Below are 144179 nucleotides of genomic sequence, written 5' to 3'. Positions count from 1 at the left end.
CTGAGACTGAGAGAATATGACCTGCCCAAGGTCACTCAATGGTTTTCCATGGCTGAGCAGGGATTTGAATCCTGGTCTCTATAATCATAGTCCAACACTCAAACCATTAAACCATGCTGGTTCTAAAGAATGTGTACTAGGAATAAATTGGAGGTGAAGGGAGAAAATGAGCACAAGGGGATGGAATGAGGGGAAATAATAAATGAAAAATAGAAGAAGAAGCCAATGGCAAACCCCTCTGAACAAATCTTTCCAAGAAAATCATAGAATAGTTTTATCTTAGGATCTCCATAAGTCAGAAATTATTTGAAAACACACACAACAACAACAACAACAACAAATACTGACACTAGAGTAAATGATATACAGATTAGAACACAAATAAGTTTTCATTGTAAGTGAAGGGAAAAGGTGGGTTGCAGGTCTGGTTTGGAAGCCCACAATACTAGAAAGGGAGGAGGAGGAGGAGGAGGGTGATACTCAAAATAACAGAAGGATAGGACACAGTTATCAGGTAGCTGAACTGGCCAGATGCAGATATATCAAGTATTTTCTTTCCTAATAGGCCTCTGAATTTATTGCCTTCTTAGATGATTTTGTGAAAATATAAAGCTAGCTACTATTTTGCCAATAATCCAACAAGTACAGGTAACAAGAAAAACAACAACAAATAGTAGTTAGGATTTAGGGTGTAGGCAGGCACATCTGGCTGCAAGATGCTCTGAGTAGTTTTTTGGACAAAAGCGCTTGGTCCAAAGAGGTCATAGCAGGTTCATTTGCACTGCCAAGAGTGAAAAACAGAGTGAATGTCAATAAAATTATCCTGAGGTCTCCAGATTACCCAAGGAAGGCGAAAATGGAATCAGTTCTTGTTTGGAACATTTGGTCTCCTACCTCCACTTAGTTATAGGAAAATTAGCTTTGTGCTGATTAAAATCCAAGGATTTGATAAACAGAATTGAAAGAAAGTTTAAACAATAGCATTCAATTTAGGGGGGAAACTCCCTCAGAAGCTGTGTAAATTGGTTATGTGACAAAAATTCTTAGATTTCACTAGAAAAATGCAACAGTAGACCAGGGCTAGCCCACAAAGTTTTGCTGCCTAAGCCAGAATAGCAAATAACGCTTCCCACACAAATCAAGATTATTTTTCTCAAGTTATTTTTCCCATCACAGGAAGAACCTCTCTCAGGTGCCTCTCTCAGCTCGAAGTAAAAAATTCAACATGGAAAAATTTAGTCACTAACAATGTGCCACCCATTTTCAACACTCAGAATTTGCTGCCTGAGTTGGCCACTTAATTTTTTGTAGTGGTGGAGCTGGACTTTCAGTAGGTGCTTCTACTGTATGTTGCTGAAGTTCCAGTGGCAAAATGCTCTTAATTTTCTGCAAGGTAGACAGAATCTGGGACAGATCCTTTTTTATCCTTAGGATAAGGATTCTTTTATCAGATGAGAGGCAACTGTGGCCTTTGAGAAGGATTTAGCATACAATCCCATATCAGCACAGTCAATGATGATTGGAGCTACAGTCCAAAAATATCTGGAGATCACCACTTCCTACCCTTGATCTAGATAAATGTTTTACTTCTGTTGTTATTGCTGTTCAAGAGAAATTGGTGTGGATATTTACTGCAATATAACTATAGGCATATTTTTAGGGCTGACTCAAAAGGAATACATTGTAATGGATTAATAAATTGTGTTTTAGTTTATTATTCTATCTAAGTTGGCATATGATAAAATCCATAGAATGGAAGTGAAACAGGTTTTCTTTCTTCTTTAGATGAAGCTTGGCTCTGCTATCCAACAAAAAAATCTTCTTATATGAGAAACAGCCTTCTTTTGTGAGAACTAGAGGTCTAGCAAAAGCTTCCATTCACATTCCATTCAAACTGCCCTCCAGCACTCTGCACTAAGCAAAGAGAGAAGTCTCTGTGCCAAAAGAGAAATGGACATAAAGCAGACATTAGGAATGGGAATACACAAAACCTGGTTGCAGAACACATCAATCTTCCCAGACATTCCATCTTGGAACCCAGAACAGCAGTCCTTGAACAACAACAAAAATACAAGGGAAGATTTGGAAAGAGAAACAGCAGAATTGGAATATATCCACAAACTCCAGTCCATTAATAATGGGTTGAACAAGTAGTTTCCTGGCACATATAACACTAGCAAACTCCTCAGCCTCATGAGGGCTCTCTTGGCCAGTTCAGCACATCTTCTTTCTCATTCCCACATTATATTGCAATACTCCCACCACCATTCATATGGTTATCCTCTCACCTTGGCTTTAGGCAACATCCTTCTTCTTGCTCTGTCTCCCAATGACCATAGTTAAAACTGAACTTGACATCTAATCACCATACCCACACGTTTGCATTTCTATTACTATTTAACACACAGCCTGATTATATAAATCTTTTCCTGGACCCTCTATTCCATGCATTTGAGGAAGTAGATGCGTGTCAATAATAATAATAATAATAATAATAATAATAATAACAACAACAACAACAATAATAAATTTTATTTTTATACCGCTTTTCCAAAAGATCAAAGCGGTGTACACAAAATTTAAAACCAATTACAAACACATCATAAAATAGATAAAACCAATAACACAATACAACAGGGGTCGGCAACCTAGGGGCCACGGGCCACATGCGGCCCACCGAGCCATTGGGACCAGCCCCAGCTCGGTCCTGCCACCGATTACCGCCCCCTTGCCCACCGCCAAAGCCCCCGCGGGGCCATTGGCCTCTCGCGCAGGCGTGCGGGGAGGAGGAGGAGGAGGAGGGAGGGAGGAAGGAAGGAGGAGGAGGAGGGAGGAAGGAAGGAGCAGGAGGAGGCAGAGCAGGACGAAGAAGAAGAAGAGGAGGAGGAGGAGGAGGATTTCTATTCCATTTTTACAGGTCTGCTTTGTTTTAACAATGATGATGATGGTGATGGTGATGGTGATTTTGATATGAGCCAGCTTCAGAGGCAAGGCCAATGTAAGTTGCTGTGATTTTTACAAACTCATGCGCAGTGAAGAAAAACCACAGTCCCATGACCAAGTACACAATTCTGAGAAGTATAGTTGAACCCGAGGGCAAATCACTTCTTATGAGACAACCTTGACATGTTAAATATGCATAGCCATGTGTACCCATTTTCATTGTGAAACCCAAAGAGTTTGGTTATGGGATAACCCTCTGAAATATGCAAGAGGCCATCTTAATTAAGTAAAGCCATGTTCAATGCCCAAATGTCCTGTTTGGAATGGGGGGAGGGGGGGTTGGCCAGAAAGGGAAGTACATTTCTGCCATCTGTCTAGGAATGTTCTAGACAGATGCCCAAATGTCCTCCATTTTGATCATGCCTAAGAAACATGCATTTATGTTAACATTTTTTAAAAATCATCAATTTTTTTCGTATGTCCTCCATTTTAAAACACATGTCCCACATTTGAAAATGTTGTCCTATATTATTTATTTATTTATTTATTTATTTATTTATTTATTGGCTTCACCTCCCCCCGCCCCCGGTTGTCTGGGGGACAGCAACCCGGCCTCCGGCTCAAAAAGGTTGCCTACTCCTGCAATACAATACAGTCAGCCCTCCTTATACGTGGATTAGCCATGTGCGGATTTGAGCATATGTGCATGGCAAATCCGGGGAAATTGTCATGAAAGATCATGCTCTCAGCTTCTTTCTTTCAGTTAGTCTCAAAGGTGCTACAAGAGCCATTTGCATAAAGAAACAAGGAGAGTAAGGACTGTTGATTCTCATTCCTTCTCTGTTGCAATCGATTCCCTACGCTTACCCTTGAATGTGAACGATTGTGTTTAAAATGTTTGTGATTGCACAGTTTTATTATGGGATTTTATTTATTTTATGCAATGTTTTTTATGGTTTTTTAATTGTTTGTACACCGCTTTGATCTGCGGAAAAGCGGTATATAAATAAAATTATTATTATTATTATTATTATTATTATTATTATTATTATTCTCACTGCCTCTTCTTCCATCTTCCATGCTGTTCTGGAGAGTCCTTCAACTTTAAGAAGCATTTTTAAAGGACATGCAGGGGACTGGAGGGAGAGGGGGGGACCCTGGGAAATCGCTTCTTCTGAGAGTAAGGGAAAAGAATAGGGATGGATGAGATGTGGTGGTATTGGGGAAATAAGAAAGAAATGGAAGGAAATCCACCCCCATACCCTCAGGTCCTCTGGGAAAATGGGAAGAATCTGTTTCGGCTGGTAAAAACCAGGTCAGCTGTGGCATTCCAGAGGACCTTTTCTGCAACCGTTCCCAGATTGTGGAATGGCCTTTCGGACAAGGTCCATCTTATTACCATCTTGGACAGCTTTAAAAGAGCTGTCAAGATGGATCTCTTCCGACAGGCCTTTCCAGACTAGCATATCAGCCACCCACTGAACTGAATCCATCATTGACCATTGTCCAGCCCATCTCACTGTCTGCACCCCATCCTCCGTTTTGTTGATTTTTATGTATACATGATTTGTTATTTTAGGGGGAAGAATTTGGGTTTATTGAGTACTGTTGTTTTATTATGTATCAGATTGTTTTTATTGTAAGCCTCCTCGATCCTATCGGAGTAGGCGGATATAAATAAAGTTATTCTTATTATATATTAAATATTAAATAACCCTTATTATATATATTTTAAAAAGGTTCCTTTCCTTTTTCTCTCAAATTTCCTCTGAAAGGGTGCATGGACACAACTTATTTCTCAGGATCACCGGCTTGATCATAGAATCATAGAATCATAGAATCATAGAGTTGGAAGAGACCACTAGGGCCATCCAGTCCAACCCCCTGCCATGCAGGAAATCCAAATCAAAGCATCCCTGACAGATGGCCATCCAGCCTCTGTTTAAAGACCTCCAAGGAAGGAGACTCTATCACCTTCCGAGGAAGTGCATTCCACTGCCGAACAGCCCTTACTGTCAGGAAGTTCCTCCTAATGTTCAGGTGGAATCTCTTTTCCTGTAGCTTGCATCCATTGTTCCGGGTCCTGTTCTCTGGAGCAGCAGAAAACAAGCTTGCTCCCTCTTCAATATGACATCCTTTCAAATATTTAAACAGGGCTATCATATCACCTCTTAACCTTCTTTTCTTCATTGATCAAAAGTACTTAAATCCAGAAAACCATGTCTTTTTTTTACCATATAAAAAAAAGCTTTTAAAATCAGCCAATCCAACTTATTAACTATGGTCCAAAACACACTGCAGAAATAAACCAGTTTGAGACTACTTTAACTGCCCTGGCTCAATGCTAGGGAATTCTGGGAAGTGAAGTTTTGCTAGACATTTAGCCTTCTCTGTCAGAGAGCTTTGGTGCCACAATAAACTACAGTTTTCAGGATTCCCTAGCACTGAGCCAGGACAGTTAAAGTGGTCTCAAACTGGATTATTTCTATAGTGCAGGGGTAGGCAACCTTTTTGAGCCGGGGGCCGGGTTGGTGTCCCTCAGGCGACTGGGGGGCCGAAGCCGGGGGTGGAGCTTCAACCCTCCGGAGCGGGGCCACATGCGGGGGGTGGAGCTTCCACCCTACGGGGCGGGGCCACGTGCCGGGGTCGAGCTTCCACCCTCGGGGGCGGGGCTGCATGCCGGGGGCGGAGCTTCCACCCTCCGGGGGCCAGGCCTCCCCATCTTTGCTGGCCCCTGACGGGGCCCCAGGCCCCGTCAGAGACCAGCAAAAAAGCTGGTGGGGGCCGCCAGTGCTGGAGGGCCCCCTGGAGTGCCCCAGCGACGGCACCGGGCCTCCCAGAGGCCCCCTGCCGCCGTCGGAGCCCTCCTGGAGGGCCCCAGGGATGGCAAAGGGCCCCCAGAGGCCCCCTGCCGTCCCTCGGAGCCCTCCTGGAGGGCCCCAGGGATGGCAAAGGGCCCCCCAGAGGCCCCCTGCCGCCCTCGGAGCCCTACTGGAGAGCCCCAGGGATGGCAGCAGGCCCCCCAGAGGCCCCCTGCCGCCCTCGGAGCCCTCCTGGAGGGCCCCAGGGACTGCAAAGGGTCCCCCAGAGGCCCTCTGCCGCCCTTGGAGCCCTCCTGAAGGGCCCCAGGGAGGGCAAAGGGCCCCCCAGAGGCCCCCTGCCGCCCTCAGAGCCCTCCTGGAGGGCCCCAGGGACGGCAAAGGGCCCCCCAGAGGCCTCCTGCCACCCTCGGAGCCCTCCTGGAGGGCCCCAGGGATGGCAAAGGGCCCCCCAGAGGCCCCAGCCGCCCTCGGAGCCCTCCTGGAGGGCCCCAAAGATGGCAGCAGGCCCCCCAGAGGCCCCCTGCCGCCCTCGGAGCCCTCCTGGAGGGCCCCAGGGATGGCAAAGGGCCCCCCAGAGGCCCCCTGCCACCCTCAGAGCCCTCCTGGAGGGCCCCAGGGACGGCAGCGGGCCCCCAGGAGGCCCCCTGCCACCCTCGGAGCGCTCCTGGAGGGCCCCAGGGATGGCAAAGGGCCCCCCAGAGGCCCCCTGCCGCCCTCGGAGTGCTCCTGGAGGGCCCCAGGGGCGGCAGCAGGGCCCCCAGAGGCCCCCTGCCACCCTCGGAGTCCTCCTGGAGGGCCCCAGGGACTGCAAAGGGTCCCCCAGAGGCCCCCTGCCGCCCTCGGAGCCCTGCTGGAGGGCCCCAGGGATGGCAGCGGGCCCCCAGGAGGCCCCCTGCCGCCCTCAGAGCCCTCCTGGAGGGCCCCAGGGACTGCAAAGGGTCCCCCAGAGGCCCTCTGCCGCCCTTGGAGCCCTCCTGAAGGGCCCCAGGGATGGCAAAGGGCCCCCCAGAGGCCCCAGCCGCCCTCGGAGCCCTCCTGGAGGGCCCCAGGGATGGCAAAGGGCCCCCCAGAGGCCCCCTGCCGCCCTCGGAGCCCTACTGGAGAGCCCCAGGGATGGCAAAGGGCCCCCCAGAGGCCCCCTGCCGCCCTCGGAGCCCTACTGGAGAGCCCCAGGGATGGCAGCAGGCCCCCCAGAGGCCCCCTGCCGCCCTCGGAGCCCTCCTGGAGGGCCCCAGGGACTGCAAAGGGTCCCCCAGAGGCCCTCTGCCGCCCTTGGAGCCCTCCTGAAGGGCCCCAGGGAGGGCAAAGGGCCCCCCAGAGGCCCCCTGCCGCCCTCAGAGCCCTCCTGGAGGGCCCCAGGGACGGCAAAGGGCCCCCCAGAGGCCTCCTGCCACCCTCGGAGCCCTCCTGGAGGGCCCCAGGGATGGCAAAGGGCCCCCCAGAGGCCCCAGCCGCCCTCGGAGCCCTCCTGGAGGGCCCCAAAGATGGCAGCAGGCCCCCCCAGAGGCCCCCTGCCGCCCTCGGAGCCCTCCTGGAGGGCCCCAGGGATGGCAAAGGGCCCCCCAGAGGCCCCCTGCCGCCCTCGGAGCCCTACTGGAGAGCCCCAGGGATGGCAGCAGGCCCCCCAGAGGCCCCCTGCCGCCCTCGGAGCCCTCCTGGAGGGCCCCAGGGACTGCAAAGGGTCCCCCAGAGGCCCCCTGCCGCCCTCTGAGCCCTCCTGGAGGGCCCCAGGGACAGCAGCGGGCCTCCTAAAGGCCTGCCGCCGCTGCCGCCGCGGCTGCCCATCGCGGCTTTTCGCCGCTCTGGGCACCGCCATTTTGGGCGGCAAAATGGCGGCGAAGTCTCACGCGACCTCCCCTGAAGTCTCGCGAGATTTCGCCTCCATTTTGGGTGAAAAAATGGCATTGCCCATAGCAGCCTCTGGGGCTATGGGCGCCGCCATTTTGCCACCCAAAATGGCGGCGCCCAGAGCGGCGAAAAGCCGTGACGGGCGGCGGTGGCAGCGGCGGCGGCAACAGCAGCCAGGGGCCAGGCGGCAGGCCTCCGCGGGCCGGTTGCCGACCCCTGCTATAGTATGTTTTAGACCAATGTGATTTTTCACAGTAAAAAATAAATTTTACAAATCAGTAATATATGTTCTTTTTGCGAAAGCTGCAATTTTTTAAAATCAATAACCTATAAAAGACAATCATGTCAGGCAAAAGGTGCATGTCTGCTTCCATAGCAAGCAATGAATGAATCTTACACTTTAGCCTTGCAAAACTCAACAGATTTTAAAGACCAAACTCATTCTGTCCCATTTCTGCATAAATTTAAGTTAAGCTAAAAAAAAAAAGAACCAAAAATGAATGTCAGGGTTGGGACCTTCTATCATATATAGATATAATGTAATACAGCTCAGAAATTTTGGACTCAGATTCATATGATTAGAGTTGCCATTTGTCCTGGAAAACTGGAAAATCCCAGATTGAAGAGATTAAAAATGTCCTGACTGGTTAGGCCACATAAATTCCACATTTCTCCTTCATCTTAGAGTAGGTCAAAATGTGGCAGTGACAATGAAGCCTGGAACTGGTGGGAGCCTTATTCCACCCTGCAGGCTCCGGTTGCTACTGTGCAGGTATAGCACTGTCATCTTATTCTTCCACTCCTTCCCCTAGGCCCAGAAGATGGGAAAGGAAAGGAAGCAAACAGAGATGGCTTTATGTTGTGTGCTGATTGTGTTAGTGACTTCAACCTCGGGACAGGCAACATGGTGGAACCTCACTTCCAAACAGCCTTGAGATAGCAAAAGGAATCCCTTTACTCTATGACTGCTTGGAAGCCTCCTTCTCTTCCCACCAGCTGGGGGAAAAAGAATTTTAAAAGAGCTGTTAGCTTGGTACTGGTACTGTAGTTGAAACATAATGATAGAAAAAGTGCAATGATTACTGTGTTGAATTGGCATGATCAGAATGCAAATTGATAATATGCATAATTATAATAATTTGCATAATGTGCAAATTAGATGCCCAGATATGAGGGACTGGAATATGGCAACCCTTCATATGATGTTAGAAGATATCTTAAAATTGAAGTTGACATGGAAATCCATACTTTTCAGTGGAGATTTTTCCAAAAATGTATGTATTTTTCCTAATGTTGCATTTTTTTTTATTTTTAATAAAATGCAGTTCTTTAATGTTGTTTTATGTATATAAAATTGTATCTTGAGTATATAGATGACATTCACATTGAACTCAATACTTTTGGTTGGGGGTTTCCCCCCCAAAAAACATATGTCTCTTAATTTTGCTTTTTCTCTGACCATTTTGCACTTTGATAATGCAGTTGTGGGCATACTTTCTTAACATGTACATGTAGTGTGTGTTCCTGTTCCCCCATTTTGTACTTATTTTCTCCAAGATGTCTTGACTGTCAAAATTCACCACAACATGAATTCCAGGATAGAGCTTGGCCTCAGTTGGGGTTACTCAAAGGCTTGGGGAGTGCAAAGTGGGTAAATCCATTGGAAAGACTCCATGGAACAAATGTATCATCTATCCCTAAGCAGAGCTGGGATCTAGCTTGCTGTCCTGCCAGCACTGAAAACCCCTAATCCTCTGATAAAGTCCTTAGACTATTAGAAAGGATTATATTTTCTTTAAAATTATATTATTTAAAACAATGGCATTATTTCATTTAGAATCAGCTGTATTTCTTTACATCATACATCTGTTTTATGAACATGAAGCAGAGCTAGTTTTCTTCCTTGAGGAAAATACTACTCTTTCAGATTATCTATTACACGTTCCTCTGCTTATTTTTAAAGCATGGGATAAATCTGCTGCAGCCTATATTTTCTGATAAATAAAACAAAAATTATCAAATGTTCCAAGCATTTCTTATATGATGAAATAATGATAAGAGAACTATCCAAACCTAGATAATTTCTCCCCATAGTTTGCTGTCTTCCAATAGTTCATTAAAACTACTCATTAAAAACCAGGGGTAATTGACAGGGTTGACAATGGCCAGGTAAACTGATAGGTAATCAAGAAACAGTTAAAACACTTAGAAGCCCACCAGATTACAATGGGATGACTATTCAACCTGGTGGGAGCCATTACAGAGAAGACCCTTCTGTATGTCAAAGGCCAAAATCCTCAACCCAAATGGACATCAATCAGACATTAGGAATGGGAACACAGGAACACATCAGTTTTCCTGGACATTTGATCTCGGACGACAGAATAACAGTCCTTGAACAACAACAATAACAACAAATCTACAAAGGAAGATTGCAAAGAGAAACAGCAGATTTTCTGTGGGTTTTTCAGGCTATGTGGCTGCGTTCTGGAAGAGTTTATTCCTGATGTTTGTCCTGCATCTGTTGCTGGCATCTTCAGAGGGTGGTCGGATGGACGTATGTGGGGTATATATACTCGTGTGACCCTTGGTTGGGAGGAAGAGATTTACTTGTTAATCTGTGTGTTGGTCTGTTGCTGAATGGCCAGGCCCCAGGGTGGAAGGATATGTGTGTCTATTTAATTAGCAATACATTGTAATTAAATAGACACACATATCTTCCCATCCTGAGGCCTTTCCATTCAACAACAGACCATAACAAGCATTAACATGTAAATCACTTCCTCCCAACCAAGGGTCAGACAAGTATATATACCCCACATAATTCCATACCACCATCCCCTGAAGATGTCTTCCACAGATGCAGGTGAAACATCAGGAATAAACTCTTCCAGAATGTGGCCACATTGCCCAGAAAACCCAAAGAAATCTATGGACGCTGGCCATGAAAGCCTTTGACTCCACACAGAAACAGCAGAATTAGAATATATCCACAAGCTCTAGTCCATCAACAGTGGGTTAAACAGAGATAATGGTTTTCTGGCACACTACACACTACACCCCAGCCTCATGAGGACTCTCTTGGCCATTTTATCACATCTCCTTTCTGATTCCCAGCCAGCAACTACATTCCAATAAATCCTACCACCATTCATATGGTTATCAACTAACCTTGGCTTTAGGCAAGAACTTTTCTCCTGTCTTTGTCCCCCATGGCCATCGTAAAAACTGAACTTTTCACTTCTCACCATACCTTCAAGTTCTGCATTTCTATTGATATTCATATATACAACTTGTTCATTCATAGCTACAAAGGCCTGTTCCTACTCAGTTTGCGCCATGCATCTAATGAAGTAGATTTAAATCTACAAAAGCTTATGCTACCAACTTCTTTCTCTCCATCTATAATAGCATTTTTGGCAATACCCATCTCATGACATCATCTCCCTCTGCTCACTGATTTGTATTCCAAATCTTAGCCCACACCTTGCCATTGATGGGGAAACCCATAAATAAGCTCCCAATCAGTTTAGTTCTCAGGTACAATAAATTATCCTGTTGCAGCTCTGGAGTGGCATAGTCATCTCCTCTCCCTGTCCCACCTTCCCTTCATTAATCCAGAACAGTGTGTGTGTGTGTGTGTGTGTGTGTGTGTGTGTGTGTGTGTATAAGGCATGCTGGTAGGGTATAGGATAGGAAGGTGGGGATAAGAACAAGGGCAGAAGTGAGGGTGCAGGACCAGCAACAACCTGATCACCTAATAAAGGGATGTACTTCCCTTCATTAACAGAATCGCAGTAGGAATAGGAGTGGTGTGTTAAAGTCCATAGCCAAAGTGCTAATGTACTTTAGCAGTATTATACTAGTTAAGCATTAGGATCATCTTGTTTTGGTGTCAACATTCTTCTTTCCCTTGCTTGATCTCTGTTAAATCCTAGAAACAATAGATGTGTTTACTTGGTGATGGCCATTTTTACTGGTACTGAGACAGTAGGAATGCACACACAGGCATACATACATTTAATTTTGGAAAGTACTGGGTGAATTTAAACTGACCTGGAGAGTGAGAATTTAAAGTCTTTGGTAATGCTAGGTTACCCTAGGAAATCCTTTGGGATGAAAAAAACATCATGTGGATCTCCAAAATAAAATCAATGTAAAGTGTGCCTTTTTTTTACACAGGGGATCCGTTCCAGACCCCCCACGTAAAAAAATGCGTAAGCTCGAGTCCCACTGAAAATAATGGGGCTCGTACATGGCACAGTGGCACGACAGCATGCTCCATTAGTCTTAATGGGACGTGCCGCCCCTTGCACCCACAGGCTCCCGCGGGCTCCCTCGTGGCTTTCAACGTATGCTGAAAGCCTCGTATGGTGCATCCGCATATGACGCGGGTGCATTGTATATAGAAACAAAAACCTGGGACTTCCAGGGACTCCCCCCCCCCCCAAATCTGGAGGTGCCCAAGAAGAATTGCTCTGTAAGAGCACTTTTATTTAAAGCCAGGTTCACTTTTGGGCTAAAGTGTTGTTCCTAATGTAGCACATTGGCCCCAAAACTTTTTTGGACTACCACCCCCTGTCCCTTTGGGTGACAACCCTAGTGCTCCCCCCTCCATATTTCTTGATATTAGACCTATTGTTCTACAGTACATTCAAAACAACCAATCTCAGTTGCTTCTCCCTTCGCCACCAGGTCACCCTGGAAGCAGCAACCAAATAGCTGGCTGAGAAGTGACTGAGAAGCCTCTCACTCATGCCAGCTTTGTGGCAGAAGTGTCACTAAGTGGTATGGGGATGCGGGCTTCATCAGGTGACACCATAAGTGAGATGGCACCACAGCCACCATCTTACTAATGATTCTGTATGGTCTGAAAGGGGAGCAGGTAAATGGGGAGTGGAATGACACTATAAATTATCACACCATGTGACACCAATCCTAGTGACACCACTGCCTTGCAGTAAAGGCCAGTGTGAGCAAGAGGCCTCTTGATCACTGCTCAACTAGCTGCTCAGTTGCTGCTCCCAGTGTGACCAGTTGCAAAGGAGAAGCTTCTCCCCGATGAGGAAGGATTCTCAATCCTCCTTTGCCAGACTGGACAGAAGAGCAGGTGATGTGTGAGTGTGTAGCCAATTTACAGGGGCCACATGCTCTGTCTGCAGAGGAGACTGGCAAGGATGGGGAAAGGGAAAGATTTTAACTACTTGAGGCTTTCCAAGGCAAAGCACTGTTTCTGAGAATTGACCCTAGATATTTCTTCCCTTCCTTCCCCAGAAACATGCCATCCCCACACAGCTTCAAGTATAGCCTCGCTCAAACACTGTTTCTTCTACTATCTCTTCTCTTGGTGTGTCCAACAAAAGAAAGCAGAAACTGCAGTTCAACTGCAGACTGCCAGCCAAGTCCTGGCAAACCTCACAAAGCTTAGCCAGGGTTCCAAATTTTGAAAGCTCCTTTTTGCTGCCACTTCTCCTCCACTGCCCCTACAACTGATTTCCCAACCACTACAATTATCAAAGGACATGGCTGAGGGAGTGAGCCCATGTGAGGAGGTGAAGGGTGGGAGACACCAGCACACAAAGCAATCAGGGAGGCTGTGTGGTGGTTTTGAGGAACCCTGAAAAGAAATTTCATGCAACCCTCATTCCTGCCAAGGCCCTAAAAGCTGCTGATTGCCCTTGTCTTTCTTGCACACCAATATATTGACTGAAAGGCCCCAGCTGCCCCCTTTTCCCTCCACTGCCTCCTGCCCTGGCACAGTGATTAAATGCCTGTACTGCAGCCACTCACTCAAAACCACAAGGTTGAGAGTTCAATACCAGCAAAATGGCTCAAGCTTGATTCAGGCTTGCATCCTTTCAAGGTCGCTAAAATGAGTACCAAGATTGTTGGGGGCAATTAGCTTACAGTTGTAAACTGCTTAGACGCTGTTAGTTCAGTATGAAGCGATATATAAATGAAACTGTTTTGTTTTGTTTTGCTGCCCCCTTTCCCCTCACTGCCCACCTGGATCTTTCCACCGCCCCCAGGGAATCACTTTAGGAATGACTGATTTAGCAGCATTAGCAATCATAGAAGATAAAGAGGTTATCATATTGGCTATGTTTGTGTCCCTAATATTTAAACATGAAGGACAGGACTTCAAATTGAAATAAATTAGATGTCAAGCACTGCAGAAAATACAAATACACAATAATAAAATAAGCAACTGTTACTATGGAAGCATGCAGGGAGAAGGGGCAAACAGGAAAAGACATTACTGTTGGACTATAATAATACAGCACTTCAGTGAACTTCTGTTTTCTCTCAGTAATGTCTTCAGGTGACACTTTATTTAATAACACAAAAGACTCAGATCTGCTACTTTTAAAATTTCCCTTAAAGTCCTGAGTGATGCATTTTCATCACTTGAATTTATGAGAATATCAGTCCAAATAATTTATGAGTTTTAATTTAAAGAGCCTGTTTCTAATAAAAATCATTAAATCTTTTCTTCAACTACCACACACATTTAAGCATTTGTTCTTGATAAATAGTATTTGATATTACAGTTGTTGACTTTTTAAAGTTGTAGTAGGCCAGCAAAGGCTGTCTTAGAATGGCAGAATGGAAAATGTTTCAAAACAACAACTATTCATGATTTCACCTTAGTTAAAATGGAGAGTTTTATCTCAGTCAAACTTTCCTACTCCTGCCTGTATCCTTACTATGCTACTCTACTTGCCAGCACTTTTCAAATATTCTTGAGAAGAAAGGTTTTTTTTTAAAGAATTGGAACCAGTGATTTATACTGTAAATACAATGGCTGTAATATATACCACTAACATTTTGCTGAGGCTAAAAATTGGAATCTTTAGGACTTATTTGTTAGTAAGATATGTGATGCCCTTTAGGATTACACACATACACACATTTCCTTGCTCTCTTGGAGTAATGTTATGACTTTCTCATCCAAAAAAACCAAAAAATAGTTAGAAATTATATTTTATAATCCAAAATATTTTGTAGTAAGGTGGTGTACAGACCGACCATTAAGACTGGCCTGGGGCCAGGGTGGGGCACCTGCACAACACACACCCGCCTCCGCCTCCAGGCCAGCGTGATGCCACGGACCACACCACATGGCACACAGCATCATGGAACTCCTCTGGCACTGTGTTTACATGACGCAGCATCAAAGGAGCTCCAAAAGCCATGGCATCTATGGTGCTGCTTTTTGCGGCTCCTTTTTGCTTCATGGAAAGGAAAGATCAGAGCCATGCTATGTAGTTGCAGCAGCCCCAATCTGCTGCTAAAAGGGGCAGCTGCTGGCTGCTCCTTAGGGGTGGTCTGTATAGCCCCTTAGTTTGTCTTGAATAGGCAGTTAAGATCAGTTAGAGCCTGTACAGACTGGTGTTATACGCTGGTGTCAGGGTACACACGCTGCCCCCCTATGCCGCCACCATGCCACATGTCTAATTGCATGGCAGGGGCATCATGCACTCCATTGGTGCAGTATTTAAACATGCTGCCCAAAAGGAGCACCAAAAAGCTGCCAGCATGGTGATTAGGGCGCCCATACCATGGTGTGAAAAGGAGCTGCTTTTTGGGGTTTCTTTTTATGCCACGGAAAGGCCAGATCAGAGCTGTGGTGTCTGGTTGCCATGCCCCCAATCTGGTAAGGAAAGGGGTGTCACAAAGCCACCCCTTGGGGTGGTCTGTTGAGCCCCTTAGTTTTGCAAAATACTCGATCTATTGAAAACAAAAACTTCTGGACCTGGCTTGCTGATATTGATCCATTCAGTGAGTCAAATGTCGATTGAACGGTGCCAGTGCATATACTAGTTAGCCCTGGAATCCTCCTGTGGACTTATGCTGCATAGATTCATGTTACACTGGCAGTTCCATTGTTTAGACATCTATGTAAGAAGGCATTCATTATTCAGTTATGAAAACCATTTCCCTCCTCATGTGCTGTTTGGACAGAGCACTTACCATCACCCATACAGGCATTGGAAGCAAGGGCTATGGGGGGGTTTGAGCAGGACAGTGACTTGCTATCACAAATCTCTACCATCATTGTGATGTTCATATGGTGGAGGTCTGTCTGCTATACCTCCAGCTCTACTTCCAATCCCAAATAACAGCGCAGAAGCAGCAGCACCTTGCAATTATCAGAGTGGTTCGGAACAAATGACTGAACCACTTTCCTCCCTCTCACTCTGGAGCAGGGCCTTTATGCATTTTCATCTTTTTTGAAAGAGGAAAGAGGGCATATCCTCCAACTGTCCTGATTTGTCAGAGACAGTCCCAATTAATCATCTGCCCTCCTACTTTATCTGCTACTTTTACAATGTCCCAGTTTCTCTCTCCTTCTCCCTGTTTCCCTCTTTGTCCTCAGCTTACTTCAGCTGTTGCAGACTAAGTTAAAAGTGCAAAAGTAGTTCACACTCAATTAACTCTACAGGGAGGAGAAGAGAGGAGAGGGGCAGAATTTTGCTCTACACAGTAATCTCAGGCAAAAGCAAACTGCTGCATCCTCTCGTTACTTGCATGTTCTTTGACACTAATAATTTTTGCCATCCTGACTACACTTTGATATTGCTTGGCCACCTGTGTCCCAGTTTTCATCTGTAAATTTTTGGGGGGTAGGGGAGGGAAAAGGGAGGGGAGAGGACTAGTCCCCCTGCTGCCATGTCACTTGAAGCAAGAGCAGATTCTATCCACCTACATTTACCTGTGGTGCTTTATGCTTCACCAGTGTCAATGTCTCTTCCTAAAATATTAATTAAAGTTTATATTTATTTGGAATTTATCCTAAGAACTGAAACAGACAGGCCTGAAGGGATGGCTTGACGACAGTCCTTTGAAAGCTGGGTTGGGGCTTCAGCAGCTGCATGCTATGCCCCCAACCTGACTTTTTGCTGGCACAAAAAGAAGCAGCAAAATGGAAAATGTAAGGAAGAGTTAGTAGGCCCATTAAAAAAGGTCTTTAATGAAATTCATAGAAGTGGTATTCCAGAAACATGGAAAGAAACAAATATAGTGTTAATCCCTAAAGGCAAAGACGTGACACAAATCCAAAATTATAGACCTATATCTCTTTTAAATTCAGATTATAAAATATTTACATCCATAATAGCTGAAAGGTTCAAAATGGTATTGAGTAAATGGATAAATAAAGATCAATGTGGTTTCTTGCCTCAAAGGTACATTAGTCACAATCTGAAAGTAGTAATAAACTTAATTGAATATTATGATAAAAATCCGGGGAAGGAGGCAGCACTGCTGTTTTTGGACGCCGAGAAGGCATTTGATAATGTTAAATGGCAATTCATAATTAGATTATTGGAAAAATTAGATTTGGGAGAAAATATAATCAATTGGATAAGTAAAATATATGACACACAAAAAGCTAAAATAATTGTAAATGGCAGTCAATTGGAAACTCTAGAAATCACAAAGGGAACTAGACAGGGCTGGCCCTTCTCCCCATTGTTATTTATGTGTTTGGAGATATTGTGTGATCAAATAAGGGAAAACAATCTAATTAAAGGAACTAGAATCAAGGGAAAAGAAATAAAAGTCCGAGCCTACGCTGATGATATGGTATTGGTTATAGAAGAACCAATGACAACAATACCCATAGCATTGGAAACAATTAATGAGTATGGAAGACACGCTGGGCTTAAAATAAACAAAGATAAATCAATAATCCTAACATCTAACATGACTAAGGCAAAGCAAGATTAATTACAGAGAGCGGTGGGAATACAGTCGAGAAAAGAGGTCAAATACTTAGGAATAAAATTAACAAAAAACAAACAAACAGCAAACCTTTTAAAAAAAACTACAAACCTTTGTGGCAAGGAAGTAAAAGCAAACTGACAAAATGGTCTAGATTAAAAATATCCTTCATGGGGAGGATAGCACTGATAAAAATGAGTATCTTACCCAAGATATTATTTGTATTTCAAAATCTCTCAATTATACTAAACAATTCAGTCTGTATGTCATGGAGACAGGACTTAGCCAAATTCATATGGGCAGCAAGAAGGGCAAGGATAAAATGGAGCTCGTTGATTGATTGTAATGAAAGAGGAGGTTTAGCTGTCCCAGATCTAAAAACATATTATTATGCCTGCGCTATGAATTGGATAAAGGAATGGGTAAAATTAGAAAACGAAGACCTTTTAAATTTAGAAGGATTTAATAACATTTATGGGTGGCATGCCTACCTTTGGTATAATAAATCAGACCAAAACAAAGGTTTTAAAGACCATATAATTAGACATTCACTTTGGAAAATATGGAAAACGTATAAGAACAAAATTTACAATCACATGCCGGACTGGGTTTCCCCTCAGGAGGCTTTCCTGATATGGAAGGAAACCTTAAATAATAAATTGTTGACTTACAGGGATATTTTGCATAAAAGAGGAGGAGGATTGATCATGAAAAGCCAAGAAGACCTCAAAAAAGAAGGAGTAAATGTAAGCTGGTTCCCACATTATCAACTCAAGGAAAGGTTTAATAAGGATATGAGACAAGAAGGAATAACATCTAATAAAACAGAACTAGACGTACTTTGGGAAAAGAATGAAAAAGGTCTAATTTCAAAATTCTATAAGGTATGCCTAAACCTACAAATAGAAAGAACGGAAACAATTAAATCTAACATGATTTCATGGGCAAGGAATATAGCACATAACATTCCATTAAAAAATTGGGAGAGAGCTTGGGGGACAGATTTAAATTTTACCTCATGCAAAGACATCAAAGAAAAATCCATAAAAATGTTTTATAGATGGCACTTACCTCCGGCAAGATTAGCTAAAATGTATAAAGATGCAAAGAACATGTGTTGGAGGTGTAAAGAGAGTCCAGGAACTTTTTACCATATGTGGTGAACATGTCCGCAAATTAAGAAATGTTGGATTGAGGTCCATAAGATTTTACAGGAAATTTTGCAGATTAAGTTTGAATTAAAACCTGAAATATGTTTATTGAATATAGTTGAAGATGTAAAGGTTAGGGGAAAATTGACACAAATACTGTATTTACTTTCTACAGCAAGAACAACAATAGCAAGGAGATGGAAGGATAGTGAAACCCCATCCATCAATGATTGGTTGATAAAATCTGCCGAAGTTATTGATATGGACAATCTGACCAAAATGTTGAGAGATGAGATATATAAAGAAGAGGATCATGTAAATTGGAAATCTTATATAAAATATTGTGAAAATAGATGGAAAGATGAAATATAAGTTATATAATGAAATGTATATGTAAGGGTAAGTGGCATGGAGATAGCGTAATCATGTCTGTAATATATTTGGAGCCATACACAGAGTGTATCAGATGTAAGGTTAGAGATGATATAGAAATAGACTTAGACATATTTGTTATATAAGATTAAGACAAATATAAACTTAGAAAGTAGAATAAGAATACTAAGAAGATTAGGTAGTAAATGTAGACACTCTCTTTAATTTAATCGGGAAGATGTTACAGAAAACCTGATAAAGATGAAATATAATGTAGAAAGGAGGAATAATAAGGAACTGCTGTAAAAGCTCGCCTTGCATGTAGGCAGATGTAAGTTGTAATAATTTAGAATACGAGGTATAGTGGGGGGAGGGATCGTTGCAAAATAAGATTACTTTAATTTGCTTGTAGTTAATATGTAATATTGAAGTGATAATGTATGTATATAAAGATTGTAATATGATTTTTTAAAATATTTCATTACATTTATTTTTTAAAAAATGCCACTCCTTTTTGAGCCAGCAAAAAGCCAGCTTTTCCACAGCCACAGGTGTGCAGCAGTCCTGTGACATGTGGCATATAAATGCCTTTCTGCCAGAGTGCCGCAAAGCTGCCAACCATGTGGTCTGGCAGGTGGTGTAACACCAGTTTGGGGGCAGCATCAGAGTATGCAACATCTAAACGCCATGCTCTGATGTCACCCCCAAGCTGGCACAAAGGGGCCATCTGTTTTGCCCCACATGTTGTCTGGCTGTGTTTGTTGGTCTGGGAACTGTAATCAAAACAAGAGCTAAAAAAGAGAGGTTTTACACACTCTTCTCCCAAACTTCAAAACCAGCAGTTTAGGGGAAAAGGATATGAGGCTAAAAAGTACCTGTTTATTTCCAATCCTGTTTCATTCTTGCAGACTGGGGAAAGAGCTTGGAAAACTAATGATGAAGGTGCTTTGCTCTGCATAAAAGGAAATGTACCAATAGATTTAACCTTGTGATTTTTAAAGATCTGTTCTGAACAAGGAGTGGACAACCACAACAAGCATTCTTCAACAGCTCAAGTCAAACGATCATGACAGCACTCCTTCTTTTCAAATTACATTAATCTTTTCTTTAAAAAAATATTATTGAGCACAGATCATAATTAAATGCTATATGTAGAAATATATGAATTGTACTGTTTAAAGAACATTTAATCATTGTATTTTCTTGTTTGGGATTAGCAGTTAAAAGACAAGAGACACTGGTTCCAATTCCAATTAACTGCTGCCAAAAATTAATTTAAGTCGCCTAATTGACAAGTTGCTTTAAGCTACATACAATCTTGGCACAAAAACATTGTCAAGGGGGAAATATTTCGACTGCATTACTTCGGAACAAGTGAAAATATTGACCAAAGTGTAATAACTAGATGCCGTATGTTACATAAAAATGACAAAAGATTATAAAGTCCTCTTATGGATAAATCTAGACTTTACTTCTGAAATTATACTTTTTTCCCAGTGGAATATGCTTCTAGGCTTGAAAATTTTATTGTAAATTCAGGAGAGAAAAAATGTTGGCTTGATACATGCAAAATTTAGGGAAGCAGGGACAGTTGTCCTCCAGATACTGTTGCAGTACAGTTCCCAAGAGGCCACCACAGTCCTGTTAATCTATTTATTTATTTTTATTCCTTTCAATGATTTATAATATGAAGTAAGAGTGTATTTAAAAGACTGGACAAGGTATTGCTTGGAGCTGAGCATTGAAAAGAAGAAGCAGAAAATCTTGCACTACCTTTAGACAGAGTGAGGTCTTCAAACTGCCTTTGAGTGTTATTCAGAGGTAGCTGTGTTGGCTAGTCAGCAAATACACCAGAATCCAAAATCCATGAAAGAGTGATAGCTTTATTGGCCAACCAAAATGCACAAATTCATCATGCAAGATTTCAAGCCTCCACTGTTTTTTTTAAAATTAGATTTTGAAATCATAAAACAGATAACAGGTGATGATGATCGACTCATAGGCCTACATTTTGTATCACATATTGTTCTGTTGTAGTTCACTTGTTCTGGAGAGGACACAATGCAGGCAAGGGCCCTTCCCTTCTTGGTCATTTGAGCCCCAGCTTGCCTTTGTTTCTCAAGAATTTCTCAAGAAGTATCTGTATGGTTACATCTGGAACCTGTAGGGTGATTTACTTTATCATTATACAGTTGGCCCTCTGTTTGCATGGGGGATCTGTTCCGGACCAACCACCCCCCCTATGAAAACGGAGGTCCGTGTGTATTCAAGCCTCATAGGCTTAAATAGGGTGCGCACCATTAGAAGCAACAGAGGTCTCCCACCCATGTATAACTGAGGTCATGGATCTCAGATCTGCGAGTTAGGAGGGGCAACTGTAGTAGCTGTAGTACCCACTCAGGAAAATCACAGTTCAGTCTCAAGTGTACCAGAAGATGAGTGCCTGCCTGTCTCTTTGGGGCATTCAAAGGCTCCTCATACTGATCATCAGTTGCCCTTGAGAAAGCTTGCCTCTCTCAACTGACCACCAAACAAACTATAGCAAGCCCTTGGTATCCACTAGACTAGAGTATGGTTCCAGGAACACACACGTGGATACCAAAATCAGTGAATGCTCAAATTCCTTTAAATGCATTGCTGAAGTGAAATTGTGTCGCTTATATAAAATGGCAAAATCAAGGTTTGCTTTTTGGAATTTATGTGTATTTTAAAATAATTTCAAGCTGTGGACAGTTGAATCCATGGATAAGGAATCCATTGATACAGAGGGCTAGCTGTACGAATGAAAAAACAATAAGCTCCAAGTGAATGTTCTGTTGACCACAGCCTATATGCTACGTCAGACCATCCCAAACATATATTCCAAATTTGATGAAAATCCATCCAGATGTTTTTGCAAGATGTGGTAACAAACAGATGAAAACTTAATTATAATTACATTTCATTATATTATATTATATTATATTATATTATATTATATTTTTGTAATGTTTTTGTACTAATCTTGCTCATAATATAATGGCAAGAATGATGACATAAACAATGAGAAAAATTAAAATTATATCTTTAAATTACAATATCCTATGCACAGCCTAAATGAATTTACATGTACGTAGTTTCATGTGGTTAAAGTGAAAATGTGTTACGATGTGATGTTTTTAAAGAAAAATTCAAAAGAATAGTTTGCTTAAAAATTAAATTTTACATTTTAAAAATTTATACTTATTTTTCCCCCAAAAATTAAAACCTGGGGCCTCTCCTTTTTTGTCCCATTGAGCCTCACACCTCTCACACCATGGACCTTACCGCACAGGCTCCAGGCACGGAATGAGAACAGTCCAAAAGGGGCCAGGAAGGGAATGGAATGAGTGGAGGATGCATTTTACTGCACAGAGGAAGTCCCTCACTCATTCCGTTCCCTTCCTTTCCATCCCCAATCTGTCCCAGGGGAGGCGATTTTTGAGAACTGTTCTGAACAGTTCTCAAAAATCACATCCTCTGGGACAGATTGGGAATGGAAGGGAACAGAACAGGGACTTCTGTGTGCAGTAAAATGTGTCCCCTATTCATTCCCCACTCATTCCCAGCCACTTTCGTTCCATTCTCGTCCTGTGCCTGGAGCTCCTGTGCGGTAAGGTCCATCTCTTCTACCGAGCCCCAGCATTTTAAAGGGATGCAGGCGTTTTTGCCAAAAGGTAGATGTTTAGGGTGTAGTCCATATCTCCCCCCTGCAGTGATACCTCTGGTGGTTTATTTCACTCAAGGTTGTTTAGAACAGCTAAAAAAAAAAATCCTCAAATACAAAAGTTAAAAATACCATAACCCATAAAATTAATATCACTTTTAAAAAAGACTATTACAAACAACAAATAAATAAACAAAACACAGACAGCACAGCTCTGTTCTACTAGTCCCAGTCCCCTGGATCAGTCAGTCTTCAAATAATTGCCAAAATAAGAAATAAAAATAAATGTCTTAACCTGCTTAGCAAGGATGTTGCCAGTCGAACCTCTTATGGAAGGGAGCTCCAGAATATGGAAGCAGCTACCAAGAAGTCCATCTCCCTTGTTCCCACAAGTGTAACTGTGAAGGTGATAGGACAGAAAAAAGGCTTTCCACAGAGGATTACAGAGAATGAGAAAGCTCAAAAGAAACAAGATTTTGACAGTTAAAACTAGACATTTTTGCAAGGCTTGTTCACACTATTGAAATTTCACCTTACAGCCTATCTTTGAGTCATTTAACGAACATCCCAAAGGGAGGTGGACAGCCATGAATTTGCCTTAAGACCTATGAACATGTCAGTGCATCACACAGCTTGCCGCTGAAGAAGCTAATATAATCTAAGCCTGTTCAGTCACACACTGGTTCAGCTATGTTATATCTTTTAAAATTACTGTAGCAGCAAGGTATTTGCTTGGTATAGCTCTTTGTTGACTCAAAAGGGTGTTCGCAAAATGTAAGCACCCAAGCTCAACCTATATTGTCTAGGTAACATTTCATTTCAGTAGATCACAAGCTGCCAACACAACCATATCATTGCAATTTTTCAAGCACTTGCTGTGTGTGTGTGTGTTTTATATACTGGGCAAGTCCCATCTCCCCTAGGCTATTGGAACAAAGCTCAGCTAAGTCTCAAACATACCGATGTGGTGGTGGCGGAGGGAGGGAGGTGGAATTGCTTAAAAATGTTAATGGATGCAGATGGGCATTACTTTTGCAGATGCTGCAAGGCTTCTACTAACCACCTGTGCTGACAGAGAAGGGTTTATCTGGATATATTTGATTTATTATTATTTATTAAATGCATTTATCAACAGCTTTTCTGCCCACCAGGGCTCCCAGAGCAATACACAATAAAAAAGATAAAGATATTATTCAAAGTAGGATATATATATTAGCAAGCCATTTTCAAAAATCAGTTTTAAGACCTGAAGGCCATAGGGAATTATACATTTTGCCTACCTGTTTTGATGCATCAAGAATAATTGCAGCCTGGGTTCCTTGGGGAGGGACATCCACAACTGAGGAGCTGCTACAGAGAAAGTCATGTCTTATGTACTCAATAAAATAACCTTTTGGGGTGATGGGCTATAAACCAGGGCCTCCACTGACTAGCTTGAATTTTAGGCAGGCTTGTATGAGAAGATGGTCTTTCAAATATCCAGGTCTTGTTTTGTTTTTGTTTTTTTAATTCAAAACCATTACTTTGTACAGGTATACTTCAGTAAACAACGTAAAAATGTTCCTAGGCAGCACATCTTTTACAAAATATTTGGTACCAGAGGCCGAAAGAAAAATGCAAAGACTGCACATGCACTGCAGAAATCAGACACTTTGACACTGCTTTAACTGCCATGGCTCAGTGCTATGGAATCCTGGAATTTGTACTTTGTCGTGGCATCAGAGTTCTCTGACAGAAAAAAAACTAAATAGCTCACAAAACTACAAATCCCAAGGTTCAACATGTTTAAGTAAACTTTTTGTTCAAAACTAATAATATGTATATTTGAAATGAAACAACCCATTCAGGCAAGACTCCATAAGTAAAGAAAAACATTTCATACCTTCTAGAGACCACTTGAAGGATTTTTCCAAAATGCACCTAGGAATGAATTTTTCTTTCACCAGCCTCCACTTTTCATAAAATTTCCATTTTGGTGACCAAACTATAGCTCTGTGTTTGTTTGTTTGTTTTTAACATGGGACTAGGGAGAGAGCTGGGGAGGCAAGCTTATTTGCTCTTCTCCTTTTTTTTCTCTATTTTGCTATTCACATGTTAAGAAATTCCAAAATCCACAAAACAGTCCTACCTTTATTGGGTGATAACTGTGGATTTTGGATGCTACTGTACTTTGATATATGGTTGACATGGCTACTCCTGGATAAGTTAAGTATGGGATTCTGGAGGCATCTGCAGTTTACCTTGCCTGTTGCTGGCAGGCACACATGATTACCGTAGGATCAGCTATATTAGGAATAAAAATCCATCAGTGATACCTTTATTGGCCAATTGAAATGCACAATACAGTGCACCACAGCACCATACGTGGGCGCACTATATGCGGCTTCAAGCATATGCTGAAGCTGCGCAACAATGAAAGAAATGGCGCATATACCCCATTGTTTGCAATGTGGCACGAACATACGCAGAATTCCCCTTCATGAGGGGATCCAGAACGGATCCCCTGCATAAGGGAAGGTCCCACTGTATACTTGTTGCAAGCTTTCAAAACTCCATGGGCTTCTTCATCAGCTAAGATGTTACAAACCAAACTGGATTAAAAAACAATTGGAGATGTTAGATGCCTGCATGTTGTTTCAGTCCTTAATAAAGATGGTATGCTGGGGAAGATTTCTTTTGCAGGCAGGCTCCTTCTTCTTTTGGCTATGTGGCATTAGGGAGATTTTCAAAGTCCAGGAAATTTAAAATCCATTCGCATCTCAACAAGGACCCCTCTTTTGCAATCCAATATGTTTCCATTCCAGTGAGGTCACAGGCCTTTTTGTAGGCAGAGAACAATGGAGTCCTGAAGAAGTCTTCATGTTTTTTGCATCAGGAACATTTCGATGGTATAGAGATTTAAAAATTATTTTACCTTGGTTGGAGGTCCCAGTCCAGAGCCCACTCTACATGGTCCCCCTGTTGCAGCTACAATGTGGTATCTCGCAGTACAGAAAAATGCAGTGGTAGATGTGTTGGCCATTTAACAAATCCAAACAAAAATCCATCAGTGATACCTTTATTGGCCAACTGAAATGCACAATATACTTTCGAAGCTCCATGGGCTTCTTCATCAGGCAAGATGTATTAGGAGTAGTTAGAATAAATTCATTGTTTGTTTTTGAATTAACCATAGCTTCTAGATGAGGAGTGTGCAAAAGCGTAAGCAGTTGGGGGCAGATTTCACCTCCTCAAACTGCACATGCATCCAGTTATACCAGTTGCTATCATTTCCAGTTGCTATTTCTGCTGTCATGTGTGTGTGTGTGTGTATTATAGTTAGGGGTCAGTTTGGATGTTCAGGGGTGTTGGAGTGAACTGACACATTCAGTCAACTTGGTAGTATTGGGAGTTATCTTCATGCCAAAAACTTCCTGAATATCAGCTTGAAAAAATAAAAAAAATTAAAAATTAAAAATTGGGAGGGATTCAGGGTTTTAGGGGGGCTCAGGAGGTACTTTTCAGGGCACATATGTGAGTTGTCAGGCCATATGCAGCCTGGGAGACAGACTTTCCTTATCCCTGTTTAGCATGTAGAATTATCAGGGAGGGTGTGATATCAGGGTGGTATTGGGAGGCTAGGGCTTACATTTTGTTTCTGTTATACTAAAATCAGCAAAACATAAATAAATAAATAAATAAATAAATAAATAAATAAATAAATATTTTAAATATAATTTGGCTTATAAACCGAAAAGGCCCACTCTAAAAAAAGTCTCAGTCTTGATCCTGGTTTAGGGCAATCAATATCTGAGCATGAAAGACATTCATGTTCAGAAAGACATTCATACAGAATCCACACAACCATTTGTTTCGGTTTGAATAATTATAAAATTGGTAAAAAAAAAATAGCAATCAAAGCTTGTTATGCCTTCAAGATATACAAAACTGTTTCATTCGATTTATAAGTCAACTAATTTCAAATTTCAGGAGCATCACTAGTTATTTTTGTTATCCTTCAAGCATAGGTACATGGAAATAATTTCTGCTGAAAATGTCGAGACTTTAATTTGAAGAAGCACATTGATGGAACACAGCAACAGAATATATTGTCCCTTTATTTACAACAGTATGCAAACCTTTCTTAACTCTATATACATCTATGGACATGCCTTAAAGTTGCATGGGGTTGTCCGAACAGAGAAAGCTGTTGACTCCTGTATGAATTGTGGGTCACCTAATTTAATGCCAGCATTTATGCTGGAACCAAAATCATTTTATGGAACCAAAATCTTTACAGCAGACTGGGCTGTTATTGTGTGAGGATTACAATCCTGATTTTGACAAGAAAGGCCATCATGTTTTGTATTTGTCAGAGATGGGCTTGACATGGAGAGGGCACAGTGCCCGTTATGTTTGAAATGTGATTTTTCCAGATCTGTATTGTTCAATACTTTTGATCAACAAAAGAAGTCTGCTCTGTATGTCAAACTGAGTTGTTGTTTGCAGTTTCTCAGTGGTGAAAGCATCTGCCCAATGCATCATTTGGGCTTTGGAAGGAGGGAGGAGGAACCAAACCAAAACCACAACTTTTCATAGAAAGTCACTGAAAAAGTCACCAAGTGTGAATCATCACATCTGCATCAAGTTATGAAAAAAGTGGGTCTTGTTAACCTGCTGCTTGAAAACCAGAACACTTTTATCAGTTCATATAATTGCTAACCCCTTATTCACTGTTCCACACTGAAGGGTTCTTTGCCTCCTAAGATCCCACTAATTGCTGACAGATTTGATTTCTCTGTGACAGCAGGAGTTCTGTTGCTGGCCTTTACATCAAGTAATTGCTTTATTTTTCTCCCTCTGCTCTCAAAAACGGAATTCCCTTCTCCCCCTGCTTGAACCTGCGTAATGACTTCTTTCTATGTTATTAAATCCTTGCCATTTAAATCACATTTAGAGATGTTTTGAATAACTGATTCCAATTACTAAGGCTCTTACTAAGAAGCAGCTGAAAACGCAAGTCATTACTTGCCCGTAGCCAAGCAGCTCCACCTTGCAGGGAAATCTCTGGTGGATCATATTGTATTTCTGCCCTGTAAGATGCAATTTATACTCACAGGGGGCTGGTATTCAACAAATATACAGCTGCTAGAGTTCTCTTAACCTGTCATTTGTGCAAGAGAGAGAGACATTAGATGGTATATTTATTTTATAAATAGCACTATTCCTTAAAGAAATCATCTCGTTCTTCCCATGGTGTCTCTTTAAAGGTGCACAGAACAACAGCAGAGATGACCGCTGAGTGACCCAAGTAAGCCATTTATTTGAATAACCATGTGAATGAATTTTGCTTAAGCCTTAAAATGGACAATCCCTACTCTACTCACAGACTTACAGGTGCAAGAAAAGGCCATGGAAAATAAAAGGTCTGGAGAAAGACAATCCTCTAGAAAGCCAGTGAATCTAGAAGGTTCTTGAGCTTGATGATGTTCAAATCAGCTGTCCAAGGCAGGGGTCTTATAGAAAGGGATAGAGAGCAACTAATTCTAGATAGTTCTTCCCACCTACAGAAGGAGCGCTGAAGTACTGCAGAGAGAGACAGAAAGCAATGATGTGTGCAGGATTCTCCTGGTAGTGATATACAATGAAAAAAGCTGACGTGACAAGACTCCACAGAGGTCTGTGCCACTGCTTGCCACGCTGTGCCTCAATGGCAGGCGGAGGGTTGTATGTGTCATTGTTTACTGCACTGCTCCCCCCAGTGTTTCAGAAATCCTTCTGATTTACTTATTTATATAATTTTTATTATAGCATAGTCATTTATGCACATAGATTTTTACATTTGAAATCCTCTGTTGGGAGTGGGAGTGACTGAGCTTCAGAAGACTGTGGTTTTATTTGGGAGGGCACTTTTGGCCATTACAATGATGCAGCTACCATAAATGTGACTTCCAATAATTACAATGGTCTAATCTACACTGCAGAAATAATGCAGTTTGGCACCACTTTAACTGTCATGGCTCAATGTTATGTAATCCTGGGATTTGTTGTGGCACCAGGGCTCTCTAAACAGAAAAGGTTAAATATCTCACAAAACTATAATCCAGCATGGCCAGGGATTCTGTTAGCTTCAGGATTGTGGGAGTTGTAGTACAGAAAACTAAGTCTAGGCTTTGATTCTGAGAAACAGTGAAATGTGTCTATGAGTGCAGAATATCTTAGACCTGAATCCTAGTAATAGTCCCATGACACCAGACTCATTGAATCGATGGGATTTAGAAGATTTTCACACCTGCGCATAACTGTGGGTTAAGCACCGGTAAAGCACCGGTAAAATGCCCCTTAAGCATGAGAGTGTGAAAGCCGGTTGTGCTTCTGATACGTCAGTGAAGTGTCCCCTTGCCTCTACCGTCCTTGAACTTTGCATTAATAGGAAATGGTTGATCTGCAAACAATTCAAGGACGGTAGAGGCGAGGGTGGCATATCACTGAAGTTTCAGAAGCATGAGTGGCTTTTATTCCCTCATGCTTCAGGGATGTTTTACCGGCGCTTTACTGGTGTTTAACCCACCCTAAGTGCCGGTGTGAAAATCTTCTTACATGCGTGTTGAATAACCATCCATACAGTTGAGCTACTGTAGTTTGGTCTGCCATAGGATCCAGCCTTAATGTTCAATAAGATCAAAATGGATAAAAAAGGCCAAGCAGTCCAAGACACAAAAGCAGACTCTATATTCTTCTCACAAAAGTTAATCAATATTGGCACTTTATTTACAAACACTGCATTTTCTTGTATTCTAATAAAGGTGCCAGCAATAGCCTTTTCATTCTAGTTTTGTCATTATATATAAAACAAGCGTCCCCCCCCCTCTCATTTTCAAAAGAGTATGGCAGCCCCATATTTTTTATCTTGGGAAAGACCAAAAACAATCTGAGATTTGACCGGTGACCTACATGGAGGTGGGGGAGTCTTTCATGACACTCTGCAAAGTGCCTGTGAAAGCCCACTGTTAGGCCTTACAAGCCATCAGTGCGTGGGGATCACCATCATCCCATGTGGCTGACAAGTGTCAGGTGTGCTTCAGTAAACCTGTCATTTCCAAAAGCCTTGAAGAGGAAGGATCTTAATCACTTCTTCACTTAACTTCTCTTGTTTTCCTGCCACTACAAGACACACTTAGCTCCTTTTATCTATTGCCTGCCTCTAATTGCCTTTTCTCTTTCAGAACCTCAGCACTGCCATTTATCAACTGCAGCTTATCCACTGGATGTCTCCTGTATTTTGTCTCTCTGAAGTACATCAGCCTTTAGAGCAGAATGCACCCACAACAACTGAACACATTGTTGATCACAGGAGTATCATGCATTTTCTTTCAGGGTGCTGGAAGGCACCCTGGATTGGGGCCATTTTGTCTCTGTCAGATTGGAAACGTAGAGAAAAGGTGACTGCCAAAAGGGACATATTGAACTTCAAGACTGAAGGGGGATTTGCTCTGTCATCTCCCCAGATCAAATTCAGCTTTGTCCATTGATTCAGTCCATAGCTAAAGCATCACATACTCTGTGACAAGAGTCACAACACTGAAGAGCTATGTGGAATCAGACTCAAAGCCTATCTGGCTATACGAAGTCTGCTCAGATAGTGGCCAACAAGAAGATGCAGAGATAGGCTGGTCCTGGGAGGGTGAAATTTCTCATCTACTAGTCAGTCAGGACTGCCAGAAGTTGCCTGTCCCACCATCCCAGTCTCTGCTGTGGAAGAAGGAAGAGAGGAGAACAAGGAACAGGGTATAAATCCCAGTGCAATACCAAGAGAGAGGTACTTTGCTGCTGTTGTCTTCCCCTCTTGCTCCTTCCATGGCAGGAAGGTTACAGAGATAGAGGGTATTTGTGACAGAACTGAAGATCAGAAATGGCAGGTTTTCTTATTGTTCATTTTTATCCAAGTTGGTTCAGTTCCTCCTTCTCCCCCCTTTTTGTGTGACTATACAAAGAAAGCTGCATTAAGGCTCGTAACAAAACAGTGACTGTCACAGATCAGCTTTGGAGAGTTTTACGAATCAGCTATTTCTGTTGAAATGTGTTACTATTTGTTTGATGGACAATTTCATGAAATTCCAGATGCTTTAAAAAAGAAGAAAGAAGATGCCTGAGCCTCATTTGGGTTTGAAATAATTCATCTTATTTTATTTAAAGGAACTATTATCCATTATTACTGTCATGTCATTTTTTTTTTAACTGAAGAAAGGGGAGAATATGCAAGTCTTAGGTGGGCTATGTTGTCTGGCAACGTGATGTATTATTGTGCTGCTTCATGGCTGTTGATGTGTTGTACATTGGCATGCCAAACCTGGCAATGACTGGGAGAAACTGTGATGCAAAAGTCTTAATCTTCAAGAGACGGATTATGCTACTCAGCGCTGAATCATCTCCTGCTGTTATTACTCAGGTCAGGCGTCAGGTGGAACTGTAAATTGTATAATGATGTTTGATGGAAGGAGAAAAACAGACATCCCCTCCCCACTTTTGCTCTTAACATTGAAACATGTGTTTTGTTCTCTGCTTGAGTTATCAAGTGATCCCACCTACCCACTGCTTCTACTTTTGAATGGACCAGATAGGAGGACAGCCTGTTCTCTAACTCAGCACAGGATTTTAATAAGCATTTATAATGACAGGGCCAGCCCTATCACCAGGAAAAGTGAAGTGGCCCACACCAGGCAACAAGCTTTCTGGTACTGTTAAATAAATGCTGCTAGGTTTTCAATTACTGGATTTAATGTGTTTGTTATGCTGTATTTTAATCACTGTTGTAGGAGAGATATTATTTGGTTTTTCTTCTTCAAGCATCAAAATATCTTGGGGCATGTCATAATTCTAAATCATCAGCAATCCAGGAATCTCTTCCTGTTTCTTGGACCACCAGTTAAAAAATCCTCTAGTAAGTCCTTTAAACATCTTGAGGCCCAGGTATTTTACCCAGCCTATTCCAGTCTTCTCCTGCCTTGCCTTATGGCTTCCATTACAAGTCCCATTATCCTCAGCCAACATAGATCCCAGGATCCCTAAGTTTTTCTAAAGCAGTCAGGGCACAGTGTGAACTTGAGGGTCATTTTTGGGGGGGACCTGCAGGGAGTTAAAGAAAAAAATATTTTTTTAAAAAAATGTATCAAAATGCTTCCAAATGCCCTTTAAATATTGTAGACATTTAAAAATCTCCAACTCCCCATCCCTGGTCAAACAATTTTGCAAAGATTTTTCCAAATAGGATTTGGGGCCCTAAATGCCCTCTAAGGTTGAGGGGGCATTTCCATCACATTTTGACCCATGAACTAATTTAGGCCAAGAAGATACTCTTTTTGAAACAGTAACTTCCTGCTCACTTCCTATTGTTAAAAAAAGTCCTCTCCTGCCCCCAGGAGACCACACACACATGTTGAAAATGTCCCCATGTCCCCCGGAGGGTGCTTAAGGGCTTAAAACTGTCTTTTTTTTTCTAGTAAGAGTTAGTGTGGTGGTGGACGGATAGCTCTCCAAGGTCTCCTGAGGGGCTAATGCACTTTCCTACCTTTCCACAGTTGCCCATGCCAGTTCTAAAACCTTACATGGAGATGTCAGCTAGGTCCTCAAGCTGGGATCTTGCAGATGGCATGCATGTGTTTTACAGATGTGCTGTGAAGTATGTCCAATCCAGCTTCCTGCACAGAGGAAGTAGAATCTTCCAAAATCCTCCAAAATTATCTTTCTGTCTGTCTGTTTTTGTCTTTTTCTTTTTCTCCCTTTATCTGTCTATCTAGCTATCTAGCAACGGAACTGGAAAGGGCAACCAATTTTGCTGGACAGTGTAAGAATATGTTATACAAATAATTTTTAAAAACAAAATTAGACATAATCTAGTAGCAGACAACTTGAAGGCACAAGGAAAACCTTCAAGTTTTTATAAATCCAGCTTTCATAGGTGTAGTATCATGTCAGTTTTTGATGGATGACCATCTGCTAGGGATGCTATAGGTGTATGATTCTTGTACTTAGCAGGAGGTTGTACTAGGCAGACTCCAGGATTCCTTCCAGTTCTAACACTCAAGGATACTATTATCGGCTCAGTTTGCTTGGCACACCCACAACAATTAATAGTGCTTGGATGAAAGGGGGATATGTATTTACAACCCCAGTGCTATTTTTCTTCTAGCTTGAACATGTAGTCAGTTTATCCTTCCTTCCCAGAGCATTAGCCTGCTACAACAAAACCAAAAAAAGTTAATTTCAAATCTATTTAAATGAATCTTAGCAGCTATAGTCAAAACCTGATTGTTAGACCTCAGAAAGTCCTTTGGCCTCCTTTGCAGCAGCAGCAGCAATTAAAAATAAAAGGAATACAATCATTAGTTTATTGAGTCATCAGTTTTTATTATGTCTCAATTCTAAATGGAGAACCTTAATCAGGGTCGCTTTGCATTGCCCAATGGAGTGGAAATACTTTTCTATGGACATAATCATGTTGCAGTAATTCATTACCCTTGGGCCTTGTTAATGTCAACTGATATGATAAAATTTACTCTGGCTTCTTCTTCTTTTTTATTTTTATTTTTTTAAAAAACACCTTCATATTCATTGCTTTTCATGACCTAGACATTTTTTTTCCAATTCAGTGATTGTTTAATACTTAACTTCATTCTTGTGGCAAAACCTCAGCTCATACCAATAGAAGAGGGGGGATATAAAAATAAAATGAAATGGAAAAAATGATATGAAGTATTCATAGCTTGAATGCAAATAACTAAAATTAATGCTCTTTCATTTGTTCAGTTTCTATCCATGTTCATTTAGACTCAGAAGAAGGAGGAGAGAAAATAGGAGGAAGGAACTTCAACTATCTACAATATGCAGATGACACTATGAAGCTTATCCCATGGGAAAATAAACCGGCTTACCTCTTCTGACTTCAGTTCTGGATCTGGGCTGTCCCAGGATGTTAACTAGATTGCCACCGATCTAGCTGCGATGCCACTGTCTGGATGCATCCCAGGTCGATGCCTCACTTATCCGGTCATTTTTTAAAAAGTGTGGGATGAGCAAGCCTTCAACCCAGGATACATCCGAGTGGTGGCACTGGGCTAGATCAGTGGCGATTTAGTTATGATAGCATCCAAGGGCATCCCAGATCCAGAATTGAAAATGGAAGAGGTAAACTGGCTTATTTCCCCATAGGATAAGCTCCTATATTACTAGTGAAAAACATTGGAGATTTGAAATAATTGCTAAGGAAGGTAAAAGAAGAATGTGCAAAGGCAGGATTACTACTGAATGAAAAGAAAACAAAAATAATGACCACGCAAGATCTACCTAAATTCAAACTTGATAATGAGGAAATCAAAATAGTTAAAGATTTCACATACCTTGGATCAAACACTGATCAGAATGGAGACTGCAGTCAAGAAATAAGAAGACCAGGAATGGGAGGGGAGCCATGAAGGAACTAGACAAGATACTGAAGTGTAAAGTCACTAAGAAGATGGAAGCCTATGTGTCATAATTCACCCTATAGATTTAGACAATTCAAATGGAGAGGAGGAGAGAAGTTGCAGCACCTGGTGATGGTGGTCTCCAAGTCAGAGGAGCTGGGGTCTGAGGTAGAGGGAGTTTCTGTTACTCAGGAGGAGGTTGCAGGCACTGAAGACCCAGTACTATTTTTGATCCCAGTTTTTGATAAATAGGAGACACTGACCTAATTAGGCACCTAGTGTTTTGAGACATCTGCCTATACGTGTCCCAGCCACTCCCTGGCAGCTTTGTTGCTTTAAACCACCCTTCTTGATGATTAGCAGTACTCTTCTGCCTTCATGTTTTTCCTGATCTTAAGCCCTGTACAGACCGGCGAAAAGCACCAACCTGTGGATGGAGTGAGGGCTGAGTGTCCGTACGCTCAAAGCCCTACAGCTGCTGGCATGGTGTCATTGTGGCACGCGCTGGTCTACACAGTGCCCGCCATGATGACGCACCTACAGCGCAGCACTCAAACAACGCAGCATGGGAGGGGCATCATCATGGTGCACCACCGCACCTATGACATCCCTTCCAGGGAGCAAGAAGAAGCCAATTTTCACAGCTTCTTTTTGCTCCCTCTGGAGGCCAGTGGTGTACTGTTGCTGTAGCCTCCATCTAAGGCAAAAAGGGGTGGCATTCAGACTCCCATCTGTACAGCCCCTTAGGTTGGTGACTTCTGGACCAGCTGACAACCACCCTCTTGCATCTCCCTTCCTCCTGCTGGCTATCCTGTGGCTGACCTGGACTGCATTAACTACTCAACAGCTTCTTGATCTTAGCTAGGACTCTTAAACACCTAGATTTCAAATTACTTCTTCTCAGGAGAGCACTACTCATCAGAAGATGCTTCCACCCAGTATGGAGGATTTCTCTCTCCTCCCTTGGCCATTATAGCTCCCCTCATTCTCTTGGAGGGGCTCAAGAAGAGGAAGAGGAAGTAAAGTTTGCTTCTGCCAGCCTAGTCTGAATATTCCTCAGTCTGGATCCACAGCTTTACACACACACACACACACACAGAGAGAGAGAGAGTCAGTCTGTCCGTCCGTCCGTCCGTCCGTCCGTCCATCCATCCATCCCACCCACCCCAAGCTGTATTCACAAAAGAAACTATGCTGTCTTTATAATGAGAAATCCATGGATGTGAGTGAAACACACAAACATAAAAATACAAAGAATCTTTGCTGTTAATGGCATAAAATACAAGGCTCTTGTGAGACTGGGGGGAGTGCGATCGAAAACAATTAAATGGGTATCCCATACAGATTTTCCTTTGGCTTTAATCCTCCAAATCAAACTTTTCAGCCGTTTGGATCTAAATAGAGTGAGACTTTGAATTCTTCACCAGCAATTGAACAGCAGAAGATGAAAACATTTCCCCCATTGAGTTCTGGCTTTCATAAAAATATATCATTTTAATAAGTTCATCTAAAGGAAACCAGAATGATCATATTAAAATGCTGCCAGTTTTATAAACTTTGACAGTCCCACATACTGAGATGAACAGGCAAATTTATTTAATCTGAAATAAAAATATATTTCTCTTTGCATTTGCTGAAATGGAAAAGCACATACATCTGTCCCAAATTCCTTGGAAGGAGCAGAATGATTATCAGTTAATAAGATATCATGACAGTATCTCTCCTCTGTGTCTGTGCTTTTGTTCAGCTATATTTACTGTTCCAATGTAATTTTATTAAAGTCCAAAATTCAAATAAATTTTATCTCACATATGAAAACAAAGACTTTTAAGGTTAACTTCTATGCTGCAACAACATAATTGGTTCACTGGCATGTCTGTGGGTAGCTTCTTATATATTGTTTTCTTATCTGAAATCCATATCACAGGTGTTCTTATTTTTATGGTCATTAACAGACAAGCTGGATCAACATGAGAAGCAGTGTTGCTATTTACTGTCATTGTACCAAATTCTTCGGTTAACAAATATTTAAAGGCAATTGTTTTAAATTACCATATAAACAAGCATACACTCGCACACACATACCTTAGACATTTTCTCATCTATTATAGGGGAGAGGAATGTTCTGCCCATGAGCCTCACTGAGCAGTTGAAGGTTCCTTGTTCAGTTGTGGAAGCTTTTGAGCAAGCCTTGCCCCCTCTTCGAATACCATCCCCTTATCTAGGCCCCATCCCAGAAGGGAATCCCCCACTATCCCTTCCTATCACTGTCCAAAGACAGTGGAGATTTTCTTTCTTCCTTCATTTCTCTTCCTCAGCCTTACTTAGGGAAGAGTCCCAGTGTGTGGCCTGAGGGCACACCATGCTGCTAACTGGCTGTGACTATGCAGGTCTACATCTGGTTACAGCCTAGATGGGAGACCAGCTGAGAATGCCCATATAAACTACCTTCAATTCCTGAAAGGCAGAATGTAAGTGTTATTGCATGCCATCAAGTCAACTCAGACTTTTGGAAGCTCTATGTTAGGGTTTTCTTGGCAAGATGTATTCAGAGGAGGTTTGCCATTGCATTCCTCCGCTAAGGAATTTACATGTCTGAATGGGAATCCACTCCCTGGTCTGCCAGAGTCTTAATCTAATACTCAGAGCACTACTTCAGCTGTCAGAACATAAACGTACTAAAAATAAGAATACTTTCCAATGGATCAGAAACAATGAATGTGGAAAAGTGTTGGTGAAATCACAGCTTTGTCCCTCAGCTTCCCCTAGAAATTTTCAGCACAATACTGGGGAATTCAAGGCCCTTTTCTTTCAGCTGTACCAAGTTTTGCTTCCAATCCAGGTCTAGAGGATTTTGTGCTGAATATTTCCTTACAATTGATCATGTTTGCTGGCCCTTTGCAATCTGTGCCAGACACAGAATTCCTGAAAAGCAGAAGAATAGTTAACAAGTGCTGTTGGCTGCCAACAAGATAAATTCCATGGGCACAGCTTAATGGAGGGCAGTTGGTTGTTATAAACCAAACAAAACAGGAAACTATTGTCTCCAGGCCTGCTGTGTGAGGCCAATCCCTATGTTCAGCAAACAACAGTGGGAAGAAAACAGTGAACTATAAAATAGTGGGTTACACTGAACCCAAGGAACAGGCAAGCAGCCAAGAAGAACTGGCCAAATGGAAGGTATTATGTGGCTTCTTGCATAAGACAAAGAAACACAACACATGTGGGCAGATGTTTTGTTGTTCCTTCCAAAGACCACTTAATTAGAGAGGCAAAGAAAAAAACCAGAATGCCAAATGCAGATTTTTCTGAAACAAACACTTTCTCTCTTTGTTATCTGCAGACAGTCCCAACATTGTCTCTGTGTGACAATGTTTTGCTTCAAGTGACCTGTTGACCTATGGTGACCCCATTAATTTTATATGGTAAATATTTCACAGAACTACAAATCTCAGAATTCTTCTCACCACATCTCGAATGTGTTGATTTTCTTTCTATCTGCTTCTTTTACTGTCCAACTCCCACATCCATACATGACAGGTGTTCCCCAATACATGGGGAAGACAATGACCTGGACGATTCTGACTTTAGTACTCAGTTGTATATCTTTGTTCTTTAGGATTTTTTCTAATTCTTTCATAGCTGCCCTACCCATTCCTCATTTTCTTCTTAGGATAATTATTTGTGTGATTGTTATGCCAAAACTTTACTGGAAACAGAACAAGTGTCTGCTCCATTTCCCAGCATAAGGTTCCATGTTGTTTGACTTTTTCCTGTGTCAGAGTGATATAGCAAATAAGGATGGAGTCAATTAGGGTCAAACTATATGTGGCATTAAATGTTAACATAGGGGCTCGACAGACCGCCCCAAAAGGGCTGGCTGGAGGTGCCCATTTTTGCTCCTGAGGGAGGCCACAGCAGCCAAATTGCGCAGCCTCCCTCCACACCAAAAAGAACCCATGGTTTTTTTAGGTGCATGCGGCGGATAATAAATAAAAAAATAAAACTTTTATTTATATCCTGCTTTTTGTTAAAAACAATCAAAGCAGCTTACAAGAGTTAAAATACATCCATATATACAAAGTATCACCCCCTGAAAAGAAAATTAAACAATATAGAATTTAAAATTACATAACAATTAAAACCAATAAAAGAGGCAGCGTCATAATATATGGGGGGGGGCAATCACCACATGGCCGAGTAGTTTATTCTGGAAAGGCCTGCCGGAAGAGATCCGTCTTGACAGCTTTCTTGAAGCTGTCCAAGTTGGTGATTTGATGGATCTCGTCCGGCAGGCCATTCCACAGGCTGGGAGTGGTTGCAGAAAAGGCCCTCTGGGAAGTTGCAGTCAGTCTAGTTTTTATAGGTTGCAATAAATTCTTCCCAGAGGACCTGAGAGTATGGGGCAGATTATATGGAAGTAGGCGATCCCTTAGATAGGTTGGGCCCAAGCCATGTAGGGCTTTAAAGGTAATAACTAATACCTTGTACTGTGCTCGAAAACTAACAGCCAGCCAGTGTAGTTACTTTAATATTGGTGTTATATGGTCACTCCTAGATATTCCAGTGATCAACCTGGCCACCATATTCTGTACCAATTGAAGTTTTCGGACTATGCACAAGGGTAGCGCATTGCAAAAGTCAAGTCTTGAGGTTACCAGTGCTTGTACTACAGTTCTGAGGTCATCCAATTCCAGGAAAGGGCGCAGCTGGCGTATTAGCCGAAGCTGATAGCAGGAGCTCTTGACCATCGCATTCACCTGATTACTCATCTGACGCGATGGATCAAGAAGCACCCCCAGACTGCGAACACAGTCCTTTGAGGAGACTGTGAAACCCTCTAGGATTGGAGGTTGCAGCCCAATACCTGGTTTAGGAGCCCCTACTGTCTGGATTCAGCTTGTATTTGTTTTCCCACATCCAGTCCATTACTGCCTCAAGACACTGATCTGTCATCATCGCTGATGCCCAAGACATGGAGAAATATATTTGGGTGTCATCAGCGTACTGATAACACCCCGCCCCATGTCTACAGATGGTTTCTCCCAGTGGCTTCATATAAATGTTAAATAGCATCGGGGACAGGATAGCACCCTGAGGGATGCCACAATTAAACTCCGTTTTTGAGGAGCAACTGTCCCCGAGCATCACCCTCTGGAACCTGCCCAAGAGGAAGCGCACTATTGTACATTGATGATGCAAGCGCGGTGCCACGACATGCGGACACTGTACCATGCTTGCATCATCATGGTGGCCTCCATATGGACAGGGCCACGCCATATTGGCACCGCCGCCGCATGATAGGGCTCGGGAGTGTGCAGTTGCTCTGCAATCCTGAGCCCCAAAATCGGCCCCAGACTGTCACTTTCTGGGTCTTAATTGTCAGGAACACACTTTTTAAAAAATGCAAATAGCACCTTCCATTAGGATGTTGGGTTGGGTAGATAAAATCAGAATTGGGAGCATGGTGCACCAGCTGTGGCAGGGTTAACATTGGTACTCAACTATAGAATCTCTGGAGACCCTTGGGGGACTGCCAGTAGAAAAGGAAAATAATTAAACAAACAAACAAACAAACAAACAATCACAAGCTATGGTCCCATTCCTGATCATGAGTCCCATTCAGCAGTTCCTATTCATTTTTGCAAAAAGATGCATGCAGTGTTAAACCAATGTTTAATATCATGTATCGCTCAGGGCTCATTTAAAATGTGTTCTTGGACTATGGCTGCATCTACACTGCAGAATTAATGCACTTTGACACAGCTTTAACTGCCAGGACTTAATGATGAAGAAAACGGAAGGTTTCTACCAGACGGCACCACAGGAGGAACACTACCATCCCCACATCACTGTAGGCACATCTGTGCTTAAGTCCGTCCAGCAGTTCACCTACCTGGGAAGCATCATCTCCTCAGACGCCAAGATTGATAAAGAGATCGATCATAGACTGGCAAAGGCATATAGTGCATTCGGAAGGCTTCACAAAAGAGTCTGGAGTAACAAACACTTGAGTCAAAGCACCAAAATCAGTGTGTATAGAGCCATTGTACTGTCTATTCTTCTTTATGGGTCCAAAACATGGGTCACCTATTGCCAACACCTACGACTCCTTGAACGCTTTCATCAGCACTGTTTATGCACAATTCTAAATATACACTGGACTGACTATGTGACACATGTTGCTGTCCTTGAGCAAGCAGGGACCACCAGCATTGAGGCCATGCTATTGAGGACGCAGCTGGGCAGGACACGTTTCTAGGATGAAGGACCATCACCTCCCAAAAATAGTATTCTACGGTGAACTTGCCATGGGTCAGTGTAAGAGAGGTGCTCCAAAGAAGAGATACAAGGACTCCCTGAAACAACATCTCAGGCTCGGCCAAATTGATTACCAACAATGGTCCACCATGGCCTCGCATCGGGAAGCATGGAGACGCACTATCTACGATGCTGCAGCCTTTTTCAAAAACTCACTCATAACGAGTCTAGAAGAAAAACGACAATGCAGAAGGAACCACAGCCCGGAAACATCACCCAAGGAGACTTTCTGCTGTACTTTCTGCAACCAGACTTGTTTATCTTGGATTGGCCTTTTTAGCTATCAACACGCCTGTAGTAAGCATGGGATGAGTCCTTCCTGAATCTTCATTTGCGAAGAAAAGCCAGAGAGAGAGAGAAAGGTAGGGAAACATTAAACATTTGAACTTCCCCTCATCCATTTGCATGTACTGCACAATTCCATACTGAGGCAAGTAAACACATTGCTTTTCCACATTTCTCTTCCAACTTCTCAAGTCTCAGCTTATGATGATTATAAAATGCATCTTTCTAGAAAGTCTTAGCAGATGGACTCCAGCACCATAGAGTCCAGCCCCTGCGCAAAGATGATTGGAGCTGGAGTCCCACAACATCTGGAGAGCCACAAGTTCCTCCCTCCCTTTATCCGGCAAGGTGTGAGCAATTTAAAAAAATATGGGAGACAAAGTCCTGCCCCTGCCCTGAAGCTGCCAGAGACTGCTTCAATACATCTGTGCCAATTACATTCAATGAGAAATTATGCCATCAAGTTAGGGTGGCAAACCTTTACAACAAGGAGCTCATTTGTTTAAAGGATTTTCACAATGTAGCAATGAAACTATATAAAAAAAAAACTTTAAACCAGCATTTCTTTTTCACTTCCTCTCTCCCTCCCTGTCTCTCCCTTCTCCACCTAGGGGTTGCCAAAACAGCTTGGAGGGCTTGCAAGCCATCCTCAGGGATATCAGGGTTTTTAGTTTTTAATTGTTGTTTTTATGCATTGATATTGTGTTTTAATATGTTATACTGTTTAATACTGTCTTAAGGGGGGAGGGATAAAGTGTTTTTAATTGTCATATTTTATATTTTACTGTTGTTAACCGCCCGGATTGGTTTGCCAGAGGGTGGTATACAAATAATAATAATAATAATAATAATAATCATAATAATTATTTTACCCTTGAAAATCCTGCTTAGCACAGTTTGTGTCCTAGTGGAGATGGTTAGTGGAAAACTGGTCCTGATCAGAGACTCCTGATCAATCTTACAATAACAAATATCTCATTATTAATTATTCTTGATAATGTACCTTGAAATACCAGAAAGAGACTGTTATCCTAAAGCTGATGTAGGCTGCTGCTGGTAGGAACATGTCTACTATCCTTATAGCCCTTTTGGTTCTCTTTGTTAGCCACTAACTCACTTAATTTTGTGTAGTTTAGCACATTACAAGATTGTTCAAGAGCGCCATAAATGATGTCAAACACCATCAGTAACCACTTCAGAAAATCATTGCCTGTAGCCAGATCAAAAGGTGAACACCTGGAAACTAGCAGTGCTGAGAAAATAGAATAAATCATTTTTTCTCCTTTTCCTCTTAGAGATTTGTTAGTTTTTCTGTAAAGAATTTGAAAGGTTTATTTACAGCTTTCCAAATGACCCCTAATTTATTTAGAAGAAACACAGGCAAGCAAATCCATCTTCAGGCAGGCATAAGGAGTCTTATGTGTGTATGTGTGTGTTTTTTCCTTTCCGTTTTTTTTATAAACACTGTGACAGATGCACATGTCATCTTTTAAAGAAATGTTTTGAGAAAGATTCTACAGTTTTGCTTTAGTTGATTGTCTACTGTCAGCTTGCTTGTTTTTCTCTGCTTGAGAAAGTATACACTCATAAATGTTGGAATATTTTATATGCAGTTTAGTTAATACTGTACTAGCATCATAAATAACATAGATATCTGTTTGTATCATCACATGATGGCAACATAATAATTCAATCATCCATTAGTACTTTCACTTTAGAAACATGTTTGAAGGAGAAAACCTGGACAGTAAAATAATATGATGATGGTAATTGAAGCAAATCCCTTATTAATGAATTAGAAATATACAGCTTCAAAGCAGGTAAAAGAACAATAGTAAATGGGAATTGTATTATTTTCACCATCATGTGAAAATAATACAATTATATTTAAAAAGGAGCTCAGTGGGACAGTGCACAGGATTGCAGGCTAAGACTAATTGAATTAACTGAATTCCTAGTGAAATTCCATCTTCTTCATGGAAGCAAGATCCATGACTTACAATAAAAAAAATCATATGCATACTTACTCTAGAAGTCCAATTGTCCCTAGTGGGTCTTCCTCTATGTTAACCATGTTTAGGATTGCAACCTGAAAATCCCTTATAATTCAATTCTGTCCCTGTTGCACTAAATCCAACCATTGGTTCCAACTAGAGTAGGCGAACTGAATCAATGGGAACTTAGATCCAAAGCACAATGTAGAAATAATCCAGGTTGAGACGGCTTTACCTGCCCTGGCTCAGTGCTGTGGAATCCTGGGAATTGTAGTTTACTGTGGGACCAGGGCTCTCTGACAGAGAAGGCTGTCTCACAAAATTACAGTTCCCAGAATTCCCTAACATTAAGCCAGGGCAGTTAAAGAAGTCGCAGACTCTATTGTTTCTGCAGTGTGTTTTGGACCTTAGTAAACTAACATTTAAACGCATTCCATTAATCCTTTAGCCCATTTTTTCAGATCTCTGTTTTGTTCAATGAGGCTTATTCCCAGGAAGGTGTGTGCACTGGGCCCTTCACATTTGCTAGGGTTAGGGGCACAGGACCCCATGACAGTGGAAAAACCACAAATAAAAAAAACACACTATTTTTTAAAAACTGAGAGTAAACCTTTCCAGGAATCACTAGGTTCTCCGCTGCAACTCTGTGGTCAACATTTGCCAGAATTTGACCATAGAATTGCGCTAGAGGCCCTACAAATGCCTACAGAAGTGTTCTATTTGATCTCTAGGTTCCCTAGTGTGACATTGACCATGCTGTGTTGGGCCAACTGTGTTGAATTCAGCCTGTAATAAGCAATATGTTCTCATCTGAAGCAAGTCAGTATAGGATTGTTTGACAAAAGTATAACCAAGCAAAACTAGAGTGCAACATCAGCTGAGGTATGTGAAAGCAATGCATTTATTATGGAGGAAATAAATAGATATCTTTTAAAACTTATTTGTTTATTTAAACCTTTCTCACACTGCATTTCAGTTCTGAAAAGAGCTTCCAAGGCAGTTGACAAAAGCAAGCAAACAAACAAACCAATATACTTAATATACTAATATACTTTAAAAGGGCATAATAAAACAGAAAGTCAGAATCACAACTAGATAACAAGGCAGTGGAAGCTGGTGGCTTCCATGTTAGTAGGATGGTGGATCTGCTCTGGTCTTGAATATGAACTTAAAAGGATCGATCCAAGGTGCTGAACCTATTTGGCTAGGATAGGGTTTAACACCTTTGGTAAATTCTTTAATTCAGGACTAAGAATCAAAATGAATCTTTACAGTTTGGAACTTATTCTGCATCGACAGCAACATTTTCTGTGCAGAAAATGCTGCTTTCTATGGATTTTGCACATTATTCCTGAACTGCAAACTTCAAAAACTACAGTTTTCAAAGTCTTTCTCTCAGAAGGAAGGAAATTTGTAAAAATTACTCATTGCTTCCTTTGATATCCCTAGTCCCACCTCCAAGTCTTGATGCAGAACAACTCAGGGAATTCTTGATATCACTAAAAACAGCTACTGGAGGGAGAATAATCTTTTTAAATACTTTGGGAAAAGACTTGTGGGACCTTGGAAATCAGAGAAGTGAGCCTGGCTCTGGACAATATGCTAGTATTTATATATTTTGATTGTTTCTGGTGATTTTCAGCAAAATAATAATAATAATAAAAATCCCATAGCACTGTAGAAAAAATGAAAAGAATATGTACTGAACATGTGAGAAAAGTGGGACTTAACCAAAGTCATCCAATAGGTGTCCATGATTGAGCATGGATTTGAACCTTGGTCTCCTTGAATATTAGTCCAGCACACAAACTATTATGTCACGCTGGCCAACATTTATGAAGATAGTTAGTAGAGAATATTGTTGGGATAGTTGAGTATCCGAACCAATTATAATCTTGCATTGCCAAATACGTTTTCTGGTGAAATGAAATGAAATGGATAAAGTGATATTTTTTTATTAAACTCTAACGTATCTTACAGCTTGTATTGGGAAGTGTTAATTTATTTGTTATATCCTGCCTTTCTTCTGCTGTTTACTGGCATCTTCTTCTTTTCCATTTACTTTTAAAATTCCATGTATCATCTGTAGAAAGCCTCCTTCAGTGCTTTTCTGCTTCATTATCAAGAACATGCCTGACTGAATTATGTAAGTTTGCATTTATTAAAATAACAGGTTAATTGTCTGAAAGCTCCAAAAGCATTTAATGAAATAAATTTTAGCGTACAGCTTGGGATTTTTAAAACTCTCTATTTTTTTCCTTTCAAAAGATTTGTCTTAATGAGAGTTTGATGTCATAAATATGGCAAATGCAGATTAATATTTCATACTGCACTCAGCATGTCTAACCTATATGTATCATTATTACTGCAAAATACATAGATGTTTTAAATGTTTGCTCCTGAAGGTATTTTCTTGAACTTAAGCATAAGTTATCTAAACAGTTGAAAAAAGATTTATAGTTATGAAGAGACCTTTATGTCAAGCAAAGTTTTATGATATGTTCCATAATAAATTAACAATAAATGGATACAGGTGACTGTGGAATTTATGGTCTTTAATGTTTTAATGCTCCACTAAAGGAGAAAAAAATTGTTATTAAGGTCAATACAAGAATACCATCTACAAATTGTCAAATTAAATCATTGTTAAGTAGCTGATCTGGAGAATACTTCAAATTAGGCTAGCAGCAGGAGGAAAAGGGAAAACAAGGTACAGAAGTCATCAGTTTAACAAAGCCAGAAAGAAAATTACAAATCATAGTTCTGTCCTATCAACATGGTTTAGAATCATAGACCCCAACTCTCTCAAACAGCATATTGGAGGATTTCAGAATAAGAATCGCTTCAAAGAAGAAACCACCTTCAAATAAGAAACCACCTTGTAACCCAGTTTATAAATGGAACAGTTTTCCCTGAACTGCACCATTTTTTGATTCTGTGTGGACAGCTGGCATGTTTGAACTTCATGAAATATAGCCTTAGAGGTAGAAACTAATGCCGAATGCTTCCCCCCAACATGCTGCTTAGGTTGTAGGAGAGGGAATTTGAACATACAACCCTACTCCAGATCCTACAGCAGTAAGTGCTACAACCCAACAAAAGCATTTCCCTTTTGCTAGATGTATAAACAGGAGCCACTTCCAGATCTGTGCATAGCCCAAGTACAGTAGGCCTCGCTCTGTATAACAGCAGGGATGGATACCATCATAAAGCGACACAGTGCTTCAGAATATTGGGGTATCATGTAGATACGGTTTCAGTACTTTTGTGTTTGCGTGTCTAACTCCACTGACATATATGTACGGCTACAATCCAACATATTGTGCCTCAAAATTATTTTGATTATCATTGTTGATGTGTGCCTCCAAGCCATTTTTCACTTATGGCAACCTTAACACACAACAAATGGGGGGATTATTCCTTCTCATCAATATAAAGAGGTGGGATAAGGAACATTTTCATCTAGCTTACTTGGCAGAAAGTGGATGGAGAGTACAGTGGAAAGTTAGCGTTGGTGCAACAATGACTGAGAGGAAAGAAGAAAGTCAACTAAGTAAACACAGATAGATCCCCTGGAGAGACTTTCCTGCAAAGAAACAGTTAAGCTTTGGCAACTGTCGGAAGCTGCTTCTCTACAAAATGAGTTGGACATTTGCACACAGTCCTTTCCTCTTACCTGAAGCAGAGCCCACTAAAATGGAGAATTTGAACCTTCATCTTCTGCTTGGAAAGGAACCACAAAACTTTTTTTTTTTTTTTTTGCATAGGCAGCAGCATTTTCTATGCAGGAAATGTTGTTTTCTGTGCAGAAAATGTTGCTTTCTATAGATTTTGCACGATTCCTGACCTGCCAACAAAATTCAAAAACTAGTTTTCAAAGTCTTTCTCTCAGAAGGAAGGAAATGTGTGAAAATTACTCATTGCTTCCTTTTATATCCCACCTCCAATTCTTGAAGCAGAACAGCTCAGGAAATTCTTGATACCACTAAGACAACTACTGGAGGGAGAAAAATCTTTGTAAATAAGTTGGGAAAAGAATTGTGGGATCTTGGAAATCCATGAAAACTGGAGACTTAGATCAGAAACCCGACTGATATTACATCAAAGAAATCCATGAAACTATGCCAGATCTGGAGTTGATTATTTATATCCCTCCCACTATTTTTTAAAATGTTCATTAAGGAGCAGCATCGCCACACACACCTTGCCAACACCTACCTGTCTTAGCTGCTGTGAGCAGGTAGAGTTTGGGATATTCATTCATTACATTTCTATCCCATATTTCTCCCAGGCCAGCATTTAGGGTCGATGTGATGCCACCTGTCTATGTGCAGTAAGTAGGGTTCCTCTGTTACTTGCTTGCAGGTAGATTCCAAACAAATCAATGAGTCATAAGAAAAACAAGGGACTAACTGGAAATAAATTGGGAAAAGGCTGTAAGTTCAATGGTTGACAACCTTGTAAACAAAGACCACCTTATTCACTTGACAGCAACTCTTGGTAGGTTGAAAAAAAAATCTCTGCCTGAAGGGCTGCACGGTCCCTGTCAGGGCTGTAGGTCTGGAAGGATATGGTCCCTCCAACAGGATTTATCCTTCACTCCCTAAATTTCTAGCATTGCACATTTCTAGCATTGCACTAACTGAAATCTTCGGTTGGGCTTGGAACTACACTTCAGCCATTCAAAGGAAAGGGGCAAGCAAATCTAATGTTCTTGTTGTAATCCGCTTTGATTCCATGGGGAAAAAGTGGAATAGAAATATATTATTATTATTATTATTATTATTATATTAAATTATCAAGGGGATGCAAAGACAGCAAATATGGGAGTTCTACATGTGAATGATTTTTTTCTCTTTCTCTCTGCAATGATAGAAATTTGAGGACCAAAGGAAAAATTCATTGGGAAGGGGCAAAATTCTTATTTGGAGGGCAATGTCCTCATTCCCTCTATCTCATTGGTTGCTGCTAATCAGTTTAAGCACTATTGAATTCATGAGACCTGGGGCATGGTGTGCAAGTACAAACTCCCAGAATTCTCTGTGTTGGCTGGGGGATTCTGAAAGTTACAATCCCAACAAAGTAACTTTTTCCCAAGCTCTGTATCTATCCCTCTATAAATTTCTTAATTTTCTTACCAAATCTGAAATAAAAGTGGTGGGAAGTGAAGGAAAAAGGAAAGATAGTCTACCTGTAACAAACATGGAGTGTGACACAGGTGGGCATCCATGGGCATACTTGCCAAAGCTAACCGTTTCTGAAAAGAGGGAGCTGAAAAAACCAAACCCACTTGGAACAGCCTGTTGCCTCTTTCTGGGATTACACAAAGGAAACAATTCCCTCACCCTTATAGATGCAAGCCAGACACATCTGGAAGACTGAAGGAAAGGACAAGGCAAAAATTACTTTAAGGGTGCATACCCAATACATTATTGCTGTATCTGCACATTAACACATCAGTACAGACGTGGGGTGTTTTAAAAGGCCTCTGATAACACCGCAATGGCATTTAACAACTAAAAGAAACCACATGCCATTAGAGCCCTCTGCCTAATAGGGAGAGACATTTGTTTTAAAAGAATCTATTCTTTTGGAGGCCTCACTTTTAAGGCTAATAACTCACTGTGTTAATCTATTTGATCTACTGGACTGATCTGTTCCATGGGTCAGAGACCATGCCTTCTTCTGTTTGTGTAGCTCCAAACATTGTTTCTACTCTGCAAATAATAATGATACTGATAATGATACTCCATCAGCTTGCTACAGACACCAAATAAATCTTGCACATGTACAACTGGCTGCAAGGATTTTAGCTGGCTGTGGACTGTTGGCACACAGTAAGACAATTCATCTTATTGTCCCCCCCCCCGAAAGCCCCCCATCTGGGGGGGGAGTTGTAAAATTGTCATTTCTGTACTTGTTTGTTTCAACTTCCTTATTCAAGGATTTTAAAAGTTCAATATTTCTCTTGTTACTTTCAAATGCTACAATTGGAATTAAATTTAAGAGAGGACTTGAGGCACATCCACCACCACCACCACCCCAGAGCATGGTAATGATAATTTTAGGGGCCTGCTTGATTGTCTATGCCATAGTATAAGTAGAACATACCCTCCAACACTTCATAGATAAAATTGGGAAACAAATTGCTAAGCAACTTCAGAGCGTAGTCAAAATCGGAAGAGTTATTGGCCTGATTCCCACTACCTTTTAAACCAGATTGCGAATCAGTTTGAACCGGTTCAAATGATCCTGGTTCCCACTTGAATCGATTTGCTGAATTGATTCAGAGAAGGGGGATGTTCTAGACCCATTTAACCCATGTCTTTTTGACGTTGATTTTTTCCGCATCTTTTTGGATAAATCAATTCCGCGCAAGTGTGAACCAGATGTAGATCGGAATCGATTTAAATTTGTCCTTCAGCTGGCTGGAGTGGGTCCATCTTGAATCAATCCATATGTCAATGTGAACCACAAGTGGGTTATTTTTTATTATTATTATTTTGCAGCAAGAAAATGAAGTTGGGGCAAATGTAGTGTGAACCATGCTCCGATGTCGAATCAATCCATCGATTCAGATCACACACCGATTTATTTGTAAGTGGGAATGAGACCATTAATACGGAAGAATAGACAAGCTAGGAGTGGCTGCAGCAGTTTGTTTTTGCCTGTTCCTACAGGGCAAGACCTGATTCTGCTCCTCTTGCTGAGTTGAGAAGTACTTTTGCATGTTGAACTCAGTTTGCACCCTTTGGACTGAGGAAAAAGGGGGAAAGTGAGAGGAGGCAAAAGAAACTGGAACATTTTAAAAGCAAGTGAAAAATTGGGGCAACAGAAAATTAACTGGTTCTGTCAAATAGGGAGAGTTGTAGGCTATAGTAGTATAAATACCTTACCTTATCCTTTCAACATCAATCCACCTTCCTCTGAAAACTGGGGCTAGCACTGAAGTTGTCCTCAATAGGTGATGTTATAGTATCCATGTCTTTTAAATTCTAAAGGAACGCAACATCCCAGTGTCAGTGGGGATATTTGATTCCCACCCACTTACCAAATGCTGCTGAAATTCAGCAACCACCTTCAATCTTGCCATCAGCATGTGCGCCTATGTGCCTTCACATTGCCTGTTGACTTATGGCAATCCCATCATTTCAGAGCGCTTTCTTTGGCAAGACATACTCAGAGGTGGTTTTGCCAGTTCCTTCCGCTGACTATAGCTTATAGTGCCTAATATTCATTGTCAGTTTCTCTTCCAAGTGTTAACCAGAGCTAACTGTGCTTAGCTTCCAAGACCAAATAGGATCTGCTACCTTTAAGATGTTTGACTAATAATGCTACTAGCATACTTGCTTTCAAAATTTAGTGGCATCTGCAGGGCATCTGTCAACTAACAGGTTAGAGAATGTCTCTTTCCCTTCTAGAAGGACAGGTTAGAAGAAAGGTGTGTGCCTTTCTTGTCTTGTTTTTGTTGGATAAGTAAGGAGCTTATCACAAGAAAAAATAAACTGGCTTACCTCTTCTGCATTCTGTTCTAGATCTGGGATGCCCCCATATGTTATCAGACTTAAATCTCTGCTAATCTAGCTGTGATGCCACCACCTGGATGCATTCTGGGTTAAAGCCTCACACAGCCGGCCATTTTTTGGTCGGAAACTCTCTGACTTTGAAAAAGTGCTGGCTGAGCGAGGCTTTGACCCGTGATGCATCCAGGCGGCAGCATCATCACTAGATCAGCAGCAAAATAGGTCTGATATCATCCGGGGGCATCCCAAATCCTGAATCAAATGTGAAAGAGGTAAACTGTCTTATTTCTTCATGTGATAAGCTCCTGTTTAGTTTTGGTTTTCTAGTCCCAACAGGTGGAGCAGATGGGAGCAGTGGGGCTTGCAAAAATAGACAGCTTTGTATTGTTGACAAGCAACTTCTTGCGAAGTTCCTCTTAAGCTGAAGAGTACAACTGTTCATGTTTACAAAGCAGCCCAGTTTGTTGTGGTTGTAAATTTAAAACTTTTAATTAATTCTGACAAATCTACACCATTGCACTTTATTTGAACAGAAACAGGACTGAGAATGAAGACAGAGGGAAGACATGGAAACTAAACTGTGAGTGCTTTTTATTGTTTTCATGGTAGGACAGTTAGGGCAGGATTCTTCGTTTCTCATGCTTCACCTACTGAATTTGTGCATGTCTTAGCCTTCCCCTGGAATCAAATATGATTTATTTTTATTTTGATCCTGGATTTTGGAGGCAAGAAGATTAAGGGGGAAATACCACTACATGTTATGTGACTTAACTGCTGAATAAAGATGTCAGTTTATTATACAAGTCATTTTGGAAGTAGGAGGAAGAAGAGTAAAAGAATGCCTGCAAAAGTGAGCCTTCTAGTCACACCTACACTTTTAAGAGGGCAGGCCAAGACATTTTGCTGCCTGAGGCAGAGTAGTAAATTGCAGCCTTCCTACAAAGACAAAGTACATAATACCCTGGGCCAGTCAAGTTATTTTAGCATCTGAGACAGAAAATCTCATCAGTGCCCCTGCTTTCTTCCTAGCAGCAAAAATTCAATAATAAAAAATTAACTAACTGCTGCCTGAGGCAACTGCCTAAGGGCAGGGCTGGCCCTAGGTTACACATAGGTTCACTCCTAATATCCAAGTTAAGGTCAGAAACGGAGCTTGCTGCAGTGATCTTATCACTGCTCACAGCAATAAAAGGCTACCTCCAGTTTGCTCCTAGGCCTTCTCTAGCAGCTCCTCTCTCCCTAAGCTTATATCTTGTCTAAATTCAACAGACGGCTGTACTCCCAGATTTCTTGTATTTTAAACCAAACTTCTCTTATTTTAAGCCACTGATAAAAAGACAGACAACATGTCGGCAAAACCTATTAAATATATTGGTATAGAGTAAAGAGGAATGTATGAAGAACAAGTAACATAGATCATCACTCCCAAATTGACATATATTTCTTGAAGAAACACACTGGATATTGTCAAAAACAGTATCTTGGCAAGGAAAACTAGTCTCTGGTTCTCTCCCCCTCCCCCATCCTTTGATCTACGCAGAATAATCAGGATGTATTAAAGATTTTGATCTTTATGATATAGAGGAGGATAAACTCAAATATAAAAATGTCAAATATGGATGGAATTGAAGGTATACATTTTTCATGTGATCATGTACTATGGGTGAAACAAGCTGCCATATGCTGCAGTATAGAGTAAAGTATGATTACAGCCATTTGCATGCATTGCCCCCAAATTCCTGACATGGGATCCAAAATGTGGAAGTCCCACTATTTAATTCAGTCTCTTGCCATAACCACTCTCTCATAGCCGCTATTACTGCCATACATATCCCTGATGTTTCTTTAGTGTATATATAGTTACAACAGCAACCATTATGCATAGGTGAAACAGCACCATAATGGGCGAGTCCCACGTTTGTTATCATGTGGGATATACACAAACAAGAGATAGCAGTAGCAATAGCAATAGCATGTACATTTCTATACCACTTATCAGTGAACTCAGCACTGCCTAAGCAGTTTACAACATGTAAGCCAATTGCACCCAACAAGCTCGGTATTCGTTTTACCAGAAAGATGGAAGGCTGAGTCAACCTTGGACCCCTGGGATTGAACACAAAGCCTTGTGGCTGCACTACTGGCATTTAACCACTGCACCACCAGGGCTCCCTGGTAAAAGGCATAAAGGGCACTGGACATTGAGTAGTCACAGTACTGGTATGTTGGATGATTCATCTCCACTTCCATGCACTTGGTATGCATCACACTGTTGTTGTTGTGTGCCTTCAAGTCATATCCGACTTATGACAACCCTAAGGTGAAGCTATTACAGAGGTTTCTGAGGCTGAGTGTGTGCAACTTGTCCAAGGTGGATTTCCATGGCTAAGTGGGGATTCGAACCCTGGTCTCCAGAGTCATAGTCAAATGTTCAAACCACTATGCTGCACTGGCTTATCTCATATACTGAGCTAATATTGTACATTCAGCCTGCCAAAGTCACAGGCCACACATTCATAATGACACACAAATGTTCCAATGTACAAATGGAATGGGATCAAATGATCAACAACAGTAAAGAGAAAGAAAAAAAAAAGAAGGGAATAAAAGACACATACAAGTTGGGAGGAAAGTTCCATAAATATATTATTATGATGTGTTTCCTCCAACTGATCAGGGGTAAATTAAATCCTATTAACATGTTTTAGGGATTGGTATGGAGAACAGAAGAAATCCTTGTACTGCCTTTTTATGTTTTGATGGATTAGCTAATTAGGAATTCATCCTGCTACCAACTATATCCTGTTAATGGGAAATGGAATGGGATCAAATGATCAATAACTGCAGGAAAAGGGAGGGAAATAAAGAGCGGGGGTATCAGTAGCATCAGGAGAAAGTCCAAATGAATGAAACTTTAATGGCATGATTTATGTTTTTTTGTTTTTTGTTTTTGCATCTTAAAGTATTGGTAACTTTTCATATATGATGGCTGTGGTATTTCCTTTTATCAGTACTAAAAGAGAGAAAACTTCATTATAGTTATAAGATCAAAATCTGCAGATGTCTGAAACAGTACACTGTTTTACAGTTTTGGCTGCCCAAGGTTATTGATGTTCCAGAATGTTAAAAGCATGTTCAGTATTATCTGGTCTGTTGAAGGATTTCCCTTATATGGGTACCTATTGTAAAGGCGTCACTATACTAGTGTTTAAAACAGTGTGCAGAAATAGTTTTATGGGTTTCAGATGTGTTTAAGCTTAAAAGTAAAGCCAGTTTGTCGGGCAGAAAAGATGAAAGCAAGCAAGTGATGAATACAGAATGTGATCCAATTACCATACAGTTAGTCACATTAAAAAAAGGAAAAAGACTACGAATCCCTTTTGCCTGAGTACATCTTTCAAAAGTTTTCACCTAAATCAGATGATGGGTATGTATAGCCTTCCAGATGTTGTACTGCAACTCCTATCAGTCCTGTCTAGAAGAATCAGGGGTGTGCTTAATGAGAGTTGCAATCCAATAACATCTAAAGGGCCACAATCTCCATCCTGGACCTAAATAGTTCCCCTCACATTTAAGTAAGAGATTAGTTGAACTCCCATTCATTTACAGTATTTCAATGGTATAACAAACTGTGGAGGTTGTGATGTGAGGAGAGTTTATGTAAAGCTGGATTAAGCTGGTTGGAACCCTGGAGCTGTCTCAAATAATGTGTGCCATATAGGTGAGCAATAGAAATGAAATAAGGAATACATATATTGCAAACCACAGGAGAGAGCTGCAGAAACGTCTTCAGGTGTGAACCCATTTCCCACACAAATTCTGTGATACCAAGAGCCTGATTTCACGCATTTCATAAAATCATAAAATCATATTTAAATTCAGTTGATCAAGCAATGCCAAATACAGATGGCAACAGAGACACTGGGAAATCTAGGAAGCAAGTATAAGAAGAACTGGTAGAGTGGTTGCTGCCAACTGAACCTTTGCTAAGCTGGCCCTGAGTTTATGATGGAGGAACTTTCTGGGTCTTGTCAGGCTTCTGCCTAGAGCTTGGAAACATTCCTTTAAAAGTTCTATCTCCCAGAGATCTGCAGCTCATAGTTGTAGTCCAGAAAGGTGAGTTTTCAAATTTCTACTTGTGCTACTCAGAACAGAAAATGAGAGAGCCCTTCCTCTTTTCTTTTTGTCCCCTCACAATTTTTAATTTTTAAAATAGCATTCCCCACTCCATTGGTTCCAAACTAGTTCTTGCCATGCCATCAAAAGACACATGAACATGAATAAGCACAGGCTAAATTCTACCTATGACTGGTATATGTGACTGGCTGTTCACAGCCAGTTATGGACAGTGTATTTCCCTACACTGTAAAAGGCTAAAGTAGTCATTCAAGCATTTATTTAACCAGTTTACATATATTTCAATTGTTAATCAAGCAAAATAACATGTTGATACAGTTGCTGATGCTGTGCTCTTGTAGATTTTCTGAAGTCCCCACTTCCTTCTTTAAAATTCAGTCTCATCAGAATACTGGAAGCAGGCAAAGCCCATTTTGATGTGTTTAGATTGTTTTCAAGGTGTGAAATTGGTATGTGCCAACAACAAAGGGAAATATTTCTTTTAATATTGCATTTCCATTCCACTTGAAACAGTGCTGCTCTTTGGCACAAAACCAAAAAAACAAAGTGAGAAATTTTTCAGGGCATATGACTATAATAAAAAAAAAAAATTAATCCTGGACTAACAATGGATTAAACTAGTGGGACATCGTTTGTATTAGATCAGAAGGAAGAGTATCAAAAATCGAGGCGATAGTTTTGAAACAACAACCAGCAGTGAAAAGTTTACTTTTAATATAAACCAGACAATCCAAAATAATTTGTGGTTTTTTTTAATTCTTACCGTTTGTCTTGTGTTCTTTTGAGTAAGTCAAAGCCACATAACAGCAGCAGCTGGTTTTAATTTCATTCTGGATCTTTAGTAAGCTGAAAACTCTAGACAGTGTCTACAAAGGTTGGTGGGGAAGAGAGAAGTCGTTTTTGTAAACAGAAGTGTTTAAAATGGTAGGTGCATTTGGGAAAAACATGCTAATATATTAGAATAAATTACTCTTCCGTCTTTATCTCCATATATTTGAGCAAACATCAATTGCATGCGTGCCATGTGAAAAGAATGCCTTTAAAATGCATGGCAAGTGTGCACCCACACAAAATCATTACTGTAACAAAACCAGCTGTGTGTAATAGAAAGCAAATGATTTACAATGTTACTTAAGACACTACTTTATTTTACATTATCATAAAAAGAACAGAACTGAGAATTTGCATGACAAACACAAGGACCCAGAAAATTCCAAATCATATCATTTGCGGGGGTGTGCATGTGCATTTGCGTTAATAGGTATTAAGTTAAGAAGGTGGATTGTTAAGTATTAAAATAATATTTTTCAGATAGCTCAGTTCAACTGCTGGATCAAATTCTAACTTGTCTAGAGAGAGGAAAGAAATATAAGCACATAGTTTTGCAATTATTTGAGGATTTACTTTTGTGGCACTGTGGGTATATTCATGGGTCATCATTTTTTGTATCATCATCCACTAGAATCTTTCTTTGATCTTCTGTCTGCATACAAGGGTGAAATGGCAATTTTGGCTAGTAGGAAAGAGCTTAGAGATCCCTAGACTTCACCTATTGGTCAGATAAATTCCCATCCTGGCTACAACTAAGAATGCCACTTCACTGACACCTTGTAGTGAACACAGCATTATCAGATAGCCTTTAGAAATAAAAGCCATGTAGTTCTCCCAGCTGTATAATATCTATGCACTCTGCTGTATATTTGTATAAACTACAGATGACATATTATTAGACCTTTTCAATTTTCTCTATTGCCCTATGATTATTACAAATGCCATACAGATTGTCATAAAGAACACTTCCATTTCAAAGAAACAATACAATACAAAACAAAACAATACAGACAACCATATACAAGTATTCAAAGGATGAAATCCTATGCAGATTCTCCTGAAAATAAGCCTGATTAGAAGACAGTGACACTTCTGAATAGACATATATATAATTATGTTGCCAAGCAATATGCAGCTGGAAACACATAGCTCTGGTGTCATGAAGAAACATCAAGTAAGATGCCCTCCTTCCTGAGTATTGAATGCACTGTCAGCAGATCTTCAGGCAAGAAGTCTTAAAGTACAGGTAAAAGACCAGGCTTTGAACAAACATTGGTGTGTCATTTTCTCCTTGCCTTTCTAACTTTATTTTTGGCCCCAGACACTAAGGACCTTTCTCCCCACTCCATGCATGAACAAAGTCACTGTCCTAGGTCTTCAAATAGGATTATGTCATTTTCTTCATCTTCTCTGCCAACCTATTCCTTCTTTAGTCTCTGTCCATGCTCAGTCTCTTCTTTTCATCATTCCACCATTTCTCCTCCTTCTTCTCCCTCTGTTTCTTTGGACCATTTGCATTTCCTTGTGTCCCCTTCATCCTAGGCCAGTTGCATCTGCTACTTCAGCTGACTTCCAAACCAGCATGTGGCACTGACAGTATTTGCTTTCATAAGGTTAAGTGAGGTACAGTGGGCCTGATGCATTGGTGAGCCAGCAATCCATGGACTGGAACAGCCATGGCTTGCCATACCCATATTATTCCATTGTGGTGCATGCACGTCAACATGCTGATGCAGACATGGCCATCCACTGAATAATATGGGATGTGATCATCCATGTTTTTTTCCATCCACAGACAAGAGGGCAAAACCAAACCCCGGGAGATGGGAACAGTCCACTTAAAGTATTGATTACAAAAGTTAAAAGAGAATTAACTCTCAGCATTACTAAAACATGATTAAAATAGTTAAAACACTTAAAACATGTTTACAGAATATTTTCAGTAAAAAATTAAAAAGTACAGTACACCACATTACCCCCCACATTTCAGCTCCACAGTTAAAATTCAGAAGTCTTCACCTTGTGGTCAAAGCCAGAAGCAAGGGGGCCACCCAGACCTCCCAAGGAAGGAAATTTCACGGTTTAGGAGAAGTCACAGTAGGAGACTCTCCTGAGTCCTTGCCAGCTGCACCTGTGGGATGTTAGTGAGATGGATTGCTTTTAAAAAGTAACTTTTTGAGCTTTGTTCAAGTGCTTTCCACACACTTCAAGCAGATTTCGTTTCTATTATTATTATTTTAGTTTGACCTACTTCCTCATCACCTAGCAGGAGCATAGGGTTTAGAGTTCCTGCTATCAGTTTTCAGTTGTGCATGCTGTAAGGCTGTCCACTGGAATTCAGTGTTTCACCCCTTATGGGAAGTACAGACTGGCATGAAAAACTGGCTTCTAGCATGCCCCCATGACTCCTACAAGCTGGCTTCACGGTGCCTGGCTGCCTGCACGGCAGCCAGCTTCTGGGCACTCTGTTGGCACAGCATTTACATGCTGCATGCCGACAGAGCACCTTAAAGCTGCGGTGGGGTGGAAATAGCCAAGTTTTGCTGGCACAAAAAGGAGTAGCAATTTGCCACTTCTTTGGGCTGGCAAAAAGGTAGATTAGGGCTGCAACATATGGTTTTCACAGCCCCAGTCAGGCTTTCTTGGGGGCAGCTTTAAGCTGCCCCTTTGCAGCGGTCTGTACCACCCCCTAGTCTTTCTACATGCAACATTTTGTGGCCTCTGAACATGCTCAATCCACATTGTTTTGGTGGGGATGGAGGACTACCTCACCATGACCAGCACACTATACAGAGTAAAGCAAATGATTTTAGAGCATCATAAGAGACCAAAAATTGTTAGTTAATTTATTATTCGTATGTTTTTAATGCTGAGAAATGGGAGAGCTTGGTCATTTGGGTACTATGTACTATGACCTGCAGATCCAAGGATGCAGTGGTGGTCCTAAACTGGTACCATTATCAGTAATGTAACATTTTTAATCATTTTGTGCATGAAACCAAGTTTGTGTACACTGAACCTTCAAAAAGCAAAGGTGTCACTATCTCAGCCAGCCATGAAAAAAGTTTTGGTTTTTGGAACATTTTGGATTTCAGAATGCTGGATAAGGGTAACTCAATCTCCTTCCCCCAACTCTCTCTCTCTCTCTCTCTCTCTCCCTCCCCGTGTGTGTGTGTGCGCGTGCGTGCGTGCATGCATACAGTATGTGTATGTGTGCGTAGTAGAGATTATCCTGCCTTTCTCCCAAAATGGGAAACCCAAGAGGCTTACAGCAAGGTTTGCCTCTCACCCATTTTGGAGTTTACACCTTTTAAGAGTCATGAAATAACCCTACACTGAAAGTTTGAAAACATGTAAAAGCACAAGTAGATAAATAGGTACCATTTTGGTGTGAAGGTAACAGTGTTCCATGCAGTCATGCTAGCCACACGACCATGGAGTCATCTTTTACAACCCTGACTCCTTTGCCCAATTATGTCAAAGGAGCAACCTTTACCTTTTAAACTGCATGGAACGATGTTACCTTCCCACTGAATTGGTACCTATTTAAATGCTTTCGAACTTTATTCATAAGTAAATCCTACTGATTTCAATTGGACTGGCTCACAAGTAAGTCCACAAAGGACTGCAATCTTTACTAGCTTTCTAAGACAACAAATTAATGAGGTAAACTACTAAACAGAAAGATCATTTAGGCAAAACAGAAGTATTTTAATGGTTCTGATAAAGAACATTTCTCTTCTATCTTAACATTTTCCATTCAATTCCTCTGGATAAAAAGAAGACAAACATTCTTCTGAGATATACCCTTACACTCAACCAAAATTAGTTTATAGTTATATGAAACTATATATAACAATTTGTTTAATTAAAAAAAAAACACTTTAAGGACTGTAATGCTATCAGTAGCAGGTAGTTATGCAGAAAATTTAGAGTGCATCTTTAACTCGTGTTAGAGTTTGCTTCTCCTAATTCTAATGGTTGCAATAAAATTACTTCTTTCTGTTTTAGAAACACCTCACATATTCATAAAAATAAACGTAGATACTGGTGGAAGAATCTGGCAAAATGTGTTATAGAAGTAGACCAGACATGTAGATGCCTGTTTCTGTGACAAGGTAGTTGCCAGTGGAGTGTAACCAGGATTTGTGGAAATATTTAGAACAGTGATTTCTCAAAGTCCAAGGGACAAACTCAGTTCACACGCTCTCACACGCTCTGCAATTCATTTCTACCTTTTGTTCTCCTGTTTAGCAAAAGAATTTTGCAGCAGCAAACTTATTACTATGCTCACTTAAGTTTCTCTGCTTCTCTTTCTCTGTATCTATCAGAGCAATCTTATACTTCAGGTGCCAGCCAAGTGTTACAGGATTTAGTGGAAGCCTTGCTAGATTGCTATCTGAGACAAAGCAGCAAATGGTGCCTTTGGGGATCCACTTCAAGATACATAGTGCCCAAAGCTAGACAAGTTATTTTAGTTCTTGAGGCTGAAAATTCCACAAGTACCTCCTTGCTCCCTGACAGTAACACCAAAGTAAATAAATAAGGATTTTCTGCTCTTTCATGACACCCACAACCTGCTGCCTGAGGCAATCACCTTCCCTTGCCTAATAGTAGAGCCAGCTCTTAAGCCTGCTGTACCTATAGATTTTGAGGTACACCTCTGGCATGAAAAATATGCCAGAAGAATACTTATGATTATGCCCAAATAACTAATTAAATAGTTAAATAGTTATTAACTATTTCTTCATTTTTAACTAACTATAATTAGCTATAAATGTTAGCTAAAGTAGGATAGGGCTGTGGGTGTGATAGGGAGACAGAAAGGAACACATTTAGGCCTCAAAAACCACTGTCATGCATTGTGTGCCAAGACTGGATGTAGTATGAAGAATTCCCTTGCAGAAAGTACAATGGAAATCAAACAGAAAATCCAATACCACCTCAACAACTACATCACCTACATAAGTTATGGTGTAATTCAGCATCTAGTAACAGTACAGAACCACAAATACAGGTTGAGTCTCCCTTATCTGGAAAGCTTGAGACCAGAGGTGTTTTGATAGGATGCAGTGGCTCAGCAGTTGAGACACTAACTGTGACGACTGCAAGGTTGGCAGATTGGCAGTTTGAGAGCCAAGTTCCACGTGACAGAGTGAGCTCCCATCACTAGTCCCAGCTTCTGCCAACCTAGCAGTTTGAAAGCATGTAAAAGTGCAAGTAGATAAATAGGTAGGAAGATTAACGGTGTTCTGTGCAGTCATGCTGGCAACATGACCACGGAGCTGTCTTTGACAATGCTTGCTCTTCAGCTTAGTAATGGAGATGAGCACCGCCCCCTATAGTCAACCTTGATTAGACAATCATGTCAAAGGGGAAACCTACATAATGAAATATCTTGGAGATGTAACCCAAATCTAAATAAGAAATTAATTTATGTTTCATATATATCTTACACATGTAGTTGAAAGGTAATTTTATACAATATTTTTAAATAATTTTGTACATGAAACAAAGTGTGTGTGCATGAACTATCAGAAAGCAAACGTGCCACTATCTCAGCCACCCATGAAAAACATTTTGGTTTTTGGAATATTTTGCATGTTGGAATTCTGGATAAAGTAGACTCTTGTATGAGGTGTTGGGCAATTCAAGTTTTTTAAGGCTTCAGGCTTTGTTTAGCAGGGGGGAAATCATAAATATCAAAGCTAAATCTTTTACAGATTAGCTTTCATTTGCAGAGTAGCGGAAGAAACACGCCCCAGTCTGATGCTGTTTCCCTGAGAAATGAAACTGACTCAGGAACAAGACAGGTCGCTTGACCTTGAATTTACATGTGTATGAGGAGCAAGATGTAGAAGAGAGATGGCAACTGACAAGGACAGAAGAATCTCTTTGGAGCTTCTGCATGGGCTTAAGGCCCATGTTCTCTCCAGCCTTGTGTCGTCGTATTTGGATGATGCAGGCCAAACCCTGAGGACCAGAACTAGGCCAGGTCTATCTTGGCAGATCAGTCATGGATCTGGCCTGATTCCAGGGTAAACGAGGATTAACATGGGTCAAAATGACCTGCAATTTGCTACAAAATTTCCTATAACTCTTAAGAAAAAAAGTTTTTAAAAGGATACAATTTGTCCTTCAAACCATAGGCTCACCTCACCAAATAATGGCTGTAGTTCTTCTTTTAAAAGAAAACTTGGCAAGAGCGCTAGTGCAGATCCAAGAAATAACTACAGTCAGCCCTTCTTATACCCAGATTTTTTATACACGGATTCAAGCATACACGGTTTGAAAATGTTCAAAAAATGTATAAATTTCAAATATCAATCTTGATTTTCCATTTTTTATAAGGGACACCATATCGCTATGTCATTATATTTAATGGAACTTGAGCATCCACGGGTTTTGTAATAAACGGGGGTTCTTGGAACCAAACCCCAGCGTATAACAAGGGTCCACTGTACCAATATCCCTGCAAAGGAATGGAACAAATGTATAGAGAATACAATGACCTAAAGGAGCTACATTGCAAGACCTCACGCAACTGAATTTGAAAGATTGATCTTTGAGGTAGGGCAATACAGGTCTCCCTGCACAAGAAGTCAAATTGCCTTCCTATTTGCCAAGCTTTAAGTGGACTGTAAAGGATATTTTGACTAGGTTGGCTTTGGATGAGTATTTAAAACATGACTTCTATTTTTCTGCAACATTGTGGGTAGAAAGAGCATTCATAAATATTTTATAAAGTTGGAAATCACCTGACATTTGTACTGGTGAATTTACTTATGAGTTAAATGAAGCAAATGTCTAACTTGTAGCACCCATAGTCATTAAATTTGTTTCTCACCAAGTTCAGTGCAAAATGGGCCAAAAACAGATGTTATATGAAAAAGCTTGTAGTCTGCAGGTCAGGCCTGAACTTGGAAAAAAATGGGATGTCAACCTGGGTCAAAGTATCAAGTTTGGTGAACACTGGTTCATAAATATGCATTCTACAATAAAAAATACAGAAATGCAAAGTGAATGTTCACAAGCATGACTTTGTTTTTATGCTATTAGATAATACAACAAGGTTGGCGAGTCTGTAACCCACAAACTGGATTTGGGTAGAATGACAGGCTTTTGAAATTATGGTAGAAATATATATTTTGGTTTCCAGTTCAGTTTCAAAGGTTGTACTTGTAAGATCATTTAATAGGTAGTAAATTCAGCTTAGTATAGCGTGACCTAGAGTAAGCAATTGATTCACTGGGCGGCAGATTTAAAGCTCCGTTGAAGGTGTGGGGTGAGAAGAAGCCACCATTTTCCTTCTTTGCCATATGTCCTTCATTCCATTCTGAGAAGAATTGAGGACCCAGGTAACAGTGATAGGACAAAGCAAAAACAAACAAATGAACACACATGTGTGTGCACACAAACATTCAGGTACACACACATTCAAGCTATAAGAGACTTTGTGGAATAGAGAAGCTGGCTGGTTATTCATGAAATGGAAATTTGCTTTTAATGGGACTTAATGTAATGTAACACACCTCTCATACTGTGAACAGAATGAGTGGCTTTATGGGATCTGGTTTGGTCTGATGAGTTGGCTACCACTGGTACAGACTGAATATCCCTTATCCAGAATTCTGAAATCTGAAATATTACAAAACCCAAAATTGTCCACATGGGTGGCTGATGACAGTGACACCTTTGCGTTCTGATGGTATGATGTATGCAAATTTTGTTTCTTGCACAAAATCATTAAAATATTGTGTATAAAATTATCTTTAGACTATGTGTGTAAGGTGTATACAAAGCATAAATGAATTTCATGTTTAAACTTGGATTCCATCTAAAAGCTATTTCACTATGCATATGCAAATATTCAAAACTCAGAAAAACTCCAAAACACTTCTGCTTCCAAGCATTTTGGGTAAGGGAGACTCAACTTGTATAGGTTGGCTCCTATATACCCTCTAGTGGTGGTGTGGCATTAGGGCTAGATCCAGGTGGAGGGTGAATGGGGGCCTTGAGATAGCTTGAGGGGCAGAAGGACATGCCTCATCACCAGGTGACAGGGAGCCATGCTGTAGCTATGCTCCCATGTGGATTCCATACTCATCACTTTGATTGTTTCCTCTGGCAGTTGGGCCCAAGGTAGAATAATTCAGGTAACAGTTGAGCTGCTCGATGTAGTATCCAGCTCTCATGCCAACCCAACTCTATACAGCTGTCAAACTGAAGTTGTGGCCTCTTTGTTCCCAATAAAGTTTGTGTTGTGTGTTGTGTATCTGACTCCCTTTTCACAACACTGACTAACCATCTAGAACAGCAAACATACTTAAGATTGTGCCACTAGGTCCTCTGTTGTGCAAAATATGGTGGTTGTTATTTATGTAACAAAATCGGAGGACCTTTTGGATGAATAAGGCTTGAAAGGCTGGCCTGTGGGCAAAGTCGGGGTGCAGTGACCTGATTACATAAGCCCTGACTCTATCCCCAGGGCTGCACACACCACTCCAGATGACGTGCGGCATCATGGCATGCCTTCAGTGCTGCGTCCAGATGATGCAGTGCCAAAGGAGTGCCATACAGCCATGCCACCATGGCTATGGCGCCCAAAAGGAGCTGCTTTTTGCAGCGCCTTTTTGCGCCCTCCAAAGGCTGGATTGGGGCCGCGGTGTGAGGTTGCCGTGTCCCTGATCCAGCCAGGAAAGGGGCAGCCTCTCGCCACCCTTTAAGGGCAGTCTGTGTGATTTAATAGCTCTTTGGCTTTAAGATGCAAAAAGACCCTAAACTGAGCCTATAATTCTCTTAAGCACAATTTTAAAATCTACTTTAAATGGTATCAGAATGGAGTGGCTGATTAGGAACTTTAACTAGAAGGCATTTCTTCACATGCTTAGTTATTTGTGTGTAGCAACATCCCTTTCATTCCCTTATGTTAGTCATACCAGGGAATCATGCCAACAATGCATGAGTTGGACTTCACCCTATTATATTGTCTCAGACTGAGTTAGTAAGGATTAATAGATGTTTAATATTAAATTATGTTTTAAAAACTACATATACTAATCAAAGGCCAGATTTTTTTTCTCTGTCTTCCTGGCCTAAATCCATAGTAACTCCATCACTGGCTTTCAGTGAAAATCTTGAGATTTATGATGTGAATGACAAGAGGATTTGGCCCTACTGTAGAAATTTATTGGCCTAAGGCCTCAATTAGAATTTCCCAGTTCAATCTCCACCTAATCTGCCTAGAGCTAATTTATATTCATACAATGACAACATATCCAAGAGTAGTTTCCAATATTCTTGTAACACTTGTGAGTGCCAAAGTAAATCCAGACAATTCCCATGGCCCTTGCAATCATTTTTGATTTTGGGGTCAGAAAGATGTTCCAACAATCTATTTGGAATGATGAAGCACTGAATCATTCTTATCTTGGCAAACAATGGGATACTACATGCTTGTAGTCGAACTACAGCCCCCAATTTATGTTCGGATTTAAGAATCTTCCTCATAATACATCCACATAAATTGCAACTGTCCTGTTCTAAACATTAGGTGCATGTAACAGAATTACATGAATTCCTTGGCATAGTCTGAGATCGAGCTGGCATAAAAAAATTTGTTTTTGCACCCTGCCTCCAATTAAATTGAATCTTCATCACTGCCCTTTGTTTTGTGATTCTTCTACATTTACATGAATCTGTTATTACTCCCTTTAATTGTTCATAACTTAAATCAGAGTTGGTCAATTTTAATATGCACACACACCTCAGTTCAGAGACATCACTAAGCATCACAGGGTTTGGGGGAGTGCAGATCACTCTGGGTGCCACCACTGCTCCCCAAATGCCTGCGCTTTGGTAGAAATGGGCTACGACATTCACCTGCATCCCTTTCAAACCCTAGAGCTCTGTGGAAGAGAAGGCACGAGTGTGGGCAAGGCTCAGTGGGTGGAGTAAGTACAGGCCTTGTTTTTTTAATTTATTTCCTAAAAGTTCCTTTAAAAACATTATCTTACCAAATTTTCACTTTAATCACATGAAACTATATAAATGTAAATATATTTAGGCTGTGCTTATGATATATTTTAACGCTATAATTTAAATTTTGTTATTTGTTTATGTCACAACTATTGCCCTTACATTCAGTGGCATATGGGAATTGCAAGTTACTTTATTTATGTGTAACATTAGTACAAAAAACATTAGGAAACATACTGTATGGTGTGGTATGGCAGCCTGGAAAGGGGTGTCCTTGGGGCTTCAAGCCCCAAGGACATCCCAACAACGGCGGGGAAAGGAGAAAGGGGTCGCTTGGTCCCTTTCTTATTTGTGACGCTGGCGCAGCCATGTAAAGGCCACGCCAGCACCACAAACCCAGGAAGGAGCTGTTTTGGAGCTCCTTCCTGCGCTGCAGAAAGGGCGCCACAGGCGCCCTTTCGCAGTGCCAGGATGTCAGGACCGCGCCACCCCATTTGTAGGCGGCACAGTCGTGATGTCCTAATGGCGGCGCCCATGTAGAATGGGCGCCACCATTTTGTATGTACTGTGTACGTACTAGGGTTGAGGGCGTCTGAAAGAGACATCCCCGGGCAACCCTACTACGTACACAGTACGTACTAAAAGGCCCTTCTGGAAAGGGCCAACATTTCACACCTGCATGACTGGGAGATCATTGACAGGTTTTCCCGATCAATAAAAAGAGAAGCAGAAGCTCCGGGTTGGGAACAGGCAGCTGTGCGCAATAATTATCGCCAATGCCGCTTTTTTCCTGATGCAATTGTGGTTTAAAAGCTGTGTGAATAAATAAAGCTCCTAGAATAAAAAAGGCTGAAGAAACAGATCAAATGTTTTTGTGATGTAGGAACTTAACCCTATTCTTTCCATTTTTATTTTTATTTTTTTTTATTTTTTGCCTGTGTACCAAATTTTTTGTTAAAGAAATAACACCCAGAAACATATCTACATCAAAGTGTTTAAACTGATAGGAACTCAAATGTTCAAGATACAATTCAATAGAATTTACTATCTGGAAAGGCACTTATATGTGATGGAATGTTAGGAAATCAATTTCTGAGCAAACACATTACTAGATTATATATAATTGTAAATAATACAAAGGGTAATAATTCTACTATTTGCTAATCAAATAGTAGCAAATAAATTACCAACTGGCTCAGTAATTCCTTGTTCAAATGCTTATTAAAGGGGAAACTTGGACTCTTTTACACATCATCTCCCTGAACCATCAAAGTATATAGTCAATAATATGGGAATATGGGCTTTGTGGTTTGAAAGATCTAGATGGCAAAATGCTCTTTACCTCTGTGCTTAGCTTTGTTGGGTGTGTGAAAGGGGCACATAGCACTGGGCCTAATATTCACCCCACCCCCACCAGCAGATATAAATTTGTTTGCAAGTATTTCCTGCTCCTCCAACTTCATCTTGTTGCACTATATTGTTTTGCTTTCTCAGTTTACACTCAGGTACAAAATCCCCAAGCAAAGATAAAGACACCAAGATGCCTTAGTAACTCAGGGGCTGTACAGGCTGGCACTTTGTGCCGGCCTGTACATGCGGTGAGGGCTGAACGTCTGCATTCTCTGAGCCCTCACTGCGCTGCCCGGGTGCCATCTTGGCATGCACCTTTCTACACGGCATGCACCATGATGATGCATGCCAGGTGCAGCACCCAAATGGCGCTGCGCAGAAGGGGCATCATCATGATGTGCTAGTGCACCGATGTTGCCCCTTTCGGGATGCAAAAAGAAGCCCCCTTTCAGGGCTTCGTTTTGCTCTTTCCAGAGGCCGTGGCGTGTGATTGCTGCAGCCTCCATCTGGGGCAAACAGGGGTGGCATTCAGCCGCCCATCTGTATTGGCCCTTACCTCCAGTTGCTGTTAATGTGTGATAATATTTAAGTGATATGTATGTTACTCCAAGAAAGTGTATGTAGTGTAGTGGTTTGAATGTTGGATTATGACTCTGGAAACTAAGGGGCTGGACAGATGGGGAAAAAGGGACGGCAAGACATTGCCCCTTTCTGCCTCTGACGGGGGCCGCAGCAACCAAACAGTGCGGCCTCCAGGAGCCCTAAAAATACCCCACTCCCGGTAGGTTCTTTTTAGGGATCGCACGGGGCACCATTGCCACACTTGTGCACACCGATGATGTATTCATGGTGTGGCTCTGTTTGGACACTGTGCCATGTGTACGTCATCATGGCGCCTCCGTGTGGATGGGGGCGAGTCAACATGGTGACGGTGGCACGCAGTAGGGCTCGGGAGCGTGCAGACCCTCCATTCTCCCGAGCGCTAAAATCAGCCCCAGGCTGGCATATAGCGCCAGTCTTTACCGGGCCTAAGGCTGCATCTGCACTGCAAAAATAATTCAGTTTGACACAACTTTACCTGTCATGGCTCAATGCTACTGAATCCTGGTCTGAGTATGTCAGAAAACTAAAAAATCCAGAATTCCATAACATTGAGTCATGGCAGTCAAACTGCCTTATTTCTGCAGTGCAGATGCAGACCAAGGTATGAATCCCTAGTCAGCTATGGAAACCCGCTGAGTGACCTCAGGCAAGTCAGACAGAGGAATGTAATGGCAAAACACCTCTGAACAAATCTTGGGAAAAAAATTATCTCTGCAAGTTTCACTTTAGGCCCACCATACATCAGAAACACTTTGAAGGCACACAACAACAGCAACAAACATTCCTCTAAATGCTATTTGTAATGTTAGTAATATTTCAAAATTTCCCAAACAGGGGAAGTATTTTTTCACCTTCAAATACTAAACAATGGCAATGGTTTCTACACACATGACCTCACAACAATTCCCAATATCTGTAGCTGAACTGAACAGTTGCTACAAATTTAGCTCCAAATTTAATCTATGCATATAGCAACTAAAAGTTTTTTACTTTGTACTTGTAATAGCATTTAAAAAACTTTTGTATAATAAAATGTTAGCTGTAATTTATTTTTATTTGTTGCAATCCACCTTGGGTCTCATTTTGGGATAAACACAGTGTGTGTATGTGTGTGTCTATCTGTCTGTCTGTCTCTCTCTCTCTCTCTCAGTTTCTGAAACTGCTTAAGCCAGTTAATTCTCAACCTTTTGCTGTCCGTCCAAATTTTTAGATTCTCAGAATCTCTGACCATTGATCATTCTGACTGGAGCGGAAGTCCAAACCAGCTGGGGACCATACACTGAAAACTGTTGCATTAGATGAGCTATGGCAGCCTGAACAGCTGTTGCGGGGCCGCTTTTTAAACCTCACTGGCTGATTTTGTTTACAAACCTCACTTTGTAAACCCCAGAGGACCTCAATGGCTGATTTGAACCGCATAGCCTGTGGCTGCATCCACGGGGCACAAATAATCCAGTCAGACACCACTTTAACTGCCATGGATCTATGCTATGAAATTTTGGGGTTTGTAGTTTTATGAGCTATTTAACTCCTATATAAAATTATGTCAGAAAGCTCTGGTGCCACAACAAACTACAAATCCCAGGATTCCATAGCACTGAGTCATGACAGTTAATGTGGTGTCAAACTGGATTATTTCTGCAGTGCAGATGCAAGCTGTGCAAGTGCTAAAGAGACGAACCTGACAGTACATTATACTTCTCACGAACGTTTTCCTTTCCAACTCTGTAAAAGGGAGACACTGTTATTCATGAAATCTAGCTTGGTTTTATCCAAAGGCTCCCTTACTCCAGCAGAAAGAGCCTTTTCTTGAAGAGCAAGACATCAAACTGTTATCTGCAGTTTAATGCTGTTTACTTATTAAGAGCAAATACGTAATACCTAAATCCAGTGGTTTGTCCCACCTAAAGCATATCCAGTGAATCAAGAGAAGTTATATAAGCGTTGATTAGCAAGCTTTCATTGATTCAATGGTCTACTAACCATTGCTATGCTAACCACTGGATTTAGGCCTATTATTTTATCCAACAGAAATACATCACTGTCACCATGTATTATGAAACTTTATGAGATGAGCATTTTCAAATATGAAAGCATTTGGTAGAATGTCAATTTGGTTGGTCAGTCTATATTATGCTGCTAAGCATGAATCATATAACAGATTCTGTGTTGAGGTATACTAATATATTCCCCCTCTTCTTGAAGCAGTGTAGGAATTTAATTTATTTTTATTTTATTTATAGTCTGACCTTTGAAGGGGTTCAGGTCTGGTTAAGTTATAAAGGAGTATCTTTCCACTCATTTAGTTAGATTTAAACCCATGGGCCTTGATCTAGTTCTGCACTCGCTTAGCAGCTCAGCACCTTACAGCTATGGTTTTGCACAGAATGAGGATAGTTAAACCTCATTACTCCACTGAAGTGTGCACATGATACAACTGTGGCTGTCCTTGCATACAGTTTGCCTTTTTAATTCCAAGAAAGAAAATCAGTAATCCTCAAACCATAAATTCAAGATCAGTCATATAGAATTTTTTTCCAGTTCCAACAATTTAATTGTAGAAACATTGATCTGAATTGCACTAAACTGTATAAACAAAATCTATATTGAGCCAGATATGAAATTTATACAAAGTTTGGAAATATTTTATGTACTGTAAACTAAATTGATCCCTTGCTGGCTTAAAAAGATTAACAGATGGCTTGAATATAACCTGATGTTTTTTGATTATGCCCACATTGGGGGAGGGGAACCAATTCACACTGAGGTTATTGGATATCTCCAGTGGAGAGGTTTCAATGTCAGCTGGATCAGCTCTTGGTGATTATGTGCCAAGAACTGCCCTCTCATACAAACCGGAGTGCCTTTGAAAAACCTTAATGAGCTCCAGGCTTTGGCAGGAAAACATGAAAAATTATGGTCTTTCAACTGGATGATATTGTTTACAAAACAATTTAATCAGATGATATTCGTATTCTCTGTACAATGTCATACTGGTGTCTCTACACTATGACCCATACTAATATATTTTAATACTTCTGATCTATGGAGTGCCATACTATGGTAAAGCGGCTTCACGAAACAAAATTCCATTACAGTGCCTAGCTTTTTAAAAAAATAAAAATAAAATAAACATTAACAAATCAATTTAGAAAAAAGTCAAACAAAAAGAAGTTAACTACAAATATAACAAAAACACATAGATACATACATACATGAAACCATTATCCCTCACCCCTTCCCCACTGACTTTCTACACTACTCTTATGATCTCCAACTATGAAACCCACTTATGCCTCTATAGCTAATCCATCTTTTACAAACCAATTTTTCTATATCTTTCTAACTTAAATAACAATCACAATTATATAACCAACATTCTTTCAGAAAAGCTTTCCTATCTAGTCATCAAAGTCTACAATTTACAGATGTGTCCAGTTCTGGACACCACAATTCAAAAAGGATGTTGAGAAACTGGAGGATGCCCAAAAGAGGGCGACTAAAAAGGTGAAGGGTCTGGAAACCATGCCCTGTGAGGAACACCTTAGGTAGCTGGGGATGTTTAGCCTGGAGAAGCGAAGGTTAAGAGGTGATATGATAGCCCTATTTAAATACTTGAAGGGATGTCATATTGAGGAGGGAGCAAGCTTGTTTTCTACTGCTTCAGAGAACAGGACCCGGAACAATGGATGCAAGCTACAGGAAAAGAGATTCCAGCTCAACATTAGGAGGAATGTCCTGACAGTGAGGGCTGTTGGACAGTGGAACAAACTCCCTCGGAGTGTAGTGGAGTCTCCTTCATTGGAGGTGTTTAAGCAGAGGCTGTATGGCCATCTGTCGGGGATGCTTTGATTGAGAGTTCCTGCATGGCAGACTGGATAGCCCTTGCGGTCTCTTCCAACTCTACAATTCTATGATTCTACAATCACACTATCACACTTTTTTCATAAGGTTGCCATGTTTTCAAGTATGTCTGTATTAGATGTCCCATTCAACAGACTGGTCAACTGTGATGTAGTCAGGTCTCATAATTTTTCTATCCACTCCTTAATACTCAGGATATCCTTCTGTCTCCAGTATTTAGGATACAATATTCTTGCTGCTGTAACCATATAACAAATTAATATACTATGTTCATTCTCTAATTCCTTACTAAAATTCACCATATTTAAAAGAAACAGTTCCGGTCTAATTTCGACTTCAGGCTATGACACTGCCTTGTATTAAGAACATGCCTTCCTCCACCATAGAGGTGTGAGACGTCCGCCCTCAATGGAGATCCTACTAAATAAGAAAACCAGTTTTTCAGTCTTAGCAATGAATTATACACAAAAATACACCATCACAACCTTTCAGCATCTTTCAAACTCAACTTGGTACTCAGTTTTTCATATACGTGCCAAAAAAAGAAAAGTGTAAACTACCATTAAGCTTTATGGATTTTCATAGTATGGTCATATTTCAGTTCAGGAAATCATAATCTATTTGGATTTTCACTATGTAAATACTACTGTTCACTGCAAACTGTTTTTGTTCCACCATAAACATGCTTGGGATATAGGATTGGAAGTTCACTCTATCATTCTTGTTCACTGTATCCTGAGAACAAGATTTTAGTTTACATGGTGTTCTGACCATAGACTTTTTATTTCATTTCTATTTTGGTTATTTCACTAGTGCCATGTCATTGGCCTGTTCCAGACTGCCAAAATAAAGCTGCTTCGGGTCTCTTTGGAGGTATGCTGTTTAAATGATGCATACATCCTAAGAATCCGGAAGCTGCACCAAAGCTGCACTCCAGTGCTTAGGAATGGAGTGTGGCTTTGGCGCAGCCTCTGGACTCTTAGGACCCATGCATCATTTAAATAGCATACCTCCAAAGTGACCCGAAGCAGCTTTATTTTTGGCAGTCTGTAACAGGCCACTATATCTATTCCCCTTTTAAATCCTTTCTTGCTTTTAAATCCAGGTTTGGCTTTCTTTCTCCCAGTAATTTCTCTGGCCATCTTGACTCTTCCCATTGCCTATTAAATTCTGGTTCCTTTTGTGCTTAAACTCTTGTGAGGTAGAAAGATATGGCATAATTATTTTAACTAATCAGGGTATAATTATATTTATCTTAAAAATAAATGCATTAAGACTCATGGAGATCAGTCATCAGAGGTCTAACTGGAGCCAGAGCGCATCAACATCAAGCCCACAAGCCAATTTTTAGAAGAAAGTTAAAGTCGGATCCCATGAAACCAGAAATGGACCCTTCTGAATCCATACGATTTCCCCACTGAAACTACTGCTGTGTTGGAGATTTTCACCACTGAGGTTCAAAACACATTGCAGAAATAATCTAGTCTGAGACCGCTTAGTGTCCTGGCTCATGCTAGGGAATTCTGGGAACTGTAGTTTCGTGAGACATTTAGCCTTCTCTATCACAGAACTCTGGTGCCACAATAAACTACAGTTCTCAGGATTCCCTAGCACTGGGCCAGGGCTCTTAAAGTGGTTTCAAACTGCATTATTTCTGCAGTGTGTTTTGGACCTCAGTCATACATCTGAATAAAAGAAAAGAAAATTCTGAGCATTTGCAGACGATCTATTGTTCACTCAAGCAATATGTATCTTTTTGTGTTATGTATCTTGTTGTAGCTGTTTAAAACCTACACTACCGGGGCAAAAATCTCCCACAAGGCACTCCAGCATGTATTTGGTTGTTGAGTCCCATTCTCAGAGAAAGATGGGACATGAATCCAATAAACAAACTGGTTTTAACTATGCTGTTTTTCACTTATGTTAAAACTAGTATTAACATTATTTAACTGAGTTAAAGACAATACTGTTCAGGGTAGCGTTCCCAGACGTTATGTGATTGTTACTCAATTTTATTTTAATTTGTAGTGTGCTATATTTTACTTTTAAGTAAATTAACATTAAGATGTACAGTATTAATATGTATTCTGTTTAATTATTTTTGTAGAACGTACACCATAGGTAGGTTTATTTTATCTATTTTTATTTTATATCTATTAATTGCATGATTATTATCTGATGTTACTTTAATTTGTTGTCTGCCCTATTTTATTGAATGTTAGCATGTACTAATATGTATTATATTTAATTATTTTTGCAGAACATATGCCATAGGCAGGTTTATTTTACCTATTTTAATTGTATATACAGCACTGTGTAAATTTAGTGTTATATAAAGCTTAATAATAATAATAATAATAATAATAATTTAATTGACTGTATGTACAGCACTGTGTAAATTTATAGTGCTTTATAAATAAAGCTTAATAATAATAATAAATTGCAGCTGCTTATTTCTTTCTTTCCTTCTAATGCAGAGGAGAGACTGAAAATGGCACTGGGAATAAATTTATTATGTGCCATCAGACTTAATGGTGACCTTATTGTGGGGCTTTTTTGTTTTGTTTTGTTTTGGCGAGGTTTCTTCACAAACTTTATTTATTTTGTTTCTATATCATAATATGTATTTCTATATATTATTATCTCTATTATTTTACTTATATCTCTATTATTATTTATATTATTTTATTTTATTTCTATGCTGCCTTTCTCCCAAAAGGGGCCCGAGGGCAGGGGGAAATGTCTCATTAACCATTTGTAATCCGCTCTGAGATCCTTTTGGCTGAAGAGCGGGGTATAAATACTCTAAATAAAATATTATATTATATATTATGATGATATATTATGTTTTATATATATATATATGTGTGTGTGTGTGTGTGTGTGTGTATACTATTAAAATAAAATAAAAATAAAATAAATAAGGGCTTTGCCATGGCCTTCCCATGTGGCTGAGAGAGTGTGACTGGCCCAAGTTACAAATAAAATAAATTATATATATATATATATATATGTGTGTGTGTGTGTATATATATATTATCATACTATATTATACATCATATTAAATAAAATAAAAATAGAATAAATAAAGGTTTTTCCCAAGGCCTTCCTTCCATGAGGCTGAGAGAGTGTGACTGACTGGCCCAAGGCCACCCAACATGGATTCGAACCCAGGGCTCCAGAGTCCAAATTTTCCAAAAGCCACGGAGCCACAGCGGCTCATTTAAAATAAATGAAATAATAGTATGAAATATGAAATAAGTCTCTGGTTTTGCATCCTGGGCGACGGAGACTTTGGCCGTTTGCTCCTCAGAGCAGTCGTCGTCGCGGCCTCCATTTCCCCTGGCGTTCGTGACTAGGGAAGCGGCGAGCGAGGCCTACTCTGTGAGGGAAAAGGGAGACGACGAGGAGGAGGAGGAGGACTGAGGCCCGCCCGCCTGAACCCTGCCCTCCGCCCTCTGACCGCCTCAGCAAAGAGGAGGCGGCGCCGCCATTATCGCCGCCGCCGCCGCCGCGGCTGTCCTCCTCCTCCCTCACAGCGCCGCAGCGGCGGCTGAGGGACTTGGGGAGGAAGCTTTGCCCGGCGAGGAAGGAGGCCTGAGCCTCCGAGGAAGGAGCGAAGGGAAGGAGGTGGCCCGCAGCGCTCCCTCAGCGCAAAGGGGCCCACGGCGGCCTCAGTCTTTGCGGCCTCTCCTTCTTCCCTAAAGACCCATTTGCCCCGCTCAGATTTGGAAAGAGTGCAGGGAGGCCTGGCGGTGGCCCCATTTGCAAAGCGGGACGCCTGTGTGTGTGTTGTGTGTTGTGTGAGGTTGGTTTCCCTCTCAGGAGGAACTCCTCCTCCTGCCCTCCATTTTCACTAGGCACCGGCTCTCCTTCTTCTTCCTCGCCCCAACTCTGGATGCTCTCTGCCTCTTACCTGAGGAAGACCTAAACGCCCAGAGGGAAGCCACAGCTATAACAACAACAACAATACATTATTGTTGTTGTTAGTTACTATTACCATTTGGTTATTGAAAGCCTATAGGATAACTGAGGAAGCCCTGATTATTATTATCATTATTTGAAAGCCTATTATCCTTATCATTATTTGGTTACTGAAGGACTATTATCCCTATTAGTATTACTATTAGGTTATTGAAAGACTATTATCCCTATCATTTGGTTATTGAAATACTATAATCCCTATTAGTATTATTTGGTTATTGAAAGACTTTTATCCCTATTATTATCCCTATTATTACTATGTTATTGAAAGCCTATTATCCCTATTACTATTATTTGATTATTGAAAGCCTATTATCCCTATTATTATTAGGTTATTGAAAGACTATTATCTCTATTATCCCTATCATTATTTGATTATTGAATTATTATTTGGTTACTGAAATACTATTATCCCTATTATTATTATTAATAATAATAATTTGGTTATGGAAAGCCTATTATTCCTTGTTTTCTTGAGGTGAGGGGCTTTTGGTGGTGGAAGAAGGAAGGATGGAAAGTGTAGACACAACCAGGCTTAATATGAATTTAACATCAGAGGATAACTGAGGAAGCCCTGAATCCCAGAGAGAAACCCCTCCACTACTACCATTATTATTATTATTATTATTATTATTATTAGGTTATTGAAAGCCTGTTATCCCTAGTTTTCCTAGCTTGGCTTTCAGAAATGTTGGTGGAGGTGGAAGGAGGGAGGATGGAACGTGTTGACACAATCAGGTGTAAAATGAATTTATTTCAGAGGCTACCTGAGGAAGCCCTAAGTCCCAGTGAGAAATCCCACTTTTCTTTGGTTATTGAAATCCAGTTATCCCTAGTTTTCCTAGGTTGGCTTTCCTAAAGGTTGGGGATGCTGGTGGAAGAAGGAAGAATGAAAAGTGGAGAGACAACCAGGCTTGGAATGAATTTATTTTGAAGGATACCTGAGGAAGCCCTATGTCCCTTTGAGAAATCCCACTTTTTCTTTGGCTATTGAAAGCCTATTTTCTCTACTTTTCCTAACCTAGCTTTCAAAATGTTTGGGGGTGATGGTGGTGGAAGGAAGGATGGAAAGTGTAGACATTACCAGGTTTAAAATGAATCTCTCTCCTTAGCAGGTGGTATAAAATTGCAGGGGAGGAATGGAAGTTGAAGGGATTTTGTAGGAAGATTGACCTGTCCACCTGCTGTTTGGCTCCTGGCCAAGGAGCCGGTTGGGACCTACACATGTATTTTGTAAGGCTTAGGTGAGCCTCCACACCACCATTCGGTGTATTTTTCAGCTTTGTAAACGCCAACATCAAACCCAATACTATGTTGGCAGAGCAGACCCAGAAGTGGTTCCCAACTCACGTGCAAGTTACTGTCCTTCAAGCCAAAGATCTGAAGCCAAAGGGCAAAAGTGGCACTAATGATACCTATACTATCATCCAGTTGGGAAAGGAAAAGTACTCCACCTCGGTGGCTGAGAAGACGCTGGATCCTGTGTGGAAAGAAGAGGCCTCCTTTGAGCTGCCTGGATTGCTGATGGAAGGCAATTCTGAGAAATACATCCTCTACCTGATTGTCATGCACAGGTCTCTTGTTGGGCTTGATAAGTTTCTGGGACAAGTGGCAATAAACTTGAATGAAATCTTTGAGGACAAACTTAGAAGGAAAACAGAGTAAGTTTTATTTTATACATATATTTATAGATGATAACCTTACATGAAAGGTTTACTTTTACACCTCCATGAGCAGACAGGAAATTCTCCAAACCGATAACCTGTAGAAAATTAATAGGTGCATGCATACACTTTTTCTTGTGCTTATCTGTGGGCTTCTAGTTTGGATTTTAAATGAATGCATACAAATATGTGGCCACATGCAATTATTTGCAAATGTTAGGTGGGGGCCACCAAAGAATTATGGATTTTTGCTGCGTAGCCTCTTTAAAGTCACAAGTTGTGTTTTAAAGTCACAAGTTGTGTTTTGTTACAGTGTAGCACCTTTTCATATATGAATGATTACATGCATCACTATGCATCTAGATGCATCACTATTCATTACATAGCATTCCATTGAATGGAATTGATTCCAGTTGAAGGAATGAATTTTGTTCATTTCATCATATTAACTGTTGTTCCATTTTGGGAAGACAAGTGTAACTTATAAATGCAGTCACTAAACAAATGAATGAAATTAACTAATGAAGCTCTTAGTAGTGTACACCTGAGTGGCTGTGGAAACCAGTTGCAAATGCAATATAGCTACTACTTTATTGCCATGGTTATTTGAAAAATGTAAACATTTCTTTTGTGAGCCGCCTTGGGTTCCTTTGGAAGAAAGGTGGCATAAAAATGAAGTAAAATAAATAAATAAATATGGTGATAACATCTTGGTATACCTGCATATGAATTTTTGTAGGTTCCTATAGGTCCTATGCCAAGCTATTTTCAGAAGTACTTCGTGCCTGCTCCAGCCATAGGCTTGCCATTTGCAGTTTCAGCTTCTGCCGAAGACAAGCCCTGGCTTTTTCAATGGACACATGCGCACGTGGCAGTGCAAGCAAGAGCGTTCGTCTATTGAAAAGAATAGGACTTAAGGACCCACATTTTTTGCTATCTGTGGGGAAGAGGGGGGAGCAGGGTCCGGAACAGATCCCCTGCAGATAGCAAGGGCATACTGTATTACTATAATAAAAAATTCTATGCATTTTTATTGGGTAACCCTATTCCTCATTCATCCATACATCATCAGCATTCTAGCTTTCAACATGATAAACTTGTTCCTATACAGTGGGACCTCAGTATCCATGGAGGATATGCTCTGGACCACCACCACCCCGCGGATCCCAAAATCTGTGGATGCTCAACCCCATTGTCCCAGTGATTGCATGTGCATGCAGCCATGCCACCATTAGGGACAACAGGACTTCAAGTAAGCCCCTGTTGTTCCCAATGGTGGCTGCATGCACGTGCCGCCACTGGGGAGAATGGGGCTGTCCTTAATGGCAGCTCGGCTATGTGCACATGCTGCCATTGGGGACAATGTCGTCCGCAGATGCTCAAACCCCAACAGCGGCGGGGAGGCAAAGAAAGGGGCCGCTTGGCCCCTTTCTCTTTTGTGTCTCTGGCCCAGCCGTGTAAAGGCTGCGCCAGCGACACAAGCAGCGAAAGGAGCTCCAAAACGGAGCTCCTTCCGGCACCGCTAAAAGGGCGCCACAAGCGCCCTGCGGCGGCGCCCGCGCCGCTCCATTTGGAGGCAGCGCGGCTGTAACGTCATAATGGCAGCGCCCATGTAGACAGGGCACCACCATTACAACGCTGTCGTTAGGTGCTAGAGCTGCGGGGCATCTGGAAAGGACGCCCCGAGGCAACCCTAGCATGTGTCCAGGCCGGTGCAAAGTGCCGGTCTGGATACCTCCAGAATTACTTACTCAAGAAAGCATACAGTGCAATGGACCCAAATACTGTAGTGATACCAGATTCTCCCTGATATTGCAAGCTAAGCAGGGTGAGTTTTGGTTAGTACTTGGATGGGAGACTGCCAAGGAATACCAGATGCTGTAGCTATATTTCAGAGAAACTGGCAAAACTACCTCTAAGTATTTCTTGTCTAAGAAAACCCTATGAAGTTCATGGGTCACTAGTCAACAGACGACTTGTAGGCACATGTCTACATATTCATGCACAGTAGGACAAAATGGTATAATCAAAATCATTTTATTAGAGATAAGTGATTAGTCATTTTCAAAACCATTATATATATTGTGGAAACGAATTGACAAAAGCATGGTGTGTGCGGCACTGCTTTGCAGTAGTTGTTTTTTTTATATCCTGTTCTATTCTGTGAAACTAGGAAGCAGATCACACAGCTTCAAGTGGAGTATTAAATCATACATGTACACTCATCCCTCCATATGTACGGCTTTGATATTTGCGGCTTTGCTTATTCACAGATTTGATTAATATGTTCTCTCTAGGAATATCTAGGTACTCCAGTGCAACTCTATAGTCAACTTTAACTAAATGTTGCACTGAAAGACCGAGAGATTCCTAGAGAGAATACTCCACTAGGCCTTTGTAGCTCCTCTAGAGCAGTTCTATGGTCAGTGTCTGTTGGATGTTCACCACAGAGTTGCATTGGACGACCTAGAGATTCCTAGAGAGGTGTCCTCTCAGGTAAAAACATGGTGTTTTTGTTATTTGCGGCTTTCCCATATTCACGGGGGGTCTTGTGCCCCTAACCCTAGTGAATATGGAGGGACAAGTGTATTGAGTTTCATTTGGTATGTTCAAAGCTATTACAGTGCACTCGTGCCATACGTGGGTGCACTATACATGGCTTCCAGCTTATGTGGCGATAAAAATAATGGTGTGTGCATGCACCTCGTTATTTCCAATGGGACATGAGCATACACGGATTTACACTTACGTGGGGGATCTAGAATGTAAGGGGAGGGCCCACTGTACTACATTACTTCCTTTTTTGTCCCTTTGATGAATGAGAAGACTAACAATTTTTAAAATTCAAATGCAGAATTGTGCATGCAACATCTCCCTATTCAAATGGTTCTATTTGAGTACAGTAGTCCCTTCCCTTACGCCGGGGATCTGTTCTGGACGCCTGCGCCCCCCCCCCCCCCGCGTAAGAGAAATTGCACGTAAGCTGAAGCCCCATTAAAGCCAATGGGATTCGTACTTGCAGCGGCACAGTGATGCGGCTGCACGTGCACACCATTAGTGTCTCCGGTGCGCAGCGCAAGTTCTTCCAGTGCGGTTTCCAGCGGGCGCACTATATTATATATCAACTTAATAATAATGAACAGGCACCCCTTTGCTCTTCCATAGTACATTTGTCTAATTGGTGATAACTTCCATTTTGTACTTAGGGTGGAATGGGAGAGGAAGCACTGTTTAAATAAGAGCACTGAAATGAGCGGAGTGGCTCAGTAAAGAGCACTGATTCAGACATCTCAAAATAATTTTACAATACGTTTTACAAGTTTTCAGCACTGTGTACATATTACAGTCAGCCCTCCATATCCCCGATTCTTTATTCATGGATTCAAGCATTCACAGCTTTAAAATATTCAAAAATTATATCGATTCCCAAAGCAAACCTTGATTTTGCCATTTTATGGTGGTAGAATTCAAAGATATAGCCATGTTAGTCTGTAGAATCATTATGTAGAGGGATCTTGTAGTACCTTTGAGACAAACTGAAAGAAAGATGTTGGCAGCATGAGCTTTCGTGGGCTTCACTCTACTTCCTCAGATGCTTTTGGTGGAGTGGAAGTCCCTGGCTTCACTCCACCAAAAGCATCTGAGGAAGTAGACTGAAGCCTATGAAAGCTCATTCTACCAACATCTTTCTTTCAGTTAGTCTCAAAGGCAATTTGCCATTTTATATAAGTGGCACCGTTTTACTGTGTCAGTGTATTTAATGGGGTTTGTACATCCATGAATTTTAGTATCCATGGTGTGTCCTGGAACCAGACCTCAGTAGATATCAAGGGCTCACTGTAGTGGCAGAAACAGGTGGTTGCCAATTTTGAAACAATCCAAGATCATAATTCATCCTCAGATCTTGGCTTATTCCAAAATTTATAATCATTGGCTAAAACAGCAGTTCAAGTAGAAGGGATCAATCATGGATTGTGCAAAGGGCTCTGTACACAGGGAAAAGGTTTCTTCATATTGCAGGCCACCACAACAAGGTGTAATGTAGTATGAATGTCGTCATTATGTTGCAGACATACAACTGAAAAAGAGAGCCAATTGGCTATATCACCTAATTTCAAATGGGGATACTGCCGTTCTTTAGCCTTGCGAAAACTAAACAAGGTTCCCTGAAGGAGAGCTTTCCACTACTACCAATTATCTTCTGCTGTGTGCAGCCATACGAAGGTGTTTTGGTGTGTTATAATCATTCACATGGGATGGTGGTGAAATCAAACATCTTGGTGTGTTGAATAGTTGTACTTTCTACTATACAGATTGTGGCAGAATGTATGGGTTCCTCATTAGACAAATCTGTGCAAAAATATCTATTATTCAAAGGATGTGCCTATTACCTCTCAGTCAGTAGGGCTCTGAGGCAATGCATAAAGCTTTAAGTTAGAAAATGTATATTTCCATGATTGGTTTTTCTCCCAGGACGTTGTTTACTACCAATATCTAATATTTGTATGCTTTGAAAATAATGTACAGGAAGTCACTGTTGTGTCTGATGTATATATTTATGGCTAGCAGCATGTTCTGTATTGTAGATTAGATGGTATCAGCCTGGGGAACCTCAGCCGTGCAACTTTTGCATGTTTAAGTATAGGTAAATTGGGACTTAGGAGGGATACAGACCACCCCTTTGGGGCGGCCTGCACCCACCCCTTTCCCTGACGGATTGGGCCTCAGCGGCCACAGCGGCAGCCCTAGAAGCTTCAATCTGCCGCTTTTCCAGGCCTCGAGGAAGCAGCAAAATGCCGCTTCCCCATAGCCTGGAAAAGGGTGTCCTTGGGGCCCCAAGGACATCTCGACAGCGGCAGGGAGAGAGAGAAAGGGGCCAGCACGTAACGGCCGCACTGTGCGGTTTGGACGCGGTGCGGCCGTCACTTCAAAATGGTGGTACCCATCTGTACAGGGCACCACCATTTTGACGTATGGAGTACATGCTAGGGTTAGGGAGCGTCTGTAAAGGACAGTCCCTGGCAACCCTAGCATGTACTCAGTACGTGCTAAAAGGCCCAGCTGGACAGGGCCTTAGTTTCAGGGGGATTTACTCCCATATTCATAATACAGTATTAGATTACAACCTGAAAATAACCTGGGTGCTTCAGGCACAAGGTTTTTTTCATATGTGTGTTATGTACAGTGTTACTAATAGTCTATAGGGAATCAGTGTGTTTCACTGCAAGTAATACATCTGTCAAAAAGATACTGTATTTGCTAAATCACAACATTTTGTTGTGAGGAAAAGGTACTCCATACCTAGTATATCTGTTGCTGTTTTATGATTGTACAAGTGTAGTAAAAGCATCTCTTGCCTTGTACAGTGCACCCTTGCTTTACGCGGGGATCCATTCCGGACCCCCCCCTGCGTAAAGCAAATACCGCCTATGCTCGAGCCCCATTTAAATGAATGGGACTGGTGCATGCGGCAGCACAGCACTGTGGTAGCGCGCACACGCCACGGCGCACAACCCATTCGTCCCTATGGGATGCACTGCCCCTTCTGCCCGCACAGCTTTCTGCATATGCTGAAAGCTGCTGTATTCCTGTTTCTGCCACTATAGTGGGTGCTTCATATCCACTGGGATTTGGTTCCAGGATACCTCCCCCCATGCATACCAAAATCCATGGATGCACAAATCCCATTAAATACAATGACATAGTAAAACTGTGTCCCTTTGGGACATCTATATGCTTTAAGAATCTATATATTTGGAAGTCTATATATATTTTTGGAGGGTGAACTATAATATGTGCACAGTGTTGAAAACTTGTAAAAAAGTATTGTAAAATTGTTTTGACATGTCCGAATCTGTGCTCTGAACAGGGCCACTCCATTCATTTCTGTGCTCTTATTTAAGCAGTGCTTCCTCCCCCACTCTGTCCTGACGAACATCGACATAACTTGTTACCTCCCTTTTTGTGCAGTATCCATCCACTTTGTAATTATTTCCTGCATTACAAAAGAGTTAGTTCTTAGTGTTCCCTTCCCCTCTGTCATGCTGGAGCAGGGGTAGGCAACCTTTTTGAGCTGGGGGCCGGGTTGCTGTCCCTCAGACAACTGGGGGGCCGAAGCTGGGGGGTGGAGCTTCCACCCTCCAGGGGTAGGGCCACGTGCCAGAGGTGGAGCTTCCACCGAAGCCCCACAGGGAGGAGGAGGCGTGTGCATGCGGGGCTTCAGTGGAAGCTCCACCCCCGGCCAAAGGATAGGGAGGCCGAAGGGAAGGGCTTGGGCACCCGTCCCAGGCACTTCCGTTCGGCTGAAAGGGCTCCAAGGGCTGTGGAGGAACCCAGGAGGTGGCAGGCCACTTCCGCAGGCCCCTTCTCAGCCCGTGCGGCTCCAGGCCTCCCTCCGGAGGGAGAGGCCTGGGGCCGCAAGGGCCCTGGGGGGAGCCCGCGGAGGCGGCAGGCCTCTTCTGCGGGCCCCTTCTCGGCCCGTGCGGCCCCAGGCCTCCCTCCGGAGGGAGAGGCCTGGGGCCGCAAGGGCCCTCGGGGGAGCCCGCGGAGGCGGCAGGCCGTTTCTGCGGGCCCCTTCTCGGTCCATGCAGCCCCAGGCCTCCCTCCGGAGGGAGAGGCCTGGGGCTGCAAGGGCCCTGGGGGAGCCTGCGGAGGTGGCGGCCACTTCCACTGGCCCTTTCGTGCGGCCCAGGAGGAGGAGGAGGTGGAGGAGGAGGAGGTGGCGGCCTTGGTGGCGGCGGCAACAGCAGCAACAGGACCGGGCTGGGGCCGGTCCTGCCGCCTCCACGGGCCGCATCCAGCCCACAGGCCGGAGGTTGCCAACCCCTGTGTTGGAGCATCCAGATGTTAAATAAAATACACACTCAAAGGTAGAGGAAAATAATAATAACAAAATATTAAGCCTAGCTGTTTTGAGCAAAGTTATCTATTTTGTCAGCTGTATTGGGACAAGATGCTAAACCTGTGCAGATATTGGAATATACAAACAGTGGACATTGGGATAGAATCACAGTTGGAAGAGACTGCAAGGACCATCCGGTACAACCTCTTGTCATGGAGAAACTCAGAAAGCACTCCTGACAGATGGCCATCCAACCTCTGTTTTAAAAACTCCAAAAAGGAGACTCCACCACTCTCTGAGAAAGTGTGTTTCACTCTTAAACAGCTCTTACTGTCAGGAAGTTCTTCCTAATGTTGCAGTGGTATCTCTTTTCATGTATTGTATTGGCCTTTCCAGTATAACCTGCTGTTTGCACAATGGATTTTGCATTAGTCTGTAGGCCTTCATATGTGGTGCCCATTATTTAAACTTCTGTTTGCGATGTACAGATTGTACAGTTATGTTCTGCCTGTGTTAGACACTGTGTGTTTGTAAGCTTCCAGTTGTAATGTGAAAGCCAATGTGCTGTACTAGGGCTGTATCATCCTGATCCCCATGCTACATGTACTTTAAAAATGTTAGCCCAAGAATTCACTGCTACTGTCACAAGGTTTGACACAGTGCTGCTATAGCACCAACTAGTCGTGGGTAAATCACATCTTTTTTCTTTTGTTCATTTGTCCTTTCTTTTAAGTTGCTGTCTAGAAAGCTCCATACCTAACTCTTGAAATGTGAAAGCGGCTGTGGCTATGGATGTCCACTTATATACTTATGCAGTTTTACTCTGACTTTTGGTAATAGACCCCAACCTGTGCAGAATGATTTCATAATATTGATAGAGGAAAATATAACAGTTGTACAGGTCGAGTCTCCCTTATCTGGCATTCTGAAATCCGAAACATTTCAAAAACCAAAGATTTTTTCATGGGTGGCGGAGGTAGTGATACCTTTGCTTTCTGACAGTTCAGTGTACATGAACTTTGTTTCATGCACAAAATTATTTTAAATGTTGCATAAAATTACCAGTAGGCTATGTACTTATGATGTATATGAAACGTAAATGAATTTTGTCTTTATACTTGGGTCCTATCTCTAAAATATCTCACATATATGCAAATACAGGCATTCTGAAATCCAAAAATAAATACATACACAAATAATAAAAATTTTAAAATTCAAAACACTTCTGGTCCCAAGCATTTTGGAAAAGGGAGACTCAACCTGTCTTTGGTACAAGAAATGAATTGTCTTGATGGATGGAAAAAATAAGGAAATTTCATTACTGTGCTAATTATAAATTTGACAAGACATCTGAGAGGCAGGTAAAACATTGTTTGCAGATGCTTCTTCTATACATGTGTGCTGTATGTATGTTATCTGAACAAACACAACAGATTTGGAAACATGCAGTCCAATGTCTCACTTCTTTAAGTGGAAATCAGGAATCTATGATGGTTCTGAATTATAAGGACATTGTATAAAACTAAAGTTGACGCCTTATAATATAATCTTGATTTCTTTCAAAGCTGCTAATAAATATATATTTTTATTAAATAGTGTTCTCTTGCTTTCAAATGCATTTAACAGACCTGGGGTATTATATCCAAAGTGACTTTCTAACATTGATATAACTTTAATGTTGCTTAGCTTGGGGATAAATGAGATCCAAGTATTTGATGAAGTGTCTTTATTGGTAATATTTCTTGTTTTTAATATATTTAATAGCTTCCTCCTTCCAACACAGCTGTACATATGGTTCTCTAAGAGACAGACTTCAGAGTCACTAGAGTATTACAAAAAAGATATTTAATATTCTGCACAATGCTGAACCTTGTCAGCAATTCCCCTGTGTGTGTTTTTTCTTGTACAAAAAATGAAGGATACCTGCTGATCTAGAATTCCTAGGAAGACTTCAGAGCATGCAACATGCAGGCTTTTTTTTAATCGAGGAAATGTGTTTGCCAGTCTGTTGTGGCTTTAATGATGTATTAGGCCCCAGACTAATAGCCTCTTGAACGTTAACACTTTTAAGTTGCAGTTGGTTCTTGCTTAAAAAGCATATGTCTTTTAAAAAAAATCACCTGATGTTTCTTGTAGCACTGAAGTTTCTTGCGGCAGTGGTATTATGTGCTGGGCTCCTCCATCATGTATTTTAATATCTTCATTTTGGCACAAGATTTAAGAAATGAAAACAATAGCTAATATAGCTTGGCACATAAATATTTTTATTTCAGAACCGTTTCCCTTTTCATGAGCATGAAAAATAATTAGATGTTGAAAGAAAGAAAAAAGGGTTATTGAAATTGTTAGTTCAGATCTGGAGCAGGTGGTTGTCTCCAAGGCTTTATTTATGGTCCTTGTGTTCTTGTACCATCAAAACATCCAACCTATTTATAATTGTCTCCTTCTTGATTAGATATTGTTGAGTGTGGCAACATGTTATGGAATAAGTAGATGCTGTATGTCTTCGGGTTGCTGCCAACTTATGGCAAACCTATCATGGGTTTTTCTTGGCAAGATTTGTTCAGAAGGGGTTTGCTTTTGCTTCTCTCTGAGGCCGAGAGAGAGTGGCTTGCCCAAGATCACACACTAGGTTTATATGACTGAGTGGTGATTTGAACTTTGGTCTTCCAGAGTTGTAGTCCAGTGCTCAAACTACTGCATCACTGGCTGTCATGAGAAATCTCAACCTGCTGTAAATCTGGCTCTACTCATTTTTCTACTCAGTATAGGGGAAGTTAAAAAGTGAACCAGATTATACAGTTCATTCATATACATGTCTGCTAAGAAATAAATCCCACTGAATTCAATTAAGCTTACTTCCAGGTATGTGGGTGTACAACTGTGGATTATAGTATGTCTCTTATAAGAAGTAAATGAGGTTTGTTTTAATGGTGATTGGATACTATACTCAAAAAGGTGGTATTGTTCATGTTATTCCTACTCCCTTTAGGCCAAAGAGACACTTGTCAACTGGCACATGAATGTGCTCCCTTTTATCTTAAAAAGACCTCTATTGCTCTCTAGGGGTATGCAATCAATTTCATAACTCCCCTGTAAGTTTTTCTTAAATTGGAAATTGCTCCCTGCACCCCTAGAGGCTTCCTTTCTAGGTTATAGTGGGGTGCTAAGTGTAGCTGCTCAAGGTCCTGGGGTGGAATGCACTATTACTAGATATGTAGGGTTGGGTTGTATACAGTACACTTAAAATTGACAAAATATATAAAAATAAAAATTGAATATGAAAAGTAGTAGTATGTGTTTTATTGTAGTTCTAAAAAAAGGTTGTTTCTGTACTATATTTTCTTTTTGAAAAGCTTTCATGTTGTACTGTTTGTGTCCTATATTTGGGAAACTTATTTCTTTATTAAGTCACATTTCCTATGATTTTATGTTTGCACTGCTTTTCCAGATTCTAATAATGAAATCACAGTGGCCCTCATCATTCTGAAGAAGAGATTTAATCAAATACTCTGATTGCACTCTAAGGCCTGCATCATTACAGTGAAAATTCTTTAGATCCTCATCTGAGGATGTAGGCTCAAGTCTACAAAAGTTCATGCTACTAACTTCTATTTTTCAGTTAGTTTCAAAGGTGCTGTAAGATCCCTTTACATACTTGTTACAGATTGTTTTTCATTTATTTCTTTTATAAATAGAAATAGGTAATCTAGATATACCTGGTTGTCATATTGGTTTTGGAATGACATCTTAACTTGAAGACTACTAAAAGAAGTGTGTGTGTGTATGTGTGCGCGCGCGCGCACGCGCACATTTATTATATGTTTTGTTAAGGAAGCTGACTGTAAACTTTATTTTGTTCCATTGAAATAAGTTATATTTTTTTAATTAACAATGAACATCAAAGGAAGATAGGAGTTAGCATATAGACATTTTACACAGCAGTATCAGTAAAATGTAGTATTTATAATTAAGATGTATGCTGTCTAGTAGCTTCAGTTTCTTTTAATTATTATTACTTTATCTTGTATGCATTGTTCCCTGAATACTCTGCTATATACATGCTAAATTATATTTGCTAAAGCTAAAGTATCTTAGCTTTCATCAATTTTAATTTACCTCTTTGGATTGCAGGAAGATTGGGCCATTTAATATTAAGGGTTAAGATTATAAAATTAAATTTGATTTTAAAAACCACTGACACTTACAGATTTTGTATCTTGATTGTAGTTCTACACTTTTTGAGTAGGAGTGAATTATGTTAAAGTAAGGTGTAAATATAATGGCTTAAATCCAGTTGTTAGTTCTAACTAGAGCAGATCTGTTGAACCAGTAGGAGCATGGGAGATCAAAACTTACATAAGTAACAAATCCACTGTAGTGAGAACTAAAATCAGAACTTAAGATTTTTGATGCAGTTCTATGCAGTTTAAGTGTGCTATTTTCTCTTTCAGGTGGTTTAATCTAGAATCCAAACAAGGAAAGAGAACTAAAGATAGAGGAGAGATAAAGGTAAATATCCAATTTATGAGGAACAACATGACAGCAAGTATGTTTGATCTTTCAATGAAGGACAAGACTAAATCTCCTTTTGCCAAGCTAAAGGACAAAATGAAGGGTCGCAAGACTGAAGGGACATTTTTGGATACATCCTCTGCTATCATTCCAAGTACTCATATGCCAGAAACTAGCACTGTAACTTCCCTCAGTGAAGTACAGTTAAAATCAAAACCAAAAAAGCCTTTTCTTTTGGGACCTCAACGACTATCTTCAGCTCATTCAATGTCTGATTTAATTGGTCCTCAGGTGACTTTAGAAAAAATTAAGTCAGGCACAGTTGGCAATACATACCTCTTCAGGCGTCAGCTGGAGTCTGTTGGTTCTGTGGATGAGAGTGGTAAGTATAGATGTCTTTTGTAAGCAATGAAAATTACTGGCAATTCCTTAAGAAACTTTGTGAGACTAAATACTTACTCTACAAAGAAATTTGTGTTTAGGAAACTGCAGATTAGAGTATACTGGCATAAGGCAATGCCTGTGATAAGGCAATGCCCCTGGTTCCAGCCTTGAATCATTCCCAGGCTGGTGTGGCGATGGGTGGGTGTTTATGCACGTGCCCGCCACTTTGTCTTGGAGACGCTGCGGCTAAATGCCATTTATCTCCTACCACAGTTGACACTTCTCTGAAGGTCCCTGTTGTTACTGGTAAGGATCAGACACCTCCATCTGATGTCAGAGGCCATGTCAGGGCCTTCAGAGGAGATGTGTCAGTGGTGGCAGGTAAGTGGGGTGTTGACTGTCATGGTGTGCTGACTGTCATCCCAGAGTTTTCAAGATATTCTGCCCTCAGTTTATATATGAGGTCAACTTACAGTCAAGTACATACCGTATTTTCTGGCGTACTAGACTACTTTTTAGCCCAGGAAAACCTTCCCCAAAGTTGGGGGCCCGTCTTGTACGCAGGAAAGCCTCTGGGTCCTAAAGAAAGCCCTCGGCAGCAAAGCCTTCTCCCAAAGGCAAAGGAGCGTCCTCCTCCGTTCCCTCCCTCCTTTACTTTTTCCCCTTCCTTCCTTCCTTCCCTCCCTTTCTTTTCCCCTCCTTCTTTCTCTCCCTCCCTCCTTCCTTCCCTTTTTCTTTCTTTTCTTCTCTTCCTTCCTTCCTTGCTCCCTCCCCTCCCTTCCCCTCCTGTCCTCCTTTTCCGAGCGGTGCCTGGCTCTATTTCAGGGAAGATTTGGTGACTTGCCCATTTTGGCTCCAGCCTGAGAGCGAGGCTTGCTACAGAGCAATGAATCCTGTTTGGATGGAGTCACACTAACAGCCAATCAGAGACAGTGGTCGCCCTCCCCACCCTCACAAACTACAATTCCCAGGATTCCCTGGTTTTTCAAGGGAATTGCCTCCACGCTTCCAGATCCCAGCCCCAGAGAATGAGTCTACAGTATATCAGTGTTGCCAATTCTGCAGGTGCATTTGGATTTAACAATGATAACAATAATGGTGATGATGATAAAGAGACAGCTCTTGTAGCACCTTTGAGACTCACTGAAAGAAAAGTTGGCAGCTTTCCTAGACTTAAGCATACTTCCTCAGATGCATGGGAATTGTAGTTCATTGTGGCACCAGAGCTCTTTCTCAGAAAACTACAATTCCCAGGGTTCCCTAGCACTGAGCCAGGGCAGCTAAAGCGGTCTCAAACTGGATTATTTCTGCAGTATGGATTGGCCCTTGAGCATTTTTAATAACCAAGGTCCAAAACACACTGCAGAAATAATCCAGTTTGTGACCACTTTAACTCTCCTGGCTCAGTGCTAGTGAATCCTGGGAATTGTAGTTTGTTGTGGCACCAGAGCTCTTTCTGATAGAGAATGCTCAATGTCTCACAAAACTATCATTCCCAGGGTTCCCTAGCACTGAGCCAGGGCAGTTAAACCAATCTCAAACTGGATTATTTCTGCAGTGTGCCTTGGATCCAACTCAGGCTGCATCTTCACTAATCCAGTTTCCTACCATTTTTACTGCCATGGCCCAGTGCTATTAAATCCTGGGAATTGTAGTTTGTTGTCACACCAAAGTTTGCTGAGAGAGAAGGTTAAATGTCTCACAAAACTAGAATTCCCAGGATTCCATAGCACTGAGCCAGGGCAGTTAAAGCGATGTCAAACTGGATTATTTCTGCAGTGCAGTTGCAGCCTAACACGTTTCGATTTGGCACAAAGCTTCCTGGGCTTTGATTCCAATAGGAGCCACATGAACTGCCGCGGCTCCATCCATACAGAATCCCTGGGATTTATAGTTTGGAGCACCCCCCCCCTCCGCATTCTTTGGGCAGAGAAGGCATAAGACCTTATAAAACTACAAATCCTAGGCTTCCAATAGGATGGAGCAGCAGCTCTTAAAGTGGTGTCAAACTGCATTAATTCTAAAGTGTAGATTCACCAAGAGGAAGGGCGGGAGGAATTGTCGAGGCAGGTGAAATAATGTTGTGTATGCTGTTATTTCAAACGTGGAACACACTCCTTCCTCAGAGTGTAGTGGAGTCTCCCTCCTCTTCCTCCTTTTCTTCTTTCTCCTTCTCCTTTTTTCTCCTCCCCCCTCTTTCTCCTCTGTTGCTGCTGCTGCTGCTGTTGTTGTTGTGTGCCTTCAGCTCCTTTCTGACTTATCATGGAAGAGAGGGGTGGTCTTATACAGTGAATATATCCCAAACACTCTATTTTAAGTTGTAAAGTTGGGGGTCGTCTTATACGCCCAGTCGTCTTATATGCCGGAATATACGGTACATTATCTTATTGGTCTTTCTTCTGCTGCTCTGGTCTGTGCTCCAGAAAAGTTCTCTCTCTCTCTCTCTCTCTCTCTCTCTCTCTCTCTCTCTCTCCATCCTCCAGCCTGTCTATCAGCAAAGCCATGGGATCTGCTTTCTCCAGTTCTAATACCATTTTTTCCTGAGGCAGCATGTCTTCCTTTTTTATTGAATCTGATAAAGTGAGAGGCACCCACTTTAATGAATTCTAATAACGAAGTTCACTAAAGCATATGTTTAACATCAGTGTTAATTGGGGAATCTAGACACTAATGAAAAAGATAGCCAAAAACAAAACACTATTGGAATCTCCTCTAGGAATCTCTAGGTTCTTCAGAGCAAGTCTGTGGTCAACATCTGTCAGAGCTTGACCATAGAATTTTGCTGTAGGACCTACAAATGCCTAGAAAAGTATCCCCTATAGGAGTCTCTAGGTCCTCCAGTGCAGCCTCTGGTGGATTTTGACCAAAGAGTCACCCTGGTGGACCTAGATATTCTCAGAGAGACAATATTACTGAAATCTGTGAATTATCAAATCCGCAAGGAAGTAAAAGCTGCAAATGTGGGGGGCCAACTGTAATTATTTCCAAACTCTGGATATGCCACATGATGTTTATGCTTAGTTTTGCTTCACATTTATTTATTTATTTATTTATTTTAAAAAGGTTTGTATGCTGTCCTTCAGTTGGAAATGTTCAGATTACAGTACTTCACAAAATGCTATTAAAATACAGTAAAAGTAAAACAGCCATGAGTAAAGCAATAATTAATAACCATATTACAAATTTTAAAATAGTTAGCAGAACCCAAAGGCCTAAATCTATTTGTGAATTTTCTACAAAGTCTAGGGCAGACCCATTGAAACAATTGCTGAGTGGTAAGTCAACATTTACATAAATTAGATTCAAGAGCTTACTCTTGATGAAACAAGGAACTAGCTGTTAAAGGCCTTGCAAAGTCAAAAGACCTTAGAACTGCTGCTGTATGATGGTGTATCTGTTATATATAGATGTTTTCAGTGAAGTGATTTTCCATTAATAATATGATATAGGTTAGTTTGTGATGCTTGTACAACAGAGTACATTATGGTATGCATCCGATCACTTTGGCCTGTTACAGACTGCCAAAATAAAGCTGCTTTGGGTCTCTTTGGAGGTATGCTATTTAAATGATGCATGGGTCCTAAGAGTCCGGAGGTCGCGCCAAAGCCACACTCCATTCCTAAGCACTGGAGTGCAGCTTTGGTGCAACTTCCGGATTCTTAGGATGCATGCATCATTTAAACAGCATACTTCCAAAGAGACCTGAAGCAGCTTTATTTTGGCAGTCTGTAACTGCATACTAATTTGATGATTCCCTATCATCAAATCCTGGAGGGAAGTGACCAGTGGGGTCCCACAGAGCTCTGTCCTGGGCCCAGTGCTATTCAACATCTTTATCAATGACTTGGATGACAGAATTGGGGGCATACTCATCAAATTTGCAGATGACACCAAATTAGGAGGAATAGCTAATACTCCAGAGGATAGGATCAAAATTCAAAATGACCTGAATAGACTAGAAAGCTAGGCCAAAGCTAACAAAATGAAATTCAACATGGAGAAATGTAAGGTACTGCACTTAGGGTGGAAAAATGAAATGCACAGATATAGGATGGGGGACACCTGGCTGAACGAGACTATGTGTGAAAGGGATCTGGGAGTCCAAGTAGACCACAAGTTGAACATGAGTCAACAGTGTGATGCAGCAGCTAAAAAGGCCAATGCAATTTTGGGCTGCATCAATAAAGGTATAGTGTCTAGATCAAGAGAAGTAATTGTAAATATTCTGCTTTGGTCAGGCCTCACCTGGAATATTGTGTCCAGTTCTGGGCACCACAATTCAAAAAGGATATTGAGAAACTAGAACCTGTCCAAACAAGGGCGACTAAAATGGTGAAGGGTCTGGAAACCATATCCTATGAGGAACGACTTAGGGAGCTGGGGATGTTTAGCCTGGAGAAGATAAAGTTAAGAGGTGATGTGATAGCCCTGTTTCAATATTTGAAGCGATGTCATATTGAGGAGGGAACAAGCTTGTTTTCTGCTGCTCCAGAGAACAGGACCTGTAACAATAGATGCAAGCTACAGGAAAAGAGATTCCACCTCAACATTAGGAGGTACTTCCTGACAGTAAGGGCTGTTCGACAGTAGAATACACTCCCTTAGAGTGTAGTGGAGTCTCCTTTTTTGGAAGTCTTTAACCAGAGGCGGGATGGCCATCTGTTGGGGATGCTTTGATTTAGATTTCCTGCATGGTAGGGGATTAGACTGGGTGGCCCTTGTGGTCTCTTCCAGCTCTACGATTCTATGATTCCATCTTTCTGGGTTAAACCACGTATTCTTTTAGAGACCATAGTTGGAGTTAAGTCCTTTTTTCATTTTTATTGTAAAGTAAATTCAGGAGAGCTGTTTTAATCTGGAATCCCTTTTTAAGGGTTTGAGGGCTTACACCCAATATTTATACTGTGGAAACCCACATACCTGTAATTTATGTTTTCAAAAGGGTATTATTTTCCTGTGTTAGATCATTTGTTGGCATTTTAAATTACAGGTGGAGAAAACTTCAGTGTAGGGCAAAGAAGCCTATGACCCTGTTAGGGTCAGCATCCAGACAGCTCCCCTTTGCTTACTCTAAACATAAAACAAAATGCAGCTGTTTAGATCAGTGCTTCTTAAGTTATCTGATGTGGTGAACCAGTTGGTTTTTCCCCCAGTGTGCTAGGGACTGGTGAGAACCACTGTGGTGTAGTGATATGGACTAGGACTCTGGGAGACCAGGGTTTGAATTTTTGTACTGCCATGAAAATCCATGGGCCTTGGACAAATCTTTCAGCCTCAGAGGAGGACAAACAAAAACCCCTTCTGAACTACTCCTGCCAAGAAAACCCCATAATAAGTTTGCCAAAGGATCATAATAAGTGGGAAATGATTTAAAGACACATAACAACAGGGACTAGTACCATATTTGCACCTCCTGTCTAGTTAAGAAAGGATGTTCAGAGAGTCAAGGAGCATCCAGTAAGAATGAGTATCAACTAATCTTGCATTCCCACCAGACATGCTGAATAATGAGACCAAAAGAAGCACCTACTTTTGTAGTTTCATAGTGATCCTGAAGATGTCACCCAAAGATGGGAACCATGATATAGTACAAAGTAGAGATGAGCAAGCTGCAGCCTGCATGGAGTCCCCAAAGTCATTTTGTGACTCTACAAACACTTGTATTCCAAAATGTTTTTTTTAGTAAAGAAAGTCTGGAAAAGGTCAGTTGTTGCTCCTGGAGATTTCCAGTAGTGGCTGATTCGCTTGAAACACCTTTAAACCCCTCTACACCTTTCGTCACTTCCAGTTGTGAATTTTGCCTTATTTATACCTGAAAACAGGGTGGTGGCACTCACCTCTGGTAAAACTGACCCCGTTACATTTGCCCACTCCATTGTAGTGGTTCCAAGCTAGTCCCAAATATAAATTACCATTTGACAGTGTAGTCCTGAGTGATTTTGGTCCGTTTGTTTTGAGCTTGACCTCCAACTGAGGGAAGGCTATTGTGAGAACAGAGCTCTGTCTGTCTGTCTGTCTGTCTATCTATCTATCATCTATCTATCTATCTATCTATCTATCTATCTATCTCATGCTCCTTGGATGAATTATAGTATATAAATGAAATCAAGAATTGTCTGGACTACTTAATAATTATGTTTTTGCCATTTTTTTAAAGCTCATGTCAGTATCCACTTTGGTCTGAAATTAGTTTCTGACAGCATGCCAGAGACTACTTCAGGGCATATACAAATTTACAAGAAATCCTTCACGTAGACTGGCATATCAGTGGAAATCTTAAATGTGTCTTGATATCTTTGCATTAGTATCAAAGGAAATTGAAAATGTTTAGCTATGGCTGGATCATACTGATGTTTTAAAAATAATATAACAACAGTTCATCTGAAAGTTATACGTGAAAGCTGTTTCTTCTTGTATCACCAAATTTGATAATGTCTCCCTGGTTGTATACTGATAACAAAATTGTTTGCAGGAAATCTAAAATCTCCACACAGACGGACATTAAGTGCAGATACAAGTAAAGTGAATCAGCTCAACAGTACAGTTGATGATAGTGACTCAGCCTTTGGAGCACAAAATGATCCTTTTACAAATGTGAGTGCTACATTGCCTCAAAAGTTTGCCACATTGCCAAGGCAGAAGAATCCATTTGAAGAAAGCCCTGTATCATGGGACCAAAACATAGGTCTGTTTTTGAAACCTACAGAATTAAAAAAAGACATTAAAAGAGAGAAAAAAGAAAAAGTTAGTCTCTTTGAAAGAGTGACTGGGAAAAAAGATAGTAAGCGGTCAGATAGACTTAGCAACGGAGGATCAGATGGCCCCACTGATTTGAAATCACCCAGTTGTTTGGGAGAAAATCATCAGGACAGTTTTGATTTTGATTCAACTAATCCGTTTATGACAAACTTCAAGCCAACCAGTATGCTGCCGTCTTATAGGTAAGTTCTGAATTTAGATATAGTATCTTGGACTCAGTTTAAATGAATAAATAAAAATATTTATTTATTTATTTATTTATATGAAATCTTTATTTATTTATTGTGCTTTATTTCATTAATACTATAGTTTGTAGTTTTGTTTTTAAAACATTGTAAAAAATATTACTTAACTTCAGATGTACATTGGGCCCTTGGTATCCGCTGGGGTTTGGTTTCAAGACCCCCCCATGGATACCAAAATCCGTGGATGCTCAAGTTCCACTAAATAGTGTGCCTCTTATATCAAATATTAGAATCAAGGTAACTTTTCTTGTTTGTACCTTTCTTTAATTGTTGAACCATCTTTTACAATTAGATTATAAATTAAATTGGAAGTGAGAATAAATTGAAGTACATCAGCAGAGGAGGCAAGGAAGTATTTGAGCAAAAGGCCTGTACACGTGTTGAAATAAAATGATTTTGGTATTAGATTTGAACCAACTTAGTCTTTGGAAGCTACTGAAAGGACTAAAATGTGATACGAAATGGATTGTTTTGAATCTGGGCATTGTATTAGCATAGGCTTCCCATCGCTGTTGTAAAATGAGGATATGTTTAACCTTTTCATGTCAAATATAAGTTTATTTTACTGCAAAGTTTGTGAGATTGCATCTATATACTAATTTTTTTTAAGAATGAGAACCTGATAATTGTGAATATGCCCTATATCTCAGAGAAAAGTGCCATCTTCTGCACCTTGTGCTATGTATCTATATCATTTTGCCTTCTGAGAAGTGGGGAAGAAATTAAAACAGACACTAGGCTAAAAGTCTGTTTTTGATATATAAATAGTGATATTGTCAGTAAAACAAAACAACCAAGCTTCATTTATATACCGCTTCATACTGCCTAAGCAGTGTCTAAGCAGTTTACAACTGTAAGTGGTTTACTAACTGTAAGCTAAGCAATGAAGGCCCTCTTCTGAATCTTGTATTTTACTTTTTTCTGTATCTTCATTACATACAGAATTACTGTTCTTTAATTTTGTCTGCTGTGCATACTGAACAGTACTTGGCATTTTGAGTAAGTAAAAGCCAATCATAAAAAGCATTTCACAAGAGCCAGCATGGTGTAATGATTTGAGCGTTGAATTATGACTCTGGAAACCAGGGTTTGATTCCCCACTCAGCCATGGAAACCTACTTGGTGACTTTGGACAAATCTCACACTATCAGCCCCAGAAAACCCCTTAGAGTCATCATAAATTGGAAACAACTTGAAGGCACACAACAACAACAACTACATAATAGATGCCTCTAAACATTAGAAAAGTTCCTCTTGTTTTCTGAGCAACCATAAGTAGTCTTTCACAACCCTGAGATCCATTGAAAATTAGCCTTCAAGCAGCTGCAGGCTTTGCAAATGCAAATACTTAATTAGTATTCAGTTCACATTTTTCTTCCTGATTCAGCCTCAGGGCAAGAAAAGGTAAATAAAGACAGACCATATTATCAGAGCACAGATAATCCACTGACCGAGCCTCTGTCTTAATTTATTGGGTCTTGATAGGGCACAAGAAAGATTCAAAGAGTGAAGCTCTTTGCAGAATACAGAGCAGGAAGCTTCTTACTCAGATCTTAAACAATTTTGTTTTAGAAGAACTTTAAAAGATGTGGATTAGGAGGAAAAGATACAACGTAACACTGTTTCAACTAAAGAATAACAGAGCTAACAAAGAATCTGGCCATGTTGGTCATTAGAAATGGCCCCAAGGTGATTCATAGAAATCACCCCAAGGTAATTGATGAATGCTGGATTTAGTTATTTATTTGCATGCTGCTGGGGAACCATGGGACAAGTCAGGCTTTGAGGTATTCCCTAGTCAGCTGGAATAGTAGCTAATCACAGTGGTGTTAATAACAAACCTGGGCTAGGCCCCAGTAGCACCAGTTGTTCTGTTAGCAGAGTTATACTGTGCCTTTTAATCCTACTCTGTATTTTAGAATGTTTTTATTTTTTAAATAAACTCTTCTGACTGCTACCAAAATTCTTAATGGCATTCATTAATTGCAAGGACTCTCAAAGGAGTTAATCTGTACCTCTCTGCCATGGCACTCCTATACACTGTGCATACTTCAGAACAAACATAAAGTTTAATATAAAAGTATTCCATGAAATAACTAGTTGTACGCTTGGCTTTTCTAGTAAAAAAATGTTTGTTTTTTTTCCAAGCCATACTACAGTAGTAGGCTAATACAGTGATGTGAAAATTTCTCAATTTACAGCACTTGACAGGTGCTAAAAGAAAAGCATCTTTAATTTTAATGTGTTGTTAGGCCCTCTTTAGGGGGATTGTGCAAGTTATTAACAAGGTCCTCTGAGACAGGAGACGGGTAATTAACAAGACCTACAGAAAGAGAGTTTGGGTAATTAACAAGCTCTTAGGCACTGGACACAGGGTAACAAATAGTCCAGTAGTTAAAGGCGACAGGTTGTTATTACCATGATCAAATGCTAGATTTGAGAATATGAATAGATAGGTGTCTCAGTTAGATGTCTAATTAGTGTATGTGTGTGTGTGCGTGCCTGCGCGCACACACTTCCTTTACATTCCATTTTTGTAATGTAGCACTCAGAGTAATAGCAACACCTCTCCCTTTGATATCCCTTGTAAGATTAAAATTGTATTTCAGAATCGGCAGTAAATGTCTGTGTTTACAATGATTACAAGACAGAAAAGCTATGCTGCCTGTCTGCACTGCAGGAAAGAAATGAATAGAGGGAAGAAACCTGGGACTTATAGCATAATAGCATATTTATTTTGCTACTGCACTTGAGAAGGCAGTCTCAGGATTTCTTACTGGCAGGAAATAAGCCATGCATTGCAACTGGACAGACAGAGTACATAGTGACCTCCTGTTAGCCTTCCTTTCTCCATCTTAAGAAGTATCTTAAGGAGGCCAGTATGGAGGACATGGGTTATAAATAAAAATAAATAAAATGGGTTGGCAGAAATATAGAAGTGTCAGATGTCACTTTTCATCAGCACCATAGATAGTTAACTCCATTAGCATGGAAGAGTTCCCACTGGTAGAGGGAAGTGCTATTTAGTGCTTGCAGTATCATACTACGTAGTGCTGTCTGTACAGCCTTGCTACACCTTGCTATCCTGCTTATCACATCTAGGTTATTGTACTCTCTTTTCCTGCCCTATCTTAACTGAACAGCGGTGCTCTCTCTGTACTTGGACATCCAGGCAGAAAATGTTGGCTTAGCTGTGAAGGCTAGAGCCAGTATGTTCTCTGTCTTTCATCCTCGGTGCACTTGTCAGTAGTGTTTGGGAACAAGATCAGGAATTAGTGCTGTTGAAACAGAGTAGGTAGAATGTATGGCGGGGTACAGACCGCCGATTTGCGGCGGTCTGCCGCCGCCGCCAGTAGGTCCGCGGGGGAGCCGGAGCCTTCAGACGGCCCGACTCCCGCGCGGACCGAAAAAGAAGCTCCAAAATGGAGCTTCTTTTACCGTCGCGTTTGCGACGTAGCGAGGCGCCAGGGGCGCGCTCGCTACGTCACAAGCGGCGCGACGCGTACGGACGCTCAGCGTCCGATACGCAAAGATGGCGGCGCCCATGTGGAAGGGGCGCCGCCATCTTGTCCGTATAGAATACGTACTAGGGTTAGGGGGGTGCGGAAGCACCGCCCCTTCCTAACCCTAGTACGTATTCTATACGTACTAAATGGCGGTGTGTATCCCGCCTATATATATATAGGCCCTCATTTGCACATAAGTTTTTTTGTGGGAAGGGATAACATTGATTGCATCATCCATAACCATTCCAAGGAGAGGCCATTCCAGAGAATGCCAGCCGTCTGTGGCTAACCAAAGCTGACATATCTAGTCATCAGCTATGCATTTGTAACTGATGTGCTGATTGTTGGGCAGAACACATCAAAAGGGTTAAACAGATTTCATCTACATAGTCTTCAGATTGGCCTTACAAGCAAGGTGGCAATCAGAATTGAGATTCTTCCTTTTTCTTCCACTTTCCACAACACATAATATGAGATCATTAAATGTTCTCAACAGTTTGTTCATAACCTTAAAATTGTCTAAATTTGCAGTGTCACCAGATTTTATAACAGATTTCATCATAGATTCATTTTAAAAATGTGATAAGCAAAATGTTGCTCCACATGACCTACATTCACAAGTCAATTGTCCATTGGAATTTCCCACTCTAATCACACACATCATGTGGACTGTTGCATTCCTTATATTGTTGCCTCCCTTCATTGTTTGAATTTCTGTCACTTAGTGTCACTTTTCCTTGAGAATGTAATCACTTTCTTTTACTAGTGTTGTCACTTTCTTTTGCTAATTTTGCCACACAACTGCAGGGAAACAAAAGAAGCAAATTTGTTAAGGTTTTCTTTACACTCTAGAACAGTGGTTCCTAAACATTTTCAGGCTACAGCCTTTTTTTTCTCTTGGGCAACAATGCTAGTGGGCCCCAGCACCTGTTTCATGACATTTGGTCTACTGTTCTACTGCAAATTCAAAACAACCAAACTTGGTCTCTGCTCCCTTTGCACCCAATCACCTTGGAAGCAACAGCAGAGGAGCTGGCTGAGCAGTGACCAAGAAGCCTCTCACCTATGCTAGCCTTGAGGCAAAGGCTGGCACAGATGAGAGCCTTCTTGGTCACTGCTCCTTTTGCACCTGGTTGCCTTGGGACCAGCAACCAAGCAGCTAAATGAGCAGTGACCAAGAAGCCTCTCACCCATGCTGCCTTGTGGGAAAGGCCAAAGCAAGCAAGAGGCCTCTCTGTCAGTACGCAGCCAGTTGCTTAGTTGCTGCTCCTGAAGAGCAAAGGGAGAAGCTTCTCCCTGGCAATGAAAGACTCTCAATCCTTTCATGGGGGCAGAGAAAAGAATAACTGGTGTGTATGTTGGGGGTTTATAGAGGCCATATGCTCTGGACTGGAAACTTGTGTGGATGAGGAAAGGGAGAGATGTAACTACAGGAGCCATTCCAAGGTGAAGGACTCTTTCCAAGAATTGATCCTGGATACTCTTCCCCCTTCTTCCCCTCCCAGCTTCAAGTGTCCTCACCCCAAACATTGTTTCTTCTGTTACCTCTTCTCCCAGCCTGTCAGACAAAAGAAAGCAAGAGCAGCAGCATGGCCACCTTGCCAGCCAGGTTCTGGCAAAGCTTACAAACTTTAAGCAGGGTCCCAAATTTGAAAGCTCCTTTTTGCTACCGCTTATCCCCCCACCACATGTTCTAAATCCATTCTCCCCTCATTTAATCCATCCCAAAATGGAGCCAACCTGAGCCACAGAAAGAATGCCCTGTACCCAATGCCTATGAGAGTTTTCCAAGTACCACTACTACTACCACTACTAGCAAAAGATGCAGCTAAGGGAATGAGCTCCCAGGGCAGGTAGAGTATGAGACACTACCACACAAAGTGATCACTGAATTTGCATTGTGGTTTTAAAGGTCCATGGAAAGAAGTTTCATGCAACTATTCCTACCATAGCCTAAAGTCTGCTGGTTCCCCTTGTCTTTCTGGTGCACAACACTTTGACTGAACCCTCATCTGCTGCACCTTTTTTCCTTCACTGCCCCCCTGGATCTTTCCATACCACCCACTTTGGGAATCACTGCTCTAGAGTTAACTTGCATAGCATTTAAAAGCCTGTATACCAATTCCTTTGTAGTTCCTAATCAGAAACCACCCCCAACAATTGGTGGATCAGGAAGTTTAAAAAAAAAACTTGTTTTCATTACCCAAAATGTTTACATTGTCTGAAACCTCAGGTGCCAGGAGCAGTGTGTCATGAAGAATGAAGGATTTGGCAGGGCTCATGTAGAAGAAAATAATCCTTCAAGTAGATGTGTAAAGTGTTTGGAAATTTTTATGCCCTGAAAATGGAAATATGGGAAAATTTAAAATACATGTCATTGTCAAATTTAAAATTATTGTACAGGTTGAGTATTCCTTATCTGAAAATGTGAAATCCAAAATGCTCCATAATCTGAAATGGCTGGCTGAGATAGTGGCACCTTTAGTGACACTTGTGCTTTCTGATAGTTTAAATTTCACAAACTGTTTCATTCACAAAATTATTAAAAATGTATACAATTGCCTTCAGGTTATGTCTATAAGGTGTATATGAAACATAAATGAATTTTGTGTTTAGATGTGCATTAAGTATATTCAAATATTCCAAAATCCCCCCAAACCCCCCAAAAGCTCCCAAAAACCTCTGGTCCCAAGCATTTTGAATAAGGGATACTCAACTTGTACTGTTTTTGCATGATAAAATACTTTATTCATATAATTATTCGAATACAAAATTGTATGACTTGACATATTAATGAAACTTAAAAATATAAAAGCTTTGGCTTTATACATGCAAAATTGTGAATATATCCTATACTGAATAGAGAACTGTACTATGGTATCAGAGCACTTGTATCTTAGTTTTTGATTTCTGAGAGTTAGGGAAATATGAAAATAGAAAACACAAATTTTGTAATAAAGTATATTTGAGCAGTTGGTACCATATTTGGATATAAAATTTAACTCTTTTTTGGAAATAGTGAACTTCTCAACAATGAGTGCAATTATATATGTAATAATAATGCAATGTAAAATTATCATCATACACTTATGGTGTATTAATTATGGGCAGGAGATGCACAGTACTCTCCACCAAACTAGAATGAAGGTCACCAGAAGAAGGCAAGTAGTAGACAATTAAAGCCCCCCTATATGCTTCCTTCTTGAAGATGGCAGTGCCTTTTAGGTACAGAAATGCACCTTGGATATCAGTGTTATATATGTCTACATTATGTACAGGAATTATCATTCTTTAACTCTGTAGTACTGTGTTTCATTGAAATCCCACTATCTAGTATGATTACTCATTTTCAATCAGGTAAACTTTTGTATTAAAAAGCACTTCATTCATTACAAAGAGGACAATGTTTTCCCCAAATTTTACTGCTAACAATTTTTTGAAAGTTAGCAATTTTCCCACCAGAACTGTTTTTTCCTTTCCCTCTAACCCACTACTGCCCCCGGCCATCACACCTCTCCACTAAATAGCTGCCCCATAAGCTTTTCAGGGCTTTATTGGTTACAATATATATGCTGAATTGTGTCTATTTATATACTGGTTGAGATGTGTTTGCTGTAGGCAAGTCTCTATTAAGTTTACTGGATGTTGGCCTCCTGGAGAACTTTTTCCACCACCATCACATGTAGAATTGGTGAAACCACAGGAAAGAGCCTTCTCAGTGATTGATCCCACACTGTTAAACATACCTATGAGATGCTAGGCTGGCCTCTTCTGTGACCTTCTTTATGTAAAACGGCAAAGACCGTTTTACTTAAAATAGATCTTAGATCTTTAACTAGATATGGGAGAAGGTCTTTTAGTAGGGTGTGGTATATCTTGACTTTGTGTGTTATAATTATTTTAAGCTGTTTAAATTATTTTAATATGATTGTATATTCAATGGTTTTTAAAACTTCTGTACCATATATTGTTTTGATTGTATTTTGTGTTAATCTTGTACTGTAAATTGCTTTGGGTCGTACACTGGGAAAAGACAGCATATAAACAAAATCAAACAAAGGTTTTCAAAAGCAGCGTCATGTACAATGTGTTAGCAGGTAATGGATCCCATTGAATATTTCAAGATGGTTTTGAAAGAGTGCCCCAGTTAAAGTGGGAGTCATCTGGGATGTTTTGAAAATTGGTAGCAATGAAGCAAAAAAGTGGAATAATTTATACGATAAGGTCAAAAGGTATACTATATATATATATTATTTAGAAGGGTAAATTTTGCAGGAGTAGGGGACCTGTGGCCCTCCAAATGTCAAAGAACTACTTGCCCCATTCATATTCCCTATTGGCCAGGCAGTCTGGGAATGGTAGAATCCAAGAACATCTGAAGGGCCACAGTTTCCTCAGACATGCCTTATTCATTCATTGTGTTTATCAATAAGTGGAATATTAACAACAGTTCATAAAATATGCACGGGTGATTTCTTTTTCTCTGCTGCTTTCTTCTGACAGCCTCTTACTTTAACAGTATAAACAATTCTTAAATTAGCACAGTAGTATTTGATAAATTTGCCAATTTGAAATCAACTAGAGATGTACATATTCTCACAACTGTCAGGTGTTTTTATTTTTAACATATCTTTTGGAACATCTATACCTTATTAGAAAGGGATTGTATTATTCAGCTTTTGTTTTATAATAAGTTGCCTTATTATTCTGAGGAAACACTCCAATTAATTTAAAGATCCTAACTCTTAAAAAAAGAAGAAACTAGATAGAGGCAAAATGTTAATCCTAGCAACATCAGAAGTTTTGTAAATAATGAAGATATAAAAATAGGTTATTTTTGCCATACTGAAATATTTTCCAATGTGTTATATCATGGTAGATAGAAGCAAACCAAGTTTGACTTGTATCTTGTAATCTATATTGACAGCTTATGTTCTGAAATGTTCCTTTGCTACTTCAAACAATTTAAAAATCACAGCTTAAAGAAAAATTAAATGTCTTAAGTAATCTCCATCTGTTTTGTTTATCTTTCTGCTTCCTTGTTGTCTGGCAGTCTCAGCTGCAACATTATTTGCCTCATCTGTGAATTTCCATGCTTCTGCACGCTGATGAGATTTAATGTTCAGGCTTGGCTGCTTTAGGGTGTCAGACATTAACTTGGAATACCTGTTGACAACAACGTAGGTATTTGTAAACTTTCAAACAACATTAATATGTGCATTGTTTTCTGTCTTGGGACTTGTTTTTCCATATTTGCAAAGCATAGTTATTCCCGCTTTTTGCAAACTGTTTTTCACCATTTTTCCAGTGTCCAATGTCACTAATAGGAAGAGTGCTAGATGCACACTACAAAATTAGGAAAGGAACATTATGTAATAATCAACCAAAACATGGAAAAGGATAAACTCTTGAGAGGTCAAGATTTCAGAGTAGTTCATCTGTTGAGCAAAATATATTTTTCCTGTTTCTCATACCATGTATGGATTGCAGGATTATGGCAGAAAAACTATTATTTTGCTTCATTTAGGAAATAACAAAAAGCATGTTGCTGGTTTTGCAGTGTAGGTCTATATCACACATGAAGTAAAAGTTTACATATATCATATGTCTCTGACAGTCATTTTAAAAGATGGAAAAAAACCCATACATTCAGTTTAATTGTCATATATGTCTCAACAGTTTATTTTCTTCACATTTATGTCTTAATGTGGGTGGTAACCTTTGTTTCCCACTTGCATTAACATTAGGAGAAGCAAACAAATTAATTAGGTTAAAGGAAAGTGCGAGCGACTTAGTATATATAGGTAGTCCACTCATAAAATATTTTTTAAAATTTGGTTGTAAGCTTTTTAAATTTGGGGGAACAATCTCTCATTGTATCATTGTGGCATGTTCTGTGAGACTATCTGTTATATCTAAAGATATGTATGGAAGTGAATAATTAGCAAGACAGTTTTAATTTGTTAATTTTAAATTTGTCAGTGAATTATACTGTGTGTATCTGTGTGTTTGCATGCACACACACATTCTCTTTCATCTGTGGTCTTAGACATGTATAGGAATTTCCATATCATTTCTTACATGTATATGGATGTTCTGTTATGGATTAAAATATATCCAGTATATCCTCCAGAAGGGTTCAGGACTAGGGATGCTATTATTTGGTTGTTTTGTTCCTGTAAGTGAGGATGAAAATCACCACATTTTTCTTGAGAGAAAAGAAATATCTCTGTGCTGTTTTCACCCGGTAGTCAATACCTTGAAATGTTTTGGGAAATTATTTTTTGCAATAATACATGTGGGTTTTTTTCCCCTGAGAATGGTGGGGCTTTTTTTAAATTAAAAAAGAGCATTGTTTCCAGCCGTCTATATGGGTTTTTGTGCAGGATTGTTGTTTTCTATGAAGAAAATACTATATTGTGCAACAAATATCTTGCACACATAAAAAATAATGTACAAAACCCAGCGAACTTGCACAAAAATATAGACACATGGTTTTGTTTTTGGAGGGGTTTTTTTTCTTTTTATCTTATTTATTTATTTTGCATAGAAGGCAATAATCTTGCACAAAAAACCCACTTGGACATTCTTGGGGGGAATTTTTGTGTGTAAAACTTCATAGTTCGTGTGTGTGTGTGTGTGTGTGTGCATATTCCTGCAAATAATACTTTCCTGAAGCACTTCAGAATGTATAAACACTGGGTGAAAACTTTTGTCACTTTATTAATCTTCCCAACTAGATTTCCCAAGTGCCAGGAAGCCTATTTTTCATCCAAGAAACAAATTAGGCAAAATAATCTTTTTATCTCTATTATGGACATATGGTGGGCTATATGTAGAATGACTTGATTCCAAATTAATAGAGACTTGAGTACAATAACAAGACTAACAGTAATGCTTGTAGAGGTGATCATTATCTACCTTTAGATAAAGGGAATTTAGTATGGAGTCTGTTGTTTTGATCAGCTAGGAGACATTTGTATTATACAAATCCAAGGCAAAAATGCTTAAATAGCAGCAAAGAAAGTTGGTTTTGGTTTTGGGTTTTGTTTTGTTTTTTACTTGTGTGCAGTCCCTTCAGTTTTCTTTATAGAACACATTGGCTTGGTCTCCAGTGGCTTCAAGGGATGACTTTCTAGAGTTATGCCAAGTGTGGAAGAAAATCATCATCAGACAAAAATATTATGTCTCCTTGGCTGGGACAAGGCTACAAGGTAGCCTCATGTCACCATTGTCAAGCATTTCACTGCCAGGTGCAAAGGAATAGGCTCTCCCACCTTAGACCACTACTCTAAGTACTGGCACTGTAAGTGGCAAATAATGTGGTTATAGAAAGAAACGTGGACTTTTGTGTTTTCTCCTTGTGTGCCATGCCATGACCCTCTGTAGAATGTTTAGTTCCATTTAGAGAATGTAGCTCAAGTCTGGTCTCCTCTTTGGTTCTTCCTTGATAACTTTGGTTCTAGCCAGCACTTGGACTGTTTATTACTTCCTAATCAGTCCTCCTGTAAGTAGATCAGGATCTTTCTTGGCTCCTTCTACAATGCACTTTGCAATGTATAGTAGCTCCCCACTCACCAGGTCAAAAATAAAGTAGGATTGTTTGTGTGCTTGCAGAATCTTTGGCTGTAAAGTACAGTGGTGCCTCGGGTTACGAAAGTAATTCGTTCCGCGGCCGCTTTCGTAACCCGAAAAGCCTTCGTAAGCCGAATTGCCATAGGCGCTAATGGGGAAAAGCCGCGATTCCGTGCGAAAAAGCCGAAAAAAGCACCAAAAGTTTTTTCGTAACCCGAAAAAACATTTGTAACCCGGAACAATAATTCCCTATGGGATTTTTTCGTATCCCGAAAATTTCGTAACCTGGGTATTTCGTATCCCGAGGTAACACTGTACTAGGGATTGTGCTTACAGAACCTCTGAGAAGGTACACTTGTGTGACAACAATAGTGCACAATGCAAAATTCAAAATCTATAAAACAGTGATACCTTTAGTGGGCCAACTGAAAGGCACAACATACAATGCAAGCTATCAAAGTTTTACTGTCTTCTTCATCAAATAAAAATGTTATAAATTGTGCAGGAGTAGAAAGTGACAATGTTAGAGTTACATGTCTTCATTTTGCCTCAGATGTTACGTCTATTGTCAGTCTAGAGTGATCTAGACAAAAAGCAGTAAAACATGGCCAATAAAATTTCAAATCCACTAGCAGCAGCAAATAATGTTGTTTCCTGCTCTGTTGGTGCGAGATACCATGACATCATATTTTTGTTTATTTGTCTAGACTGACAACAGAAATAACATCTGAGCACGGTCATTTGGAAGCACATACCACAGATTTCAGTGACACAGATTTTTGTATAAATGTGGGGCTACAATTAATTTAAAACTAGAACAGTAGTGATCGGGTTTCCATTTAGCAAAAGGCTAAAATGGATTGTTTTAAAGAAGTGTGAAGGAATTAATATTGATTTTCAATTTGCATGTACAGAATAGTAAACTCATGACATGAACATAAACTATATACTGTATATACTCATGTATAAGTCTAGAAATTTTAGAAATTTACCCAAACCTGAGTCAGCTTATACACAGGTCAAATGTAAGTACTGTATTTTAACTCTTATTTTAAAAGGGACCATCTCCTGTTGAAAGGCAAGAGCATAATCTGACATGGAAGCACTCACTCTCCTCTATTCTCTCATCCATCCATCCATCCTTCAATGTGAGCACAAACAGTTATGTCTGATGGAATTTTTCAAGCTTTTTGGCATTGTTTTCTATTGCTTCATCCTTTTGGTCCTCAGCTTATCCATGGGTCATATCAAAATCCATAATTTTGGCCCCCAAACATGCCCTCCACTTATACATGAGGTCAACTTATAGTAGAGCATATAGGGTAGATTTTATAAAGGCAAGCTCTAACACAGTCTTAATGATAGTGATTTTCAGTAGTCTGCAATGAAGTTTACTTATCTTTTGATCCTAGTATCTCCCATTAAAAGCTACAATTAGAATCTTGTCTTCAGTAAGGGCAGAAGTTGGTTTCTTGCATAAACTGTTATAGAAAATTACATTTTACAAGGACATCTATATTTTTTGAGATTCAAAAAGGCATTTAAATTATCTTGTAATTATTGGAGTTGCACAATTAATTTCAATATAGAGATAGTGGTAATTATACCAAGAAGTGTATCTGAAGTGCCAAAACATATCTTAAGGCTTTTATATTTAGAGTTGTACCTGTGAATTATCCCATAGTCATTCTGAGAGAAGTAGGAAGAATGATCTATAGTTCCTGTTTTGTTAGCTCTTAAGAAACTGTCTTGCAACTTAGAATTGATGAGGCCTTGAATTCCAAGACTTTGGAAATGATACCCTTTTGTGGACTTGGTGAAGATTATTATATAAGTTTTCCCTAGACACAGAGAGATGTTTCATTTTCATCCTTCAGGAATGGTGCGTCTACGCAGTTTCTGCTTTCTTACAAGAAAAGGCCAACTTGCTAATTGATTCATCCCAAGGATTTCTGAAACCAGTGCTTCCTTGTGCTGGGACACAGTCTTACTGGAGATCTGTTGAGTTCACCATAGGATTATTTCTCCTTCTCTTCTTTTTTCTCCTTCCTTCCCTCTCTGACATATTTGAGCAAGAAACTCGGGTCTCTACATGGGTTAGAGTATTTACAGCATTCTAGTGAGCTATCTGCCTCCATCACAACTGCACCTTGGGTATCAGGTAGGCCATATGGGGATGGAGCATTAAAAAAGTGTTTTTGAGAGCAGTACCATTTCTTTTAGATGCTGTCCTTCACAGATCAAATACATCAAGATATCAAATATTCAACTTCTGCTGAATATTCCCTCAGGACTGGACAACAGAGAAAGTTGCTAAATACAGAGCCTATAGCATGTGCCTTTTTGTTTTTCATTTTTAAATGTCCTGTTGTTCTCCCCACACCCACCCACCCACAGCAGAGTTGGGTTAAGAAAGTGTCTAGCTTTTTCACTGGTATAAAACCAGCTGTGCAGAGACAAGCAATACTGTACACAGAAAAGAGGTTTCATTATGGCACCTCTCTTTCTGTACCTACATTTCCTAAACTATGTTTAAAGCTTAATATTTCTAGACTTATGCTTCTCACGTCTATATTCCAGCTGCTCCACAGATTCAATATGTTTATAGAGAATAGGTTCCCCCAGTAATAAGGACAAAGAAAACTTTATTGTTATATTATACATTTCTGTTTTGTGGGGAGAGGCTATTTGGATCTGGCCTGAAAGCATTTCAGCTCTTGTGTATCTAAAGACTTTGGGTATTGCCTGGGTATATGTTAATATTTACATATTTTCTTTCATTTGAAAGGTGAATTCTGAGCATGTTTTTGAATGTGTATGTGTGTGTATGTGTCTCACTGTTTTGCCTATATATGGGATACAATAAGATAGCATGCAACATTTTAAAATTTTGTGCACTAGAACATATTTATTATGTAATATATTTTTGGTTATTTCCCTAGTTTTAATGTGAATCCTGCAAATGCTGAAGACAACCAGAAAGCAATGGTAAGCAATATTTATTCCATTTCATATCAAATTTATTTTACTCCTTTTAAAAAGCCTTGATATTTTTAGATAACTGATACAATTTTTAAAAAGTTGGAAATATCTCATTGTATCATATGCATTAAAAATAAAAGAATGACCTTGTTGGCTTAAGACCAAGGTCACTCTAGTCCAGGGATATGCAACTTCCAGAAGCTGGGAAAGGCTCCATCCTCCACATGGGATCCTGGAGTGTCACCTCTCATTTTTATTTCCTCATCCATTTCTATAATTTGAGGTGTCAGGTTTGTTTTCATTTCACTCCTAAAATGGCAGATAACAACCCCAAAGCCTGGGCGAAGTATTGCCACTGGCCATTTTGCATTTTTCAGGGGCCTTTTATGTAACAATAGCTTGCTACTGAGGGGCCCAGAAACAGGGCCCACTCTGCCCTTTTTGCTTGTTCCCAGCACCTGGTGTTCAGAGATCTAATGTGTCTGAATAAATAGGCGCTGATTAGTTGCTCAATAGACTTATCTTCCAGAGTCTAATCCAGTAGTTCCCAAACTTTGGTTTTCCAGACATTTTGAAATTCTTGACATTGGGCAGGGTTTCTGGGACTTGAAGGCCAAAAAAATTTAGAGGACCAAATTTGGGAATGACTAGTTTTTTAAAAAAACATTTATGGTAGTATAGTAGTGATTTTCAAAGATGTAACCATGTTAGTCTGTTTCACTGTCAAAAGAGGGACCTTCTTACAGCTTTGAGACTACTAGATTTATTTAAGCATCACTTTTAGTGAGGTACCTACATTGCCTGAAATATTTCTCTTTCTGTTCAAAGACTGCCATTGTTCAATTTAATTTTGGAAGCTGTAATTATAGAAAATCTCTAGTGAACCCTTACTAGAGTGTGTTCAAAGCATGCATGAGGGGGTATAAAGTAGCTCTTTTCTTAGCATGAGGAGGGTTTGTGTGTATTTTGGGAATGGTCTCCACAATGATGATAGAATCTGATTGGCCCAAGATATGTTCACATATGTTCACATATAGAAGAACTCCATGAATGTATGTTGATAAGCACATGCGGCCCCTTTTCATGCTTGCTGAACATGCAGATGGTGGGGTGGATGGCATGGCAGACATGGTTATGTGGGGCTTTATGATTCATTGCATTATTATTCATCTCTGGCCCTTGTATCAGAAGTGGAAAATGTGTGGTCCCACATCTGTGGGCCCCACTTCAGTGGGCCCCAAATCCCCTCCCAGTCCTCTGAAGCCTTCCCACCAAAATCTATTTCTAAAACCATATATCAGCCCCCCCTCAGCCAATAATAATGGTAACACCCAAATCCTCTGGCACAATCCACATATTGTGGCACCAGAGTAAAAATTGGCTGCTATGCAGTTGTCCTGCTGCCCTGACTTACATGGAGGTATAATAAACTGTCATCTTTTCAGTTCATTCATAGTTTAAAGAAAAGGTGTGGTACTGTCTTGCTATGGGGCTGAGCTAATGGGCCAGGGTAACATGCGCTGAGGCTGTGCTGTTCTAGGTCCAATGGTCACTCAGGTCGGTCCCTGGGTCAACCTGGGGATGGACAGATGTTTACATACTCTTTGTCATAACAACCTGGAACCCACTGCCAGCACACACTCCTTACCTTGCCACACCATTGGTACTGAGAAACCCCCTATCGCCACATCTGATGTGAGAAACAGGGTGCCGGGTCAGGTGCCCCATTTCTGTATCAGATATGGCAACAGGAGGCTTCTCAGTACCAGCAGTGACGTGGCAAAGTAAGGAGCAAGGGGAGGAACATATATAACAGCCCAGGTTTGTTGCAGAGTTTTCCAGGAAACTGTGTGGCAAAGCAGGGGTCAAATTGATCAGGGGTAAAGGCTGTTTAGCACAGGATCGGGACCAATTCAGGCCTTTGGGTTTCATCCTGTGTCATCTGAACTGGAGAACATGAGGCCAGGGAGGGAACACGAACAAGTCTCCCCATCATTTCCTTGTATAAAGATCTCTGCATACTGATTCTAAAAACTAACATGGCTATATCTTTAAATATAAGTCCCATGAATCTTATAAGGCGTTTTAGGTGGTTTTACCAAAGTAAGAGTGCTAAGATGATGAGTAAATATACTCCAATTGGTAATACAAAAAGCAAATGAACTCTCGCGAAGACTGAAACTACTTTCAAATGCTGGATCTATTTTCTTTTGGAATATTCATCTGATGCCTCTCCAAGGACAGACGAATAACCTTTGTGATGAGAACTTTAAAAACATTCCTTTCCAAATCCCCATTCAATTAGAAATATGGTGGTGTTGGAGCCTGTTCTATAATAATAGGCATTTAAGTATATTACCATTCATTTTAAAATATATTTTTGCTCCAGATCTGTGCATAGGCTGCAGTCCTGCTGACAATTAACTTTTGAGTAAATCCTCTTGCACTTAGTCATGCTACTTATGTGTAAACACACATTATTCTTCCCACTGGCATAAAGATTTGACGAGTTTTACTGCAGGATTGCTCCCAAACTAATTGGAAAAGTGAGCAGGATTGTGTGTGTATGTGTGTTTTTACTTAATTCACAATTTTATTAATAAAGAAATTCAACAAATAGATTCAACCTCCACCCCCGCTTTAAGAAAATAATTAATATATTTGTAAATGCTTTGCATGATTTAGGGTGTGTTCTGATGAAATTTAGTCATGACCTAAGTTCAGTTCTGACATTTAGCTGTACATGTAGTACATTAAGTGTAATTGGTAATGCAGTCTAGTGCTATATACATTTATTTGGAATCATCTGCTGTTGTGGCCAGTAGTGTCCATTCCCAGTAAATGTGTATTTACTGTTCCTTCTTTGATCGTGTTTTTCACTAGTTTCTGAAGTTTGTTTGATATACATTTAATTGGCCCCTATGAATTTTAAAATTAAATAATATCCAGAATTATATAACATTTGGTAGTAAAAGTTAGGCTAGATTTTAAATGTACTCTTTTGTTGTAGAAATTAAAATTGATAAAATAATCAATTTTTGCCTTTATTTTCCTCTTGGAATAAACTGTCCAGTTCTATTTAATTGGAACAAACTGTCCTGTTATGTTACTGTAGTTGGAAATTTGAAGTTCATTTAATCTAAAATACAACTGTAGTGTCAAAGGCATTAATTTTATGTAGTAAACTTGAAATAAAACAATTGTAAAAATTGGAATGTTACTGGATTGATCTATAAGTAGTGAAGTAATTTAAATTATGTACCTCCAATAAATTATTTCTTTTATTCCCTTGGAAGTAGTGTTTGGTAATTAAGTTTACATGCCTTATGCTCTGGTAGTGCCAACACCTGTCTCTGAATGAACAGTGCTTAAGGAGGAGCAGTAGCCAGTTTGAAAGGGCAGCAAGAACTCTTTAAAGCCTAATTAAGAACGGAAAAGGAGATAAAGGAAGAACAAGAGATGTGAAAGTGGCTTGGATGGTATTCCCAAAGCAAAGATCCTCATTAGAACAATAAACAGATGATCAAAGAATGCCAGGTTGCCATTTATCTTTCCCTTCATCCCGTAGTTGTGACTATCAGTTTGTACAGTACCCAAATAATACTTAGTTTAAAGGTTTTTTGTATATGCTTACATAAAGTTACCTTTTTTGTTGCTCATTCCTGGGGTATTATAGTCATAAGAAAGTTGAAGTACAATATTTGTTTTAAACTTAGATTTGTCTACAGTTGTTGGGACAAATCCTTCCAATTATTTTAAGCACTAAAAGCAGACTATTTTCAATAGACTGCAACATTTACTTAAACATGGCCATTTTACTTGAAATTATGCATATGGTTTGATTATAAATTAACATCTTAAAAATCTATATCACTGAACCAACCAGAGTATAATATATAATTAAAATGTTGTAACTTCTGCAAGCTAATCTTGAATAGGCTGAAAAATATGACAAGTTCTTTTACTTCTCAAATACAGAATTATTATTATTATTATTATTATTATTATTATTATTATTTGCAGAGCTTGTGTATATATGAAAACACATCATTTTTAGTTATCAGAATGGTTTCTTCTGTAATGCAAGGGGAAATTAATTATATCTGAATGAACAGAAAATTGAATTGGTTCTGAATTCTATTTCTATATACAGAAATCTATCGTATTATAAATTATTCCTAATCAGATACATCTGTGAACAGGTATGGGCATTTTTAGTGGAGGTAATTGATAAAAAGAGGTTAACTGAAAAATAAACTAGATAAAAATATTTCAGCTTTCAATTAGTGTAAAGAGCTCAAAAAATTAAACAGTTGATTGACTTGCACCATTTATTCTGGCTTGCTAGCTCACCCTTTCTAATTAGCCTTATTCCAACTTTGCCACCTGCATATTTTAATGATGTGATAGGTGCCAAAGTATAGACAGAGATAGCTGAAGTGAAAGGGAGTGAAGCTGAATCACTGCATATTTGATGTGGTATGCTTCTGAAATTATCAGTGTTTATCTTCCTTAATGATAGGCTTCAGATGTAAACAGAAAGCATCAGTATGCCACCTAACCTCAGTTTAAAGTTTGACTTACAGGCTGGATGATAAGTAGGCAAATATTTCATATCTTAACTGCCTCAAGATCCAAGGTTTTTTGGGGGGGCTGTTGTTTTATTTTTAATGGGTCTTCTTGCATAGGCTGTTTCCCTGTTTCTGCCAGTGCCTCAGTTTGAGGATTGTTGTTTGGGAGGTTTGGCCATGGGAGATGGGGCTTGATTTGGTTCTTGCTACATTAGAGCAAACTGATTGTTATTCACACATAACAAAAATGTCTACCATTTTATATATATTTTTACTTATTTTATTTATTTTCATTCTAAACTATTTTCCAGTCTCATAATTTATTTATTTATTTAAATCCTGGCTGAAACCCTATGTGTATTTATCTAGGGGAAAATTCTCTTGAGCCTGGTGGGACTTACGTTTAAGTAGGCACATATAGGATCGTACCGTGCATAAATTAAATTCACCTATCACTGCTCAGTGATTCCTCAAAGGATATTTTCCCCCTCTTTTTGAACTGGCTTAAAATTCTGTATGCAATATCAGCAGCCCCAGAAGTCAGTTTTTATTACCATCTAAGTGGTGCATTACAAATACAGCATATTTTTAACTGTGCTTAAACTCTAGATGTTGCAGTGCACATTAGGCCGTCTGGAAAAAAAAACATAAGCATCCTGATCCATAGACTATTTAGTCCCATTGAAATCTGCTTAAATCCAAGTGCTCTGATTTTTGTATCACAGCCACGGGAGGACTAGAATGGGTAATTAGACAAACAAGGCTTTAGAAGCTACATAAATCCTTGGCTGCATTCCTAAAGGTTAAATTGTGAAAGAGAAGGAGTTCAAACAGTAGTTTTTGGATATGCCTTGGTTATACAATTCCACTCTCCACATTCCCATGGTAGACAAAGCTTGGCATTTAAAGTGGTAGAGATGAGCTATCAAAATAATGCAGAAATAAGAATGTAGATTCTCATTCTTTCTCTTTCCCTTTCCCCTCCAGGAATATGCTTAGGGCAGGGGGAGAGGGGGTCAGATTTAAAAGATTGAAAAAGAGAGAGACTGGTTTGGGATTGGGGTTTGGGCCAGAACAGCCTACAATCTTTTCAAATTGCACAAGGATTGTTCAGATTGTCAGTTGTTCATTCATTATTCTGTAGCCATAATACTTGGGATGGAACTAGTAAATCCAGAAAATGCTTATAAAACTAATGTCCAGTTTTGTTTTACAGTCACTTGATGAGTCTGGTTATTTTTATTTTTAATGTCATACAGTTTTTTTTATTATTTTTACAAGTATGACAATTTCAAAAGGCAGAAAAGCTTGCTAGTGTATATTCATTCAGTGACTTGCAAAATCAAACCACTTGGATGTGTGAAATGGGCATCATAAAACAGTCCAACAGAGCTTCGATATTGCCAGACTTCACCTCAAATATAATACTTATCAGAAGAACCAGTTCACTCCTACATCTGCAGGTTATTGAATGATATGAATGAGTGGTATGTGCTTATATGAATTAGCCCCAACATGCTATTTAAATATAGAAGCAGACAAATCTCAAAATAGAACCTAAATTCATTAAAAAAAAAGAGTGTAGAAGAATTGTCTCACTCTTGGGAAGCAACCAAGAAATGTTTTTGAACCACATCTATTATCCATTTTAATCGTTTTGGATTCTTTTCAAATATAGACTGGCTCCCTTGCAGCATCTTCTGCCAGGAAAGTGGGAAGTATTCCAGAGAAATGTTCACTTAATAACACTGCACTGTGTGTCCCAGATGGAGGCCTGTTTCCTTAGATCTCAATTACAATCTGCTCCTGCTTTTGCAGCAGACCAACAGTGAGAGCTTGAAAAGTTGGTGTACTGTAAATTCCTCAGTATTTATATTTTGTTGCAACTTTTCTTTCTTACTTAAGTTATGCCAGAATTAATCAGCAAAATCATCCTTATCGTTGCAGTATTCTCCTGTGACCATGACTGCTTTATGAATTTATTACCTTACTATGTTTTTATCCCACCTTTCAGACAATTATTGTCTCCCAAAGGGTTATACAGCAGAGAGCCCCCTAACATCAGGCATACAATCTAAAAAACAGACAAAACACAGGAAGTGAAAAGAAAAGGAAGAGGAGAGAGGTTAATTCTTGAGTGTCAGAATGAAGTGGTGAGCTATAAGTGAGTATTTATATCTAGCTTAGCTCACATTGATTTCACTTGCTGATGCTTTTGTTTGAGTAGCAATTTGTGGCTCTCATTAGGCCACAGAGCCCTTTCACCTTAATTTCAGTTATAGTCAGTTGGTTCTTGGTGGCTCTGAGGGCAGAAGCCAAAGTTCTTTCTGCTCTCTAATACCAGACAATTCTGTCTTGCATTATGAGCCAATTGGTCCATGTATAATAGAAATATCTTTGTTTATAGTTGACTTTGTTAAATAGTAAAGTTGTTTTTAGAAAAAGGAAAGATCTTTACCAGTGGTTCAACCAAGTTTTCATGTGGCTTAAACAACTGATGTTTAGTCAAAGGCTGTCTGCTTAACACAGTCCAGTCTGTTTAAACCATGTATGTTTGTACTGGGTAAACACTTGGAAGTACCTTACATGCTAGTGCTAGTTACAAGGACTACACATAGCTTGTTTGGAAAATCTTCATGCATTGGGAGTGCCACATAGGGAGCAGTTCTCAAATGTTCCGATTACTACTCTAGAAAAGCATTTTCAATATTGGGAAAATATTTCTAGTAATGGAGCTGTATTGTAAAGAGCCAGTAGAACTACCTTCTGATGCTTGTTTAGTATTCCTTTGTATCAGTAAGAGATAAGAACTGGGAATTTTGCTAAAGCTGCTCACTAGTTCATAAAGTTTGTGAACCATTGAATGTTGCCCTTGAGCCCTATGAGCATAATAGTTGGAGGAGCAATGCCTGATGCATTTCTGTCTGATGTCCTATGACTGGGATGGGGATGGGACCAGGAAGTAGGTTACACAAATAATCATAACTTTAAGCCAGCAATGACTCTTCAGCACAATCAGAACGCATTTCCAATGTGTATACAGACATTTGACTAAATGACTCATGTAGGTACAAAATATCTGAAACTGATAAACAACTTGTCCAAGGTCAGTACCACAAGTATTTTCCCTTTTGTACCTCTTTATTTCTGTATGATGTTACAATTATGACCTGTTGATGTGGAGTAAAAAAAATTGATATTTTAGGTTTCTGATTCATACTTGGTTTTCTTGGTACTGCACCATTAATGTTCTGTAACTTTTTATATATATTTTCTAGGAAGGAAATCCTTTTGATGCAGCCTCAGGATACCGTAATCTTACATATGAAGAGATCTTACAGGAATTAGTGAAACACAAAGAACAACTTAAGAAGAAGGACACTCATATTCGTGAACTTGAAGACTATATTGACAATCTTCTTGTACGAGTAATGGAAGAAACACCCAGTATTCTCCGAGTGCCATATGAACCTTCTCGAAGAGCTGGCAAATTTGCAAAAAGCTAAAGTAATGTCAATATTCCATGTTGTTTCTTTCGTTAGAGCAACTATTGGAGTGTTTCGACACAATTTCTCTTTTTCTCTCTTTCCTTCTTGAAAATTTTGCTCCAGATATCAATTGGTATTGCCAGAACTGCCAATCTGTACATGAACTGTATAAAAGTAAAATATTAGTTCCAGTTGCTTTGAAACACTCCCTATAACTTAAACATTTACATGCAAGTGTGTTCTGATTTTTTTAAAAAAATATTGTAGTTACTTTGTACACTATAGAGCTACAGTCCCATACTCTTACTTGAATATTTATTTTGTACTTCAGTCAATCTCTTTGATGTTATGGCATGCTGTCAGAGTGGATGCGCACAAGCAGGATGTGTTTTGCAATTATGAACATGAAGGAAAATGGGATAATGTAGGATTTTATTGTTGAGATTCCATAACTAGGAATCACCAATAGATACATATTAAGTGGAAGCATCATATAATGTTCTTGCATAAAGATGTTGGCAGTATTGGTTCTAGAATGGAGTGTGTTTGAACAGTTACCTTTATGCTCTTTAAGAAATGCGGGTTTGTGAACTGGTATCCATTGTTACGGATATGAAAATATCTGGATATACTGTATAGGGTTATAGCATACTACTTGCTTAAGCATAGAAGTATACTTTAAGTAAACAGAAGAAAATGATGAGTTAATACCTCATTTACCTAAAGTCTATATAAATTAGGAGATGATGAGGCAGAAGGAGACATAATATTCTGAAGAATTAGCATGTCAGGCATATACATATTTCCTTGGCTTTTGCCAGTTTGAGTCAGGAAATGGAAATGTGAATGTGCTTTTACCTATCTAGATGATTGAGTGTTGTTGTTTTTAATTAAATTAGGGAGCTGTTGAGGGTTTTCAATCCTATATTCTGTTTCAAATTCAAATATTGTCATTCATTTGAGAGTGGCAGATATAATTGATTATGCATGACTGTAATGAGGTAATATTTGTGTATAGTGTTGTGCATCTATTTCAAAGTGGCAAAATGCAATGGAAAACACTGCCATAAAGAAAATATTGTTTACTATAAGAGTGATCAAAATGTTGTTTTAATTTGTTTTATGTAAGACTTTAAGCAGGATGTTTGGTGCAAAGTAGGTTTCAACATGATAGATGGGGTGCTAAACAGGGCTTTTTACTTTAGAATGGGCAGGTTCAGATTTTCATACATTTGTCTCCTATTTAATGGGCATTTTTTTCCAAGCTTGCACATTGAAATTTTTCTGAAGAGTAAAACTGAACAGTTGGCTCCAGCCCCCAATCGGCCTGGTACCTCAGCAACCAGACAATGCAGTCCCGAACCCGGCCACTGGTGCAGTCCTAGGTGCAGTACAGACCAGCTAAAAGGGCTGGAGGGGTGGAGTGTGGACATGGCGGCCACCCGCCACATGTCTCGACTCCACCCCCAAACCACCGTCCTGCCGACCAGCCAGTGGGCAGCCATTATACACCGCATGCCAAAAGGAGTGCCAAAAAGTGCCACTGCCATGGCAAGGGTGGCTTTTTTTCCATTCCTAAAAGTAGCAGCATTTTGCCCCTTTTGGGGAGGCAGAAAAACACCGGACTGGGGCCACAGCGTGTGGTTGCCGCAGTCGCAATCCAGCGAGCAAAGGGGCAGCGCAGAGCTGCTCCTTCAGAGCGTTCTGTTTTGCCCCTTAAGTGAGCCTCAAACAAGGAGCAACCTTTTGCCTCTGCTTTTGTGGCTGGCTTTGGGCTGCCTTAGGTGACCCCCAGAGCAGCGTCTGTCCAATCCAGGGTTGTGTGTTATCTGCACGCTACACCCCAACACGGCCTGAAGCCATTGCTTTCTGCCCATCTGTTTTAGGCCAATTTCCTCCTTTTCTTCCAGTTATAAGGGTATTAAATAATTTTTTTTAATATGCCAAGAACATTGTTCTTAATTAAAATTCTTATAATTATAATACAATAGGGCAGAACTGTTTTTAAACAATAGTGGGGCAGGAATGACCATATTCTTAAAAACCCTCAGCCATATTATACAGGGTAATATGCCATATGTCAAGATGCATTTTGTTTCATTGGGTTTCCATCAATTTTCTCTGTAGTTTGGTGGACCCTATTACATGAATAAATGTTAGTAATTTAAGAACTGGTACTGTGTCTCAGAACATGAAGGATTGCCCCTCACACACATACTTCAAGTCGCCATGCTTTCATTGTATTCTGTCATATCTGAGTGCCAAATGATAACAGTCTAATCTATTCGACTGAATAGCTTACAGTCAGCGCTATTCCTTTTGTTTTAAGGTTAACTACTGCATTTGAAGTAGATGTTTACCTTCATTGTTTATACAAAAATGTGTTTTTGAAAAGTATTGCCTGTATAAAGCTTTCAGATGTTTCATAGTACCACAGTTAATGACTTCCACACATGATATTGGAAACTACTGGGCCATTGATGTTTAATTTGAACTTCCATTGTATACGAGTTCATCGTGCATCTTCAATGAATGTTCCTCAAGTACAACAGAAGAGCATAAACCACAGAATTCTAAGCTCATATTGTTATGAACTTTAATATCTACCACTTTTTGAATTACGTCTTTTAGAATCTTAATGTGAAAGATCAAAATGCTTGGCTGTAAAACTTTTGACATATGCCACAGAGTTAATAAGAACTTTAGCTGAGCATTTTATAAAGCACTTTCATGTGCTTTCTGGTCCTATGTTTTATTTGATCTGTAAGTGAATTTAAGCACTCTTTCATTTTCAGTATTTAACTGCAAAGAAGAAAATAGGTATGTCAGAAAAGGTATCATAACTAAAATAGGCATAATGCAATGTTTACAAATAACAAAAAGCTTCATAATTTGGGTATAAAAGTGATTGCTCAAAATAAATTCTCTATATTCTCTGATCAGGGTCTTAAAATACTTCTTGACATAGTATAGTACAGAATCACTGATAGCAAGGTAGTTGTGTCTGTAGTTCCTTAGTGGTGAGATGACATTTGAAGATTAGTGTATCTTCAGATTCTGTGATTCTCTTGAAACCTTACACAATATTCATTGTTTTCTCTCCAAGAATATTCTGTAAGTAGCCTGCTACATTGTTTTGGCTATGAAAATTTAGGTGCTTCAGAGCCATTCTCCCAATCCATGTATTCCTCATTTCTTAGGTGGACATTATGGGGAATGTACATACCTCACACATTTTTGTCTATCTTACTTGTTGGAAAAGTAGCATGAAGGATTTATTGGCAGTCATAGTTACTCTGTTTCGTTTGGAAAAAACACCAGCAAACATGAAAAAAAAAATGGGTAATACTTTGTATAAAACATGCAAAATTCATTTCTAGTAAAAGGTGTGTGGCCTCAGTCCTGTTGGCTAGTTCCAAATAGAGTAGACCCGAATCATATATTGAATGGTAAGTCAACATTCAGGTAAATGCCATTGATTCAGTGGGTCTACATTATCATAAGAATGCTTAATACTGTGTTTATTTTTGCTGCTGAATTTAAAAAGTATTATGTTGAATTTGATTATCACTTATGAAATAATGTAGAATAATCCATAAATTATACTTAACTATCCATAGATTTTACCTAACTTGTCTACTGTGGGTGATTCTAAATCAAGTATTAGTTATATTATCCCAGCTATGAAAATATTTTCTTGCATTTGTAGGTGTTATCAATAAGATCATATTTTCATTTAAGCATTTTAATGATGAGTTGTTTTCCACCTCAAACTCTTAGCTTGATTAGATTCTTAGAAGAGTGGATGCATATGTCTTAAAATATATGTATGGCTGTACTGAAATTAAATTTACAACTATCTCTTTTAGAAATGTAATGTAAACAAAGGCTCTCTCTATAGGCTGAACTCTTTTTCTCCCCCAAACAGTTGTAGAAGTAAATGAAAATGTACGTACATTCTGAAGTATGTTGATCTGTTTCAAATCTTTGCTCTCAAAGCAAATGAAGAAGGATCACAGCACTGCCAGATCAAACGGTCTGTTGTAAGTTCTGCTACAAAAATTAAAATCTAAATGTTCTAAGGACTGAACATAATGAAGTTGTGCAGTAGCATGGGTTGCACTCCTAAATTCCCTTTTATACATCCCCAATGATTCTAAAGTAAATTTGCTGGCAGTATTTAGTATGCAACAGCTATAGCACTTTAATTCATTGACTTTTTTGTAAGGTTTTCTGATCAATTTATGTTTAGTGAGGTACCTTTGCCTGAATTGTTATTGGCCCTCATTTAATCTTTAAGATTTTTGTCTGTAGTATATACTATATAGATGGTTCCAGATCATGTATATTTGTTATGATAAAAATGCTATGGATTATAGTGTTGTATACTATGTCTTGGACAAAAGAGGGTCCATTTGTTTTTGTTCAGTGACTCATTTGTACTTTTTTTAAAGAAAAAAATTGAAAGTCACAACTTGTGACACTTGTCTGTGTAGAATGATTAAATGCATGAATAATCAGTTGTAGGCTTAAACACTTTTTATTTGATCAAAAATTGTAATCTTAATTTTAGATCCCCCCCCCCCCCCCAGTAATTGTTGCATGCCAAGCACAAATAAATTGCCACTGTGTATTTCAACCATGTGGTTTTTATTTCTACTATTTTAGAAAGACAGCAAGATTTTAAACATTATGTCAGAGTTTCCCATATATGTTGATTGTACTGCTAAAAAAATAATATATGGTCATTTGCAATAGCCGCCGTCATATTACTGGGTGGTATAACCAATCCAGGATCTTTAGATATAACGTATGCACTTGTCTTCTCTGCTGTAAGCTGGCAAAAATGTTCATAGGCAGTAATTTTGTAAGAAAGATGGTCTTGGTGAAGAGAATAGTAACTGATTATGTGAATCCTTTAAAACAAGAGTAAGAAAAAGGGGAAGGAGGAGGAATCTGGCAGCACCTTTCAAATTAACTTATGTATTTCAGCATGCACTTTCATTGTTTTAATCCACTTCTTCAGAAGCACTGATGGGACTAATATCAAACCACAGGTATATTAGCAGTATATATTGTATATTTTTAAAAGGTTGTACGCCACTTTGATTGTGGTAACAAAAAGCGGGATATAAATTAAAGTTTTATTAAAGTTTATATTAGCATATACATGAAACCACTGGGAGAGGTTGTCTGGAGTTTTAAGGTGCGGTGTCATTAATATGCAGATGACACTCAATTCTACTACTCCTTCCCACCTCAATCCAAGGAGGCTGTCCTAGTCCTAAACCCATGTCTGTTTTCAGTAATGGACTGGATGAGGGCAAACAAGTTGACACTCAGTCCAGACAAGACAGGTGTTCCTGGTCAGTTGGAAGGGAGATCTGGGAATAGGGATCCAGCCTGTGTTAGATGGGGTCACACTCCTCCTGAAGACACAGGTTCGCAGTTTGGGGGTACTCTTGGACTCAGCTTTGAAACTGGAGGCCCAGGTCTCTGCTGTGACCAGGAGTGCTTCCGCACATTTAAAACTTGTGTTCCAGCTGCGCCTGTTCCATGAGAAGCCAGATCTGGCCACGGTGGTACATGCCATTTGGACTATTGTAATGAGCTCTACATGGGGCTGCCTTTGAAAAGTGTTCAAAGACCTGCTGCCAGGCATGTTAACGGGCATATTACAAAGGCCATACAACGTCCCTGAAACAACTTCATTAGCTGCCAGTTTGTTTCCGGGCACAATTCAAGGTACTGGTTATTACCTATAAAGCCCTACATAGCTCAGGTCCACACTATTTGGCAGACCAGTTCTCCTGGTATGAACTGGTTCGGACTCTGAGATCCTCTGGAGAGGCCCTTCTCTCCATCCCAACACTATCACAAACACGGTTGGTGGGGACGCGAGAGAGGGCCTTCTAGGTGGCTGGCCCTAGATTCTGGAACGCCCTGCCCAGGGAGATCAGAATGGCTCCCTCCTTGATGGCCTTCCGCCGCCAGGTGAAGACCTACCTGTTCTCACAAGCATTTAAGGAATTGCTATAAGGACAGGCTGGGATATTGGATCATTTTTTAAAAATGATACATTTTTTTCTATATCTATATCTCTATCTATCTATCTATCTATCTATATATATATATAGTTTTATCTTTTTAAAATATGTTTTATTATTTTAATAACTATCTGTTTTAATTCCGTAATAATTTTATTCCTTTTAATGTACTTTTTAAAATGTTTTCAATTGTACTGTTTTTAATGCTGTGAAGCTGCTCTGAGTCCCAGCCCTGGGAAAAGAGTGGGATACAAATAAATAGAATAAATAAATAAATAAATATCAAGAAGAGTGAACACAAAAAAAATGTCTATATTTGTACATACAAAAAATGTATTGGGAGAGTTTTTAAAAGTGTCCACTCAAGATAACAAAAATGTATACAAGTGCCCACTCTAGATATACAAGTTTTCATGCATGTTTAAAAAGAGGATTTTGCTGCATTCTCAAATTGGTACAAATAGAGGTCAAAACTAAAATTCGTACATTTACTCATCCTTAATCAGTGGGACAGCTGCCCAACATCCATTAGGTAGCCCCAGCTTTAGTAAATCCTTTAACCAACTGTTGTACAGCAGGGTAGTACATACATAAACCCCATTCATTCAGTGGATGTACTCTAGTTGGGAATAACATTTGGATTTAAACATCTTACATCTTGCTGTTACTTTCTATGTCCTTCTCAGGTTTATGCTTGTTCCAGTAGTTCAAGCTGTCTGATTCCCCCCTCCCAAATCTGTTCAAAACATTAATAATACTCATGGGATATTTTTGAAAGTAGCTTTCTATGGGTACAAGTAGAATGGCAGACTCCATTTGGATATATGGCTGTATCCCCATCAAACTTCCCTTTTTCTTAATCTCTATGCTTCCATTTTTATTTTCTCTATAACTTTTGCTTTCTCCCTTAGCTTATTCAGTGTTAGTTTAATCCCTAAAGCCTTCCTCTTAACCCTCCAAATTATGTTTGAGCTTTCCTCCTTTTCCTGATTTCTGATTTTTTTTTCTTCGTCTTATTTGCTTTTCCAATCTACTAAAAGAACAGAAGGAGCAAGTCTAGCACTGTAGAAATACTCACCAAGGGGCTCCTAATTTTCTTCCATGCTCAAATGGCTTTGAAACTACCAGACATTTAAGAGATGCCTTTTGATCATTTGAGAAGAAGGCATGCCCCTTTGAGTACCTTCTAGTTCTTCTCTGGCTCTGTAAAGACCAGTAGTTACTGATATTATGGAAGTTGGTTTTGAAACCATTTCCTGGGCACACATGCTCACCTCTGTATGCTTAAGCATTGTTTTGCTATGCTGCGGAGAGGAATCTGTCCTGGACTACAGTCGGCCCTTCTTATATACGGATTTTTTATACATGGATTCAAGCATCCACGGTTTGAAAATGTACAAAAAAAGTATACATTTCAAATATCAAACCTTGATTTTCCATTTTTATAAGGGACACCATTTTGCTATGTCATTATATTTAATGGAACTTGAGCATCCACGGATTTTGTTATCCATGGGGGATCTTGGAACCAAACCCCAGCGTATAACAAGGGTCCACTGTACTATGATTTCATGCAACAACAGCAGCAAATGTTTAAAAGTTTAGCAGATGGGTTAGCAACCAAGGGCTGGCTGTCAGACATATGTCAAGGCAAATGGATTGCTTCAGCCTGCTGTCACCTCCCATTTTCTATGTCTCTGAGACACTTCTCTAAATCTTTAGGGATTAAACTAACCAATATCAGCAGGGAATGTCTTAAGAAATCTGGTGTCACAGGCTGACTGTGGCAGACCAGATTGCTTCTATTGTTGTCCCACGTAGGTGCCTGTCGCATGGTGCCAATAGCTTTAACAAGGAAAAACACTGCAACGTGTCATGTCACCTCCTCCTCTAAATGATTCATGCAGGCCTTGTTAAGGTGATGTGGGCCTCATTCTCAGATATCTGCAGTTTCCATTAGGAATTCCTTGAAAATTGACTCCCCAGGACACCTTTAGAGGTAACTTCAAAGGGTCTCATTAATGAATATCATGCCATTTATACAAGAACCCCTAACAATAGCATTAGAAAAAACTATGTTCTCCTTGTACTGTGGTGAAGTCAATGTATTAGTTCTATAGCAAGGCAGAAAATACAAAACAGAAAACTACTTTAGCTGGATGTGAATTGGTTATCAGTAGTTCAGCCATTTTACTACTAAAAAAAGCATGGTAATCCAATATATAATTGTAGAGGATTAATCTAGCAAACAATTGCTTTCACCTGCAGTGCATACATATTGGGGGGGGGGGGGCACTTCCCAAAGTAGTCTGTGGACAAAATTTTGCACTATTTTATACTTAAACCATCTGAAATACTGCTTTATTTATTAGAGTTTTGTTGTTCCAATATGGAGTGCATAAAATGATATAAAGTAACCCTTTCACAATAGAAACATGGTGATTATTATATAACAATTTCAGCCACTATGGACTTGTTTTGAGGAAAAGTGGAATATAAAAAATAATAATTTTGGAAACCAGTTTGTTAAGGTTAATATAAGAAGAACAGTGCTGATGTAACAAAGATCTATCTGCACTTGCAAAATTAATTGGTTATTGTATCTTTCCTCATTGTTTATAGCAGTTCCAGGATTATGGTAACTAATCTATATTGAGAAACATTCACGTGGAAAGAGTTAATACACACATATACACACACAGCCAAACACATGCTCTATGGCTGCTTCCCTGCCTTTAAAATAAAGTTCTGTTATTAAACTAGAATGTGTTCAGTAGCATACTTTGTTTTGCTTTTCCCTTTGTAAAACTGATCATCAGTAGTAGTTCTGTGGAACACAACATGGGTCCGTTCACATTAACCACATCATCATTCCACTTTAACTGCTGTGGTAATATCCCATGGAATCCTGAAATACATACTTCCTTATCCATTTCTTCTACTCCTTCATAATATCTCCCTTGTATGCCAGAAATGTGATACAAGAAAAACTGAACTACCAAAAACAGTGAACAATCCCTATGCATTAAATAAACAAGGGACAGAGAAAGAGGTGGTGTGGCTACATATGCTATTGGAGCCCTTTATTTGGCATACGTGTGAAAAGACCCTCTGTTATATATCAGTGTGTTTGCTAAGAATTATTTTGTACAGGGGATGGGTCCAGATTGGCCATTTGTGGACAGCTGTCTTTCTTCCCATATCACATGAGGTAATGTGGTAAGGCTGGCATATGTGATCCCCCTCCAACTGAGGCCTTAGCAAATTATGGAGGGATATTGTTCTGAATATGGAAAAACATAATGGTTTCCAGTCAGAAAAGGGGTTAAGCAAGGCTGCATTCTATCACCCTATTTATTCAACGTTTATATAGAAAATACCAAACATAGAACAGATTTAGACTCAGAGGATGATGTAAAAATTGGAGGAACGAATATCAACCATCTATGATAGCCAGATGACACCATACTACTAGTAGAAAATGGCAAAGACTTGGAACGATTATGAAAGAAAATTAAAGAAGAAAGTACAAAGGCAGGCTTACTGTTGAGCATTAAGGGGGGGGGGGATAATGACCACAAAGCATTTACATAAATTCAAGTTAGACAAAAAAGAAACTGAAATAGTTTAAGATTTCCCATACCTCAGATCAATCACTGATCAGAACAGAGACTGCAGCCAAGAAATCAGAAGATCAGGACTTTGAAGGGCAGCTATGAAGGAACTAGACAGGATCCTAAAGTGCAAGGATAGACAATTGAACACGAAAGTTAGAGTTGTCCAAGCAATGGTGTTTCCCATCACCATGTATGGATGTGAGAAATGGACAGCGAAGAAGGCTGATAAAAGGAGAATCCGCTCATTTATAATGGTGTGCTGGAGAAAAATGCTGAGGCAGGCAAAAAGACAAACAAATGGGTCTTTGATCAGGCTGGAACTCTCAATTGAAGCCAAGAATGGAAGCTCTCATGCTTTGGAGACATCATAAGAAGGCATGACTCATTAGAAAAGACTAGGAAAGGTGGAGGACAGTTAAAATTTTTTAGGAAGACTACATACTGGATGGATAGACACAATCAAGGAGGCCATGGCCCTGGACATGCAAGACCTGACCAGAGCAGTAGAAGATAGGGTGTCTTGGAGGTGTTTTTTTCATGGACTTGCCATGAATTGGAGTTGACTCGAGAGCAGTTAACAACAATTGTTCTGAACATCCCTTCAAGATAGGGTGATAAGCCTCACCACACATAGCATAGAGGAGAAACTGATAAGGGGATCTCCATTTTGGTGGCAGCTTATTATTATATATTTAATATTTAGTTCTACCTCTAGCCTCTGTTAAAATCTAAATATATAGCTAGACTGAAAGGAAACTAGAGTTATAACCCATCCATGGGCTTTCACACAGCCCAAATATCACTTGCCCTGATGGCTTTACATTCCACTTCATAACAGTCCTAACCAGAGGCACAATCTCGAAACTTTCTTGTTTAGGAAGTGTCAAAAGCTATTGGAGTTCTATTTAGATGTTGGTTTGAGAGCTACAAATTGCCAGAGGCCTGTTCCGCACGGGCGTAAAGTATGTCCCCAGGACGTACTAGGGTTAAGAAAGGGCGTCCTTTACAAACGCCCCTAACCCTAGTACATCCTGGGGACGTACAAAATGGTGGCACCCGTTCTGCACGGGTGCTGCCATTTTGACATTGTGGATGCCTAGCATCCGCACGTCGCACGGCGCTAATGATGCCACGAGTGCGCCATTGGCACCTTGTGGCGTCATTAGCGCACCGTAAGAAAAAACGCCATTTTGGGGCTTCTTTTTTGTGGCGCCGAGGAGCCATGTGGTTTGGCTGCTTGGGCTCCTCGGCACCGCAAATGACGGTGCCGGCAGACCGCCCGAAACGGGCGGTCTGTAACGCACCAGAGTTTGGCAATGTTCAATGTAGCTGTATTACTTTCTTAATATGGTAAAACAGAAGGATTATTTCCTTGAAGACAGGAGTACAGTCACGACTGTGTTGTAACATGTTTTCTCCATTGATAAACAAAACTACTGAACACCACTTTCACCCACATTTAAAAAGGCATCTATTCTGCTGAAGAATTCATACAATGCTCAGGGCAAGTTACAGCTGGCTTAAAGAGCAAAATCTTAGCTAGTTAAATGGCTTACAAAACCATTATATCAATGAAGCTTTTCAGCAAAGTTATTCAGTTAAAAGGGATTTGTATCATTGCAACAGCATTTGAATTTTGTTAAACAAATCTTTGCAATTTTAAAATTTAAAATAAAATTTAAAAGAGGGTTGAGGAACCTTCAGTCATCCATATATTGTTGAACCTCAGCTCCCAACATGCCTCACTATTAGCCAGATAGGCTAGGGCTGATGCGAACTAGAGTTCAATAATACTTGGAGAACAACCAGTGCAAAAGTTTTGATGTGAAACATAGTTTTCACTATCCCCTCGATTCCACTTCTAGTAGAGCTATGGGAGCTAAGGAGCAGGAGATGCTCATAGTCCACTTACGATGGTCATATTTTAACTTGGTCCCAGCAGGAACAAAAGTGCAATGAACCAAGCGGAAAAGAAAATGATCACAGCAATAGTGATAACTGCTTCCAGTGTCTGGTCACTGTGTGATATTGAAAAGATTGATATTGGCTGTTTTCTTCATTTTTCTCCATCTGGGTGGGAACAATCAATAGCTATGAGGGAAATATCATTATGAGGTCACCCAACTATATCTTCTCCCACAATACCAGAAAGTAACACCTTCCTTGGAGGTCTTTAAACAAAATGCTGGATGGCCATCTGTCAGGTATGCTTTGATTGAGAGTTACTACATGGCAGAGATTTGGACTGGATGGTCTCTTCCAACTCTACGATTCCATGATTCTATTATCACACTATCCAAAATGAGACTGCAGTCAACAGAAGAGCAAGTGCATCTGAAAGTCACAAAGTTCTAGATAGGAGTCAAATTTTTTGAAATTACAGATACAGTCACCCTTTCTCTGGGAAAACACCAGTGCCAGACAGGAGAGGAAGAGCTGCTGTTCCAATCAGAAGAGGCAGCATCAACCATGGGCTTGTCTACACACATCAAGATGACTTCTAGAGAATTGTCCACACAGTTCTCCTTTTCGAACACACCTTGGTATGATAAACTGAAGTATGTATGACCACACAGTATAATAATAATAATAATAATAATAATAATAATAATAATAATAATAATAATAATAATATCCCGCCTCTCTACACAATGCAATCGGGGCAGCTTACAAGGTTAAAATATACAGTCCCAAGCCCTAACACCCCCCCCCCTTAAAATACAATTAATGTGAAATTTAAAACATACTTTAAAAATAATTCAATAAACTGTGGTGAAGTCAGAGGTCGGCATGTGATTTTCCTTCTGATGGCCAGGGGACTATTCAGGAAAGGCCTGCCAAAAGAGATCCATCTTTATAGCTTTTTTAAAGCTATTCAGGGTGGTAATATGACGGATCTCGTCCAGCAGGCCATTCCACAGTCTGGGAGCAACAGCTGAGAAGGTCCTTTGGGAAGTCGCAGACAGCCTGGTTTTACAAGGCTGAAACAGATTTTTCCCTGAGGATCTAAGTGTGCGGGGAGGATTATATGGAAGGAGGCGGTCCTGAAGATAAGTTGGACCCAAGCCATTTAGGGCTTTAAAGGTAATAACCAACACCTTGTACTGGGCCCAGAAACTGATGGGCAGCCAGTGGAGTGATCTTAGGATCGGTGTTATATGGTCTCTTCTGGATGTACCAGAGACCAGTCTGGCTGCCATGTTCTGAACTAATTGAAGTATTCGGACCAAGCACGAGGGTAGCCCCATGTAGAGTACATTGCAGAAATCAAGATGTGAGGTTACCAGTGCATATACTACAGTCTCAAGGTCCCTGACTTCCAGGAAAGGGCGCAGCTGGCGTATCAGCCGGAGCTGATAACAGGCACTCCTGAGTGTTGCATTCACCTGATTTGTCATGTGAAGCGACGAATCTAGGAGCACCCCCAGACTGCGGGGTGTATACACATGGCTGTGCTGAGGTTTTGTTTTCTCCACCCCCATGCAGGCAAATGTATGTATTTCTGAACTCCTCCCCTCCCTACAGCCTCATAATGACATTGCTATGGAGCACAGGCTACACACAACCCCCCCCCCCCCCAATGTCCAGATTTTTCTTTCAAAATCAGGATAAATCTGCACTTTTTTGCCTCTTGGGATAAAAGTCTAGATTTGACCTTGCTTGTCCTGTACATAGTTTGGACAGCTCAGTGTGAAATCTAAGCGAGAACATTTTATTTGGCCTGTGTAGTGGCACCCCTATTCTGCATAGGACTATAGTCATTTTCAAAATGACAGAAGGCAACCTTAAAATCAAGAAGCAAAAAAGCAGTATTGTAGATTACCTTTGGCATGATATTCATTTTTACATATAAATAGTACTTCAGCTATGCTTTGGCATAGGTAACTGGTCAAAATACTTTGAAGTATGTGAACGTGAATATATTTTGTCACACAACCTTTCCAAGGTCTCTGTTCTTTCTATTAATTCCTTTTAGGTGTTGGTTTTTGTTTCAGAATTGTGATTATTTATTGTGCTTTTAAGGTATCATCATCAGTTTAAAATGCTCTGTACACAAAAGTTTTATTCAAGTATAGCTCACCTTTTCTCTCCGGAATTGGGACTCCAGGCATCATTCAAAAGCCACCATTATAATAAGTTTAAAATAATCACAACACTAAAGCAAAAACCAACAGCTAAAAAGAATTAAAAACCCCATTTAAAACAGTGCAGTAAAATCTGTACAGTATCCACTGAAGCCCTTTCTTAAAAAAATTATTTTGGAATGGGATGGTGGTGGAGGAGTCTTTGCCTGGCAATGAATGGATTGCAAGGAGGGCTGTTCTGGATTCCCTGGAAAGGCAGTTCCAGATCCTATAGGAACCACCGAGAGAGTCCTAAAAGATATATATGTTAGGAAAAATTGTGCATATAATGCACACATTAATGGGAAGTGTGCGCAAAATTACACATACACAGGTATACATATAGGCATGAATGCAAAAAAAAATATTTGGAGAAGTATACATATAAATATGTTCATTTCCACCCAAAACAAAATTTACAAGTTAATGCAATAACAGGATGGAATGAATTCAAGAGTAAAACGCCCAACAAAATGAGCAAAAATTGAATTTGGCCAAAAACACCTATTTTTAACTCAGACAAATTACATCTATGATTTTGAAGGGCTCTTGTGAAGTTACATTTACAAGAGGTAAAATGGCTTGGCAATGGCCTGTGCTATCGGTGCAAACTGTGGAAAATATGCGATTCTAGATACACTAGCCAAAAGAATAGTTCTCGAGTTCAATTCTGCTGTATCCCTTCTTCAAGGACTAGGATTATTGTTCAATAGGAGAAGGCATGCTTTGGATGCAGACAGTCCCTAGCATCTTTTGTTTGTTTTTTTAAAGCATCAGGTATCAGGTAATAAGAAAAATATCTGCCTAAGATCCTAAAGAACTGCTGCCATCCAGGGTAGTTAATGCTGAGCTAAATGCATGCACCAGTAATCTGACCTGGTATAAAGTAGCATCTTACATCTGCTCTTCACAGTAGTAAAATCTGCAGTTGAGGACCACAAGACTACCACATCTTGTTGTTGTTATTGTATGCCTTCAATTCATCTCTGACTTATGACAACCCTAGTTGTTCAGAGCAGGATGCCACTGGCTTCCTCTGAGGCTGAGAACATGTAACTTGCTCAAGGTCACCCAGTGGGTTTCATGGCTGAGCTGGAAATTGAACCCTGGTCTCCAGAGTTGTAGTCCAACACTCAAACCACTACCCTACACTTGCTAGCCTACCATGTATAGCCATAACAACAACAACAAAAGTGCACATTGGAACTGAGTTGATGGCTTAATATAAAACATTAGCAAGAGTGAAAATTGAGTGTTGAAAAGATTACTGCACTGCAGTGGTTTTTATATTGCAACTGGAGTTAGGTGTTCAGATAATATTTTTAGCAAAGCATTGTAGTTCATCTAGAAAAAATTAAAAAGGGCCTTACCTGATGAGTGATCTATTGTTTCTTCCTCATACATTTGAAAAATAACTCTTGCATGAAGCAGTCTCCTGAGTTTCCTTTCCCTCACTTCATATTCTTGTTGGATGCTGGATGGAGGATGGAAGAGATTCACGGCGTGATAAGACAGGCTGGTTTATCAGTATTCTGTAGAACCAGAGGATCTCTATCTAGAATAAGCATTCATTATTGGAAAATGTTTTTGCTAGCAACCCATTCTTGATATAAGTTGAAAGAATCACTTAATGATTGGGATATAAATATTATTGCAATTATGAAATCATAAGCATGGTAACTGAATGTTAGCTAAAGAAAATGTAACCAGTGGATTGATGCTTTTCTTAAATAAAATGTTGCTGATGCTTTAAATTTATTTTCCTCCAAAATGATACCCATTATGTTGAAGGGAAAATATATAAAATTAAAGCACCAGCAAAATCCATAGCTTATTTTTGAATTAATATTTCATTATCAAATTAAATATTTTAATCATTCTCAGAAGTATCACTGATTCTGGCAAGTCCCATAAAATATGAACAAATTACTAGATAAAAAGGTAAAATAAAAGGATTGTCATTTCAGATTGTGTTTACAAATTTGTGAAAGCAGCACAAAAGTGCTCTGTCTCCTGTTTTTCTTTGGAAGAAAAAAAAGGAGGTTAATATTTCTAAACTAAAATTGAAAAAATTGAATCATTCATGGGAGATATGAAGTTTCTCCCCCAATTATCCTATACTTGGAATGATCAAAGGAAAGAAATGAAATCATTAAGGTCTTTATCAATGGAATATGTTGCTGAATGCCTGGGAACTAAATACCCAGTTTTGATATGTCAGATAAAAAATAATTCTGGACATTAATAAAGCTATGTTTAATATGCTCACTTGGAGTTCCACCCACATTCAGTGGCTTAAAAAGCCATAGAACTGGCCTCCCTAACATATTGATCTATAACATGTATTCTTTAGCATAAACAGGGGAGAGATGGAAATACAATTTAATGAGAATCTGTGGGAAAAGATCTATTCACTTGCTGTGAAAATAGTATGGTTTTGCAACAATTACATAAGATAATTGACAATGATGTCTGTTGAAAATGTGTGACCTGCTAACATCAAGTACATTTAGTTAAGCAGATAGAATTCAGAAATATAGCCATGTTAGTCCGGAATATCAGAATGCAAAGGGATCTTGAAGCACAGTTTGTCTGAAAGGTGCTGCAAGATACAGTAATAGTAATAATAATAATAATAATAATAATTTATATTCCACTTAATCACTCAGAATCCAAGCGTATTACAACAATAATACAAGATACAGTTAAAAATTATTTTAAAACCCTATCCTTCCCCCCCCCCCCAGTATAAAAACATAGTAATACTAAAAGGAGATTAAACCAGAATGACATTAAAACAATAGTATAAAATAACAGTTAAACTGGGTAGGAGATTTGTAGGAAGTTTATAGCGGGGTCCAGATAGGATGAAAATGAGGGTGGAGAAAAGAGGAGAAAATTGAGATCCCTTTGCGTTTTGATTTAATTACCTTCAACAGAACTACAATGCATCATATTTATTGGACACCGTTGTCAACTCTTATGTTATACATTTCTGTAGAGATGTTTTGTAAAATGCCTTAGCAATCCCAACTGTGTAGCTGAAATAGTGGGGTGCCGTAGCAAACTAACTAGCCCTGTACACTAACAAATCGCTAGGTACTTTCAAAAACAGGTAGTCATTTAAAACAAGCAAACAATGAAGGTCTGGAGCTTGGACTTGTTCAGGGACGTAGCCAAGGGGGGGGGGGTTTCTTGGGGTCCGGAACCCCCCTTCCGTTAGATAAAATGAATGGTGTGTGCTGCCGCACTGCTGCACCCAAGCCCCATTATAATGGTGGCACTTAGTCTGGAACCCCCCCTTCCCAAAATCCTGGCTACGTCCCTGACTTGTTGCTTGCCTTCATGTTGTTTTCAACATATGGTGACCCTAAAATGAATCTATCACAGAGTTTACATGGCAGGTTTCTTCAGAGAGGGTTTGCCATTGCCATCGTCTGAGGCTAAGAGAGTGTGACTTGCCCAAGGCGTGCAACGAATTCACATGGCTGAGCTGGGATATGAACCCTTGTATCCAGAGTCCAGGTCCAATGCTCAAACCACTGCACCATGCTGGCTCTTGAATTGCTTAGGGATTCTAAAAATGCTGCTTAGGGAGGCTAAAAATTGTTGGACAAAAAGTATGTTTCCCAATCTTTGAAAGAGGTGCTGTGATTGCTCATTAAGCCTCAAGCTATAAGCTCTACATTAAAGCTAGTGTGAACAGAGAATTCACTGCTTTCCAGCCCATTTAAAGAAATGGCTATGAGTGGCAGGAGAGAGAGTGGATGCAGATTATATGTTTCCATTGATTTCTCCATGCATCTGCTCCTGATATACAGTAAGTTTCTCCTTGCCTCTTGACAGAATGATAGATGAGCAGTGGCACTGTTAATACTGTACCTGGGGGTAGACATCCAGAGCCCCACTCACAGGTATGGGAATATTCACAGTGACCTCCCTCCCTTGCAGTGTAAATTGCAAACAAAGCACTGTGTTTGAAGTGATATCCTACTGTGCAGCTGTAAATGAACAAGACCATACTTAGTGCTGGAGATGGGTTGTCCAGCACTTTTCCCCATGAGATGATGCTCTGTTCCATTCACATCTTGCCTGTATACATGCAAGATTTGGTTTGGGAGGCTATTGCACATGCAGGACTGAGTCTGAAATTGCAGAAAAGATCGCTGGAAAAACAGTACTGGCATTATGGGTCTGCCTCACAACAGGTGGGAAGGAACAGTGGTTTGAGTAGAGGCAGCAGCAACAAGAGGCTATATACCCAACAGGAGAGCTAAGTGGTGATGGTAATGGTAGTGTGAGAGTCATGCTTGTGCCCTGGAAACCACTGCATAGTGTTGTTGTGTGCCTTCAACTCATTTCTGACTTATGGTAATCCCGAGACAACAAACCTATCCTGAGGGTTTTGGGGCTGAGTGGATTTGATTCACCTAATGGGTTTTGATGACCAAGTGGGGAATTGAGCCCTGATCTCCAGAGTTGTAGTCCAGTGCTCCAACATCTATGCCACACTGGCTCTCAAAACCACCATACACTGCTCCCTTTTCCTCAGCTAAATCCCACCTTCCTGGGTCACTTTTACTTTACATAGAATGCATTACCATTTCAAGGACTGCCCTCCCCACACAAACTCTTTGATGTGGAGTCTAAATTACCTCACTGCACCACTGTAAATGACCACAGTAAGTACTCTGGGATAAGAAGGCTTACTTAAAGGTGGTTTTGTCATCAGCATGAGCAAAGGGAAAGCTTGGATTGTGGAAAGACTTGTTTAATTACAAGATGCTGGAAGGAATATGTTTTTCTCTTTTAGCTAAAGCATGTTTTTGATGTAGTCATCAATTAAATAATGATATGGCTAAAATCCAGAATTGCCTAACTTAACGCCAAGTTCAAAATTAGTGCCTGGGAAGATTTCAAAATGCAGTAGAGAAGGAAAAGATCTCCGTGCATGATAGGTTCCAGTAACTGACTTCCTTGGGTTTTTTTAATTTGTTTTGTTCATTTTAAGCAAATTATTTTAAGAAGATTATCATTACGTGAATTATTTTAAACAGATTATTACTACAGGAAAACTTGTTAACTGCTATCAAGAGACTTTGACTTACAACAACTGCGTGAATGAGAGACATCGAAATAACCCTATCATCAACAGCCCTGCTCAGGCCCCATAGTCTAAGGGCTGTGGCTTCCTTGAATGAGTCTATCCATTTGGAATGTGGCCTTCCTCTTTTCCTAACTTACCGAACATTAACATCTTATTTTAGTGTGTAAGGTTTTCTCATAATATGACAGTCATCTTGGATTCTAGGAAGAAGTCAGACTTGATTTGCTCTAGAACTCATTTATTTTTCTCTTTAACAGTCCACAGTATCTGTAGAACATTTTTCATCAGCCCTCTTCACTGTCTAGCTTTCATAACCATATATAGAAATTGGAAGTACGATAGCATGGGCAGTCCCAGTTTTAGTACTCAATGATATATTTTGACACTTCAGCAGGATAGCTAGTAGTGTTTAAAATGAATGTGGTGTGGAAAGCACTTCATAAATTCATTCCAATCATGTTTTAAATGTTTCAGATGTTTCTTGCTTTTATTTATCCTCCTATGGTTGCCAGGTTGCATGTGGGATAAGGCTCCTGTATCTTTAATCCTGAACAGATTATGGAGAATTATGGAGATGAGGAGCCATATAACACTTTCATGCAAGATGAAGGTACCTGTCCTCTCCTGCCTTCTAAATGCCAACTTTTGACCATGGTTGTCACCCCACTAACAGAATTCTTGTCTCATTGGTGGCCATAAGAGGGAGGAGATGGAAAGGCACCTAGCTTTGCTCTTGTCACCACCTTGTATGTGCCTCCTCTCCCGTTCTCTACCCGTAATGGCAACAGTCATGTGGGACAGCTGCATCTGAAAGTTTGGAAGGAAGGTGAGGACAGGTTCCTTCATGCTGCTTGACAGAATTTTATGCTATCTCAATCTGTTCAGAATTAAAGTTACAGGAGCTTCATTCTGTATCCAACATGGCAACCCTACTCCTTAGAAGCATGTAGAATAGATCATCATCAACAACAAGAATTTGTGTACCATGCCTCTTGCTTTTAAGAGGCCAGAATGGCTAACAGTCTCACACTGCTAAAATCACAATTTTAAGCATGTCTAAAATTATAAATATCAAATTTGTAAATTACAAATGGCTTAGTCCTATTGGTTGGTGAAACGGGAGTTAGACCTGTTGACACATTTGTTGAAATGTGAGCCAACAGGCAGGTTAAATCCCATTGATTCAATGGCTCTATCTTAACGGTCCTGCAATGGAATTCAGGCCAAATATTTGTTAAACTACAATGAAAACAAAACAAACAGCAGAGAAGACAAGCTTATCCTCTGGAAGATGATAGAAATAGATATGTTTTTACCTGACGCATGAAAGACAAAAGTGGGAGGAACCAGATTTCTGATGAAAAGGAGATCCATAATGCCTGTGGCATCCCTAGACTTGGTGTCACCTGGTGCAGTAACTCATAGTGTCACCCCCCCCACACACACACATTTATCTCCCATTTCACACCATACAGAATCCTTAGCAATATTTTTTGAACTAATGTTATTCATAAATCATAATTCCCATATAGCACTGAATCTAATGCACAATAATTGTGACATAAATGCACAATTATTGTGACATAAATAACCAGTAAAATTAAAATTATAACTTCAAATTACAATATCATATGCACAATCTAAACGTATTTACATATGCATAGTGAAGATTTGGTTAAAACGTGATGTTTTTAAAGAAAATGTAAAAATAATTTTAAAAATTAAAAGATTCATTTTTTAAAAAAATTAAAATTTAAAATTTTGAAATTTGAATTTTAAAAAATCATGGGGCCTCTCCTTTCTCTTTCCACTGAGCTTCACCCCACATCCACCATCTTTTAAAGTATTTTAAAGGGAAGCAGATGAATGCCACAGTCCATTTCTGGCAAAAAGTAGGGGTTTGAGGATCAGTGGTGTTATTCCACTTTAAGTTGTCATCTGGTGTGTTCCACACCCCCTGCACCCTGTTAGTGACACCACTGGTTACAGCATAAAACAGTGTTGGGGAAGTATGACCAGTGGGCCACAAGAAAGAAAGAAGAAAGAGGCTCCTCCCTCCCCAACTGTCATCGTTCGGCCTCTGAGGGAGAGAGAAGGCTGGCCCAGTACCATCAGGGGCTAGCCTGAAGAAGAAGAGCCCTCCCTCCGGTCCATCTGCCTTGGTCCAGGCCTCCGAGGGAGAGAAGAACGCTGGACCTGATTCCCTCCCCCCCCCCCCCTCACCATTCCCTTCTCCTTTTGTGTTGTGTCTTTTAGATTGTAAGCCTGAGGGCAGGGAACTGTCTGATTAAAAATAATAATTGTAAGCCGCCCTGAGAGCCATTAGGGCTGAAGGGCGGGATATAAATACCTAAATAAATAAAATAAATAAATAAATCTCCCAAAGCTCACCTTTGGGCATCTAAAGCTTCCTGATAAAAAGCCCCCAGACCATCCATTGTGACCAGTTTTTAGCAGAGATTTCTCCTGAAAATCCCTCCAAACACACCAGTTTGCCTCATTTTCTCCCTCCCCCCATGCAAGCCTACCAATATTTTCTGAATTTGTCCAAAAATGACCAAAATGGGAACTGTAAGTTACATTGTGTCACTTTCAGTGCACTGCTAATATGCCAGTGTGGTCCCAGGGTGGTGTGAGTAAAGATTAGTCCTTACTCTTCAAACATTTCACCTGGTATAGAGAGAGAAGTCAGGCTTGCTTTGGATGGCATGATAAAGCAGAATAGTCTCAAACTCTGCTGAATCAGGAACAAAGCAATATGCTGGTACATGCTAACTTATTGCCGCTGTTGTATGGAGCAGTGGTTAAATAAGCCACAGACTTTCCATCTGTGGGTTGTTTATTATGACACCTGAACTCAACATTTTGCTTAGTTTCTTTCAAAACAAGCCAGACTCTTGTTTTGAAATCTTGGTTCGTATTCCCAAATTCTTCCTTTGCCCAGATGTCTGGATGTGCACCTACCTTCAGGGATTGGCACATGGATCATATACTTAAGCGATATTTAACTTGCCTGTACAAAGGTTTGGTGTTGAAGAATGATGCCTAAAGGTTCATTCATTCTCATTTACATGCCAGTTTTACCTTAAGTCTGAGTGCAGATAGTGTCTCCAATAACTACAACAATCTTTCATGAGCTATGCACCCCTCACACATTTCCAAGAACTGGTGTTTAAAACTGGCACCATTTCCCGTGACATACACTGAGCCTATAGGTGGAGAAATGACACTAACAAAGTTGCCTGACCCCAGTCTTGAGTTGCATAATCTTTCATCATTGATGTGGTTGTTTATAGCTGTCTGTGTGTATTGTGCTGGAATTAAGACAACATATGTCAGTGTTGAAAATCTCATGTTAAAGTGTCAATATGCTTGGCAGCAAGGTGAAGAACTTGTGATATATAATTTCAGAAGACCTGTTCGAAAGCTGTGCTTGATCTGACATGTAGTATATATGTCTCTGAGGCATCTTGTCTATGATGATGCATACAGGAAGGAAAAGTTAGACCTTTCCACTTGTTTATTGCAGTGGTTGAAACTTGCTTGTTAGCATAACATTCCCATCACCTTCCATATATGGGTGCATGGATTGGCATCCTGAATGTGAAGCTCTGCAACATTCTTGTGCTGCAATCAAAAAATTTCCAGGAGGGAGGGGAATAAACTATCTTCTCTAGAAAAGTTTTTTTAAAAAAAGAAGTAAGATTTTTGTGTAAATTACTGCCCCTCCTTACTTATCAGACCTTATTTCTCCTCAACTTCCCACTAGGGCCCTCCGTTCTGGTAGTCAAGGTCTGCTGTCACAGCCCAGGATTTCCTCTGCCCCATCTAGGATTCGCCCCTTTTCACTTGCTGCCCCTCACTCCTGGAACCTTCCCCTGCAAGCAAGAGCCATCACTTCTTTAACCAGCTTCAAAACGGAGTTGAAGACCATTCTGTTCAGGGCAGCATTCCCAGGCATTGCATAATTGTCACTTGCTATTTGATGTTCTTTTCTTGCCTGTTTTATTGAATCATTTTCTGTATTGCTCTGTATTTTATATGTATTACCCTACTAGAGAGGCCCCTTCCCCACCACCTCTCCTTTCGCCTTTTGTGTCGTGTCTTTTTACATTGTAAGCCTGAGGGCAGGGAACCATCCAATTAAAAAGATTGTATGTACAGTGCTGCGTAAATTTACAGCGCTTTATAAATAAAGGTTAATAATAATAATAATAATAAGTGTTGCCTTTGCTAAAATTTTGTAAGCTTGACAAGGTCTTGCATTGGAACTTCTTCCATAAACAAAAATAAAATAAAATAGATTACAGTTACAATTTGGAAAAAATTACTTTTTTTTAATGATGAGAGTAAGAATAGGCATGAAGAATAGGGATTTTGTTTTGAACTGAGTGTAGGGATGGCAAATTTGATCTCTGTAGAGATTGTTTTTTGTAGGTTTTTTGGGCTATGTGGCCACATAGCCTGAAAAAAACACAAAGAACTATGGATGCCGGCCATGAAAGCCTTCAACTTCACCTCTGTAGAGATTATCATGCTCCAGTCAGATTGTATTTACCACCCCCTTGGTACTGCCTAATGGTTTAGATAGTGAGAACAACCATTCAACATTTTAAAACAGGACCAGGGTAGAACTATCTCTAATGGTTTTATGTTACAGGAGGGTAGATTTTGAGTTAACATTAGAAGGAACTTCTAAGAACAATTCAGGAATGGAACCAATTACTTAGAAAGGTGATGGTGTTTCCTTCTTTCAGTGGCTTCAAAAAGAGTCTGGACAGCTACTTTTGGGGGATGCTCTAGCTGAGAGTACTGCAAAGAGTAGTGAGTTGAACTCAGTGACTTCTGGTGCCCTTTACAATTCTATTAAAATAAATCTTTGCTGTAATTTCAACATGTTCAACAGACTGGTCATGGGAACTTCAAGAACCGACCATATAACACCAGTATTAAAATCTCTACATTGGCTGCCAATTAGCTTCCGGGCGCAATACAAAGTGTTGGTCATTACCTATAAAGCCCTACATGGCTTGGGCCCGAGTTACTTGAGGGAGCGCCTCTCCCTACATAATCCACCCCGCACCCTTAGAACAACGGGGAAATATGTACTTGAATGCCCAAGGGTGAGATTAGCAGCAACTCACCAAAGAGCTTACTCAGTGGCAGCCCCAACCCATTTAAATTTTTTTATTGTATTATCTGTATTGCTGTTGTGCTGTATTATGACATGTGTGAACTGCTTTGATCTGGAGGAAAAGCGGTATACAAATAAAAAATTATTATTATTATTATTATTATTATTATTATTATTATTATTATTTTCTTATATGTGGCATTTATTGACTTGAAATCAGCTTTCGATTTAATCCCCAGAGAAAGACTATGGATCAAACTTCTCGCCTCTTCAATTGACAGGAGACTATTATAGCTAATTATGAATTTGTATAGAGACACGACTATACAAGTGAGATGTGGTATTCAGGGCAACCTTACAAAACCTATCGTTGCCCATAAAGGTGTGCGTCAAGGATGCATTCTGGCATCTTTACTATTCAATCTTTATCTTAATGATCTTCCAGCCTCTATCTCCTTAGAAGCACACCATTCTCCCAAACTGGGCTATGTTAGTATCCCTCTACTCTTGTGTGCAGATGATGCAGTTCTCCTTTCATTTTCAAAAATAGGTTTGAAACAAATCTTGAGAGCTTTTGGGGGTTACTGTGAAGAAAATCGCTTAACCATCAATTATAATAAAACCAAAATCATGTTTTTTTCTAAAAACCAGAGTCGATCCAAATGGACCCTAAATGGACATAGCTTAGAGCAAGTTAAACTCTTTAAGTATTTAGGAATAATATTCCAATCATCGTGTGGTTGGACATCCCAGAGGTCTGCCGTTATTCAGTCAGCAAATAATAGTGCCAAGGCATTAGTTCGATTTTTCTACACTAAAGGAGGCCAATTTCTACCCACTGCACTGAAGATGTTCCAGGCTAAGGTCATGCCACAATTGTTATTTGGGATCCCTATCTGGATCCTAGGCTTCTCCGCAGTACTAGAACAGGTTCTCTCAGCCTATCTCCGAAAATTATTTGGAGTACCCAATTGTGTTCCATCAGCCGTCTTACGTCTTGAAGCGGGTTGTCATTCAGTTGAATGCACTGCTTGGACGTGGGCCCTAAAGTACTGGCTGAAACTTTTCTATGCGGGCCCTGAATCAGGATACCTGCAACTCGTAAGGAAAGATAACTATACCACCCTTTGGTCTAAAAACATCCAGGAAAAATTGCAGAGATTGGGTTTCTCAAGCAATTTCCTCATTACACAAGATCTATCCAAGGCTCTGCAGATTTTAACACGCCGTATAAAAGATATTGATATTCAATATTCTTTATCTTCTGCTCGCACTACCTGCTCTCCCATTAGTTTAGGGCTACAGTTCAATTTTGAGAGGTGGGCATTTTATTTGCAAAATCTGACCATCTCAAAATATCGAGCCATGTTCACCAAAGCAAGATTTAACGTTATTCCCTCAGCCGTGCTAGAGGGTCGCTTTAAGGGAACCCCCTACCATGAACGGGTTTGCCCTTGCGGCGAAGGCTCTGTTGAGTCTCTAGAGCATGTCCTATTTTCTTGTATCTTTTACAAGGATGAGAGGTTAAGATTAATTTCTCCCCTCCTGCTTAAATTTCCTGGTAGACCTAACAATTGGTACTTGGAGTACCTGTTAAATGATTCTAAGAAAAGCAAAATGGAAGTAGTGGCAAAGTTCCTTTTCTCTGCTGTCAAAACACGTAAGATTATGATTCAAATTAAATGAACAAGTCTTGTCCTTTGCATCTTGAATATCCAAACAAATACCCATCTTGGTCTTGTGTTTTATGGTTTAGTATTATTCAATATATTTGAGAGTGCTTATATATATATATATATATATATATATATATATATATATATAAATGTACATCTCATAAGTATGTTCTGAATATTTGCTTTATAGTCCCATTTTAACAAGTTTTATATGTTTTAAATGTTTTATGTGTTTTATACACACTTTATTGTCTAATGGTCTGTTGGCTGAAATGAAGACTATTATTATTATTATTATGTTGTTGTTATATGCCTTGGTCATTCCGTGAGATCGGCAGTTATGATATTTTGAAGTTTATTCAGGCTATCAAATTTTGCTATCTAAGTTTCAAACAACATTTGTTTTTAAAGATAGGAACCCTATGCACACAAAACAAGGGTAGTAGGTGATCCTGTTGTACAGAAGGCATTATTCTGTTTGGAGCTATTTTCTACTTGAGGGGCTATCCAGTTCAAAGTTAGTTCAACAATAACAAACCACAAGAAGAGAGGCTTTGAGACTGTCCATTAAAGTTACCATAAAGACAGCTGATTGAATGGGATCACACATCCCCTGGATGTATTCGTTGTCACTATAGTAGATGTATTGTGTTCCAATTATGGCTATTATATTTAAATATGTATCTACATGTGTATTTTATGCAAAACGGTGCCCCCTGAGAGGGGTGTGTGTTCTATGGTATTGGATGTAAAGGACAACTTAAGAGGTAGTGGTTATGATTTTGAGAGCCAAGTGGTGGCTTGCATATAAGAGATACTTATATCAGCTATATGTGACCTTCCAGGAAGTGAGCACAGGTGGGAGAAAAGTATGTGGTGGGATGGTTTGTGGGGAAAATAATACAGGTGCATTCTGACCATGTATTTGGTGAAGATATCAGCTGAAAGGCACATGAATTGTGTAATAAAGTATGGTTTTGATCTAATGAATAGTATGACCCTAGCATGGGGACAAAAAGCGTGATTGTTGTGAAGATACATAGTTCACCTTTCCCACTGGTATGTTGCAAGCTTCTAATTTCCCAC

At 40.1% G+C, this 144179-nt stretch overlaps 1 protein-coding gene and 1 long non-coding RNA gene across 4 annotated transcripts; one reads left to right on the top strand and one right to left on the bottom strand.

Moving 5' to 3' along the window:
- Positions 1-74922: 74922 nt before the first annotated feature.
- On the top strand, positions 74923-126158 carry RAB11FIP2 (RAB11 family interacting protein 2). Of its 3 annotated transcripts, XR_016280059.1 has the most exons (6): positions 74923-76519; positions 87818-88260; positions 94735-95203; positions 109290-109335; positions 115915-116064; positions 117179-117267. XR_016280059.1 is itself a non-coding variant. In XM_089510020.1 (5 exons), the coding sequence occupies exons 1-5, from the start codon at positions 76170-76172 to the stop codon at positions 117404-117406; spliced, it is 1536 nt and encodes a 511-aa protein (XP_089366146.1). In that variant the 5' UTR covers positions 74923-76169; the 3' UTR covers positions 117407-126158. The 3 variants fall into 3 exon arrangements, 1 of the variants encoding a protein (XP_089366146.1); XR_016280060.1 differs by lacking the exons at positions 115915-116064; positions 117179-117267 and adding an exon at positions 107406-107495; XM_089510020.1 differs by lacking the exon at positions 115915-116064 and having other exon boundaries at positions 117179-126158.
- LOC149318550 (uncharacterized) lies at positions 99394-116165 on the bottom strand. The gene is made up of 3 exons (XR_016280061.1): positions 116093-116165; positions 100976-101110; positions 99394-99573 (listed from the first exon to the last, which is right to left on the bottom strand). It is a non-coding gene; the product is annotated as an uncharacterized LOC149318550 (long non-coding RNA).
- Positions 126159-144179: the final 18021 nt, after the last annotated feature.

The sequence above is a fragment of the Sceloporus occidentalis genome, unplaced genomic scaffold, assembly GCF_023333645.1.
Source record: "Sceloporus occidentalis isolate IW3139 unplaced genomic scaffold, rSceOcc1.0.p SCAF_2, whole genome shotgun sequence".
Taxonomy (NCBI): domain Eukaryota; kingdom Metazoa; phylum Chordata; class Lepidosauria; order Squamata; family Phrynosomatidae; genus Sceloporus; species Sceloporus occidentalis.
Note: the sequence above shows the minus strand (reverse complement) of the source record. Positions and strands in the feature narration are given on the sequence as shown.

Bases quoted from the DNA above. Each gene is read 5' to 3' on its own strand.
- RAB11FIP2 (XM_089510020.1), top strand. From the start codon at position 76,170: ATGTTGGCAGAGCAGACCCAGAAGTGGTTCCCAACTCACGTGCAAGTT. The intron at 76,520-87,817 runs GTAAGTTTTATT...TTTCTCTTTCAG, and splicing joins AAACTTAGAAGGAAAACAGA to GTGGTTTAATCTAGAATCCA. The intron at 109,336-117,178 runs GTAAGCAATATT...TATATTTTCTAG, and splicing joins AAGACAACCAGAAAGCAATG to GAAGGAAATCCTTTTGATGC.